At 27.6% G+C, this 111,008-nt stretch overlaps 1 protein-coding gene across 4 annotated transcripts; it reads right to left on the bottom strand.

The window, feature by feature from the left end:
• Window positions 1-814: 814 nt before the first annotated feature.
• nebu (solute carrier family 2 member nebulosa) lies at window positions 815-103,073 on the bottom strand. 4 transcript variants are annotated; one of them, XM_075303779.1, is made up of 6 exons: window positions 102,989-103,073; window positions 102,575-102,875; window positions 75,975-76,020; window positions 3,534-4,148; window positions 3,216-3,467; window positions 815-3,026 (listed from the first exon to the last, which is right to left on the bottom strand). In XM_075303779.1, exons 4-6 carry the CDS (start codon window positions 4,122-4,124, stop codon window positions 2,463-2,465), a joined length of 1,407 nt encoding a protein of 468 aa, XP_075159894.1. In that variant the 5' UTR covers window positions 4,125-4,148; window positions 75,975-76,020; window positions 102,575-102,875; window positions 102,989-103,073; the 3' UTR covers window positions 815-2,462. The 4 variants fall into 4 exon arrangements, 3 of the variants coding, with proteins under 3 accessions (XP_075159894.1, XP_075159893.1, XP_075159892.1); XR_012721285.1 differs by lacking the exons at window positions 75,975-76,020; window positions 102,575-102,875; window positions 102,989-103,073 and adding an exon at window positions 49,876-50,083 and having other exon boundaries at window positions 815-1,572; window positions 2,361-3,026; XM_075303778.1 differs by lacking the exon at window positions 102,989-103,073 and having other exon boundaries at window positions 102,575-102,940.
• Window positions 103,074-111,008: the final 7,935 nt, after the last annotated feature.

Genomic DNA, 111,008 nt, shown 5'->3' with positions numbered 1-111,008 from the left:
ATTAATTTTTTTTTTTAAATTTTGAATATTTAAAAAAAAATTATTTTTTTTTGTTTTACTTCAATTTAATTTTAATATATTTCCATGCAATTCTATTAATTTTTATTTTATATAATTTAAATTAAATTTATTTTAATTTAAAGTAAAATTTTATTTAATTTGAACTCAATTAAGTTTAATGTAAAGTAATTTATTTTTATTCAAATGTATTTAATTTAGTATATTTTATTTTACTTTAATTTAATTTAATTTGAAATAATTTTTTAAAATAAATTATGTTTTATATAATGTAATTAAATTTTATTTTATTTTATTTTAATTAATTTAATATATTTTGTTTTATTTCAATTTAATTTAAATATATTTCAATTTACTTCAATTTTCTTTTGTCTATTAATTTATATTTTATATAATTTAAATTAAATTTATTTTCATTTGATTTACAACAAAGAAATTTTTTTTTTTCAATTAAATTAGGTTTCATATTATATGAAAAAATAAGAGAAATTTATTGACACTAAACAACATTTCAGCAAAAGTAATAATGATTATTTCAGTCTTTTTCTATTGGATTTTGAATTTTTAGAATAAATAAATCACTTTGATGTATGGATAAAGAAACAATTTTAAAGCACACCTATAATATAATTGCAGACCGAGATAAAATTACAAAAATATTTTAAAATGATTTTTAATTAAAAATACATCATACAAAGATATATATATATAAAACAACATTCATACACTTAACATTATAATATAAAACATACATTATTATATTTTTTAGAATATTTTATATGCCTTATATATATGACAATGAAGCGTTTACAGATGGATAGACAACGGAATACAGTGATTTACAAAAGAGTAGGCATGTTTTCATATTTTAGTTATTAATTCCAATATTGTTTTTCAATATGCATACATATTATTTATAATACAATTGTATTCTTTTCTATATAAATGCATTGTTACTGTTATCAGTATAACATATCCAATAACATTTCTCTCGCTCTCGTATACTCTTATTGCCCCTATAGATTGTCTCTCAGTGATTCTTTACAAAATACCTCAATATAACTGTAATTTCTTGTTTCAGTGGTGATAATTATTAAACCTCTTTAATTAAGGGAATTTAATTAATAGAATTTCTTAAATAATTAAATATTGAAATTATTTTGTTTAGTATATTCATATATACTAAGAGATCCATGTATCGAATATGTAACTGGGGTATCAATGAGGCTGACTGTCTGTGTGTACTTGTTTGAAAATGATATTTCATGAAACTATGCATTCGAGAGAGAGAGAGAGACAAAGTGTTAATGAGAGAGCCAGGGCTTTGATTTGACAACCTAAAACCTCTAATATATGAATTCACTATATGCGAAATTGTTTATGAAAACAATTCATAAAATAAATTATCTATTTTTTGTTTCATTAACTTATTTGATAACAAATATAGTTCTTTTACACAGAGATTTTTGTAATTTTTCTCTTGGACAATTAAGAGAAAAGCAATATTGGATTTGGACATTTGAAAAATGTTACTGTAGGCGTATTTCACCATATCTATAAAAAAAAATGTAAAATCATAACAAGAGTTTATAACATTAGGGTGGGTCTTAGTGGCAGATAGAGTTAAATTTATACATTTTAGAACAACTCTGGTTTTTGTTTGCAAATTATTACAACAAAATACATCGGAATTTTGTTTAAAAAAATTCACTTTGGCTATTAAAGTAAAATCCTTAAACTGAACAATGATTGTTGCTATGGTTATAGGTAAATATGAATTTATTTTCACCCTAAAAGCAAATATTTTTCCAATCGGGCAGAGATTGGTATTTTCTTACAGAAATATCATTTCAAAGGTATTTCTTATATCTGAAATTATTTTTTTTTAAGAAATTTCATTTTTATACCCTATTCACATTAGGAGATTTGAAATCCAGTTTTTATAAAGCAAATGACAGTTGAAATCTAGTTAAAGTGGATTTTAGAGTGTAATGTGAATGAGGTATTAAAGAATTTATGCTAGGGTTATAATAAATTCGATTTTTTTTGTCTCTAACGAAATTCCTTTAACAATAAAAGCTATGATATTTTCCATATCAAAAAATCTCATTTCGGAGAGAGAAAAATTTCGCTACTCCGAAATCATATTTTAGACCAAACTAACTTTCAACTATTGGCCATTTATATATTTTTAAGGGCATTTAACAATCGTTAGCTATATACCATGGCAACGATTGTCATTGTGTTTTTGTATTTTGTTCTAAAATTTCATTTCAGACTATAAATTGTCTTTTTTGTATGTATATATTTTTAGTGCGTAATAAACCTTAACATATTTTTACCATTTAATTGCCTTCTATCTCACGATGATGTATAGTAAAGGATCCCATTCCGGTGTTTCTTTGCCACTGAACTTCTTCTCACATGATATAAATTGATCCAATTTAAAGGGCATTTCCCGTTGTTTGATTGGATCTTTTTCCAGCCAATTCATCTTGAATTTCATTTAGACTCTTGCCCTTGGTCTCTGGGACAAAGACAAACACAAAGATAGCTCCAATTACGGTAATACCAGCAAATAGCCAAAATGTTTCTCCACTACCCAAGGCTTCTTTGAGATTGACAAAAGTTTTGGTAACAATGAAGGCCAAAACCCAATTTGATGTTCCGGCAATGGATCCAGCCACACCTTTAATATCGGAAGCAAACAATTCGCCCATCATCAACCATGGTACTGGGCCAAAACCAATCGAGAACATAATAATGAAGACACACAAACTGCAAACTGGTAACCAACCAAGACTTTCCACAGAGCTGGCATCTTTCTCTTTCATATAGAAGTATACACCCATGGCAACGGTTGAAAGGGCCATGACCGAAGCAGAGGCCAAGAGTAAAAGACGACGACCCAATTTATCAACCACGAGGACTGAGACAAAAGTAGCTATCACTTGCATAACACCAACTAGAATGGTTGAGAGATTGGCATCAATTCCGGTTTCAGCATCCTGTGGAAAAAAAAGAAAAAGGAGAATTAAAAAGATAATTTTTATAGAAATAATGAAAACTTTTCTTTAATCTTTATGGTATGAAATCATAACAATAGCGAAAAATTTCATTTTATTTATGAACTTCTTTTGTTGGCTCAATTTTAATGGCAAATTTCTTTAATAAACAAATCTTCAACAAAAACTTACCCGGAATATATCGGTGGAATAGAAGATAACAGCATTAATACCGCACAATTGCTGGAAGAACATAAGACCCAAACTAATGCACAAAGCCTTAATTGTAACTGGACGCATTAGGGCGCTACCAATGGAAACAGGGTTTTCTTTGATTTTACGTTCAGTTTCCTTAAGTTCCTCAATTTCCATTTTATAATCGTATTCTTCACCACGTAACCATTGGATGGATTTAACAGCACTATCATTCTTATTTTTAGAAACCTAGAGAAAAACGGAGAAAATCCTTAGAATCATATGGACAATATTTCATATAATACCAGCACTTACCAAATAGGTTGGAGATTCAGGCATGAAAACAAATATGGCACCAAAAACCAATGGTAAGATGCCACAAACAATACTCATCCAAAAGACATTGAGTCCAGCTCCAATGGCATAAACAAATAGAATACCAGCCGTGATCATCAATTGGAAGAAACTACCCAATGTACCTCGTATATCCTTATGGGCAATTTCGCCCGTGTACATGGGAGCAGTAACACAAAAAGCACCACCTGAGATACCCAAGATGAAACGAGCCGCATACATCATTTCAACATTTTGGGCCCAAATCAGTAAGGCCCAGCCCAAAGTGAAGGGTAATACCAATAGCAACATGGTTAATTTGCGGCCAATAAAGTTGATGAGGAACCCGATGGGGATACAAACACAAGCTGCACCCAATGTCATGGCAGATCCTATCCAAGAGAATGCCGATTCGCTCACAGGAAATCCATAATCACCATTCGTCAGTGGTGTCTGAGCTGGTGATGTCCAGCCAAGTAAAGATCCAGCGGCAAAAGCACCGCCAGCGGCTGATAGAGCAGCTACATACTGGGGAAAGGTTCTGGATGGTGATTCCGTGGACCCTAGAACCATGTTGTCGAGCAAAGAATCCTGATCCTGTAAAAATAAAAACCAAAACACAAAATTAATTTCATATTGGCAAAGAGCTGTTATTCCCATTTACTTGTCCCTCAAATATTCCAACGTAATATATTCTCTGTGTCTTGGTCTAACCAATATGCCCTACTGAATATGGGTCATAGATTGACAAAATTTTCTCTAGTGCCTGAGTGCCGAATTTGTAGTTGCAGAGGCGGCGCTAATATGTTTACTTATTGAGGGGATATTTGCTACGATAAGATAAGTTAGCGATTAAAAATAAGTTATTGAAGTCCTCCATCGAATATTTTATGCTCGATTAGATAAGAGAGCGTGCTGGATTATCCAGTTGATAATCATAAACAATTCCAATTTGGAGTGTTTGTGATCAAATGGGGAAAAAATGTAGTGTGAGTAACTATTATTGTTTCAATTAAATTTTAATTTAACTTCAATTGTGATTCTTTTTTAATTTTAATTTGAAATGCAATCGCAATTTTAGTTTTAATTTTTTGAATTTTAATATAAATTTTAATTTATGTTTTAATTTCAATTTTAGATATAATTTTAATTTTAATTTAAAAATAAAAATACAATTTAAATAAAAAGATAATTTAAATTAAAATTGAAACAAAAAAAAAATAAATAAAATAAAAAGTATGATTAACAAAATAAATTAAAATGAAATAAAAATTAAATTTAAATTTAAATTCAAATTTAATTTTTATTTTAATTTTAATTTCTATAGAAAATTTTTGCAAAATTTTATTGCTATAGAAAATTTTGTCAAAATTTTATTTCTATAGAAAATTTTGTCAAAATTTTATTTCTATAGAAAATTTTCTAAAAATTTTATTTCTATAGAAAATTTTCTCAAAATTTTATTTTTATAGAAAATCTTATCAAAATTTTATTTCTATAGAAAATCTTGTCAAAATTTTATTTCTATAGAAAATTTTGACAAAATTTTCTAAAGAAATAAAATTTTGACAACGTTTTCTATAGAAATAAATTTTTCACAAAATTTTCTATAGAAATAAAATTTGGCAAAATTTTCTGTAGAAATAAAATTTTGATAAAATTTTCTATAGAAATAAAATTTTGACAAAATTTTCTATACAAATAAAATTTTGACAAAATTTTCTATAGAAATAAAATTTTGACTAAATTTTCTATAGAAATAAATTTTGACTAAATTTTCTATAGAAATAAAATTTTGGCAAAATTTTCTATAGAAATAAAATTTTGACTAAATATTCTATAGAAATAAAATTTTGACTAAATTTTCTATAGAAATAAAATTGTGACTAAATTTTCTATAGAAATAAAATTTTGACTAAATTTTCTATAGAAATAAAATGTGGACAAAATTTTCTATGGAAATAAAATTTTGACAAAATTTTCTATAGAAATAAAATGTTGATAAAATTTTCTATAGAAATAAACTTTTGCGAAAATTTTCTATAGAAATAAAATGTGGACAAAATTTTCTATGGAAATAAAATTTTGACAAAATTTTCTATAGAAATAAAATTTTGACAAAATTTTCTATAGAAATAAAATTTTGGCAAAATTTTCTATAGAAATAAAATTTTGACAAAATTTTCTAAAGAAATAAAATTTTGACAACGTTTTCTATAGAAATAAAATTTTGACAAAATTTTCTATAGAAATAAAATTTAAAAAAAAAATCTAGAAATTCAATATAAAAAATATATTTCGAATAAAACAATAACCAAAAAAAATTGGTAGATTTTTGGTAAAATTTTCCTCAAATTTTCGTGGATTATTTTTGGCACGAGTGGCAACCGTGATACTAATACTGTAGGTGTAAAATGAGATATAGCTCCTACATGTATAAAATCTCTGGGAAAATGTTGCAATTTCCCTGTCTGACAACTGTCAAATGCATTCTCTCTTTTGCTGGCTCTAAACGTGTAAACGAACTGCTTTTTGAACGGAGCTAATATCGTCATTTTTGGGGCAAAAATCGGAAAATCGACATTTGCTATTTTTTTAGTAAAAATCGACAAAATGCCGATAAATCGGAAAAATTAGCAGCCCTGGTGCTATATGATGATCTCAACTTCAAATTTCTCATAGAGCCAAAGAGAGTAGTAGACATTAATATAAAAAATATGACATACTTATGTAGTAATGCAGCCATTTGCAGTTGTTGTTGGATCTCTCGATTGGTCATATCAAATGTTTACAACAACAGCCAGTATTGGGGATTTCCCCCCGAATTGGGGATATTTTTTGTGAATGGGGACGAAATCTCTGATTTGGGGACTTGGGGATTTGTTGCGGAATTTCCATAAATTTGGGGAATTTTGTTAAAATTTTATTTCTATAGAAAATCTTGTCAAAATTTTATTTCTATAGAAAATTTTGTCAAAATTTTATTTCTATAGAAAATTTTGTCAAAATTTTATTTCTGTAGAAAATTTTATTTCTATAGGAAATTTGTGCAAAATTTTATGACTATAGAACATTTTTGCAAAATTTTAAGCTTTAATTTTAGTTATAATTTAAATTTAAAAATAAAAATAAAATAAAAATATAATTAATATAAAAATAAAAATAAAATTTAAATAAAAAGAAAATTAAATTCAAAATTAAAATAAAAATTAAGAAATAAATTAAAATTAAATAAAAATTAAATTGAACTTAAAATTTAAATTTAATTTTTAATTAATTTTAATTTTAATTGAAATTTTGTTATTATTTAAATTGTATTTTTATATTTTTTTATTAATTTTATTTTTATTTTTACTTTTACTTTTAATATTAATATTAGTTTAATATTAATTTTAATCTCAATTTTAATGTTATTTTTAATATAAATTTTAATTTTGTTTTAATTTTATTTTTAATATTAAGTTAAAAATAAAAACACAATTTAAGTAGAAACGATATTAATATTGCAATTAAAAACAATAAAATTAAAGAAAAAATAAATTTAACATTAAAATTAAATTTAAATTCAACTTAAATGTTAAAATGGCAGCCCGATTTATTGTCAGGCTCACTTAGACTATTCAGTCCATTGTGATAAAATTAAAACTTAATTTAATTTTTTATTTTAATGTTAATTTCAAGTTTAATTTAAATTTTGTTTTTATTATTTTTTTTATTATTTTTAATATTAAGTTTTTATTTTAATATAAATTTTACCTTCAATATTAAAAATAAAATTAATATTAATGTTGAAAATAAGAATAATATTAATAAATAAAATAAAAATACAATTTAAATAAAAACAAAATTTAAATTATATAAAAATTAAAATTAAATTTAATTTAAATTTCTATTTAGTTATTAATTTTAATTTCAAGTTTAATTTAAATGTTATTTTTATTTAAATTGTATTTTTATTTTTGTACCCTAAACCACATAGTGGTCAGGGTATAATAACATTCATCTGCCAAAAATGTGTCTACCAGAAATATTGATTTTAGACCCCATAAAATATATACCGATCGACTCAGAATCACCTCCTGTGTCGATCTAGCGCTTGGTGTCCGTCTGTCCATGTATTTGTTGTTCACAGGATTCCGGTCGCAATTATTAGCCGATTTTGACGAAATTTGGTACAGGGTGTTTTAGGCACAAGGACGAACGCTATTGGAATTTTGGAAGAAATTGGTTCAGATTTAGATATAGCTCCCAAATATATGTATCGCCCGATTTTGACAAATTGGGTCACATTGCACTTTTTTACTGACCCATCGTCAAATATAGCACAAAATAATCTTTTTTTTATCACCCTTCAAGTCTGCAAAATTTCATCAAAATCGGTTCAGATTTAGATAAAGCTCCCATATATATGTATCACCCAATTTTCCCAAATTTGGCCATAAAACCCTTATTTATTAAGCGATCTTACTCAAACTTGGCTTACTCTATTCTTTTATAGTACTAACAATATGTGCTAAAAATCATCGAAATCGGTTCAGATTTAGATATAGCTCCCGTATATATGTATCGCCCGATTTTGCTAAATTTGCCGTATAACCTTTATTTATCAACCGATCGTATTAAAAGTTGGCTAAATGTAGTCTTCTATAGCGGCCTCATTTATTAACTGATCGTATTCAAATTTTATACAAGGTAACCTTCTATGGTATCAATCATACCAGCAAAATATTTTACAAATTGGTTCAGATTTAGATATAGCTCTCATATATATGTATCGCTCGATTTTTCCAAATTTGGACATAATACTCTCATTTATTAACCAACGATACTCAAATTTCAAATTTTGATGTACTAGACGATCGTATTTAGACTTACATGTGACTCTTACATAATATTATTGCCCGATTTTTACAAATTTGGATTTATTACCCACAACAATTTGAGAGATTCCCCCATTTTTATACCCTGCTCCACACTGTGGAACAGGGTATTATAAGTTAGTGCATATGTTTGCAACACCCAGAAGGAGACGAGATAGACACATGGTGTCTTTGGCAAAAATGCTCAGGGTGGGCTCCTGAGTCGATATAGCGATGTCCGTCTGTCCGTCTGTCCGTCTGTCCGTCTGTCCGTGAACACATTTTTGTAATCAAAGTCTAGGTCGCAGTTTTAGTCCAATCGACTTCAAATTTGGCACAAGTATGTGTTTTGGCTCAGAATAGATCCCTATTGATTTTGGAAGAAATCGGTTCAGATTTAGATATAGCTCCCATATATATATTTCGCTCGATATGGACTTATATGGCCCCAGAAGCCAGAGTTTTACCCTAATTTGCTTAAAATTTTGTACAAGAAGAACAATTAGTACTATAGTCAAGTGTGCCAAATTTTATCGAAATCGGTTCAGATTTAGATATAGCTCCCATATATATCTTTCGCCCGATATGGACTAATACGGTCCCAGAAGCCAGAGTTTTACCCCAATTTGGTTGAAATTTTGCACAGGGAGTAGAATTAGCATTGTAGCTATGCGTGCCAAATTTGGTTGAAATCGGTTCAGATTTAGATATAGCTCCCATATATAGCTTTCACCCGATTTACACTCATAGGACCACAGTTGCCAATTTTATGCTCCGATTTAGTTGAAATTTTGCACAGGGAGTAGAATTAGCATTGTTGCTATGCGTGTCAAGTTTGGTTGAAATCGGTTCAGATTTAGATATAGCTCCCATATATAGCTTTCGCCCGATTTACACTCATATGACCACAGAGGCCAATTTTTTGCTCCGATTTAGTTGAAATTTTGCACAGGGAGTAGAATTAGCTTTGTAGCTATGCGTGCAAAATTTGGTTGAAATCGGTTCAGATTTAGATATAGCTCCCATATATATGTTTTTCTGATTTCGACAAAAATGGTCAAAATACCAACATTTTCCTTGTAAAATCGCCACTGCTTAGTCGAAAAGTTGTAAAAATGACTCTAATTTTCCTAAACTTCTAATACATATATATCGAGCGATAAATCATAAATAAACTTTTGCGAAGTTTCCTCAAAATTGCTTCAGATTTAAATGTTTCCCATATTTTTTTTACTAACATTGTGTTCCACCCTAGTGCATTAGCCGACTTAAATTTTGAGTCTATAGATTTTGTAGAAGTCTATCAAATTCTTCCAGATCGAGTGATATTTAAATGTATGTATTTGGGACAAACCTTTATATAGCCCCCAACACATTTGGCGGATGTGATATGGTATCGAAAATTTAGATCTACAAAGTGGTGCAGGGTATAATATAGTCGGCCCCGCCCGACTTTAGACTTTCTTACTTGTTAATAATAGACTCGACATTAATGGCATACTAACTTTGTAGGTGCAAAACCAACTATAGCTCCTAATATCAGACATTTCTGCTCAGATTGTGACAAGACCCCGTAATGTTCTTAAATACAAAAATGCGATTTATCTCTAAAACCTATACCAATGATACCCCACAAATGCATATGTTTACTAATTCAGTAGAGATGGTTTAGGGTATGATATAGTCGGCCCCGTCCAACTTTCTACTTTACTCACTTGTTTTAATTTAAATTTATACTTTAATTTTAATAGAATTCACCTAATTTATTTTAAGCTGGATTAAGTTAGATTAATTTAGTTTAACTTAACTTAATGTAATTAAATTTAGGTTTTTTAGTTTTATGTAATTTAATGTAATAAAATAATATAAAATTAAATTTGAATTCAACTAATTCTAATTTCTAATTTCAATATATGTTAATTTACTTGCTTCAAAAAGCTTACATTAAATTTTAAACCTACTTTTTCCATACAAATTCCATTGATAAAAAGTCTATAAATTATTTTGAATATGGACATTACTCTCCAACTTCGATATGTATATGCCAAGTGGCTGCATGATCGCTCCGCTATCCTACGCCCCTGAAATTATCTACGTATACTCCCAACTAAAAATGTTATTATTTCAACTATAATCACTTCTAATGCCTATATTCCATTTATGATCCCTGATAACGTTGATGTACATTGATATTATTATTAGCGGTTTTCATTCATGTTTAATAAGTTCTTCACTTTTTTTGGTATCAAAATGACTTAATGTATAAATATTTAGAAAATATCAAAGCAAAGCAAAAAAAAAAAAAAAATAATCAATCATATTAAGGGTTTAAATATTAAATAAGAGTGACTGTCCATAAAGATCGAAGAATAATGAAAGGAAATCAACATATTGATCAGGATGGAAGGGGGACGTCCCTCGAGGACAGATCCTTATTACCCGAATGTAGCCTTATTGCAGGGAGCCACCGTGGTGCAATGGTTAGCATGCCCGCCTTGCATACACAAGGTCGTGGGTTCGATTCCTGCTACGACCGAACACCAAAAAGTTTTTCAGCGGTGGATTATCCCACCTCAGTAATGCTGGTGACATTTCTGAGGGTTTCAAAGCTTCTCTAAGTGGTTTCACTGGAATGTGGAACGCCGTTCGGACTCGGCTATAAAAAGGAGGTCCCTTGTCATTGAGCTTAACATGGAATCGGGCAGCACTCAGTGATAAGAGAGAAGTATCACAATGGACTGAATAGTCTAAGTGAGCCTGATACATCGGGCTGCCACATAACCTAACCTAACCTAGCCTTATTGCAATGTACTTGATAGTCTAACTGTGCCCTGAATTACACTCAACCACTTTTCCAAGGGATAATAAATTAATAAACAAGTAAGAAAGTCTAAAGTCGGGCGGGGCCGACTATATTATACCCTGCACCACTTTGTAGATCTAAATTTTCGATACCATATCACATCCGTCAAATGTGTTGGGGGCTATATAAAGGTTTGTCCCAAATACATACATTTAAATATCACTCGATCTGGAAGAATTTGATAGACTTCTACAAAATCTATAGACTCAAAATTTAAGTCGGCTAATGCACTAGGGTGGAACACAATGTTAGTAAAAAAAATATGGGAAACATTTAAATCTGAAGCAATTTTGAGGAAACTTCGCAAAAGTTTATTTATGATTTATCGCTCGATATATATGTATTAGAAGTTTAGGAAAATTAGAGTCATTTTTACAACTTTTCGACTAAGCAGTGGCGATTTTACAAGGAAAATGTTGGTATTTTGACCATTTTTGTCGAAATCAGAAAAACATATATATGGGAGCTATATCTAAATCTGAACCGATTTCAACCAAATTTTGCACGCATAGCTACAAAGCTAATTCTACTCCCTGTGCAAAATTTCAACTAAATCGGAGCAAAAAATTGGCCTCTGTGGTCATATGAGTGTAAATCGGCCGAAAGCTATATATGGGAGCTATATCTAAATCTGAACCGATTTCAACCAAACTTGACACGCATAGCAACAATGCTAATTCTACTCCCTGTGCAAAATTTCAACTAAATCGGAGCAAAAAATTGGCAACTGTGGTCCTATGAGTGTAAATCGGGTGAAAGCTATATATGGGAGCTATATCTAAATCTGAACCGATTTCAACCAAATTTGGCACGCATAGCTACAATGCTAATTCTACTCCCTGTGCAAAATTTCAACCAAATTGGGGTAAAACTCTGGCTTCTGGGACCGTATTAGTCCATATCGGGCGAAAGATATATATGGGAGCTATATCTAAATCTGAACCGATTTCGATAAAATTTGGCACACTTGACTATAGTACTAATTGTTCTTCTTGTACAAAATTTTAAGCAAATTAGGGTAAAACTCTGGCTTCTGGGGCCATATAAGTCCATATCGAGCGAAATATATATATGGGAGCTATATCTAAATCTGAACCGATTTCTTCCAAAATCAATAGGGATCTATTCTGAGCCAAAACACATACTTGTGCCAAATTTGAAGTCGATTGGACTAAAACTGCGACCTAGACTTTGATTACAAAAATGTGTTCACGGACAGACGGACAGACGGACAGACGGACAGACGGACATCGCTATATCGACTCAGGAGCCCACCCTGAGCATTTTTGCCAAAGACACCATGTGTCTATCTCGTCTCCTTCTGGGTGTTGCAAACATATGCACTAACTTATAATACCCTGTTCCACAGTGTGGAGCAGGGTATAAATAGTAAGCCCGGACTTTTTAATTAACTTGCACATTTCCCCCCATATAAAAAATTTAGATACCTGCACAATGTTCTTCTAAATTATTCGCATTCACTTTGCTCTTGGACATTTTCTTCCATAATAGCTAAAAAGTCAAACATTACTATTGTTGACTTCAATTGTTGCTTGTATACGAACTAGCATTATTATCTCTAATAAATATAAGAAATATGGGAGTGGTTTTTATCAATGTGATAAATCCTGCTATTATTAAAACAATTATTGCTATTGCCAAATATTGAAAAAAAAAAAAATAATAACAATAAATGTACAATCTAATGGTTGGCTAATAATAATCATATGTTATAAATACTTATTCATATGGCTTATTTATGTTCGCTAGTTTCCATAGAGAGAGAAAAAGGGAAATAGAGTGAGCGAGAGAGATTCCACAAATAATCTACGGATTAGTATTGCCAGATTATTTTCCAACCAAAATTTCCTCGAACTTTTATTTCTATAGAAAATGTTATTTCTACATTTGTATAGAAAATTTTGTCAAAATTTTATTTCTATAGAAAATTTTGTCAAAATTTTATTTCTATAGAAAATTTTTGAAAAATTTTATTTCTATAGAAAATTTTTGAAAAATTTTATTTCTATAGAAAATTTTTGAAAACTTTTATTTCTATAGAAAATTTTTGAAAAATTTTATGTCTACGGAAAATTTTAGTCAAAATTTTACTTCTATAGAAAATTTTATCAACATTTTATTTCTATAGTAAATTTTATCAAAATTTTTTTTCTATAGAAAATTTTGCCATAATTTAATTTTCATAGAAAATTTTGTCAAAATTTTATTTCTTTAGACAATTTTGTTCAAATTTTATTTCTATAGAAATATTTGGCAAAATTTGATTTCTATATAAAATTTTGTCTAAATTTTATTTCACTAGAAAAGGTTGTCAAAATTTTATTTCTATAGAAAATTTTATCAAAATTTTATTTCTATAAAAATTTTGCCAAAATTTTATTTCTCTAGAAAATATTGCAAAAATTTTAGTTTATTTCTATAGAAAATTTTTGTCAACATTTCTCTAGAACATTTCTCTAGAAGATTTTATCAAGATTTCATTTCTATAGATTTTTTTTATTTTATTTCTATAGAAAATTATGTCAAAATTTTATTTTTATAGAAAATTTTGTCAAAAACTATATTTCTCTAGACAATTTTGTCAAATTTTTATTTCTATAGAAAATTTTGTCAACATTTTTTTCTATGGAAAGTATTGTCAAAATTTTGTCAATTTTGTCAAAATTTTATTTCTCTGGAAAATTTTTGTAAAATTTTATTTCTCTAGAAAATTTTGTTTTTTTTTTATTTTATATTTTTTATATTTATATTTTATATATTTATTTGTTCAATTTCATGTATGCGTATAAGTAAATATAATAATAATTATATTAACGCCGCGAAGCTAAACTTGTATGCAATGATTGAAGCGAGATCATTAATACTTTTTATTTTATATTACATTAGAGAAAGGTACAATTGATAACAAAAATATGTAGATTTAACATGTTTCCATTTAGAATGAAGAGCTTCATTGCGTAGATAACACTAGGCAACAAATAACAAACTTTTCTCTGTGAATTGTTTCTAGCATATTTTTTCTTATTGATTATGACCTACTAAACACGAAAATGATTTTTAAAGATTTTTAAATTTTGACCTTTTCGGTCTTTTACCAAATTTTTACCGCTATTTGTTGTTCGATTTTGTTAAGTAAGGGCTTATTTTCTTTGTAAAAATTTCAGCTATACGTAAAAAACCAAAATTGCTGTTAGCAATTTTTTTATATTTTATATGAATCTTTATATGTTTTTTTCTGCCACATTTTTACTAAAAAAACGCCGTTTTTTAACCTTTTTAAGCCGCCAACACCCAAACTACTTACCCGATTTGAAAATTTTCTGAGAATGAGTTGTAGACGGCTCAATTTTCTTTAATTTGAGTAGTATTAAGATCAAAAAGGTCAAAGAAAACGAAATATATGCTCAAACTTGGAAGTGTACCTCCAAAAATTAAAAAAAAATTGTATCTCGAAAACCAATCGACAGAAATTTTTTTAAAAATCATTTTCGTGTTTAGTAGGTCATAATCAATAAGAAAAAATATGCTAGAAACAATTCACCAAATGGCTGTTGGCTAGTGTAATAAACGTTTATACCCTTCACCACTACTGTGGTACAGGGTATAATAAGTTTGTGCATTTGTATGTAACACCAAGAAGGAAAAGTCTGAGACCCACCGTTTAGTATACCGATCGTCTTAGAATTAAATTCTGAGTCGATTTAGCGATGTCCGTCTGTCTGTCTGTCTGTTGATGTATTTTTGTGTGCAAAGTACAGCTCGCAGTTTTAGTCCGATTGTCCTAAAATTTGGTATAGGGTCCTGTTTCGGTTCAAAGACGATCCCTATTAATTTTGGAAAAAATCGGTTCTGATTTAGATATAGCCGCCATATATATTTATCACCGATCTGGTCATAATTGGCGTGTATATAAACCGATCTTCTTCAAACTCCGTACATGCGAATATTTTATGAGTCTCGAAAAACTTGCAAATCGGTTCAGATTTAGATATAGCTCCCATATATAGCTTTCGCCCGATTTACACTCATTTGCCCACAGAGGCCAATGTTTTGCTCCGATTTAGTTGAAATTCTGCACAGGGAGTAGAATTAGCATTATAGCTATGCATGTCAAATTTGGTTGAAATCGGGTCAGATTTAGATATAGCTCCCATATATAGCTTTCGCCCGATTTACACTCATATGACCACAGAGGCCAATCTTTTACTCCGAGTTAATTGAAATTTTGCACAGGGAGTAGAATTAGCATTGTTGCTATGCGTGCCAAATTAGGTTGAAATCGGTTCAGGTTTAGATATATCTCCCATATATATGTTTTTCTGATTTCGACAAAAATGGTCAAAATACCAACATTTTCCTTGTTAAATCGCCACTGCTTAGTCGAAAAGTTGTAAAAATGACTCTTATTTTCCTAAACTTCTAATACATATATATCGAGCGATAAATCATAAATAAAATTTTGCGAAGTTTCCTTAAAATTGCTTCAGATTTAAATGTTTCCCATATTTTTTTACTAAAATTGTGTTCCACCCAAGTGCATTAGCCAACTTAAATTTTGAGTCTATAGATTTTGTAAAAGTCTATCAAATTGTGTCCAAATCGAGTGATATTTAAATGTATGTATTTGGGACAAACCTTTATATATAACACCCAACACATTGGACGGATGTGGTATGGTATCGAAAATTTAGATCTACAAAGTGGTGCAGGGTATAATATAGTCGGCCCCGTCCGATTTTAGACTTTCCTTACTTGTTTTTTACTAAAATTGTGTTCCACCCTAGTGCATTAGCCAACTTAAATTTTGAGTCTATAGATTTTGTAAAAGTCTATCAAATTCTGTCCAAATCGAGTGATATTTAAATGTATGTATTTTGGACAAACCTTTATATATAGCACCCAACACATTTGACGGATGTGATATGGTATCGAAAATTTAGATCTACAAAGTGGTGGTGGGTATAATATAGTCGGCCCCGCCCGACTTTAGACTTTCCTTACTTGTTTTTTACTAAAATTGTGTTCCACCCTAGTGCATTAGCCAACTTAAATTTTGAGTCTATAGATTTTGTAAAAGTCTATCAAATTCTGTCCAAATCGAGTGATATTTAAATGTATGTATTTTGGACAAACCTTTATATATAGCACCCAACACATTTGACGGATGTGATATGGTATCGAAAATTTAGATCTACAAAGTGGTGGTGGGTATAATATAGTCGGCCCCGCCCTACTTTAGACTTTCCTTACTTGTTTCGTATAAATTTGTTTTTGTTAAAATTTTACTTCTCTCTAAATTTTATTTCTATAGAAAATTTTCTGAAAGTGTTTACTTCTATAGAAAATTTTTTACAAAATTTTACATTTCTATAGAAAGTTGTGTTAAAATTTTGTTCCTCTAGAAAATTTTGTCAAAATTATATTTCTCTAAAAATTTTTTCAAAATTTTTTTTTTCTAGAAAATTTTATCAAAATTTTATTTCTATACAAAATTTTAGTAAAAATTGTATTTCTATAGAAAATTTTGTCTTCTTGGGGTGTATTATACAAAAACTTTTTTCTTTTAACATTTGAATTCGATATTAAATGCAAAAGCTTTTGTAAAGGCATTCTTCATGTACATAATGTTAAAGACACATACATGAGTCTTTAACATTGCAATGTTAAAGCTTAACGGAAAACAAATGAACTTTACCTTGAAAGTAAGCACATATGTATATGTTATATTTAGTGTTAGCTGTTGATGTCCAAGTCAATCCATATATGACTGTTTATTCGTTCGCATTATTGTTGTTGTTCTCTACATATGCATATGTGCGTATACGCATACATATGTACATATATGGGGAAATAGCATTAACTGTAAAATTTAGAACTTCCCGTTTAATTGTTGTGCATTAGCTGCACATATCAGACAATTATTTCCCTGTTAACTGTCTGTCACATCATATTAGCATACGAAATACGTGCTTAGTCAAACTATGATAATTGAATTGAATACAAATACGCACCACGAGGCATATGTATGTTACGTATGACATATCAAACCAAAATATGACCAAGAATGAAATGCAAGACCAATTTCATCCACACATACTTTGGCCACTTTTATGGGAATTAAAAATTTTCATTGCATATAAAGGGTGATTCTTTTGAGGTTAGGATTTTCATGCATTAGTATTTGACAGATCACGTGGGATTTCAGACATGGTGTCAAAGAGAAAGATGCTCAGTATGCTTTGACATTTCATCATGAATAGACTTATTAACGAGCAACGCTTGCAAATTATTGAATTTTATTACCAAAATCAGTGGCAGAAAATCCGCTTTTTTATCGACAAATTTTGTTCAGCGATGAGGCTCATTTCTGGTTGAATGGCTACGTAAATAAGCAAAATTGCCGCATTTGGAGTGAAGAGCAACCAGAAGCCGTTCAAGAACTGCCCATGCATCCCGAAAAATGCACTGTTTGGTGTGGTTTGTACGCTGGTGGAATCATTGGACCGTATTTTTTCAAAGATGCTGTTGGACGCAACGTTACGGTGAATGGCGATCGCTATCGTTCGATGCTAACAAACTTTTTGTTGCCAAAAATGGAAGAACTGAACTTGGTTGACATGTGGTTTCAACAAGATGGCGCTACATGCCACACAGCTCGCGATTCTATGGCCATTTTGAGGGAAAACTTCGGAGAACAATTCATCTCAAGAAATGGACCGGTAAGTTGGCCACCAAGATCATGCGATTTGACGCCTTTAGACTATTTTTTGTGGGGCTACGTCAAGTCTAAAGTCTACAGAAATAAGCCAGCAACTATTCCAGCTTTGGAAGACAACATTTCCGAAGAAATTCGGGCTATTCCGGCCGAAATGCTCGAAAAAGTTGCCCAAAATTGGACTTTCCGAATGGACCACCTAAGACGCAGCCGCGGTCAACATTTAAATGAAATTATCTTCAAAAAGTAAATGTCATGGACCAATCTAACGTTTCAAATAAAGAACCGATGAGATTTTGCAAATTTTATGCGTTTTTTTTAAAAAAAAAGTTATCAAGCTCTTAACAAATCACCCTTTATTTATATATGTATTTTGTTTGGTAGGGATAAAGCTAATATTCCAATCGAGAGAGCTGTATTATTTTTTCTAGAGTGTAGCTATAATTCTTATGAATCATTGTATTATAATAAAACAATAGCTTCTATGATGTGATGTGATCCTTTTATAAATGCTCTCCCACTACAATGCCCTTTTAATGTCCCCTAAATGAAATTTGAAATTCAAACACATTGTGTATAGTCAGTTGAATGAGTGGGTGGTTGTAGGCTGAGACAGAGAAGAGGCCAGAGCCAGAGTGAGTGTGAGAGAACGAGAGCGCACCTACATATGCACTGGAAATATCCGAAATAAAGATTTAGTAGGTCGTTTGTTTACTTCGGTGTGTGTGCCTTCGCCTCCATTGACGTAGTATCTAAATTGTGGTGCTTGAGGTTTTTGACTAAGCAAGCATGGGTGTTGAATTTTCTTATCGTGTGTATGTCTTGCACTATCCCCTCAAAAGCGCCAGGCGACACACCCCCTTAATGCCACCAATATATATTATCTATTGGCTAAGTGAAACGTCACCATCGTTGTAATATAGAGAATACAATTGTTTTGATGAGAGTAGAGGGTGGCACAGTCGTCCGATTTTGTTTAAAATATTGTGATGTCGTAAAGTATCACCAAAATATTTCCATTGCCGTTGAAAAGATAGGCATTTAAAAAATTTAATGATACAAATATCAATTATCTCAACTAATATTTTAAATAATTTAAATTATATTTCCAAATAAAGATATAATTTAAAATTTTTTTTCGGAACTAATTAGTTTCTCCATTCACATAGAAATAAGAAAAATCTAACTATAACTAATTATAACATAGAAATTCATAAACAAAAACAATAAATCGTGTGAACATTAAAAGAAAATAATTTATTCTAAAGGTAAAATAATTATTAAAAACCAAATAATAGCAATACTGTTTGAATTTCTCAAACATCATTTATTCTACACACAAAAAAATTTCACGAAAATTTTTCCAATTAAAATTTTAATTGAGTTTTAAAAAATATTCAATTAAAAATTTAATTGATTCAACAAATTTTTTAATTGAAACAAAAATCATTCACAAAAATAATAGCATCAATAATTGTTTTAATTGGATCAATTAACTTTTTAATTTACCTTCAATTAATTTTTTAATTGATACTATCATTTCTGTGATTGAAGACATTTCAATTAAAAATTAATTGGATCAATTAATTTCGTGATTGAATCAGAAAAAAAAATTTTTTTGTGTGTAAGGAAACGCATGAGATGTGTCCATAGCTAGGCATAATCGTGAATATTGATTGAATATTGTTTATAACCTCTTTTTATTAATTATTATTAATTTTATATTATATTTTATTAATAATATTAATGATGTACCAGCGAAAGTTCTATGTCAAAGAGTAGAACGAAGCAGAAAAAAACATCCCAATACGAGGAAAACTGTGAAAAATTGAGAGAGAAAAAGTCAAGTAGAAGCAACGAGAAGAAGACGAACCGAAGCCGAAGAAGATAATGACAAGGAGAACTACGACAAAACGAAAACCCAAACCACGAGCAAATTGGAACAAATTTTGAACGAAGAGGAGAACGAATCTGAAAAAGAAAACACGCGACGAGAAGAGTGAACCGAGAGAAAAAGAAATCAGAGAAACGAAAAAACAAACGACGACAAGAAGTGCGAACAACACCAAGCGGGGTTTGGTGTGTCTACCAGGGATGGAAAATACAATTTTTAAGAAAGTACAAAAAAGGTATTTTTTGAGCGGAAAGGTACTTTTTACAAAAATTTCACTGGGAAATTATTGTCAAGAGACTAAATTTTAAAGAAAAGAAAATTTTCTATATAAATAAAATTTTGCAAAAATTTTCTATAGAAATAAAATTTTTACAAAATTTTCAATTGAAATAAAATTTTGACAACATTTTCTACCGAAATAAAAAATCGATAATATAGAATCGCATTCTTTTTTCGACTAAAACATTCTTGAAGATCAATAAAATCCTGTTTTTGACTATGTCTTTTACAAAATCGAGATTTTCTTCCCACATGAACATGTCTGTTTTGCCATATTTGTAAAAGACTATTAGCAAATAAGGTTGATAAAGACTTCCCCAAAATATTAAAATATTTTGTCAAATATATTGTACCATAAATCTGATATCGACTCAACAATGTCTACACAAAAGGTACTAAATCATTCGCGGGGGTACTACGGTACTGACCGGGGTGAAAAAGTATTGAAAAAAGTACTATAGTACTGCATTTTTCATCCCTGGTGTCTACTATAGCATCGAATCTAATGATGGTGGACAAAGTTTCGAAAGAAAAGTATAGCGGGCAAATGAGATCGCTCGAGAACGCATTTATTTTGGAACTTGCCAGAATGAATTCAATGATAAAATATGATGAAAATATTAGAAACAAGTACTTTTTACAAAAAAAAAAAGTGCGAAAGATTGAAACATCAGATGCGGAGTCTCAGGGACATTCATACGGAACGATTTTACGGAAAATCAATGGGAGCAAGCAGTGTCTGATTTGAACGAGGAGCATGGGAGAATAATGGGGATAACTATGACCTTAGAAGCAACGGAGAAAAACTCAATTAAGTTGGAATAAATAAGACTACCGGAGTTCAGTGGGCGTCAGGAAGATTAGAATATCTTCTTTGAATTATTCCGCATTCTAATACATGAAGATGGGATAACGAGAATCTGTTTCGGTTAAAAGCTGCTTTGAAAGGAGACGCTTTGCAATTTATCCAAAAAATGCCGTTGTCTAGTAAAGGATACGAAACAGCTTTACAAGCTTTGCGCCAAAGTTACGACAACAAGCTGCTCGCTCGATCAAACGAAAATAAATTCTTCATCAACGTCTAGTATTAAGCAATTACTGAATGCATTTATTGAGTGCAATGAAGGCATCAAAGCCATGAATTTGAAATTGGAAGATACATATCCGATTCTAGCACATATTATTTTTAGAAATTTGGATTTGGAAATACGTCTATAATACAAGCAGAACACAAAAATCAAGAAATCAATGACATACTAAAATTCCTGGAACAATGATATCAAACGTTGAAACCAGTCTGGAAAGTGGATGATGCGAGAAAATCAACAAAGCAATTAGGATTTGAAGCAGCAACAGCAAAGGACTACGAGAATCAAGTAAAGTGAAGATATTGTAGAAAGCCTGGATATAAAGCATTCCAATGCAGTGAATATGCCACTTTAAGGGTTAAAGTAAGAATATAAGAATGAGTTATGCAGTAATTGCTTGAATCACAAAGCCTCAATAAGGTTTAAAAGGAAATTAAATTGTTATACATGCAATGGAGGACACCACACTACTCTACATATTAATAAAACCGAAACATACTATGAGTGAACCTCATCTAATTTTAATTGCAACAGCACAAATACGTGTAAAATGGAATCAAAATGAATTCATAACTTTTAGAGCGTTGATCGATCCCTGCGTGCAAATCTCATTTATAAGTGAGGAAACCGGTCATATTCTACAACTCCCAAAACTACAAACTGATGTAACTCTACAGGGACTTGGGGGGAATAAGTCACTGTAGAGTTGGCAAAGCCAAATCTAAAGTTGAGATTGCAGTCAAACTCCGGTTCAGGAGTGACTATGTGTTGAACATAGAAGCTGGCGTACTTCCTTTCATACAGCAAGATCCAACATGTGAGTACGATATAGATATTTGAAATAACACCATTCTTGCAGATCCGGACTTTGCGCCAGTAAACAGAATAGATGTATTGATTGGAAGTGACGTCTACCACCAAATTGTTCCAAAATAAACTGCTAGCGCAGAAAACAAAGTTAGTATGGATATTATATGGATTCATTTCAGCAAACGATCGGAGTAATGACAAAATTGTAGTCACTCACTACCCACAAAGAAAAATTTTCTGATTCAATCACGAAATTAATTGATCCAAATTAATTTTTTAATTGAAATGTCTTCAATCACGGAAATGATAGGTTAGGTTAGGTGGCAGCCCGATGTATCAGGCTCACTTAGACTATTCAGTCCATTGTGATACCACATTGGTGAACTTCTCTCGTATCACTGAGTGCTGCCCGATTCCATGTTAAGCTCAATGACAAGGGCCTCCTTTTTATAGCCGAGTCCGAACGGCGGTCCACATTGCAGTGAAACCACTTAGAGAAGTTTTGAAACCCTCAGAAATGTCACCAGTATTACTGAGGTGGGATAATCCACCGCTGAAAAACTTTTTGGTGTTCGGTCGAAGCAGGAATCGAACCCACGACCTTGTGTATGCAAGGCGGGCATGCTAACCATTGCACCACGGTGGCTCCCTAATTTAAGGTCAATTAAAAATTTATTTGATACTATTATTTTTTGTGATTGATTTTTGTTTCAATTAAAAAATTTGTTGAATCAATTAAATTGTTAATTGTATATTTTTTAAAACTCAATTAAAATTTTAATTGGAAAAATTTTCGTGAAATTTTTTTCTGTGTACGGTAAAAATTTAAGATATTACTGTCAACGAAAACGTCGTTTTTTGTGTGGAGAACTACGCATCAACAAAAACTAATTATCAGAACATTGTAAGACGTCTATTCAAGAAAGACATTGAATTGGAAGGCTCAGATCAACGATCGAGGATACTAGTCCGGAATATAAGGAAGAAGTGATGCAACAACACTAAACTCAATATAAATCCGCTGAGAGTATTTCTGTCATGGCTAAAATTTTAATATACTTTCTGGCAAACGTAGTCATGTTCCTCGCCAACGAGTTTTATTACAACATAAGAGCACTTCACCTCACTCACCTCTTAGAACAAGCTCCCTTACAATTGAAATTAAATCAGTTGAGAGAAGTTCCGTCAAAAAATTTTTAATATGCTTTCTGGCAATCGTAACCATAGTTCTCACCAACGAATTTAATCGCAACTTAAAGGAAAGATTTTTCATTCTAAAACAAAACATTCGCGAGCCATTTTGCTAATCGTAATAATTCAAAATTGATTCAAGTATAGAGAATCACAATTGACCCCTATTAAAGTTAATTTTTTCATCATTCCATGTGGCCATTTAACTGCATACAATAAAGATGGAATATACACACATAATCGTATAATTTAATTCATTGTGAAAATGATAAAAATTGTTTTCCAAAAAACAAAGTACAAAATAAATAGACAAGCGTGTATATCTGGCTGAAACTGGTCATCATTAAAATTGATTTGTTTATGATGACGACAATAACAATGATGTGGTCTTCCCAAAAATAAGCCAAAACACGAACAAAATTCATTCAACCATTTTGTACTCTTTTCGTAGTTTTTTTTTATTATTTTAGTAATTTACGGTGTGTCCCTTGTGAAAGGCATCTTGAGGTCACATTGCAATGCCCTTGTGCTGGTATAAAATGCCGGTTTTTTGGTCTATGTACTTGAAGCGTGCGACAAGGATAAGGAAGGTAGGCGAAATGACTTTATGGGACTAGTTGTTTGGTTGCTTGCTTCATATGCGCCCACTCACATTGCTGTTCGAAATTAATTTTTTCCACTGGAGTAGGATGAGTTGGAATAGATGTAATGGCAAACCGCTTAAACTACAACCAGTTTAGCATAGCTGCAAACTAGCTGCTATAAAGCCATTTCATGGATAACAATGTATTCCTGTTTTTCAACCATTTAACAAACTAGTTGAGAGGAGTAGATGATATGTTGCAACCACCGGGAGCCACCGTGGTGCAATAGTTACCATGCCCGCATTGCATACACAAGGTCGTGGGTTCCACTCCTGCTTCGACCGAACACCAAAAAGTTTTTCAGCGGTGGATTATCCCCCCTCAGTAATGCCGTTGACATTTCTGGGGGTTTCAAAGCTTCTCTAAGTGGTTTCACTGTAATGTGGAACGCCGTTCGGACTCGGCTATAAAAAGCAGGTCCCTTGTCATTGATCTTAACATGGAATCGGTCAGTGATAAGAGAAAAGTGGTATCACAATGGACTGAATAGTCTAAGTGAGCCTGATACATTGGGCTGTCACCTAACCTAACCTAACATGTTGCAACCGAATTCAATGACCAATGCAGTAATCGCTATAGAGTAGAATTTTGAGGATCTATGTGCTCTTTTGACGCCAACAACGTTTCTTTTTAAAAAATATTAGAAATCGGAATTGAATCTAAACCCAGAGAAGGAATATGATCACCTCAAAAATGTTTCAATATCAAAATGTTATTTTTGGACGAGAAACATCGAAAATTATGACCAGCGAATGTTTGCCGAGAATAGGGTCCAAAGTAAAAATTTGCTCTTGAAACAAGTTTGGGGTGATCATATTCCTTCTCAGCTTGTAGAGATTAGTAAGATAGTCAACAGTGGGAGCCTCTTGAACCCCGATGATGGGATGATGGGATCTAAGACCAATTTGGCTTTGTGACAGTGACTGATCCGAAGCAATGCGCTAAATTTTCAACCGTCTTGAGCATCCCTAGAGTGAAGAAGCGAAAATGAGAACAATTCGCAGCATTCGTGGTCCCCGAGCCAGCGACACACCGCAGTTTACACAGCTGAAGTTACCAATATCATCAACGCTAACGCAACACCATCCAAGGCCCTGGACCCCAACGGAATTGCTTGCTAATGCTGAAGCATCTGGGAATACTAAGAGTTGAGTATTTGACCAGTCTTCTCAATTTGTCTTTGGAATCACTCATTATACCCGATGGGTAGTGTGATTCCACTACTGAAGCAAAGACTCGATAAAGGGTCAACCGTTAGGCCGATTTCCCTTCTCTCGCCAGTAGTCAAGACACTTGAAGCACTACTCCTCCCCAATCTTGTGGAGAATTTTCCAGAGGCCAACATTAAAATTTTACATATCGTTTCAGCATACATAAATAGAGGACTCAATCATCATCCTAAGCACCCACGTGGCGATTGTCTTATCTACTTCAATCCAGAGATGGTTAACAGTGAGAGCCCTCTCGAACACCGCTACAAGGGATGATTGGATCTCAGTTACCTTTGGCGATTTTCAGCCGACAATTCGACGAGTAACTCGAGAGTAATAGAGCGAAAAGGTAGTCATTCGCTCCATTCGTGGTCGCCGAGCCAGCGATATACCACGGCCAAAGTGACCAATGTCATCAACATCGCAAAAACATCCAAAGCCCTGGACTCCGACGGAATTTCTGTGCTAATGCTGAAGCATCTGGGAATACTTGGAGTTGAGTACTTGATCATACTCCTTAAGGTGCCCTTGGAATCGCTCATCTCAATCTCATTATACCCGATGTCTGCAAAATTGGTTGGGTGATTGCACTTCTAAAGCCAAGCAAAGACTCTAGCAAGGATGATTCGTATAGACCGATCTCCCTTCTCTCGCCAGTAGCTAAGATACTTGAGACGCTACTCCTCCCCAGCCTTGAGGAGAATTTTCCAGCTACTAACCATCAAAATGGATTCCGTAAAGTGCATAGCTACATGACAGCATTGCATGTCATTTCAGCATACATAAATAGGGGACCAAACCAGCCCAAGGCGTGTCATAGGACTATCCTCGTGGCCCGTAACTTATCGAAGGCATTCGATATGGTTAACCATGTCGGACTATTCGTGGACATCGGGAATGCGTCTTTAACGGCAGGAACCAAACGTTGGGTTCTTAATTATTTGGGAAGGCGCCAATCGCATGTGTAATTTAGGGATAAAACGTCGAGACCTCATACAGTGAAAAGAGATTTCCCTATGGTGGGTGATATCTCCGACACTGTTCAATCTCAACTATTGATTATCTGTTAGAGCATCATTCGTATGTGGAATTTAGGGATAACAAGTATAAACGGCCGTAAGTTCGGCCAGGCCGAATCTTATGTACCCTCCACCACGAAAGACTGTCATCCACAATCGAATTACTTGGGTTGTGGTATCTAAAATCGTTTTCTAAATTGTGAGTTAGTCCATGCGTGGTATCCATTAGGCAAAAAAAAGTATGTGTAGGTAAGTCTACAAATAATTACGAATCGATATGGACTTTTGCACGGAACGTAGGGAGCCAGAATTGAAATATGGGGGTCGCTTATATGGGGGCTATATACAATTATTGATATAGGCAAATTTTTGTGTGATTGGGGATCGATTTATCTGAGGGCTATATATAACTATAGACCGATATGGACCTAGTTAGGCATGGTTGTTAACGGATGAAATTTGCTCCTCCAAGAGGCTCCAAAACCAAATCTCGGGATCGGTTTATATGGGGGCTATATATGATTATGGACTGATATGGACCACTTTTGGCATGGTTGTTAAATATCATATACTACCACCACGTACAAAATTTCAACCAGATTGGATGAATTTTGCTTCTCCAAAAGGCACCGGAGGTCAAATCTGGGGATCGGTTTATATGGGTGCTATATATAATTATGGACTGCTATGAACCAATTCCTGCATGGTTGTTGGACACCATATACTAACATCACGTACCACATTTCAACCGAATCGGATGAATTTTGCTCTTCCAAGGGGCTCGGAGGTCAAATCTGGGGATCGATGTATATGGGGGCTATATATAATTATGGACCGATTTCGACCAATTTTTGCATGGGAGTTTGAGGCCATATATTAACACCACTTACCAAATTTCAACTGAATCAGATGAATTTTGGTCTTCCAAGAGGCTCCGGAGGTCAAATCTGGTGATCGGTTTATATGGGGGCTATATATAATTATGGGTCGATGTGGACCAATTTTTGCATGTTTGTTAGAGACCATATACTAACACCATGTACCAAATTTCAGCCGGATCGGATGAAATTTGCTTCTCTTAGAGGCCTTGCAAGCCAAATCGGGGGATCGGTTTATATGGGGGCTATATATAATTATGGACCGATGTGGACCAATTTTTGCATGTTTGTTAGAGACCATATACTAAAACCATGTACCAAATTTCAGCCGGATCGGATGAAATTTGCTTCTCTTAGAGGCCCGCAAACCAAATCGGGGGATCGGTTTATATGGGGGCTATATATAATTATGGACCGATGTAGACCAATTTTTGCATGGTTGTTAGAGACCATATACTAACTCCATGTACCAAATTTCAGCCGGAACGGATGAAATTTGCTTCTCTTAGAGGCCTCGCAAGCCAAATCGGGGGATCGATTTATATGGGGGCTATATATAATTATGGACCGATGTGGACCAATTTTGGCATGGTTGTTAGAGACCATATACTAACACCATGTACCAAATTTCAGCCGGATCGGATGAAATTTGCTTCTTTTAGAGGCCTCGCAAGCCAAATTTGGGGGTCCGTTTATATGGGGGCTATACGTAAAAGTGGACCGATATGGCCCATTTGCAATACCATCCGACATCAATACCAACTACTTGTACCAAGTTTCAAGTCGATAGCTTGTTTCGTTCGGAAGTTAGCGTGATTTCAACAGACGGACGGACGGACGGACGGACATGCTCAGATCGACTCAGAATTTCACCACGACCCAGAATATATATACTTTATGGGGTCTTAGAGCAATATTTCGATGTGTTACAAACGGAATGACAAAGTTAATATACTCCCCATCCTATGGTGGAGGGTATAAAAAGACGAGAACCCACACAGTGAAACAGGGAGTTCCCCAATGTGGGGTCATATCTCCGGCACAAAAGAGAGCCTCTATATCAGATAGCATACCAGACACCTCACACACACTAGTATGACATACAGATCTGTCAAAACGCAGCCCTTAGAACAGGACAGGATGTCTCCGTAGTACATCCCTGGATCAGTTTTATGTGAAGACCAAGATCATACGTCTTCACATAAAACTGTCAAAACCGTGGGTTAATCCACCGCTGAAAAACTTTTTGGTGTTCGGTCGAAGCAGGAATCGAACCCACGACTTGTGTATGCAAGGCGGGCATGCTAACCATTGCACCCTACCTACATGATTCACCCCCCAGATCACTCTCAACATATCCCATCTTGGACATAGAGTTCCTTGATCTGGATACAGGCTGATGTACTAAAAACAAAACTGGGCCACATGACAAGCATCACATTTTCGATTGTTCTGCTATGCTAAGCCAACACGACTGAGTCCCAGATCAGTCTGGATTCATTCTATCCTGGGTCGGTTCTGTGTGATGGAATTTTCATTCATGGGGAAAGTATTTGTTCTTTGGGTACAGTGTATATTATTCCAGTCTCCATTATCTGAAGAAATTAATGTTCCCAGAGAATTGAATTCAAAAGGGACCTCCTTACTTCACCATCTATTTATGATAATTTTGCACTTGTCTTTTTACATGCTAAAGATTTTTAATGGATTTTAATTGTTGGCGATATATGTGGAGCAAAAACAAAAATACCAAGGAACATAAAAAAACATTGTGATGGTGATAATAAAATGAATTTTTTTACAGATTAACCTAGGTGCAATAACCAGTAAATGTGCCAAGCACCGTGTGACAGTGAAATTGTCCTGATGAAATTAAAAATAAACCCTGGTTGGCATACGTTTTCAAATTGATTTGCATTTTATGGTCATATGATTATAACTTTATATATAATTTTATAAGTTTGTTTTTTATTGTTTTTATTTTTACGCTCTCTGGTTAGTTGGGTATGTAACCACGGTTGACACTCGAGCCAAAAATTATGTACAAACATTTGGAGAAAATTTATTTTTTATTTTTGAAATTTTTTTTCTATAGAAGAGTTTGTCAACATATAGAAAATTTTTGCAAATTTTTATTTCTTTAGAGAATTTTGTCCGCAATAAAAACTTCATTATTTTTAAATCTTAAATTCAGAAAAAAATATATATTACTTGCTGCTATCTATACCATCCATGGCTAAAGGCAACCAATATTCGGTTCGGTAGCCCTTTTACCCCATTTACTTAATAAAGTCAACAACCTTTGTTCGTTTACCCTGAATATATATTGTCAATACAATCAACGAAAGAATATTCCGTTCAAAAATAAATGTAAATCCATCTACACAGGAATATAATACAAATTATAGATTACAATTGCGGCACATTGGCCAGGGGCCAAAAAATAATATACAGGCTATGGAGGAAAAATGTGTCATGGCTTAATGGGATATAAGGTTGACCTCCCACAAGTTAATTATGGAATGGCATCATAGAAACGAATGCAGGCATTGTCGTTGTTGGATTTATAGATGAAATCGAATTTTTTCCTATATAATAATTAAATAATTATCCCTACAAATAACAAACAAACTGAACGATAAGATATTTGCACTTAAACAAAGATAACGTTGGAACAGGTCACCTCCAATATGACTGCAAAGTCCCTGAGAGGAAAGGCATGGGTCTTTGTATACGATGCGGGGAAAAAGTGTCTGTTCCGGAGATGGTACAACGCCAGTTGATCACATCCCAGACTTCCAGAAGCTGCAAACCGATACAAAAGGCAATACGAAGATTTTGCAATTAAATATGCATAGATGCAAGATGGCGGATGCTCTTTTGCCACAAATAGTTCTTGAACAGAAAGTAGACATAGACGATTATCAGCGAGCTGTATACCGGGAAGTTAAGCGAATTGTGGTTGTGAAGACATCACAGGCACTGCCACGATATGGATATCATAATGAGCTGTTACCTCACGCCAAGTGAATGCATGGAAGACTTCAAGTCAAAACTTGAAAGAATTGAGGACGAGATCAGAGGAATGGAAGGGCACATTGTGATCGCAGGAGACCTAAATGCTTGCGCCTGTGATTGGGGCATGGCTTACACTGACGCAAGAGGGAGACGAATAATGGAGATGGACAAGACTAACCGTAGCGAATGTAGGCAACATCCCAATTTATAGAAGACCCGATTGCGAAGGGACCATACCATAGGTAACGTTGGTATCGGAGAGATACGTAAATAGAATTCAGAACTGGAGGGTATTAGAAATAAACACAGCGAGCGATCACCAGTATATAAGATTTTCCATACGAACCGACGTTGGAACATCAGCAAGGAGGATTACCACGAGCAAACGAAAGTGGAACGTGAAGAATATAAACGAAACAGCTCTAATAACCGAGATTAACCGACGACACTGCGCTGAAATACAACGAGATGCGGGCCAAATTGTGAGACAAACAATGGACACAATAATCGAAGGATGCAACAAGGCCATGACGAAAGTAGGGAATAGAAACTCCAAGAAAGTAGCGGTCCATGGGTGGAATGAAGAGAACTGAGATGAAACTGATATTGAAAATAGACGAAACGGCTATAATAATCGAAATTGACCGACAAATTGTAAGACAAACAATGGATGCAACAAGGCCATGTCGAAAGTAGAGAATAGAACCACCAAGAAAGTGGCGGTCCACGGGTTGAACGATGTGATCGTAGATCTGAGGCGAAACTGCTTAAGGCGAAGACGAATATATTCAAGATTGCGGCAAAGAGTCTTGGTTGAACAAGAAAGGGACGAGTATAAGGAAACCAAAATAGTGTTTACAAATGCCATAAATGACAGCAAAAGGAATCAATGGGAGGAACGAGACGCCAGGGGTCTGGGTTATAAAATCGTAATGAAGATGTTAGGTGCAAGGAAACCGGTACACGATATGGAATAATGATAAAAGGAATCAATGGGAGGAAGGAAACGCCAAGGGTCTGGGTTATAAAATCGTAATGAAGAAGTTAGGTGCAAGGAAACCGGTACACGATATGGATGGTGACACCATGGACAACATAGTCAACAGTGTAAAAACAGTGCTAGAGTCGATGAGCATACAGAAGACAATGCTATAACCTTCACTCCATTCACGGATCGAAGAGCTTAAGCTAGCTGCTTTCAAGCTAAAGAATAACAAGGCTCCCGGACCTGATGGGATATTAGCAGAAATACTAAAGACGATAGCAGAACATCGGCCCGAAGTTCTTGTACAATTCATGCATAGCAGATGGAAAGAGCAGAAATTAGTACTTATAAGTAAAGGAAAATGAGTCCCATGCAAATCATCCTCATACAGGCCCCTATGTATGCTTAACACAGCTGGTTAACTGCTGGAAAGACTTATCAAGCCAAGGCTAAGTGGAGGACTCTCTCCCAGACAACACGATGGGAGCATTTAGAAATGTAATGGATGTGCCCAAAAGGGCAGTAATAATAGCAGACCTGTCGTTCTACTTGCAACCCTAGACATGAAAATGCTTTTAATAGTCTCAGATGGACGGACGCCTTACAAGCATTGGCGCATAATTTTGAAATCCCGGGCCCAGGAGCCCAAATAACTTTTGGGCCCCGATCTATGGAATATTAGCTACGACAAGATCTTAAGAATTGAGATCACGGTTGCCAATCGACCAAAATATGGAGAACATTTTACCAACAAACTACCAAACAAAAAGTCTGATCTTGCAGTCTCATTTCTACAGAAAATTTTGTCAAAATTTTATTTTTATAGAAAAATTTGTCAAAATTTTATTTCTATAGAAAATTTTTTCAAAATTTTATTTTTATAGAAAATTTTGTTAAAATTTTATTTCTATAGAAAATTTTGTCAAAATTTTATTTCTATAGAAAATTTTGTCAAAATTTTATTTCTATAGAAAATTTTGTCAAAATTTTATTTCTATAGAAAATTTTGTCAAAATTTTATTTCTATAGAGAATTTTGTCAAAATTTCATTTCTATAGAAAATTTTGTCAAAATTTTATTTCTATAGAAAATTTTGTCAAAATTTTATTTCTATAGAAAATTTTGTCAAAATTTTATTTCTTTAGGAAATTTTATCAAAATTTTATTTCTTTAGAAAATTTTGTCACAATTTTATTTCTATAGAAAATTTTGTCAAAATTTCATTTCTATAGAAAATTTTGTCAAAATTTCATCTATATAAAGAATTTTGTCAAAATTTTATTTCTATAGAAAATTTTGTCAAAATTTTATTTCTATGGAAAATTTTGTCAAAATTTTATTTTTATAGAAAATTTTGTTAAAATTTTATTTCTATAGAAAATTTTGTCAAAATTTTATTTCTATAGAAAATTTTGTCAAAATTTTATTTCTATAGAAAATTTTGTCAAAATTTTATTTCTATAGAAAATTTTGTCTAAATTTTATTTCTATAGAGAATTTTGTCAAAATTTCATTTCTATAGAAAATTTTGTCAACATTTTATTTCTATAGAATTTTTTTTTCAAAATTTTATTTCTATAGAAAATTTTGTCAAAATTTTATTTCTACAGAAAATTTTGTCAAAATTTTATTTCTATAGAAAATTTTGTCAAAATTTTATTTCTATAGAAAATTTTGTGAAAATTTTATTTCTATAGAAAATTTTTCCAAAATTTTATTTCTATAGAAAGTTTTGTAAAAATTTTATTTCTTTAGAAAATTTTGTCAAAATTTCATCTATATAAAAATTTTTGTCAACATTTTATTTTTATAGAAAATTTGGTCAAAATTTCATTTCTATAGAAAATTTTGACAAAATTTTATTTCTATGGAAAATTTTGCAAAATTTCATTTCTATAGAAAATTTTGTCACAATTTTATTTCTATAGAAAATTGAAGTACCTCTTAGTTGGAGAGGAATATTTTGCAAAAATCTACCAAAACATGAAGAATTCTACCAATCTACCAAAAAGTAAAAAATCTGTCATTTTTTGTAGAATTCTACCAACTGTGGCAATCGTGATTAAAATGCCAGTGGACACTTTTTTTGGTCGGATACGCTTACGATCGCAGCGGTGATGCAAAATTAAATTTAACAAGTATATACAGCAGTAAGTTCGGCCGGGCCGAATCTTAAATACCCACCACCATGAATCAGATATTAGGGTTTCGTTTGAAATTTCAGGAGGGTTTGAGAACAGATCAAGCAGAGCTGTTCAACCAGAAGATAAAGTTAAAGATTTTTACCTATGAGGACTATATCATATTCTGGATTTATAAGAACTATTTTTGTTTGATTTTTAGAGGAATCATTAACATCTCTTGTAAGTGTGCAAGAAAATTATAAAATAACGTCTTGATTGAAAATCTGTAGATTTTCACCCGAAAAGTAAAATCTGGAAATTTTACATTGAGTTTCAAGCAATTTTCATGATCAGTGCGCCTTCTACACCCTCAAGAAGTGAAGTCGGTCTATATGGAGGCATTACCAAATGGACCGATAAAAACTTAAACCGATACACGTTTTTGTGAGCTTAAAATACCAGAATATTTCCAATTTCAGGCAAATCAGATAAAAACTACGGTTTCTAGAAACCCAAAGAGTTAAATCGGGAGATCGTTCTTATGGGGGCTATACTAAAATATGGACCGATACTCACCGTTTTCGGCACACCTCTTTATGACCCGAAAATACGTCTAGATTTCCAATTTCAGGCAAATAGGATAAAAACTTCGGATTCTAGAAACCCAAGAAATAAAATCGGGAAATCGGTCTGTATGGGGGCTATACCAAAATATGGACCGATACTCACCAGTGTGGTCCTAAAATACCTCTAGATTTCCAATTTCAGACAAATTGGATAAAAACTACGGTTTCTTTAAGCCCAAGACCCCAAATCGGGAGATCGGTCTATAGGGGGGCTATACCAAAATATGGACCGATACTCACAATTTTTGGCACACGTATTTGTGGTCCTACAATACCTCTAGATTTCTAATTTCAGTTAAATTGAATAAAAACTGCGGTTTCTATAAGCCCAAGACCCCAAATCGGGAGGTCGTTTTATATGGGGACCATACCAAAACATGGACCGATACTCACAATTTTTGGCACACATATTTGTGGTCCTACAATACCTCTAGATTTCCAATTTCAGGTAAATTGAATAAAAACTGCGGTTTCTATAATCCCAAGAAGTAAAATCGGGAGATCGGTCTATATGGGGGCTATACCAAAATAGGGACCGATACTCACAATTTTTGGCACACGTATTTGTGGTCCTACAATACCTCTAGATTTCTAATTTCAGGTAAATTGAATAAAAACTGCGGTTTCTATAAGCCCAAGAAATAAAATCGGGAGATCGGTCTATATGGGGGCTATACCAAAATATGGACCGATACTCACAATTTTTGGCACACCTCTTTATGGTCATAAATTACCTCTAGATTTCAAATTTCAGGCATATTGGATTAAAACTGCGATTTCTGTAAGCCCAAGACCCCAAATCGGGAGGTCGGTTTATATGGGGACTATATCAAAACCTGGACCGATATAGCCCATCTTCGAACTTGACCTGCCTGCAGATAAAAGACGAGTTTGTGCAAAATTTCAGCACGATTGCTTCATTATTGAAGACTGTAGCGTGATTACAACAGACAGACAGACAGACAGACAGACGGACAGACGGACATCGTTATATCGTCTTAGAATTCCTCCCTGATCAAGAATATATATACTTTATATAGTCGGAAATCGATATTTCGATGTGTTACAAACGGAATGACAAACTTATTATACCCCCGTCACCATTCTATGGTGGTGGGTATAAAAATAATAATAACAAGTATATACAGCAGTAAATTCGACCAGGCCGAATTTTAAATACCCACCACCATGAATCAAGTATAATAGTTTACTATGAAAACTCTTCGTCGTAGTGGGTTACTTGATAATATATTGAATTGTAGGGGGTTTGATGACAAATCTTCTCCCAAACGAGCCAGCTCCCGAAGACAAACTTTAAAGATTCTACCTATGAAGACCAGATAAGATTCTGGATTTATGAGAACCAATTTTGTTAGAGTTTTAGAGAAAATATAAACATATCGTATATACGTTGAAATTACGCCTTGATTTAAAATCTTAAATCTGTAGATTTTTCCGCATTTATTTAAATACGATGAGTAAAATCTGGAACTTTTACTTTCAGTTTGAAGCAATTTTCATGATCAGTGCGCCTGCTATACCCTGAAAGAAGTGTATTCTTTTTTGAGAAACGTAATTTTAGACAAGCAAAGTTTTCTTTTGACACAAATTTTAGCGACAATCGTTGAATAAACGAAAACACTTTATAGGAAAAAGAAATTTCGTTTGTGTAAAATGTTATTATAGATTACTAATTTCCAGCAAATCGGATAAAAACTACGGATTCTAGAAGCCCAAGAAATAAATCAGGGAGATCGGTGTATATGGGGGCTATACCAAAACATGGACCGATAGACACCATTTGCTACTCACATATTTGTGATCTTAAAATATTTCCAGATTTTCAATTTCAAACAAATCGGTCAGAAAATATAGTCTCTAGACGCCCAAGAAGTAAAAATCGAGAGATCAGTCTATATGGGGGTTATACCAAAATATGGACCGATATACCTCAATTTCGGCACTCTTATTTGTGGTCTAATATACCTCTAGATTTCGAATTTCAGGCAAATCATGTAATAAATACAGTTTATTGTAGCTCAAGAATTTCAGGCAAAGCGGATGGTAAATATAGTTTCTAGAAGCCCAAGACGCAAAATGGGAGATCGGTCTATATGGGGGCTATACCAAAAAATGGACCGATGGGCACCATTTTCGGCACACCTTTTTATGGTCCCAAAAGAACTCTAGATTTTCAATTTCAGGAAAATCGGATAGAAAATATAGTTTCTAGAAGCCCAAGAAGCAAAATCGGGAAATCAGTCTCTATGGGGGCTATATCAAAACATGGACCGATGAGCACCATTTTCGTCACACCTTTTTATGGTCCTCAAATACCTCTATATTTCCAATTTCAGGCAAATTGGATAAAAACTACGGTTTTTATAGGCCCAAGACTCCAAATCGGGAGGTTGGTTTATATGGGGGCTATATCAAAACATGGACCGATGCGGACCATTTTCGACACACCTCTTTATGGTCCCAAAATACCTTTAGATTTTCAATTTCATACAAATCGGATAGAAAATACTGTTTCTAGACGCCCAAGAATAAAAATCGGGAGATCGGTGTATATGGGGGCTATACCAAAACATGGACCGATATGGACCATTTTCGACACACCTCTTTATAGACCCACAATACCTCTAGATTTCCAATTTCAGGCAAATCGGATGGTAAATATAATTTCTAGACGACCAGGAATCAAAATCGGGAGATCGGTCTATATGGGGGCTATATCAAAACATGGACCGATACGAACGATTTTCGACACACCTCCTTATGGTCCCAGAATACCTCTAGATTTTCAATTTCAGACAAATCGGATAGAAAATACTATTTCTAGACGCCTAAGAAGCAAAATCGGGAGATCGGTCTATATGGGGGCTATACTAAAACATGGACCGATACGGACCATTTTCGACACCCCTCTTTATGGTCCCAAAATACCTCTAGATTTCCAATTTCAGGCAAATCTGATTAAAACTACGGTTTTTATAGGCCCAAGACCCCAAATCGGGAGGTCGGTTTATATGGGGACTATATCAAAACGTGGACCGATATAGCCCATCTTCGAACTTGACCTGCCTGCAAACAAAAAACTAATCTGTGCCAAATTTCGGGACGATAGCGCCATTATTGAAGGCTGTAGCGTGATTACAACAGACAGACAGACAGACGGACAGACGGACATGCTTATATCGTCTTAAAATTTCTCCCTGATCAAGAATATATATACTTTATATAGTCGGAAATCGATATTTCGATGTGTTACAAACGGAATGACAAACTTATTATACCCCCGTCACCATTCTATGGTGGTGGGTATAAAAAACTAAACATGTAAATTAAATTATGACATATATTAAATTAAAATTACAAATTTCACTTTATCAAAATTGATCCTGATCATTAAATTAAGTTGTACGGTACATGCATTTCAGCGTAGCGAAATTTAATGGCCTTCTTCAACATTGTTGTTCTTTTTTGCTTTTATCATATAAAATCTTCATGGACATTGTCGCATAGGAAGTAGATAATAATAAAATGAAAAAAAAAACAAATGTTAAAATTCATACGATGTATCTTATTGTTAAAATTTTTATCTACATACAAAAAAATCTACCTCCAAACATTCAATGATATATTACGTTATGTAGTTAAAATGATACTCGATATGTTGTGACTATTGATATTACGCTATTTTTGTAAAATTTGTTATTGCTATGAAGTTTTTGTGGGTAGATATGGGTATTTCCATATGAAAATTAAATATTAGTAATAACAAATTTAGATGTCAAAAATTAGATTTCTGAAGAGAGAAGTTCACCACTGTGGTATCACAATGAACTGAATAGTCTAAGTGAGTCTGAAATGTCGGGCTGCCAGTATACCTAACCTAACGTAGATTACTGAACAATTTTATTTGTAATAATTTTAGATAATGGTTTTAAAACTTTTAGTATGAGTGGGAGAAATTAATTTGAATATTTCGTTCAAAATCATGGGCGAATATTGTTTTTTTTTTTTTTTTTATATACACAGAACAAAATACCACGAAAATTTTTACAATTAAAATATTAATTGAGTTTTAAAAAATATTGAATTAAAAATTCACTTGATTCAACAAATTTTTTAATTGAAAAAAAATGAAATTTATGAAATTTAATTTATCAATTAATTTTTTTAATTGGATCAATTAATTATTTAATTGTTGGTGGTTGATACTATAATTTTTGTGATTGTAGACATTTCAATTAAAAATTAATTGGATTAACTAATTTCGTGATTGAAGATAAAAAATATTTTTTTTGTGTATATATATATATTTTTCTTTAAATAGAGTTTATTAGAAAATATATATGGAAACCCCTGTATTGTTAGTGCGTATTAAATAATTTTTTTGCATTAGCTTATTAAACATTTTTTTTTGTTTGAAAATATGAAACGCCTTCCAAATAAAAAAACAATTACTATATGATATGCAGCTACAAGGTTACTCTAATGGCATTTCATTCATATCGATTTGGTTTAAAATTTAAAACACACCACAAAGGTTATAACAAAAAAAAAAAAAAAAAAAAAAAAGCATTGTAAGCCTAGCATAATTTGAAGGTATTTTGATAAATAATAATGATAATAAAAGATATATCAAGAAAAGGTGACAGTTTCAAATGCAATTGGCAATTTTTAGAGATTTAATTGGCAAAATATGAATATTTGAAAAAAAAAATGAAATGAATTCTATCTGACAAAATTTTCTATGAAAATTAAAATTTTGAAAAAACTTTCTTCAGAACAAAATGTTGACAAAATTTTCTATAAAAATAAACTTTTGACAAAATTTTCTTTAAAAATAAATTTATGACAAAATTTTCTATAAAAATAAAATTTTGAAAAAAAATTTCTATAAAAATATAAATTTGACAAATTTTTCTATAGAAATAAAATTTTGACTAAATTTTCTATAAAAATAAAATGTTAACAAAATTTTCTATAGAAAAAATTTTTTTTGACAAAATCTTCTATAAAAATAAAATTTTTACAAAATTTTCTATAAATATAAAATTTTGACAAATTTCTATAAAAATAAAATTTTGACAAAAATTTCTATAGAAATAAAATTTTGACAAAATTTTCTATAGAAATAAAATGTTGACAAAATTTTCTATAGAAAAAATTTTTTTGACAAAATCTTCTATAAAAATAAAATTTTTACAAAATTTTCTATAAATATAAAATTTTGACAAATTTCTATAAAAATAAAATTTTGACAAAATTTTCTATAAAAATAAAATTTTGACAAGATTTTCTAAAAAAAAAATTGGAAAAATTTTTATAGAAATAAAATGTTAACAACATTTTCTATAAAAATAAGATTTTGACAAAATTTTCTATGAAAATAAATTTTTGACAAAATTTTCTATAGAAAGGAAATTTTGATAAAATTTTCTATAGAAAGGAAATTTTGATAAAATTTTCTATAGAAATAAAATTTGGACAAAATTTTCTATAGAAATAAAATTTTGACAAAATTTTCTATAGAAATAAAATTTTGACAAAAATTTCTATAGAAATAAAATTTTGACAAAAGTTCCTATGGAAATAAAATGTTGACAAAATGTTCTATGTTATAACGTTGACAAAATTTTCTATAATGTTGACAAAATTTTCTATAGAAAAAAATTTTGGACAAAATCTTCTATAAAAATAAAATTTTGACAAAATTTTCTCAAAAAAAATTGGCAAAATTTTCTATAGAAATAAAATGTTGACAACATTTTCTATAAAAATAAAATTTTGACAAAATTTTCTATAAAAATAAAATTTTGACAAAATTTTCTAAAAAAATTGGCAAAATTTTCTATAGAAATAAAATGTTGACAACATTTTCTATAAAAATAACATTTTGACAAAATTTTCTATGAAACTAAAATTTTGACAAAATTTTCTATGAAACTAAAATTTTGACAAAATTTTCTATGAAAATAAAATTTTGACAAAATTTCTATAAAAAGGAAATTTTGATACAATTTTCTATAGAAAGGAAATTTTGATAAAATTTTCTATAGAAAAGAAATTTTGATAAAATTTTCTATATAAATAAACTTTTGACAAAATTTTCTATAACAATAAAATTTTGACAAATTTCTATAAAAACAAAATTTTCTATAAAAATAACAATTATGACAAGATTTTCTAAAAAAATTGGCAAAATTTTCTATAGAAATAAAATTTTGACAACATTTTCTATAAAAATAACATTTTGACAAAATTTTCTATGAAAATAAAATTTTGACAAAATTTTCTATAAAAATAAAATTTTGACAAAATTTTCTATGAAAATAAAATTTTGACAAAATTTTCTATAGAAAGGAAATTTTGATAAAATGTTCTATAGAAAGGAAATTTTGATAAAATGTTCTATAGAAAGAAAATTTTGATAAAAATTTCTATAGAAATAAAGTTTTGACAAAATTTTCTATGGAAATTAACTTTTGACAAAATTTTCTTTAAAACATAAATTTGTGACAAAATTTTCTATAAAACTAAAATTTTTTATAAAAATATAATTTTGGCAAAATTTTCTATAAAAATAAAATTTTGTCAAAAATTTCGATAAAAAAATTTGTTTGACAACATTTTCTATAGAAATGCAATTTTGACAAAATCTTCTATAAAAATAAAATGTTGACAAAATTTCTATAAAAATAAAATTTTGACAAAATTGTCTATAAAAATAAAATTTAAAAAAAATTTCTATAGAAATAAAGATTTGACAAAATTTTCCATAAAAAACTTTTTACACAACTTTCTAGAAAAAAATTGACAAAACTTTCTATAGAAATAAAATTTTCTCTAAAAATTAAAATTTTTAACAGAGTTTTCCATAGAAATAAGATTTTGAGAAAATTTTCTATTAAAACTAAAATTTCGAGAAAATTTTCTATTAAAACTAAAATTTCGAGAAAATTTTCTATAAAAATAAAATGTTGACAAAATTTTCTATAAAAATAAAATGTTGACAAAATTTTCCATAGAAATAAAATGTTGACAAGATTTTCTCGAAAAATTAAAATTTGGACAAAATTTTCTATAGAAATTAAATTTTAACAAAATTGTCTACAAAAATAAAATTTTGACAAAATTTTTTATAAAAAACAAATTTTGACAAAATAAGATTTTTTTGTTTGGTAGTTTGTTGGTAAAATTTTCTCGAAATTGCGGTAGATTATTTGTTGCTCGAGTGGTAGCCGTGATGTTCGTTCATGAACATTATTTCATTTAGCTAAACGCCATCTAGTGGCTGTCAAATTACCCTCTCTACATCAATGACAATAAGGAAATTCAATTCTCTCAAATTTTATCTCGGAGAAGAGAAGATGTATATGTGGGTATGTGTGTTCGTGTAATTGCCCAAATAGCTGATATAATTAGAAGGTGTTAGGTTAGGTTAAGTGAGGTTAAAGTGGCAGGCTCACTTAGGCTATTCAGGCTATTGTGTGTAGAAAGTGTTAACTCTTAAGTGATTGTTATTGAACTAAATTCTTACATTAAATATTTGCTTAACTTTTAAGTTAATTTATTTATATTTTGTTTGTGGGTATGCATTTGTTTTTTCGTTCTTTGTTTTTTGCAAAATTCTGTTTTACCCAAAACTCCTAAACTAACAATCAGAACAATGGTAATGGTAAGATTGTTTGAGTTATGATTCAGTTCTGTGTGTGTGAGTTTTAACCTTGAAAACGTCATTTTTGTATTAGACGATGTTGTATAACAAACAATTTATAGGTATGATAATTAATTATTCGTATGCCTTCTACGAAATCGAATGAAGAATAAAAGCGTGAATATTGAAAATAAAAGTTAATTCATTTAAATTTCAATTTTTGAATATCTAATTGAGATTTTGCGAAATGTTTTAAAGTTCAGTTACCTAGCCACTTGGTCTAGCGGACGACAGACACATTGTCTTAATTGATGATAGTCATCGCAAAATAATATTAAATTTGTATGCCCTACACTTTTGGAAAGTGATTTGGAACAGGTTGTCATTTTCATGGTAACATATCGATATAATGGTCGGGAAATCCCATGAGAATGGTACGAGAAGTACGAGGGCAGTTCGGAAACTTCTTAGCCTCCTATCACAATGGACTGAATAGTCTAAGTGAGCCTGAATCTTAATCGGGCTGCCACTTTAACCTAACCTTAGCCTCCTAGCACATGTTAAATTTTGTTTCGATCTGGCAAACAGGTGTTCAAAAAAAGACGCATCCGCAATTTTTTTACAATGGAAAAATGCGTACTGTCATTAAATATTTACATAAAAAAGGTTTATCGGGACAAGAAATTCATAATGATATGGTGAATGTGTTAGGTGAAAGTGCTCCTTCATATGCAACAGTAAAAAATTGGGTTGCTGAATTTAAACGTTGTCGTACAAGCATTGAAGATGAACTACGTAGTGGACGTCCAAAAACAGCAACAACAACAGAAATTGTAGCCAAAGTGCATGATATGGCATTAAATGATCGACGAATAAAAGGGCGTGAAATTGCTATAATCATGGGCATCTCAAATGATCGAGTCCATTTAATTTTGCATGAAGAACTACAGATGAAAAAGCTTTCTGCAAGATGGGTGCCGCATTTGTTAACAGTCGATCAAAAACGCATAAGAATGAACATTTCTCAAGCTTGTTTAGATCGTTTTAAGCGAAATAAAATGGATTTTAAGCGTCGTTTTATAACTGTTGATAAGACATGGATCCACCATTATAACATACAGAGACAAAAGAACAATCCAAACAATGGACTGATGCTGGAGGAAGTGCCCCAAAGAAGGCAAAAACAATTCAATCGGCTGATAAGGTTAACGGTTTTTTGGGAATTCAAAGGTATTTTATTGATTGACTATCTGCAAAAGGGTAAAACAATAAATTCAGAGTACTATTGCAACCTTTTGGATCAATTAAATGTACAAATTCGAGAAAAACATCCTAGCTTACAACACAAAAAAATAATTTTTCATCAAGACAACGCACCAGCGCACAAGAGTGTTTTAACAATGGCTAAAATCAACGAATTCTCTTTCATTGATAGCCTAAGAAGTTTCCGAACCGCCCTCGTATGTACTTAGTCTTCAAAATAAAAAAAGTTCTGTTGAAAATTTTTTCAAAATTTTATTCTTATAGAATTTTTTTTTCAAAATTTTATTTCTATAGAAAATTTTGTCAGAATTGTATTTATATAGAAAATTTTGTCAAAATTTTATTTATATTAAACAATTTTGTCAAAATTTTATTTATATTAAAAAATTTTGTCAAAGTTTTATTTATATTAAAAAATGTTGTCACAATGTTATTTCTATAGAAAATTTTGTCAAAATTTTATTTCTATAGAAAATTTTGTCAAAATTTTATTTCTATAGGAAATTTTCTCAAACTTTTATTTTTACAATTTATAATTGTTTGATAAAAACGAGCTCGAGGTCTGTTTTATGTTTTGCTGTTTGTTTGATACATTTCTGTATTTTTATACCCTGCTCCACACTGTGGAACAGGGTATTATAAGTTAGTGCATATGTTTGCAACACCCAGAAGGAGACGAGATAGACACATGGTGTCTTTGGCAAAAATGGTCAGGGTGGGCTCTTGAGTCGATATAGCGATGATCGTCTGTCCGTGAACACATTTTTGTAATCAAAGTCTAGGTCGCAGTTTTAGTCCAATCGACTTCAAATTTGGCACCAGTATGTGTTTTGGCTCAGAATAGATCCTATTGATTTTGGAAGAAATCGGTTCAGATTTAGATATAACTCCCATATATATATATATATATATATATATATATATATATATATATATATATATATATATATATATATATATATATATATATATATATATATATATATATATATATATATATATATATATATATATATATATATATATATATATATATATATATATATATATATATATATATATATATATATATATATATATATATTTCGCCCGTTGTGGACTTATATGGCCCCAGAAGCCAGATTTTTACCCTAATTTACTTAAAATTTTGCACAAGAAGAACAATTAGTACTATAATCAAGTGTGCCAAATTTTATTAAAATCGGTTCAGATTTAGATATAGCTCCCATATATAGCTTTCGCCCGATATGGACTAATACGGTCCCAGAAGCCCAATTTGGTTGAAATTTTGCACAGGGAGTAGAATTAGCATTGTAGCTATGCGTGCCAAATTTGGTTGAAATCGGTTCAGATTTAGATATAGCTCCCATATATATGTTTTTCTGATTTCGACAAAAATGGTCAAAATACCAACATTTTCCTTGTAAAATCGCCACTGCTTAGTCGAAAAGTTGTAAAAATGACTCTAATTTTCCTAAACTTCTAATACATATATATCGAGCGATGATAAATCATAAATAAACTTTTGCGAAGTTTCCTTAAAATTGCTTCAGATTTAAATGTTTCCCATATTTTTTTACTAACATTGTGTTCCACCCTAGTGCATTAGCCGACTTAAATTTTGAGTCTATAGATTTTGTAGAAGTCTATCAAATTCTTCCAGATCGAGTGATATTTAAATGTATGTATTTGGGGCAAACCTTTATATATAGCCCCCAACACATTTGACGGATGTGATATGTTATCGAAAATTTAGGTCTACAAAGTGGTGCAGGGTATAATATAGTCGGCACCGCCCGACTTTAGACTTTCCTTACTTGTTTGATATATTTTCCGATTCCTTTGTATTTTTAAGATGTTGACAAACCATTTTCTCACTCTATATGGCGTGCTCTCCGTCTTTCTTTTATTATTTAAAAAGATATTTCTATAGGAAATTTTTGTCAAAATTTTATTTCTATAGAAAATTTCATCAAAATTTTATTTCGAAAGAAAATTTTATCAAAATTTTATTTCTATAGAAAATTTTGTCAAAATTTTATTTTTATAGAAAATTTGGTCTATATTTTATTTCTTTAGAAAATTTTCTCAAAATTTTATTTCTATAGAAAATTTGGTCTAAATTTTATTTCTATAGAAAATTTTGTCAACATGTTATTTCGATCGAAAATTTTATCAAAATTTTATTTCTATACAAAATTGTTTTCAAAATTTTATTTCTATAGAAAATGTTATCAACATGTTATTTCGATCGAAATTTTTTTCAAAATTTTATTTTCTTAAAATTTAATTTCTATTGTAAAATTTTGTCAAAATTTTATTTTTAGAATAAATTTTATCAAAATTTTATTTCTATAGAAAATTTGGTCTATATTTTATTTCTTTAGAAAATTTTCTCAAAATTTTATTTCTATAGAAAATTTGGTCTAAATTTTATTTCTGTAGAAAATTTTCTCAAAATTTTATTTCTATAGAAAATTTGGTCTAAATTTTATTTCTATAGAAAATTTTGTCAACATGTTATTTCGATCGAAAATTTTGTCAAAATTTTATTTCTATACAAAATTGTTTTCAAAATTTTATTTCTATAGAAAATGTTATCAACATGTTATTTCGATCGAAAATTTTTTCAAAATTTTATTTCTATAGAAAATTGTTTTCAAAATTTTATATTTCTATAAAAAAAAAATTCTCAAAATTTAATTTCTATTGCAAAATTTTCTCAAAATTTAATTTCTATTGTAAAATTTTGTCAAAATTTTATTTCTAGAAAAACTTTTATCAAAATTTTATTTCTATAGAAAATTTGGTCTATATTTTATTTCTTTAGAAAATTTTCTCAAAATTTTATTTCTATAGAAAATTTGGTCTAAATTTTATTTCTATAGAAAATGTTATCAACATGTTATTTCGATCGAAATTTTTTTCAAAATTTTATTTCTATAGAAAATTGTTTTCAAAATTTTATTTCTATAAAAAATTTTCTCAAAATTTAATTTCTATTGTAAAATTTTGTCAAAATTTTATTTCTATAGAAAGTTTGGTCAATATTTCTATAGAAAATTTTCGCAAAATTTTATTTCTATAGAAAAATTTTTATTCCTATAGAAATTTTTTCCAAATTTTTTTTTGTATATATTCCTGCTCTGCATGTAGTCCTCTAGACTCCTAAATGCGATCGGCAAATATTTTGTCGATATTGAATTAGACTATCTTTGCTATTTCACTAAACATTTACTGCTTTCTCTTTTTCACCAGAATTATTGCTGTTTAATCAATTTTTCTGCTGTATCTGCTAACAAATTTCTATCGGTGTATCTTCTCAATATCTTCTTACGAATTTTGGATGTCGATTATTAGAATCCTATATGAACAGAAGATTTCGTTAACAAATAAATCTATTCTAATTAATATTGAATAATGTATAATTTAAAAAGATAATTTTATGATTTCGTTTGAATAGAAATTATATGGAATAAATTTGGCATCGATAAAGAGACACAAAATCAATACAAAATGCAATTCAAAAATGAAACTCAACAACGAGGCATCCATTTTGGCCGCTTTTTTTTTGGCTTTTGACTCATGTATATTTTGTATTGATGTGGAGCATATGAAAATCCAATGCATTTCTAATTAGCTAACGTTCCTCATCCAGCTTTGTATACGTGAATTGTAAGCTAAAGTGATTTTTAGAGTCACAAACAAACCTGAATTCAATACCAAACTATTGGGTGAGAAACACTTACCTGTAAAGAAAAGAGAATAAAAGTAAAAATAAAGTAAAATTCATTGCATTTAGTAAATAATAGATACACTGTAAATAATGTCAAATATGACTAAGATGAACTTATATACTCGTTTTAATATTTAATTTAATAATTTAACAACAATTTTATCTCCCTTTCATCGAAAAGCAGATCATTTTATTCGCATACTTTTAGGCGGTTCAAGTATACGAAAATTCTAACATACTTTTAGGGGCTTCAAATATCCACCGACTCTAAATCCTTGGTTTTTAATAATTCCCTTAATAATGTCATTCACCTTTAAATAGCTATTGAATTTTTATTTTGAATTCTCCATTACGATCAACATGCACTACAACAAATTAACAATGCACAATTTGACATCTTGCATTATTCACTCTCTTTACCCTCTAGGGGAAGGAGGGCAGTGTACAAATGAGACCAGTTGAAGAGGTTTCATTTGTCATACACATGCAAATGCATGCTTTTTTGATCGTATCAAAAGATTTACTAGAAACATAAGACGAAGGAGAAGAAAACAAATTAAAACTAGTATTCATTTGTTTGCAGGGGACTTGAACGATTTTCCAGATGTCTGCCTGTATATGCACATCCACATTTGCTATGCTCTATGGCTCCGAAAGATATGTAATATAGCACACATGGTTGGGGTCGATATTGTCTGGCTTTATGTGCGTAAAATATAAACTCCAATAGGATGGATTTTAATATATAAAGTGGTTGCAAAATGGCCCAAAGAGAAATGGAATGTAATAGAAAATTGCCTTTTTGCTAATAAACCTAGAAACTATGTTGGTGAATTAGTGCGAGTAGGGGCAAATCATTCGAGTAAAGCTTTTTAATTAGATCGCTTATATAGTAAAATAAATATAATAAAATAAAATTTTATTAAAAAAATAAATTAAATATTTAGTTTTAAAACTAAATAAAAGAGTATGAATTAAATCATACTAAATTAAACAAATTAGTAACAATTATGGTAAAAAATATTTGTCTTAATAAAATTAAAATTTTAACAGAAAGGGAAAAAAAGAAAATTTGCTCAAAATTTGATTTCTATAGAAAATTTTCACAAAATTTTATTTCTATAGAAAATTTTTTCAAAATTTCATTTCTAAAGGCAACTTTGTCAAAATTTTATTTCTACAGAAAATTTTCTCAAAATTTTATTTCTACAGAAAATTTTCTCAAAATTTCATTTCTACAGAAATGTTGTCAAAATCTTATTTTTATAGAAAAATTTGTCAAAATGTTATTTCTACAGAAAATTTTCTCAAAATTTTATTTCTACAGAAAATTTTGTCAAAATCTTATTCTTATAGAAAATTTTGTCAAAATGTCATTTCTATAGAAAATTTTGTCATAATGTTATTTCTATAGAAAATTGTGTCAAAATGTTATTTCTATAGAAAATTTTGTCAACATTTTATTTCTATAGAAAATTTTGTCAACATTTTATTTCTATAGAAAATTTTGTCAAAATTTTATTTCTATAGAAAATTTTGTCAAAATGTTATTTCTATAGAAAATTTTGTCAAAATTTTATTTCTATAGAGAATTTTGTCAAAATTTTAGTTCTATAGAAAATGTTGTCAAAATTTTATTTCTATAGAAAATTTTGTCAAAATTTTATTTCTATAGAAAATTTTGTAAAAATGTTATTTCTATAGAAAATTTTGTAAAAATTTTAGTTCTACAGAAAATGTTCTCAAAATTTTATTTCTACAGACAATTTTGTCAAAATCTTATTCTTATAGAAAATTTTGTCAAAATGTTATTTCTATAGAAAATCTTGTCAAAATGTTATTTCTATAGAAATTTTTTTAAAAATTTAATTTCTAAAGACAATTTTGTTAAAATTTTATTTCAACAGAAAATTTTCTCAAAATTTTATTTCTAAAGAAAATTTTGTCAAAATCTTATTCTTATAGAAAATTTTGTCAAAATGTTATTTCTATAGAAAATTGTGTCAAAATGTTTTTTCTATAGAAAATTTTGTCAAAATTTTATTTCTATAGAAAAATTTCTCAAAATTTTATTTCTATAGAAAATTTTGTCAAAATTTTATTTCTACAGAAAATTTTCTCAAAATTTTATTTCTATAGAAAATTGTGTCAAAATGTTATTTCTATAGAAAATTTTGTCAAAATGTTATTTCTATAGAAAAAATTTTATTTCTATAGAAAATTTTGTCAAAATGATATTTCTATAGAAAGTTGTGTCAAAATTTTATTTCTATAGAAAAATGTGTCAAAATTTTATTTCTATAGAAATTTTTTCTCAAAACTTTATTTCTATAGAAAATTTTGTCAAAATGTTATTTCTGTAGAAAATCTTGTCAAAATGTTATTTCTATAGAAAATTTTGTCAAAATGTTATTTCTATAGAAAGTTGTGTCAAAATGTTATTTCTATAGAAAGTTGTGTCAAAATTTTATTTTTATAGAAAATTTTTTCAAAATTTCATTTCAATTTTGTCAAAATTTTATTTCTACAGAAAATTTTGTCAAAATCTTATTCTTATAGAAAATTTTGCCAAATTTTATTTCTATAGAAAATTTTGTCATAATGTTATTTCTATAGAAAATTGTGTAAAATTGTTATTTCTATAGAAAAATGTGTCAAAATTTTATTTCTATAGAAAATTTCTCTCAAAACTTTATTTCTATAGAAAATTTTGTCAAAATGTTATTTCTATAGAAAATTTTGTCAAAATTTTAGTTGTATAGAAAATGTTGTCAAAATTTTATTTCTATAGAAAATTTTGTCAAAATTGTAGTTCTATAGAAAATTTTTTCAAAATTGTAGTTCTATAGAAAATGTTATCAAAATTTTATTTCTATAGCAAATTTTGTCAAAATTTTATTTCTATAGAAAATTGTGTCAAAATGTTATTTATATAGAAAATTTTGTCAAAATTTTATTTCTATAGAAAATTTTGTCAAAATGTTATTTCTATAGAAAATTTTGTCATAATGTTATTTGTATAGAAAATTGTGTCAAAATGTTATTTCTATAGAAAATTTTGTCAACATTTTATTTCTATAGAAAGTTTTGTCAACATTTTATTTCTATAGAAAATTTTGTCAAAGTTTTATTTCTATAGAATTCAATTAAATTTTTGTTTGGAAAAATGTTGGTGATAGTTTTTTTGTGTTCAGATATCGACAGCCTAATTTCACCACATGATAACAACATATACTTTTAACAACATTTTCATATTAGCCTCGTACATATGTTAGTGTAGCCATAGATAGGCTTCATGAAATTGCCATAGATTGCAATTGAAGTTTGTTTTTAACACTTGAAGGGGAAACGAATGACTTAAACGCATAGTAAACGAAAAAGACAAAGTAACATAGAAAAAGTAGATAGGAAAAAATTGAACAGTATAATTACCGCTTTCTGTGAGCCATATTTTTCACCAGCGGCTGCCTTTTCCAAGAGATGTGAACTCTCCTCGGTGGCCAAAGTGGCACCGTTGTGTTTCAAATTCGATTCCGAAGAGGTTGATGACATTTTGTAGAAATTTTATTTATTGAGTATTTAAAGAAATTTTATATGCACTTTAAGTATATACTTCAAAAAAATATCGTATGTATAAATATTAAAAAATGTTTGTTTTTTTAATGAGATTTTTTCTTTGAATATTTTTCGAAAAACTGTTAATATTTGTTTGATGAGTTTTGAACTTGAGGTTTTTGATATTTTTTTGTTTTGTTTGTTTAATACAATAAATACTTTTTTATTATTATTTTAAGATATGTCTTAAGTAAAAACTATGGCCCTTTTTCGGTAGGGACTCCTTAAAATCTATTTTTATGTCCTTTACTGCAAGATTACAAAACACAAATGTTCGTTAGAGTTTTTGTGTTGTTGGCCAAATAACACCCACACTTATTTGAACTCTCAATCTTTCTCGCCCTTGGTTTTGGTGCTCTCTTGCTCAATAATACAGGAGAACCCTTAAAATCAATTCATTTATTATTCTCTAGTCTAGCTTGGATGCGCCTGCGCTTCACTAAGGTTATTACTAGACACGGCATATGAATTTACACTCGCCATACACGTAGACTGCAAAGGCATTAGCCGCAGAGAAAGGTTTTGTTCAATGGTAGGAACAACAAAAAATATATTCCTTTCTTTAATATATTTGTTAATAATACTGAGCTGGTAGTGTTTGAGATATTATTTTTGGATATATTTTGTTTTTTTTTTTTCTAATTTACAATACACTGTGTCAGGAAACGAGTAATGTTTTTTGTTTTTATCAATAATTTCTTGTTATTCGAGATAAAAATATATTTGTTTTAATGAAATTTCTTTGAATTTTTGTTAATGAGTATTTTATGAACCGTTATCTTTTATTTGTGTTTCTATTTCTTTTTTTTCGAAATTATTATTTATCTCGTCTCGTTTTTGGAATATTTTATTTCAACGTATTCAATGCTTGAGTTCTTCTCGTTGTATAGTACTATTTATATTTTATTTTGTCTTACGGACGTCTTTTACTTAACACCGTCACGTTTTGATTGTGAATGAGTGCCAAGAGGGGCTAGCCGCCAAATTAAACTTGTATTTTGTGTGTAGCTACAATTCCTCCTTCAACATTAATAACCCACCAAACAACATCCTCTCCATCACTTGTATACATTTTATGTTTCACTCCCTCTCTCTATCTCTCTCTCTCTTTGGTAACCAAAACCTCTATACTGTTTGTAAATGAGTAATACTCATTTCAATGTTAACATATAACATTTCATCAGTTCGACCTTATTACCAACAAACAAACAGGTCTCTCCCCCTCCCCCTTTTGGATAATTCATATTTGTTGTTGGTTGCAATAATAACACTGATTATTTTGTTGCTGCAACATGATTTTCATTTTGTGTTTATAGACATGTCTCTTTTGCCATTTTTCTGGTACACGGCAAAAAAAAAGTTTATATATGGTATACTTGTATGACAAACAAGCTATAGTTAATTTGCTATATGTTATTCCATAACACAAGAAACGTCAACCAACGATAGCTTAACAAATAAAACTATTTTGTAAGTTCAACATAATATACTTTCTATATGTAAAGTAATTTAGAAGTTCTTATAAAGTTGGCCAAGAATAAAATTCGAATTTCAGTAAATAATGGGTGATACGGTCAAAATTTGGTCAATATAAACTTGACGTATTTCTTTCAATTTTGCATTTAAAAAACCTGAACACCCCTCATTTTGAAGGTGTGTGTGTGTGTAGAATGTTGCTCCTATTTTGACTTTGGAATTCACTCTTCAGTTGTCAAAATGCCGTCCAAGCAGGAAGAGCAGCGTATCAAAATTTTGCTCGCGCATCGCGAAAATCCGAGCTACTCGAACGCAAAGCTGGCAAAATCGCTAAAAGTTGCCTAATCAACCGTTACAAATGTAATTAAAGTGTTTGGGGAACGTTTGTCGACAGCCAGGAAGTCTGGATCGGGGGGAAATCGAAAACCGGAAGCCGCTGAGGCGACAAAGAGAGTTGCCGGTAGTTTCAAGCGAAACCCTAACCTCTCTCTCCGAGATGCCGCAAATAAGCTGGGTGTATCGTCTACAACCGTGCATCGAGCCAAAAAACGAGCCGAACTATCGACTTACAAGAAGGTAATGACTCCAAATCGTGATGATAAACAAAATACGACGGCCAAAGCGCGATCCCCGACGATACTGACGAAGTTTGACTGCGTGGTAATGGACGACGAATCCTACGTCAAAGCCGACTACAAGCAGCTTCCGGGACAGGAGTTTTATACGGCAAAAGGAAGGGGAAAGGTAGCAGATATTTTCAAGCACATAAAACTGTCAAAGTTCGCAAGCCATCTGAACCTGTGGCTTGAAAAGCAGAATTTTCATAGCTTCCGGGACTGTCAACCAAGAAATTTACGTGAAAGAGTGTTTGAATAAACGTCTGCTGCCTTTCCTGAAGAAACACGGTTGTTCCGTACTGTTTTGGCCGGATTTGGCATCTTGCCATGGCCATGGAGTGGTACGCCGCCAACAACGTGCAGGTGGTTCCCAAGGACAAGAACCCTCCCAACACGCCAGAGCTCCGCCCAATTGAGAAATACTGGGCTATTGTCAAGCGGAACCTAAAGAAGACCAAAAAAACTGCTAAGGACGAGCAGCAGTTCAAGGCAAACTGGCTTTCTGCGGCGAAGAAGGTGGCTGAACAAAATCTGATGGCAGGTGTCAATCGTGAGGCCCAGCAATTCGGATTTGGAAAAGCGAAAGCCTAACTGAATATTTTTCCTGAATTTTATACTAATTGAACTTGAAAAAGAAATTTAATTTGATGTTTTAAACAAACGATTTCACCGATTTACACGCGTTTTCCCTTGACCAAATTTTGACCGTATCACCCTTTAACCACAACAAGAGAAGGAATATGATAACCTCAAATATGTTTCAAGAGCAAAATGTTTTTGGTTGGTGACCTACATGGTCTACATGTTTGTCGCAACCATAATCTATATACCATATATAAGATTCAAAGTATGTTTGCTTATTTGTGTGTACACAAAAAAATAGTTTTTGTCTTCAATAACGAAATTAATTGATCCAATTATTTTTATACCCTCCACCATAGGATGGGGTATATTAACTTTGTCATTCCGTTTGTAACACATCGAAATATTGCTCTAAGACCCCATAAAGTAATATATTCTGGGTCGTGGTGAAATTCTGAGTCGATCTGAGCATGTCCGTCCGTCTGTTGAAATCACGCTAACTTCCGAACGAAACAAGCCATCGACTTGAAACTTGGCACAAGTAGTTGTTATTGATGTAGGGCGGTTGGTATTGCAAATGGGCCATATCGGTCCACTTTTACGTATAGCACCCATATAAACCGAACCCCAAATTTGGCTTGCGAAGCCTCTAAGAGAAGCAAATTTCATCCGATCCGGCTGAAATTCTGTACATGGTGTTAATATATGGTCTCTAACAACCATTCCACATCGGTCCATAATTATATATAGCCCCCAAATAAATCGATCCCCTGATTTGGCTTGCGGAGCCTCTAAGAGAAGCAAATTTCATTCGAGCCGACTGAAATTTGGTACATGGTTAATGACCATGCAAAAATTGGTCCACATCGGTCCATACTTATATATAGCCCCCATATAAACCGATCATCAGATTTGACCTCCGGAGCTTCTTGGAAGACCAAAATTCATCTGATTCAGTTGAAATTTGGTACGTGGTGTTAATATATGGCCTCAAACACCTATGCAAAAATTGGTCGAAATCGGTTCATAATTATATATAGCCCCCATATAAACCGATCCCCAGATTTGACCTCTGGAGTACCTTGGAAGAGCAAAATTCATCCGATCTGGTTGAAATTTGGTACGTGGTGGTAGTATATGATATTCAACAACCATGCCAAAAATGGTCCATATCAGTCCATAGTCATATATAGCCCCCATATAAACCGATCCCGAGATTTGGTTTTGGAGCCACTTGGAGGAGCAAATTTTATCCGAGTGAGTTGAAATTTGGTACATTGTGCTAGTATATGGCCGTTAACAACCATGCCTAACTAGGTCCATATCGGTCTATAGTTATATATAGCCCTCAGATAAATCGATCCCCAATCACACAAAAATTGGTCCATATCGGTTCATAATCATGGTTGCCACTCGAGCCAAAAATAATCTACCAAAATTTTATTTTTATAGAAAACATTGTCAAAATTTTATTTCTATAGAAAATTTTGTCAAAATTTTATTTCTATAGAAAATTTTGTCAAAATTTTATTTCTATAGAAAATTTTGTCAAAATTTTATTTCTATAGAAAATTTTGTCAAAATTTTATTTCTATAGAAAATCTTTTCCAAATTTTATTTCTATAGAAATTTTTTTCCAAATTTTATTTCTATAGAAATTTTTTTCCAAATTTTACTTCTATAGAAAATGTTGTCAAAATTTTATTTTGTCAAAATTTTATTTCTATAGAAACTTTAAACTTAATTATATACGTATTTAATCGGCCTTTTTAGTTTCATATATACTACGTATGGACTACCTTGAAATTTAGAAGACGGTGTTAGGAGGTTTTAAGATACCTTGCCATCGACAAGTGTTACCGCAACCCAAGTAATTCGATTGTGGATGACAGTCTTCAGTAGAAGTTTCTACGCAATCCATGGTGGAGGGTACATAAGCTTCGGTCTGGCCGAACTTACGGCCGTATATACTTGTTTGTTTTAAATTATCTAGTAGAGGTCTGCATCGAATAACTTTTCACTACATGTATGCAATTCGCTGTCGAATATAGTACATACACTGTCTTTCTCTCAGAGCGCAAGTAGTGAAGTGAAGAGAACACTTGCTTGTCAAATACCACCAAGTACTTATCCGAAACAATATGTGTTCCGAAAAAAAGGAACAATAAAAATGTAAGTACTTGAGAAAAAGTACAACATGGATTCTCTTTACTTCACGTGGTACCACAAGTATTTCTCAGTGATGTGCGAAGCAAAACTTTCCATTATTATTAATCATAGATATGTATGTATATCACATATTTCATATATTTATGTATGTCACACACTTACCTTAACGTTTGCCGTTCTTTATAATAAACCAAAACGTATATTATGGAGATTAACTGTTTTTTTTTGTATTTCTGAAACTGCACTTGGTACATGGAGTACTCTATGAAGTTTTGTTCTCGCAACATACTCGACGTGATCACTCTGAGTACACTTCAATAAGAGAGAAAGAGGAATATGTGTTTGTTGGTAGTGAAGACATCAGAGTAGCAACAAGAAGTTACTCGTGGCTTTTGGTGTTCATCAAAATGTGTACCAATAGTTTTGCGACTCTTTCAAATAGATGTACTCATGTAGCAAGTACACGTGTACTCTGCATTTACAACTGGAATTGTGCAGACCTCTATTATCTAGTAGTCACCACCATAGAATGGTGACGGGGGTATAATAAGTTTGTCATTCCGTTTGTAACACATCGAAATATCGATTTCCGTCTTTATAAAGTATATATATTCTTGATCAGGGAGAAATTCTAAGACGATATAACGATGTCCGTCTGTCTGTCTGTCTGTTGTAATCACGCTACAGTCTTCAATAATGCAGCAATAGTGCTGAAATTTTGCACAAACTCGTCTTTTGTCTGCAGGCAGATCAAGTTCGGTCCAGGTTTTGGTATAGTCCCCATATAAACCGACCTCCCGATTTGGGGTCTTGGGCTTATAGAGATCGTAGTTTTATCCAACTTGCGTGAAATTTGAAATCTAGAGGTATTTTATGACCATAAAGAGGTGTGCCAAAAATGGTGAGTATCGGTCCATATTTTGGTATAGCCCCATATAGAACGATCTCCCGATTTTACTTCTTGGGCTTATAGAAACCGCAGTTTTTGAAATCGAGAGGTACTTTAGAACCGTAAAGATTTGTGCCAAAAATGGTGAGCATCGGTCCATGGTTTGGTATGGTCCCCATATAAACCGACCTCCCGATTTGAGGTCTTGGGCTTATAGAAACCGTAGTTTTTATCCAATTTGCCTGAAATTGAAAATCTAGAGGTACTTGAGGACCATCAAAAGGTGTGCCGAAAATGGTCCGTATCGTTCCCTGTTTTGGTATAGCCCCTATATAGACCGATCTCCCGATTTTACATCTTGGGTTTATAGAATCCGTAGTTTATATACAATTTGCCTGAAATTGGAAATTTATAGGTACTTTAGAACCATAAAAAGGTGTGCCACAAATGGTGAGTATCGGTCCATGTTTTGGTATAGCCCCCATATAGACCGATATCCCGATTTTACTTCTTGGGCTTCTAGAATCCGAAGTTTTTATCCTATTTGCCTGAAATTGGAAATCTAGAGGTATTTTCTTATAAATCCAGAATCTGATATAGTCCTCATAGGTGAAATCTTTAAATTTATCTTCGGGAAGTGTTCTCAAGTCCTCAAGCCCTCCTGAAATTTCAAAGGAAATCCTAATATTTGGTTCATGGTGGTGGGTATTTAAGAATCGGCCCGGCCGAAGTTACTGCTGTAAAGGGTGATTCTTTTGAGGTTAGGATTTTCATGCATTAGTATTTGACAGATCACGTGGGATTTCAGACATGGTGTCAAAGAGAAAGATGCTCAGTATGCTTTGACATTTCATCATGAATAGACTTACGATCTGCCACAACGTCGAATTTTCAGTGAATGGGCCCTAGAAAAGTTGGCAGAAAATCCGCTTTTTTATCGACAAATTTTGTTCAGCGATGAGGCTCATTTCTGGTTGAATGGCTACGTAAATAAGCAAAATTGCCGCATTTGGAGTGAAGAGCAACCAGAAGCCGTTCAAGAACTGCCCATGCATCCCGAAAAATGCACTGTTTGGTGTGGTTTGTACGCTGGTGGAATCATTGGACCGTATTTTTTCAAAGATGCTGTTGGACGCAACGTTACGGTGAATGGCGATCGCTATCGTTCGATGCTAACAAACTTTTTGTTGCCAAAAATGGAAGAACTGAACTTGGTTGACATGTGGTTTCAACAAGATGGCGCTACATGCCACACAGCTCGCGATTCTATGGCCATTTTGAGGGAAAACTTCGGAGAACAATTCATCTCAAGAAATGGACCGGTAAGTTGGCCACCAAGATCATGCGATTTGACTCCTTTAGACTATTTTTTGTGGGGCTACGTCAAGTCTAAAGTCTACAGAAATAAGCCAGCAACTATTCCAGCTTTGGAAGATAACATTTCCGAAGAAATTCGGGCTATTCCGGCCGAAATGCTCGAAAAAGTTGCCCAAAATTGGACTTTCCGAATGGACCACCTAAGACGCAGCCGCGGTCAACATTTAAATGAAATTATCTTCAAAAAGTAAATGTCATGGACCAATCTAACGTTTCAAATAAAGAACCGATGAGATTTTGCAAATTTTATGCGTTTTTTTTTTAAAAAAAGTTATCAAGCTCTTAACAAATCACCCTTTATATACTTGTTTTTCATTTCAAGTGATATATGTTTGTACTTTATATAAATTTACGATTAACTAAGTAGCCTTAGACGTATGTACGAATTGATTTTCATAATTTGTAAAAAATAAAATTATTGCTTTTTGGGATTTTTAATCATCACGACGCATTGATTTCTACACAATTATTTTTTTTAACTAAAATGTCTTCAACCACAGAAACGATAGTATCAATTAAAAAATTAAATGTTCTAATTAAAAAATTTATTGATACTATTAATTTTTGTGATTGATTCTTGTTTCAATTAATTAAATAAAAATATTCAATTAAAAATTTAATTGATTCAACAATTAAATTTTTAATTGAATATTTTTTAAAACTCAATTAATGCTTTAATTGCACATTTTTTTCTGTGTATATTCCGGGTAAGCTCGAAAACGGCTGAGAATTTATTTAAATTTTCGGAGAACGTAGAGGGTGATCATGTGGTGAAAATAGGGAACCTCATTATTTAATATCTGGTAGGGGAGCGGACCTCCCCTTTGTCCGACATTTTCAAAGATTTGGGTGAAATATTCAAGTAAGGTTAGAGGTGATGTCCAGACAAAGACCCGCTACTTTTTCCATATTTGGTCGTGGAAGGCACATCCCTTTTGGCCTATTTTTTAAAGTACTAAAATTAGATGAAAATAATATGGGGTACCTGATTTTGTAATATTTCGACGTGAAGAGGCCTCCCACTTGCCTTACTGTTTAAAAATTGGACCAAAATTATCCGATTTCGTAGAAAGTGCAAAAAAACTAAAAGTCTCTGATTTACTTGAGATTTACAGAGAACATGCGGTGAGGTTATGAAATTAATATGGCGATTTTTCAATATTTGGACGGAGAGGACCTCCCCCTTGCCTGACTTTTTGTGAATTGTACCAAAATTATCCGATTTCATTGAAATTTTCTAGGAATGTTGAAGGGGCCGTCTAGACAAAGATCCGCTATTTTATTTTATGATATTTGGTAGGAGAGGAGGACATTTTTACAGTAAAAAACCTAAAGTTCTCCGATTTACTGGAGACTTACGGAGACCCTGGGGTAGGTTATGAAATGTATATGGGGTACCTGATTTTTTTAATAATTGGTCGGGAACAAATAAAAAAATACATACAATGAAACAATTAAACTTTTCCAATTTAACAGAGGACGTGGGGGCAGGTTATGAAATTAATATGGGGTACCTGATTTGGTGTTATTTGTGATATTCTGGAAGAAAGGCCTCCCCTAGCCCTGTTTTTTTATAACAGGGCTTATAATTTGCTTGAAATTTACAGGGAAGGTTGAGGGTGACGTCTACACAAGGATACGCTACATAATTTTTCGAATTTGGACTTCCTCTAAAAGTGAAAAAACTCAAATTCTCAATTTTACTTGAAATTTACAAAGGCCGTAAGGGGAGTTTATGAAATCAATATGGTGTACTTGATTTTTGGATATTTGAACGGGGAGGGGACCTCCTCCTAGCTCCACACTTTGAAACTTGAAGGTAAGTTTCCAGATTTTCAATATGGTGTACTTGAATTTTGGATATTTGAAGGGGGAGGGACCTCCTCCTAGCCACACACTTTGAAACTTGAAGGAAAGTTCCTTTTCTTAAAAATTTCAAGGAAAGTTAAGGATGCTATCCACTTCTGTATTTGTCGATATTTGATCGAAGAAAGTGACGTCCCTTTAAAAAAAATATATATAACAAAATATATCCTCTCCGATTTACTTGAAATTTACAGGGAACGTGGGAGAAGGTGATTAAATTAATACTGGGCTTTAATTTTTTTCTTGTTGGAGAAGGGGAATAGTGAAAAATCTAAACTTCGAACCTTAGAATTACTTTAAAGAGAAGTGATTATGATATTACTTGGGCACTGTTAATAAAAAAAAATATATCATTTCATCTTTATCACACTCACCTATAATAATTTTATTTTTCAATGTCTCATCACTGAACAAACATAATAACGTTTTTTTTTCTGTGTATTGAAATGTGAACTCTCTCGCTCTCTTTCTCAGTGCAAGATAATTCCCCTTAACATTTTTCCAGATTTTGTTCAAAAGATGAGAAAATATTCTTTTGTTGTTGTTGTTCTCTCTATTTACGATAGTCTTCATTTACATATATAAGATATGCTTGTAGTTATGCATGACGCACGTATATAGTATATGTTTGTTGTTTTTGTCTTTTTTTGTGTAAAGGAAGACTCTCCTACTCTCAAGTAAATTTCAGTGTTGCTGGACATATGTGTGTAGGCCTATTCACCGCTATTGCCGGAGTGGGGTTAGGTTTGTAAATATATGTGACGTCAGAGTAATTTATGTGTATATTAATACAATGCGTGCACGTTTTAAGGCAAAACAGTGGGTTGATATATTTGAAAATTGAGGCAGTCACTAAAGTCATATATACCCCCAAAAAAAAACATAAATAATAACTAATTATAAATTATCGCAAAAGATAATACCTATATGTTTCTATATCCTATTATTAATGACAAATGTTTCAGTGTCTTATAACAGTTGACCCTGATAAGATAGGGTAAGAGACGAGCCCCCCAATTGTTTTGCTCAATTTGACTGTGGAATATACGATAGAGAGTAGAGCAACTGTTGAATCATCATGAAGTGTTCAAAATAATATTTTGGAAATACATATATGAATCAAGTGCTATAACAAAAATGACTACACTGTCGTAGTCATTTGGAATGGCAATGATTTGTGATTGTTTGGTATAACAAACATACAAAAAATGCTATGAAACAAGTGGATCTTGATATGGCTATATAAGTATTGAGTACACTAAAAAAATTACATATTAAAAATGTGAATTAATATTTAATACATTCGAAAATTCATTTTCTCTCTTTTTGCCTAAGGCATCCTTCAAAACTTCAAATCTGCCAATTGATCTATAGAAAAGTTTCAAAACGATATATATGGATGTTTTAGAATTTCAACAGACAAACGGTTATTGATATATTTTTACCTTTTTCGATGCGTTACAAACCGGATGGCCAGCTATATCACCCATACTATGGAGGAGGGTATAAAAACGTGACCAGATTATAAAAGTAGATATACAACATAGCCACTCGTCAGTATTATTGCGAGTTTTTTTTTTGGTGAATTTCGGTTTAAATCTTTTAATACATTCAGTGTATTGAATTTTAGGAGACAATATACATATTTGGAGAATGGCCAAATCACACAGACGAAAATCACCTTGTTGGGGTGTTCTATGGAAACCTCCAAAATTAACCGTGCAATATTGATCTAGAATTGATGAAATGTGTTACTTACACAGCTCTCTCCCAATTAGCTGTTATAACAAATGAGAATATTAGCGTTATTAAGAGAGAGAGACTAAGAGGCTTATGGCATTTATTAACTAAGGTTTGCAGCTTTCTAGAATATTTATACACATTTACAAAAACATTTTATTTTGTCTTTTTTTTTATATATGTATATTTTGCAATAACCTTTCTATGACACGTGTTGTTTTTGCATAATTTCCAAAAATGTTTCATCATACAAACGGTCTGAGGCAAGAGCAAAGTCTTTGTAAAACTCAGAATAACAAAAGGGAACAGGGTGGTTGTTTTTTTTTTTTCGACAGTCAGTTTTAGTATTTCGAGACTTTGAGAAAGGTATACATTCTCGTTTGTAGATACATATGTATGTAATAATAACTAATTATAAATTATTTGGTGTTTTGACGTCACTGAGATGACAAGCCCCAAAAATGCCAACCAATGAGAATTTGTTTTAGAATGATTGACCTCCAAAGCTGTTATGGGCTTTTTAGTTTACTCTCTCCTTACTTGTGTATGAGACTGTGGCAGATGTTGTTTTGTTATTGTAGAAAAGGTAATTTTTATACTCAATGGTGTTGTTGTGTTGTACCTTCCGAACAGAGGGGCATGTATCTAGGGTTGCCAGTTAATTAAAGTTGAAAGTCAGTACTTTGAACCCCAGTAAAATTTCGCGGATTTTGAGCATTTGTGAAGAAATAAATAAGGACATACGGCCGAAGGTTCGGCCAGGCCGGATCTTATATATTTGGTTTGTTGTTGTTGTATTAGTCGCAGAAAATTTTGTCAAAATTTTATTTCTATAGAAAATTTTGTCAAAATTCTATTTCTATAGAAAATTTTGTCAAAATTTTATTTCTATGGAAAATTTTGTCAAAACTTTATTTCTATAGAAAATTGTGTCAAAATTTTATTTCTATAGAAAATTTAGTCAAAATTTTAATACTATAGAAAATTTTGTCAAAATTTTATTTCTATAGAAAATTTTGTCAAAATTTTATTTCTATAGAAAATTTTGTCAAATTTTTATTTCTATAGAAAATTTTGTCAAAATTTTATTTCTGTAAGAAATTCTGTCAAAATTTTATTTCTATAGAAAATTTTGTCAAAATTTTATTTCTATAGAAAATTTTGTCAAAATTTTATTTCTATAGAAAATTTTGTCAAAATATTATTTCTATAGAAAATTTTGTCAAAATTTTATTTCTATAGAAAGTTTTGTCAAAATTTTATTTCCATAGAAAAATTTGTCAAAATTTTATTTCTATAGACAATTCTGTCAAAATTTTATTTCTATAGAAAATTTTGTCAAAATTTTATTTCTACAGAAAATTTTGTCAAAATTCTCTTTCTATAGAAAATTTTCTCAAAATTTTATTTCAATAGAAAATTTTCTCAAAATTTTATTTCTATAGAAAATTTTGTCAAAATTTTATTTCTATAGAAAATTTTGTCAAAATTTTATTTCTATAGAAAATTTTGTCAAATTTTTATTTCTATAGAAAATTTTGTCAAAATTTTATTTCTGTAAGAAATTCTGTCAAAATTTTATTTCTATAGAAAATTTTATCAAAATTTTATTTCTAAAGAAAATTTTGTCAAAATTTTATTTCTATAGAAAATTTTGTCAAAATTTTATTTCTATAGAAAATTTTGTCAAAATTGTATTTCTATAGAAAATTTTGTCAAAATTTTATTTCTATAAAAAATTTAGTCAAAATTTTATTTCTATAGAACATTTTGTCAAAATTTTATTTCTATAGACAATTCTGTCAAAATTTTATTTCTATAGAAAATTTTGTCAAAATTTTATTTCTATGGAAAATTTTGTCAAAACTTTATTTCTATAGAAAATTGTGTCAAAATTTTATTTCTATAGAAAATTGTGTCAAAATTTTATTTCTATAGAAAATTGTGTCAAAATTTTATTTCTATAGAAAATTTTGTCAAAATTTTATTTCTACAGAAAATGTTGTCAAAATTTTATTTCTAAAGAAAATTTTGTCAAAATTTTATTTCTATAGAAAATGTTGTCAAAATTTTATTTCTATAGAAAATTTTGTCAAAATTTTATTTCTATAGAAAATTTTGTCAAAACTTTATTTCTATAGAAAATTTTGTCAAAATTTTATTTCTATGGAAAATTTTGTCAAAATTTTATTTCTATAGAAAATTTTGTCAAAATTTCATTTCTATCGAAAATTTTGTCAAAATTTCATTTCTATAGAAAATTTTGTCAAAATTTCATTTCTATAGAAAATTTTGTCAAAACTTTATTTCTATAGAAAATTTTGTCAATGTGTTATTTCTGTAAAAAAAATTGTCAAAATTTTATTTCTATAGAAAATTTTGTCAAAATTTTATTTCTATAAAAAATTTTGTCAAAATTTTATTTCTATAGAAAATTTGTCAAAATTTTATTTCCATAGAAAAATTTGTCAAAATTTTATTTCTAAAGAAAGTTTTGTCAAAATTTTATTTCTATAGAAAAAAATGTTGAAATTTTATTTCTAGTACTTTAACCCAAGTACAATTTCGCGGATGTTGGGCATTTATCAAGAAATAAATAAGAACAAACGGCCGAAAATTCGGTTAGGTCGAATATATACTTGGGATGTTATTGTTGTTGTATTAATTTCATGTTAACTTAGCTCCGTCTTCATCGCAGCCGATTATCGTATGTACCTGTTTTACATCACTATATTTTTGATTAACAGCTGTTTTTGTTAATAAGTGAGAGGGAATGGCTTCTTTGTTGGTGTTAGCAAAGCTTTACATCTTCCCGCTTGTTTTAGTGTTGTTTTTTTATGTATAGAATGGAATCAGTATTTTCTTAATTAAAAACTGGTTGGGGTTTCCTTTGATTTTAGTCCAAAATAATGGTGTAAATTCAGGAAGTTACATAATTTGATAAATAATAGAAATTTCTCATAATCAAAATATCCCCAGGAAACCCAAAAAAAATCTCGAATATTTGGCAAGCTTACTCTTTAAGAGTGTACTTAAAAACGAAGTAACAGTCCCTTGTTTCTACTTGTGTGACATAACCTCATATTCATGTTGCCCGTTCGCTAACATTTTTTTTTCAATCCCCTTTGGCATAAATTCGTAAGGCATGCATGGACACGAGTTTACGTTCGTATACTTGTCGTTTTATGAAACCAAATGGAATAAAGCATCTGCCCCGTCTGACCCCAGTGTTGCCAACTCCCCAAGGCCAAAAAGCACCAAAAATATGTTATAAATTCTAACATACCACCTTCCACAACAAAATCGAAAATTACATGCTCCACGAAAAAAAAAAAAAAAAAAAAAAAAAAAAAACTTCCAAAGATGTATTATAGAACTTTTGTGAACTGAATTTTAAGAAGTTAAGGTGGATTAAGATCGAGTTTAGCCGCTAAAATAGTCATTTTTTCACAATAACTTTCCTTTAATAAATCATTTTAAGGAATACAAACTTTGTGAAAATTTGCATTTGGCTACTCCCCATCAAGTTATAATAAAATTTGCAGCAAATATGCATAATTTTATGCCCATTTTTACTGATATAGTTTTCACTTTAGCGGCAAAACTCAAACTTAGTACTCACCATTAGGAACCGCTATTCAAGTATACACCTTGATCAGTTTAAATGCTTTCGTCCAATTCATTTTTATCAGTTTTTCAACTTTCAAAATATTAATATATGGAAAGAGTCGATTGCTTATTTCATTTGTGCGTGCTTTTGTGAATTTAATACAAACGTTTTTAATGACATCTTTACCAAATTCAAAAATTCGACACTCATCGCTCGACTTTCCTACAGAATACCCTACATAACAATATTAAAATAATCAATACCAACTTCATAACAATCAAATTCTATATTTGGCAATAAATTTGAGTTTCTTCGGCTCTTGAAAGTCTAATCAAAATTTTTGTATCAATTAAACTTAATACTGTTCAAAATAAAAAAAAGCACCAAAAGCGCTAAATGAAAATGCCAGAAAGCACCAAGTTGGTGCTTTTTTTGAAAAGGCACCAAAAAGGCAATTTAGTGCTTTTTAGACATCAAAAAGCACTAAATTTGGTGCTAAAAGCACCAAATTGGCAACACTGTCTGACCCTATCACTTCGCACCACCACTACAGAGAGCAATGAAAAAACTCACGCGATTATTTTCGTGGAATTGTTGTAGTTGGCTTCCGTTTCACGTTTTCTATAGCGCCCTATACAGTCGTCGGCCGTATTGAGAACATGCTGCATTAAAAGGTCATTAACATCGAACAACCCATTAATGAAACACACACAATATAGGTTTATTATTTTGAGATTATATTGCCATGTAATTCGATTGAATGAATCTTCAGTGATCACTTGTTATTCGGTTTTAATTACCGTCCATGCATTACGAATGCAAATTACATAATAACGTAATTTTAATTTAAATTTCATATTGGATTTATTTAAAAAGTCTTTAAATTAGTGTAAAGAGGTGTGGCAATCATAATGACGACGCACGAGATTAAGAAGCCGGGAGTATGTGTTATTAGGTTTGTTTGCATACAATTTCAGTTAACATTACACAATAAAAGGCCAGCCACATCAATTGCAAACAAATTTGGGATCCATTTAAGTTTCGTCAACATTTTATTTCTATAGAAAATTTTGTCAAAATTTTAATTCTATAGAAAATTTTGTCAAATTTTTTTCTCAAAATTTTATTTCTATAGAAAATTTTGTCAAAATTTTATTTGTATAGAAAATTTTGTCAAAATTGTATTTCCATAGAAAATTTTCTCAAAATTTTTTTTCTACAGTAAATTTTCTCAAAATTTCATTTCTATAGAAAATTTTGCCAAACTTATTTCTATAGAAAATTTTGTCAAAATTTTATTTCTATAAGAAATATTTTCAAAATTTTATTTCTATAGAAAATTTTATCAGAATTTTATTTCTACAAAAAATTTTTGGCAACATTTTTTTTTCTGTAGAAAATTGTATCAAAATTTTATTTCTATAGAAAATGTTGTCAAAATTTTATTTCTATAACAAATATTGTCAAACTTTTATTTCTATAGAAAACGTTGTCAAAATTTTATTTCTATAGAAAATTTGGCTAAAATTTTATTTCTATAGAAAATTTTGTCAAAAATTTTATTTCTATAGAAAATTTTGTCAAAAATTTTATTTCTATAGAAAATTGTGTCAAAAATTTTATTTCTATAGAAAATATTGTCAAAATGTTATTTCTAAAGAATATTTTATAAAAATTTTATTTCTATAGAAAATTTTGCCAAACTTTTATTTCTATAGAAAATTTTGTCAAAATTTTATTTTTATAGAAAATTTTGCCAAACTTTTATTTCTATAGAAAATTTTGTCAAAATTTTATTCCTATAAAAAATATTGTCAAAATTTTATTTCTATAGAAAAATTTTATTTTTATAGAAAATTTTGTCAAAATTTTATTTCTATAGAAAATTTTGTCAAAATGTTATTTCTATAGAAAATTTGGCCACAATTTTATTTTTATAGAAAATTTTGTCAAAATTTTATTTCTAACGAAAATTTTGTTAAAATTTTATTTCTATAGAAAATTTTGTCAAAAATTTTATTTCTAAAGCAAATTTTATCAAAATTTTATTTCTATAGAAAATTTTATTTCTATAGTAAATTTTATCAAAATTTTATTTCTATAGAAAATTTTGTCAAAATTTTATTTCTATAGAAACTTTTGTCAAAATTTTATTTCTATAGAAAATTTGGCTAAAATTTTATTTCTATAGAAAATTTTGTCAAAATTTTATTTCTATAGAAAATTTTGTCAAAAATTTTATTTCTATAGAAAATTGTGTCAAAAATTTTATTTCTATAGAAAATATTGTCAAAATGTTATTTCTAAAGAAAATTTTATAAAAATTTTATTTCTATAGAAAATTTTGCCAAACTTTTATTTCTATAGAAAATTTTGTCAAAATTTTATTCCTATAAAAAATATTGTCAAAATTTTATTTCTATAGAAAAATTTTATTTTTATAGAAAATTTTGTCAAAATTTTATTTCTATAGAAAATTTTGTCAAAATGTTATTTCTATACAAAATTTGGCCAAAATTTTATTTTTATAGAAATTTTTGTCAAAATTTTATTTCTAACGAAAATTTTGTTAAAATTTTATTTCTATAAAAAATTTTGCCAAACTTTTATTTCTATAGAAAAATTTGTCAAAATATTATTGCTATAGAAAATTTTGTCAAAATTTTATTGCTATAGAAAATTTTGTCAAAATTTTTTTCTATAAAAAAGTTTGTCAACATTTTATTACTTTGTAGTTACACAAAAAAATTGTGTTTCAGTGTATATACAGACAAAATCATCAATGTTCATGAAAATTCATTGAAACTGGTTGCTCTTAGGATTTTGTGAATATTAACAATTATTCCATTTTAATTAACCTTTGTACCATTAGCTACTGTTTAATGTCTAAATATTGCCTCTATAAAAAATTATTTAACAGATTTTAATGGCTTTATAACATTTTTAATATGTGCTGCTTTTATGCTATATGAGAGCTTTCAAATTTCGGTGATTGTTTACAAAGAATCAAATAATCTGGTCATGTTTAAAATTTTTGTCTGAAACGAACAAAACACAACGAAGCCGTTTTAACACTTAAGGCGATTATATTGGCGACCTTGAAGCACGATGTGATTCAGGCCAACTGTCGTATGATAGTATGAGTATTTTTCATTTCTATTTCATTTAATCTGGTATTTGTTTAGCTATTCAAATACACATTCATTAAAAAAAGGGGCTCGTCTACCGTTCGTTTGACTTTTGATTTACACTTTACTCAGTACTCAAATTGAAAGTTCTCTCTCTGTTTGCTAAATAAACGTTTAGGAATCGAAATTGCGACGATGGTCCGATAATTATTTGGTCTAAAAAAACTGAACAGAAGTTTCTATAGGAACAAAATTTTGACAAGATATTGTACAGAAAAAAAATTTTGTTGTTGTTTTTTTATTTCAGCTTAAAACCATACATTGACTAAACTACAAGAGTAGCTTAACCAACAGAGGAAAAGAATGTTTGTCAAATTTATTTGGGCAAAGCCCTATAGACTGCAAGATGGTTGGATGGACGCACGTTTCGGAATTACCACATTCCTCATCAGCATCCTCTACTTGCAGCAAAACTATCAACCAATTATCAAAATTTTGACAAAATTTTCTTTAGAAATAAAATGTTGACAAAATTTTCTATAGAAATAAAATTTTTACAAAATTTTCTATAGAAATAAAACTTTGACAAAATTTTCTATAGAAATAAAATTTTGACAAAATTTTCTATAGAAATAAAATTTTGACAAAATTGTCTATAGAAATAAAATTTTGACAAAATTTTCTATAGGAATAAAATTTTGACAAGATTTTGTATAGAAATAAAATATTGATAAAATTTTCTATAAAAATATAATTTTGACAAACTTTTCTATAGAAATCAAATTTTGATAAAATTTTCTATAGAAATCAAATTTTGATAAAATTTTCTATAGAAATAAAATTTTGGCAAAATTCTCTATAGAAATAAAATTTTGACAAAATTTTGTATAGAAATAAAATTTTAACAACATTTTCTATAGAAATAAAATTTTGACAAAATTTTCTATAGAAATAAAATTTTGACAAAATTTTCTATAGAAATAAAATTTTGACAAAATTTTCTATAGAAATAAAACTTTGACAAAATTTTCTATAGAAATAAAATTTTGACAAAATTTTCTATAGAAATAAAATTTTGACAAAATTGTCCATAGAAATAAAATTTTGACAAAATTTTCTATAGGAATAAAATTTTGACAAGATTTTGTATAGAAATAAAATATTGATAAAATTTTCTATAAAAATATAATTTTGACAAACTTTTCTATAGAAATCAAATTTTGATAAAATTTTCTATAGAAATCAAATTTTGATAAAATTGTCTATAGAAATAAAATTTTGGCAAAATTCTCTATAGAAATAAAATTTTGACAAAATTTTGTATAGAAATAAAATTTTAACAACATTTTCTATAGAAATAAAATTTTGACAAAATTTTCTATAGAAATAAAATTTTGACAAAATGTTCTATAGAAATAAAATTTTGACAAAATTTTCTATAGAAAAAAATTTTTGACAAAATTTTCTATAGAACTAAAATTTTGACAAAATTTTCTTTAGAAATAAAATTTTGACAAAATTTTCTATAGAAATAAAATTTTTACAAAATTTTCTATAGAAATAAAATTTTGACAAAATTTTCTATAGAAATAAAATTTTCACAAAATTTTCTATAGAAATAAAATTTTGACAAAATTTTCTATAGAATAAAATTTTGACAAAATTTTCTATAGAAATAAAATTTTGACAAAATTTTCTATAGAAATAAAATTTTGACAAAATTTTCTCCAGAAATAAAATTTTCACAAAATTTTCTATAGAAATAAAATTTTGACAAAATTTTCTCCAGAAATAAAATTTTCACAAAATTTTCTCCAGAAATAAAATTTTCACAAAATTTTCTATAGAAATAAAATTTTGACAAAATTTTCTATAGAAATAAAATTTTGACAAAATTTTCTATAGAAATAAAATTTTGACAAAATTTTCTATAGAAAAAAATTTTTGACAAAATTTTCTATAGAACTAAAATTTTGACAAAATTTTCTTTAGAAATAAAATTTTGACAAAATTTTCTATAGAAATAAAATTTTTACAAAATTTTCTATAGAAATAAAATTTTGACAAAATTTTCTATAGAAATAAAATTTTGACAAAATTTTCTCCAGAAATAAAATTTTCACAAAATTTTCTATAGAAATAAAATTTTGACAAAATTTTCTAAAGAAATAAAATTTTGACAAAATTTTCTATAGAAATAAAATTTTGACAAAATTTTCTCCAGAAATAAAATTTTCACAAAATTTTCTATAGAAATAAAATTTTGACAAAATTTTCTCCAGAAATAAAATTTTCACAAAATTTTCTATAGAAATAAAATTTTGTTAGAATTTTCTATAGAACTAAAATTTTTGACAACATGTTTGTACAGATTTTAAATTTTCAGAAAATTTTTTATGAATTTAGACATAAAATTTTGAGAACGTTTTCTATAGAAATAAAATTGTGAGAAAATTTTCTATAGAAATAAAATTTTGACAAGATTTTCTATAGAAAATTTTGTCAAGATTTTCTATAGAAAATTTTGTCAAAATTTTGTCAAGATTTTTTGTCAAAATTTTGACAAAATTTTCTATAGAAATAAAATTTTGACAAAATTTTCTCCAGAAATAAAATTTTCACAAAATTTTCTATAGAAATAAAATTTTGTCAAAATTTTCTATAGAACTAAAATTTTTGACTAAATTTTCAAAAAATTTTCTGTAGACATAACATTTTGAGAAAATTTTCTATAAAATAAAATTGTGAGAAAATTTTCTATGGAAATAAAATTTTGACAAAATTTTCTGCAGGAATAAAATTTTTACAATATTTTCTATAGAAATAAAATTTTGACAAAATTCTATATAGAACTTTTACGGGACTCAGAAAATGTTCGGAGTACGAAATTTGAAAAAGATTGGTTTATTAACACGTCAAATACGGTTGTCAAATACGCACATTAAAATACATCGACAGACGGACAGACATCGGTAAATCGACTCAGAATATAATTAAAAGACGATCGGTATACTAAACGATGGGTCTCAGACTTCTTCTTCTTCTTAGCGTTACATACAAATTCGCAAATTCAGAGCCATATGAATTTAAATATTTCTAAAATATTTGTCCATATTGGGGAAGCTGTGTTTTTAGGGTAGATGTATGGTCTCATATATATATCTAACTCTATTCAATTTTAGCATTTAGTGCTACAAACAAAAAAGCTTTATGTACAAGCTTCAATCGCAAACACAACTCTCACACACACAGTTCAACAACCATTATTCTCTCTGAATATGAAGCTTTGCATCAAAACAAAACTTTCAATCGAGCGAGCCAATGATTTTCAAACTAGAATCTTACTTCTCATAAGCATTCACTTTAGATAACGTTTTAGTGTTTTTCAAACTTTTTAACATCGTTTCAACCTTATAACGGTTGATGACCATTGGAATATTGAAAGTAGCAATTTAATTTAATTATTATAAGGGAATAATATTTATCGGCGACAAATGGATGGTGGCCACGTTTATTGTATATTATTACACAGATTTAATGATGTGCTAAAACTGTGTGGTAAGTGTTAGAAACAATTTAGAATGCCTTCCTTTTTGAATTTAATTGAAAAGTGCAATACAGTTTAGTATGTGTGTTAAATGGACAATTTACAATAATTAATTATCGTAAAAGATTCAACACAATTGTGTTTTGACAAAATTTTATCTCTATAGAAAGTTTTGTCAAAATTTTATTTCTATGGAAAATTTTGCCAAAATTTTATTTCTATAAAAAAATTTTGCAAAAATTGTATTTCTATGAAAATTTTGTCAAAATTTTATTTCTATATATAATTTATTTCTGTAGAAAATTTTCTCAAGAATTTTCTATAGAAACTTTTGCCAACATTTTATTTCTATAGAAAATTTTATCAAAAATTTATTTCTATAGAAAAATGTATCAACATTTTTTTTTGATAGAACCCTATAGAAAATTCTACCAAAATTTTATTTCTATAAGAAATTTTGCCGAAATTTAATTTCTATACAAAAATTTTCCCAAAATTTTATTTCTGTAGAAAATTTTCCCAAAATTTTATTTCTATAGAAAATTTTGTCAAAATTTTATTTCTATAGAAAATTTTGTCAAAATTTTATTTCTATAGAAAATTTTGTCAAAATTTTATTTCTATAGAAAATTTTGTCAAAATTTTATTTCTATAGAAAATTTTTTCAAAATATTATTTCTATAGAAAATTTTATCAAAAATTTATTTCTATAGAAAATTTTGCCAAAATTTTATTAATATAGAAAATTTTGCCAAAATTGTATTTCTAAAGAAAATTTTATCAAAATTTTATTTCTATACAAAAATTTTCCCAAAATTTTATTTCTGTAGAAAATTTCGCCAAAATTTTATTTCTATAGAAAATTTTGCCAAAATTTTATTTCTGTAGAAAATTTCGCCAAAATCTTATTTCTGTGGAAAATTTCGCCAAAATTTTATTTCTATAGAAAATTTTGCCAAAATTTTATTTCTATAGAAAATTTTGCTAAAATTTTATTTCTATAGAAAATTTTGTCAATATTTTATTTCTATAGAAGATCTTGTCAAAATTTTATTTCTATAGAAAATTTTGTCAAAATTTTATTTCTATAGAAAATATTGCCAAAATTGTATTTCTATAGCAAATTTTGTCAAAATTTTATTTCTATACAAAGATTTTCCCAAAATTTTATTTCTGTAGAAAATTTTGCCAAAATTTTATTTCTATAGAAAATTTTGCCAAAATTTTATTTCTATAGAAAATTTTGTCAATATTTTATTTCTATAGAAAATCTTGTCAAAATTTTATTTCTATAGAAAATTTTGTCAATATTTTATTTCTATAGAAAATCTTGTCAAAATTTTATTTCTATAGAAAATTTTGTCAAAATTTTATTTCTATAGAAAATTTTCTCAACATTTTGTGCAAGACACTTGTAGTTTAGTCAATGTATGGTTTTAAGCTGCAATAAAAACAACAACAATACTTAGAGAACAAAACCAACAATAACAAAACAAAAAGAATGAAAAATTTTATTTCTATAGAAAATTTTATCAAAAATTTATTTCTTAGAAAAATTTCTCAACATTTTTTTGATAGAACCCTATAGAAAATTCTACCATAATTTTATTTCTATAAGAAATTTTGACGAAATTTAATTTCTATACAAAAATTTTGCCAAAATTTTATTTCTGTAGAAAAATTTTGCCAAAATTTTATTTCTATAGAAAATTTTGTCAAAATTTTATTTCTATAGAAAATTTTGCCAAAATTTTATTTCTATAGAAAATTTTGCCAAAATTTTATTTCTATAGAAAATCTTGTCAAAATTTTATTTCTATAGAAAATTTTGTCAAAATTTTATTTCTATAGAAAATTTTTTCAAAATATTATTTCTGTAGAAAATTTTATCAAAAATTTATTTCTATAGAAAATTTTGTCAAAATTTTATTTCTATAGAAAATTTTATCAAAAATTTTTTTCTATAGAAAATTTTGCCAAAATTTTATTTCTATACAAAAATGTTCCCAAAATTTTATTTCTGTAGAAAATTTTGCCAAAATTTTATTTCTATAGAAAATTTTGCCAAAATTTTATTTCTATAGAAAATTTTGCCAAAATTTTATTTCTGTAGAAAATTTTTCCAAAATTTTATTTCTATAGAAAATGTTGTCAAAATTTTATTTCTATAGAAATTTTTGTCAAAATTTTATTTCTGTAGAAAATTTTGCCAAAATTTTATTTCTATGGAAAATGTTGTCAAAATTTTATTTCTATAGAAAATTTTGTCAAAATTGTATTTCTATAGAAAATTTTGTTTAAATTTTATTTCTATAGGAAATTTTGCCAAAATTTTATTTCTATAGAAAATTTTATCAAAAATTTATTTCTATAGAAAATTTTGTCAAAATTTTATTTCTATAGAAAATTTTGTCAAAATTTTATTTCTGTAGAAAATGTTGTCAAAATTTTATTTCTATAGAAAATTTTGTCAAAATTTTATTTCTATAGAAAATTTTGTCAAAATTTTATTTCTATAGAAAATTTTGTCAAAATTTTATTTCTATAGAAAATTTTATCAAAAATTTATTTCTATAGAAAAATTTCTCAACATCTTTTTGATAGAACCCTATAGAAAATTCTACCAAAATTTTATTTCTATAAGAAATTTTGCCAAAATTTTATTTCTGTAGAAAATTTGCCAAATTTTTATTTCTATAGAAAATTTTGTCAAAATTTTATTTCTATAGAAAATTTTGTCAAAATGTTATTTCTATAGAAAATTTTGTCAAAATTTTATTTCTATAGAAGATTTTTTCAAAATATTATTTCTATAGAAAATTTTATCAAAAATTTATTTCTATAGAAAATTTTGCCAAAATTTTATTTCTATACAAAAATTTTCCCAAAATTTTATTTCTATAGAAAATTTTGCCAAAATTTTATTTCTATAGAAAATTTTGCCGAAATTTTATTTCTATAGAAAATGTTGCCAAAATTTTATTTCTATAGAAAATTTTGTCAATATTTTATTTCTATAGAAAATCTTGTCAAAATTTTATTTCTATAGAAAATTTTGTCAAAATTTTATTTCTATAGAAAATTATTTCTATAGAAAATTTTCTCAACATTTTTTGCAGGACAGGTATAGGTTAGGTTAGGTTAAAGTGGCAGCCCGATTAAGGCTCACTTAGACTAAGCAGTCCATTGTGATACCACATTAACTAAAAGTACCTATTACATATGAGCACTTCTAGTTTTAATCGCGGAACCTTCTCGATTATTTTCTTCAGATTGTTCCAAAAACATGCTTGAGTTAACGTTTTCCAGGTCCGCCAGTAATCTGAAGCTATATGCCCATAAAATTTGCTTACGCCTTACACAAAATGCAGGACACTCACACAAGAGGTGTTTTATTGATTCCTTTTCCTCCGCATCATGACAGCTCATACAATACTCATTATACTTCGCGCCAATAGTTTTTGCAAAATCGCCTATCAGGCAGCGATGGTGTCGTTACAACCCTTGCAATTCTCCCATCGAACATTTGCCATCATGACAGCCTTCTCACGCAGTAAGAGCTTGCAGGTAGCCAGAGGCATACCAACAGATTCTAGTTCCCCTGGAATATGTAAGGTAGTTCCTAGCCTTGGTAGCTCATCTGCTTCGCAGTTCCCCGGTATGTGAATATTGTGCTGCTCAGCCATCTCATTGAGAGATTTGCGGCAGTCGATGGCCGTTTTCGAGTTGAGAAACACAGAGGCCAAGGATTTTATTGCAGGTTGACTGTCTGCAATATTGCTTGGAGCATTACTTCTCAGCCAATTCACCACTTCTCTTATTGCTAATATTTCAGCCTGAAAAACACTACAGTGATCAGGTAATCTTCTCCCTATTAGCCAACCTGTCTTCGCTATTCGAAGACAGGTATGCTATGCATTGAGCCACGATAACCGACTAGTTCATGCAATACAGTCTCAGTGGACCTAATCTTCGATTAAATGTAAGATAAGGGAGATAAACCACTCCGCAATTTAAATAAAAACTTCATAAAGTGTATTAAAAAAATCTCAATCCATCGATATACATTGTTTTCATAATTTTAAATATGCTAATCATAAAACAATGCGTATAAGTTATGTGCTTAATAAACTTCCTTTAAATCAAGATAATTTTAATATTGCACTCATATTTTCAATATTTCTTTGATAAACTGAGATTAGAAATAATTCCATATGAAATTCACACAATTCATTATCATCAGCAGTACTAATGTTAATCAGTAAAACAATACAAAAAAATACTAAATTGAACAAATATTCTATACGTAGACATATAGAACTAATAACACAATTTGCTGAGAACAATGAAAACAAATGAGACCGCCCGCCTCATAAAACTTGGTTCAAGTATGTGTCCTCTTAATTATTATGACTATGATAAGAGCTTTTGGGGAATTACTATTACATATAGCTTATAAATAAACAAATTATTAAAATCTAATATCGGGAAGTCTATATGGAAGATAAATACACAAGCGGTTAGTTAGAAAAAATAGATACTAACATAGACAAAAAAAAAATTAATAAAAAATTAAACAAAGGCAAAATGCTTTAAAAAGACAAAATGTCTTGTTGTTAAACTTAAACATATTTTAATTAAAATAATGTTTAAAAGCTTATTTTTAGAGATTTTTTTCTCTTCGGATACCTGTCTAATAATATTCGGTAGTCAAACATGTTGTGAGGATCAAATTCCTTTTTAACATATTAGTTAGACAATCTTGGAAATTTTCCTTGATTAAAAATGAATGTATATGGTCGGAATTTCCAATGTATTACAAACGGAATGTTAGATATAAAAATAGGTTCGTTTGAATTGGAACACTTCGTACTATTTACCCTTTATATAAATTCATAAATTGTTCAATACTTACAGATTTTAGTTAACAACTTATTCAGCAAGTCTATTGGGAATTCAATCTGCAAATATTAAAAAAGAAAATTTTTATTCAATTTAACTCACACTGAAAAAAATATTGACCCCAGAAATATTGACCCCCTATTTAGGTTGTTAATTACTTTAATGTTTATTTTTATTTTTATAACGACACATGCCTTTAAAATAATACGTTTTTTTTTTAAGAAAGTTTATAATTTACATTTTAAAAATGTATTTAGTTAAATTTTAGCATTCTTTGAAATTTGCTTTTCTATCGAACTAAAACTTTGACAAAATTTTCTATAGAAATAAAATTTTGACAACATTTTCTCTAGAAATAAAATTTTGACAAAATTTTTTATAGAAATCAAATTTTAACAAAATTTTCTATAGAAATAAAATTTGACAAAATTGTCTATAGAAATAAAATTTTGACAACATTTTCTACAGAAATAAAATTTTGACAAAATTTTATACAGAAATAAAATGTTGACAAAATTTTCTATAAAATTAAAATATGGAAAATTTTTTCTATAGAAACAAAGTTTTTGACAAAATTTTCTATAGAAATGAAATTTTGACAAAATTTTCTATAGAAATGAAATTTTGACAAAATTTTCTATAGAAATAAAATTTTGAGAAAATTTTCTATAGAAATAAAATTTTAAGAAAATTTTCTATAGAAATAAAATTTTGATAAAATTTTATATAGAAAAAAATTTTAATAACATTTTATATAGAAATAAAATTTTGACAAAATTCCCTCTAGAAATAAAACCTTGACAAAATTTCCTTTAGAAATAAAATTTTGACAAAATTTTTCTATATAAATAAATTTTGACAAAATTTTTAATAGAAATAAAACTTTGGAAGAAAAGTTTGTAAAATAAGATTTTTTGTTGTCGAGTGGGAGCCGTGGTAATAAGCCCAGTTTCGACAGAACACCAAACAGTTTTTCATCTGTGGATTACCACCTCTCAGTAATGCGTGTGACATTGAACTAACATACAAAAAAATTTGCCAAAATTTTATATCTATAGAAAATTTTACCAAAATTTTATTTCTATAGGAAATGTTGTCAATATTTTTTTCTATAAAAAATTTTGTCAAAATTTTATTTCTATAGAATATTTTGTCAAAATTTTATGTCTATAGAAAATTCTTTCAAAATTTTATTTCTATAGCACATTTTTTCAAAATTTTATTTCTATAGAAAATTTTGTCAAAATTTTATTTCTATAGAAAATTTTGTCAAAATTTTATGTCTATAGAAAATTCTGTCAAAATTTTATTTCTATAGCACATTTTTTCAAAATTTTATTTCTATAGAAAATTTTGTAAAAATTTTATTTCTATAGGAAATTCTGTCAAAATTTTATTTCTATAGAAAATTTTGTCAAAATTGTATTTCTATAGAAAATTTAGTCAATTTTTTATTTCTATAGAAAATCTTGTCAAAATTTTATTTCCAAAAAAAATTTGCCAAAATTTTATTTCTATAGAAAATTTTATCAATATTTTATTTCTATAGAAAATTTTGTCAAAATTTTATGTCGATAGAAAATTCTGTCGAAATTTTATTTCTTTAGGAAATTTTTTTCAAAAATTTATTTCTATAGAAAATTTTGTCTAAATTTTATTGCTATAGAAAATTTTTTCAAAATTTTATTTCTATAGAAAAAATTATGTCAAAATTTTATTTCTATAGAAAATTTTGTCAAAATTTTATTTCTATAGGAAATTCTGTCAATATTTTATTTCTATAGAAAATTTTGTCAAAATTTTATTTCTATAGGAAATTTTGTCAATATTTTATTTCTAAAGAAAATTTTTTCAAAATTTTATTTCTATAGGAAATTTAGTCAAAATTTTATTTCTATAGAAAATTTTGTCAAAATTTTATTTCTATAGAAAATTTTGTCAAAATTTTATTTCTATAGAAAATTTGGTCAAAATTTTATTTCTATAGAAAATTTTGTCAAAATTTTATTTTTAAAGAAAATTTTGTCAAAATTTTATTTCTATAGAAAATTTTGTCAAAATTTTATTCCTATAGACAATTTTTTCATAATTTTATTTCTATAGAAAATTTTTTCGAAATTTTATTTCAATAGAAAATTTTAACAAAATTTGATTTCTGCGGAAAATCTGGAATAATTTTATTTTTGGGGATTTATTTTATGGGGTCTTATTTCATAGAGCCATTTTTAGTTACATGTATTACATTGATTTAAGTTTATAATAATGAATAATTCTGATATCTCGTGAATGTATTGCATATTTACGACCAACGAGTCAGCCAGACCTTAGTTTGTTTCTGGGCCGTTAATAAGATTAAATGCCAAGACATATATTTCCTATTACACATTTTATAAGAAAAGTTGTTCGTTTGATTTTATAAATGAGCGATAAATGTTAAAACTTACTAAGATCAATCAATCGGCATCATGGACAAATAATGTAAATAGAAAATATTAATCATCGTAGTACAAATCGCTTATCATTAATGCAATCAATGGTTTACTCTATCTAGGGCAAATGGACGGACAAAATGACGGATATGAAGATTTTCTATCCTATTATAAAATATAAATATAATCCTATTATAATAATATGCATTAAATTTATTGGTTAAACAAAGGAGATTACACATCATGTCCACAATCTCAAAAACTACAGTATTTCCACCGAAAAATATATCGTGCAATATTCTTTCAAAGTAAAAATTTTATTGATCTTGAAAACAATGTACTCAATTAAAAAATTAATTGAATTAATAAATTTAATAAAATTATTTAATAAATTGTTTAAAGAAGAGTTTTCTTTTAAAGTTTTAGACAATAATTAAAGGTGGACAATAATAGAGGGAATCGAAGCACTGTGCATCGAGTTCTATTGTAATTTTTTTCTGACCTCTTTAAAAGCATCTCCAGGAATTTTTCTCTTTATTATTGCTATTCAATATACCAATGCTTTAAATCCCAATGGCATATATATTTGTGTATTTATTATCAATTTCCAGTGAAATACTTTCGACTATCAGTACGTTTGGAATACTAATCACATGTGATGACAAAAAGGGCAATTTTTATAAAATAATCGAAATGAAATAATAATAATTGCTCATGTGCCCAAGGCTATTGACATTAAATTTTATTTCATGGACCAGTGCATCCGGAAAGTAAAGGTATGCTGATTAATTTGTTCACTGAAAAAAACTATTGTCCTGAGCACTATTCTACTAAAAATGGTAGATTTTTTACTGATTGATAGATTGGTAGAATTCTTGCTGTTTTGGTAGATTTTCACAAATTTTCTATAAAAAAAAAAAAATTGACAAAATTTTCTATAGAAATGAAATTTTGAGAAAATTTTCTACAGATATAAAATTGTTGACAAAATTTTCTATAGAAATAAAATTGTTGACAAAATTTTCTATAGAAATACAATTTTGAGAACATTTTCTATAGAAATAAAATTGTTGACAAAATGTTCTATAGAAATGAAATTTTGACAAAATTTTCTATAGAAATAAAATTTTGAGAAAATTTTCTATAGAAATAAAATTGTTGACAAAATTTTCTAGAGAAATAAAATTTTGACAAAATTTTCTATAGAAATAATATTTTGAGAAAATTTTCTATAGAAATAAAACTTTGAGAACAATTTCTTTAGAAATATTTTTTTTTGCAAAATAAGATTTTTTTGTTTGGTAGATTATTTGGACAAATTTTTCTATAGAAATAAAATTTTGACAAAATTTTCTATAAAAATAAAATTTTGACAAAATTTTCTATAGAAATAAAATTTTGACAAAATTTTCTATAAAAATAAAATTTTTACAAAATTTTCTATAGAAATAAAGTTTTGACAAAATTTTCTATAAAAATAAAATTTTGACAAAATTTTCTATAGAAATAAAATTTTGACAAAATTTTCTATAGAAATAATATTTTGAGAAAATTTTCTATAGAAATAAAAATTTGAGAAAATTTTCTTTAGAAATAAATTTTTTTGCAAAATAAGATTTTTTTTACTAGAAGTTATTACAATATTTATTCGAGCTTATTGGACAGGAAGATTAAGGGAATTGACATCATTAAGTTACTGAAAAGAAAATGCCAGATACCCATCTCGCAAGCCTGACTATACATATATGTTTCAGTGTTGGCCACTACACATTTCCATAGTCTTTAGCGAGATCTGGCCGGGTGAGATGATTCAATTTGGTTCTTTTATGTTAATTTCTTATGAAATTTACATACGAGAATTATTTTTTCCAAATTTAACCATTTTTCACCCGCACTGTGCATCATCTTTTCGTATAACTTTACAATCCCTTAATCTTATTTTTAGATTTCGATTTGTTACTACACTAATGTACCAACAAATCGAAATCTATTTTTAAAGACATTGCTGAATTCACCTGATTGGCGAACGATCACACAATGTCTCGTTTCTAGTCAACAACAATTACTGTGATAACTATATGAAACTGGTTTCTAAGGACACAACAACAATTCTAACGACAATATTAGTAATGTTTTTTTTTTCCTTATTTACGACGGGCTCCTCGTAGCTTACTATTTTTATGTTAGCCTGATATCAATGCAGGCTGGTTCAATGTCCAAATCATTTAAACTAGAAGTTATTACAATATTTATTCGAGCTTATTGGACAGGAAGATTAAGGGAATTGACATCATTAAGTTACTGAAAAGAAAATGCCAGATACCCATCTCGCAAGCCTGACTATACATATATGTTTCAGTGTTGGCCACTACACATTTCCATAGTCTTTAGCGAGATCTGGCCGGGTGAGATGATTCAATTTGGTTCTTTTATGTTAATTTCTTATGAAATTTACATACGAGAATTATTTTTTCCAAATTTAACCATTTTTCACCCGCACTGTGCATCATCTTTTCGTATAACTTTTTTGTTTGATAGTTTTTTGGTAAAATTTTCTCCAAATTTGGTAGATTATTTGGACAAAATTTTCTATAGAAATCAAATTTTGATAAAATTTTCTATAGAAATAAAATTTTGATAAAATTTTCTATAGAAATAAAATTTTGAGAAAATTTTCTATAGAAATAAAATTGTTGAGAAAATTTTCGATAGAAATAAAATTGTTGACAAAATTTTCTATAGAAATGAAATGTTGACAAAATTTTCTATAGAAATAAAATTTTGACAAAATTTTCTATAGAAATAAAATTTTGACAACATTTTCTATAGAAATAAAATTTTGAGAAAATTTTCTTTAGAAATAAATTTTTTTGCAAAATAAAATTTTTTTGTTTGATAGTTTTTTTGTAGATTATTTGGACAAAATTTTCTATAGAAATCAAATTTTGATAAAATTTTCTATAGAAATAAAATTTTGACAAAATTTTCTATAGAAATAAAATTTTGACAATATTTTCTATAGAAATAAAATTTTGAGAAAATTATCTATAGAAAAAAAATTTCGACAAAATTTTCTATAGAAATAAATTTTGTGCAAAATAAAATTTTTTTGTTTGGTAGTCTTTTACCAGCAAAAAATGGAGCCTATTTCAGCAGGATTGTAAGGGAGAGAGGCAGTACCAACTGCTTCCAAAACAACTGAAACAGCGCTGAGTTTTGTGGGCGATGTCCCGATTTAGAACAGCTTCTCCATAGCGCTGATATATTTGCTCAGTTCAATAGCAATATTGCTCCTATACCTATTTTATAGCATTGTTGATATGAAGGAAAACAACACTACCTTTCATGCACCTATACTGCATGAATTGGTTGCAATAACGTAAACTAAAGACCATACATTAGTTTGATTACTCGTTTACGTTATTGCCACCGATACTTTCAGTGTGGATGCACTGCCTACTTTATTGTATACCAAAAAGCGCAACTAAGCTCTTACTGCTGAAGTATGTTTTGCTGGGTTGGTAAAAATTTCTCCAAATTTTGGTAGATTATTTGGACAAAATTTTCTATAGAAATAAAATTTTGAGAAAATTTTCTATAGAAATAAAATTTCGAGAAAATTTTCTATAGAAATAAAATTTCGACACAATTTTCTAAAGAAATAAAATTTTTAGAAAATTTTCCATAGAAATCAAATTGCGACACAATTTCCTATAGAAATAAAATTTTGGAGAAATTTTTCTATAGAAATAAAATTTTGGAGAAATTTTTCTATAGAAATAAAATTTTGGAGAAATTTTTCTATAGAAATAAAATTTCGACACAATTTTCTAAAGAAATAAAATTTTTCGATAATTTTCTATAGAAATAAAATTTCGACACAATTTCCGATAGAAATAAAATTTTGGGAAAATTTCTATAGAAAAAAATTGTGGGAAAATTTCTATAGAAATAAAATTTTAACAACATTTTCTATAGAAAAATTTTCTATAGAAATAAAATGTTGACAAAATTTTCTATAGAAATAAAATTTTTAGAAATTTTTCTATAGAAATAAAATTGCGACACAATTTCCTACAGAAATAAAATTTTGGAGAAATTTTTCTATAGAAATAAAATTTCGACACAATTTTCTAAAGAAATAAAATTTTTAGATAATTTTCTATAGAAATAAAATTTCGACACAATTTCCGATAGAAATAAAAATTTCTTTAGGAAAAATATTTGGAAAAATTTCTATAGAAATAAAATTTTGACAAAATTTTCTATAGAAATAAAATGTTGACAAAATTTTCTATAGAAATAAAATGTTGACAAAATTTTCTATAGAAATAAAATTGTTGACAAAATTTTCTATAGAAATAAAATGTTGGCAAAATTTTCTATACAAATAAAATTTTGACAAAATTTTCTATAGAAATAAAATTTGATAAAATTTTCTATAGAAATAAAATTTTGACAAAATTTTCTATAGAAACAAAATTTTCTATACAAATAAAATTTTGGCAAAATTTTCTATAGAAATCAAATTTTGATAAAATTTTCTATAGAAATAAAATTTTGATAAAATTTTGACAAAATTTTCTATAGAAATAATATTTTGAGAAAATTTTCTATAGAAATAAAATTTCAACACAATTTTTTATAGAAATAAAATTTTGATAAATTTTTCTATAGAAATAAAATTTTGGGAAAATTTCTATAAAAATTAAATTTTGACAAAATTTCTTATAGAAATAAAATTTTAAGAAAATTTTGTATAGAAATACATTTTTTGCAAAATAAGATTGTTTTTGTTTGGTAATTTTTTTGGTTCTCCAAATGGTGGTAGATTATTTTGGTCTCGAATGGTAACCGTGGTCGTGAGGCCAAACATTTCATATTCTTAAAATACTTAGCAGAGAAGATGACATTTTCTTCCGAAATGATGTTTTTTCTTTGCCCAAAAGTCGACAAACTTTTTGAATGAAGTCGTTTTGTCCTTATATATAGTTAATTCCATAATTTCTGTCTTTGTTATTGGCAGTTATAATAGATTTTAACAGAGATATAGTCCGATATTATTCTCGAATTTCATCCTTATTAATAATATATATTTGTATGTGATCTATAGTAGCGATTTTGTAGGATCAGGTCAAATAAATTTGTGCCTGTGTTGGCACGTTTTTAATTGATTTTTGTCATTGACCCTTCAAAGACACCATTTCCAAATTTATTGAAAAATACATAAAAACATATGACACGCTTAATAAATTTGATCAAAAAAATTTTTATTTGATGACAACATAACAAATTGAAGCACCAAAAATATATGATGTGATCAATTAAAGATAACCAAGAAAAATATTCATTCAGTTTTTAATTGGTTTATGGCGTGTTTCGATTTTTTGATATAGAATTCAACAATAATTAACCAAAATTTACAAAAACAAATAAAATAAAATATTTCTTATTTGTTTGTTAAGTTGTGAATGCAGCCTGAAAGACAGGCATTTATTTTTCCCTAAAATGATCTTAAAAATTAGTAATAAAGGCATTTGAGTGAGATGCTTGTGGACATAACTTTTGGAAAGAAAATAAAAAAATCTCATTTTATAGTTTTAATATACATATTTTTATTAATAAAAATTTCAAAAGACGGACAAAGTTAAACCAATCCAATACTTAATGAAGGCAAACAAAAAAAATCACAAAAAAATAATAACAAAATTTAGATTAATATCTTTGAAGCCGTAACCACAAAACATTTATTGAACATGATTATTCAGGCGATACGACGATTTTAAAGTTCAAGTTCAAGTTGATATCGTCCAAGAGACAATGCACTAATACTACCAGTTTGAACTTTCAATTTTTGAAAAAAAAAAATTTGCTTTCATTCAACGTCATTTCAAACTTCGAGTAATCTGATCAATATTTTTTTTCACAATGTTATTGCATATTCTTATTATCAGTAATATTGTGTATATAGATAGATAGAACTAACACCAATAATAAATATACTCTAAAACCACGTTTCAATGATTGAAAGCTCTTTAAATAATGAATACATGTGCCGAAGTCAAAATAATAAAAAAAATCAAACAATGTATTGTTGAAATTTTAAATGACTAAGCCAAACCACTTGTTCCAATCGAATAAAGACGGTGTCAGTATTTCCTTGAATTTGGTAAATATAAAATAGTTCAATACATTTACATTGTTTTATTTCTATACAACATTTTTTTCAAAATTTTATTTCTATAGAATATTTTGTTAAAATTTTATTTCTATAGAATGTTTTGTCAAACTTTTATTTCTATAGAAAATTTTATCAAAATTTTATTTCCATAGAAAATTTTGTCAAAGTTTTATTTCTATGGAAAATTTTGTCAAAATTTTATTTCTATGGAAAATTTTGTCAAAATTTTATTTCTGTGGAACATTTTGTTAAAATTTTATTTCTATAGAAAATTTTGTTTAAATTTTATTTCTATAGAAAATTTTGTCAAAATTTCATTTCTATAGAAAATTTTGTTAAAATTTTATTTTTATAGCACATTCTTTCAAAATTTTATTTCTATAGAAAATTTTGTCAAAATTTTATTTCTATAGAAAATTTTGTCAAAATTTTATTTTTATAGCACATTCTTTCAAAATTTTATTTCTATAGAAAGTTTTGTCAAAATTTTATTTCTATAGAAAATTTTGTCAAAATTTTATTTCTATAGAAAATTTTGTGAAAGTTTTATTTCTATAGATATTTTGTCAACATTTTATTTCTATAGAAAATTTTGTCAAAATTTTATTTCTATAGAAAATTTTGTCAAAATTTTATTTTTATAGCACATTCTTTCAAAATTTTATTTCTATAGAAAATTTCGCCAAAAATTTTATTTCTATAGAAAATTTGGTCAAAATTGTATTTCTATAGAAAATTTTGTCAAAATTGTATTTCTATAGAAAATTTTGTCAAAATTTCATTTCTATAAAAAATTTTGTCAAAATTTTATTTCTGTAGAAAATTTTGTCAAAATTTTATTTCTATAAAAAATTTTTGTCAAAATTTAATTTCTATAGAAAATTGTGTAAAAATTTTATTTCTATAGAAAATGTTGTCAAAATTTTATTTCTATAGAAAATATTGTCAAACTTTTATTTCTATAGAATGTTTTGTCAAACTTTTATTTCTATAGAAAATTTTGTCAAAATATTATTTCTATACAAAATTTTGTCAAAATTTCATTTCTATAGAAAATTTTGTTAAAATTGTATTTCTATAAAAATTTTTTTCAAAATTTTATTTCTATATAAAATTTTGTCAAAATTTTATTCCTATAGAAAATTTTGTCAACATCTTATTTCTATAGAAAATTTTGTCAACATTTTATTTCTATACAAAATTTTGTCAACATTTTATTTCTATAGAAAATTTTGTCAAAATTTTATTTCTATAGAAAATTTTGTCAAAATTGTATTTCTATAAAAAATGTTGTCAAAATTTTATTTCTATAGAAAATTTGACAAAATTTTATTTCTATAGAAAATTTTGTCAAAATTTTATTTCTATAGAAAATTTTGTCAAAATTTTATTTCTATAGAAAATTTTGTCAAAATTTTATTTCTATAGAAAATTTTGTAAAAATTTTATTTCTATAGAAAATTTTGTCAAAATTTTATTTCTATAGAAAATTTTGTCAAAATGTTACTTCTATAGCACATTTTTTCCAAATTTTGGTTCTATACAAAATTTTACTTCTATGGAAAATTTTGTCAAAATTTTATTTCTATAGAAAATTTTGTCAAAGTTTTATTTCTATAGATATTTTGTCAAAATTTTATTTTGTCAAAATTTTATTTCTATAGAAAATTTTGTCAAAATTTTATTTCTATAGCACATTTTTTCAAAATTTTATTTCTATTGAATAGTTTTTTTAAATTTTATTTCTATAGAAAATTTTGTCAAAATTTTATTTCTATAGAAAATTTTGTCAAAGTTTTATTTCTATAAATATTTTGTGAATTTTTTTTTTCTATAGAAAATTTTGTCAAAATTTTATTTCTATAGCACATTTTTTCAAAATTTTATTTCAGTAGAAAATTTTGTCAAAATTTTATTTCTATAGAACATTTTGTCAAAATTTTATTTCTATAGAAAATTTTGTCAAAATTTTATTTCTATACAAAATTTTACTTCTCAACCTCAAAATTTTATTTCTATAGAACATTTTTTCAATGTTTTATTTCTAAAGATATTGTGTAAAAATTTTATTTCTATAGAAAATGTTGTCAAAATTTTATTTCTATAGAAAAAATTGTCAAACTTTTATTTCTATAGAATGTTTTGTCAAACTTTTATTTTCATAGAAAATTTTGTCAAAATTTCATTTCTATAGAAAATTTTGTTAAAATTGTATTTCTATAGAAAATTTTGTCAAAATTTTATTTCTATAGAAAATTTTGTCAACATTTTATTCCTATAGAAAATTTTGTCTAAATTTTATTTCAATAGTAAATTTTTTCAAAATTTTATTTCTATAGAAAATTTTTTCAAAATTTTATTTATATAGCACATTTTTTTTCAAAATTTATTTCTATAGAAAATTTTGCCAAAATTTTACTTCTACAGAAAGTTTTGTTAAAATTTTATTTCTATAGAAGATTTTGTAAAAATTTTATTTCTATAGAAAATTTTGTCAAAATTTTATTTCTATAGAAAATTTTGTCAAAATTTTATTTCTATAGAAAATTTTGTCTAGAATTTTTTTTATAGAAAATTTTGTCAAAAATTTTTTTCTGTAGAAAATTTTGTCAAAATTTTATTTCTATCTAAAAGTTTGTCAAAATTTGATTTCTATAGAAAATTTTTGTCAAAATTTTATTTCTATAGAAAATTTTGTTAAAATTTAATTTGGATAGAAAATTTTGTCAAACTTTTATTTCTATAGAAAATTTTGTCAAAATTTTATTTCTATAGAAAATTTTGTCAAAATTTTATTTCTATAGAAAATTTTGTCAAAATTTTATTTCTATAGAAAATTTTGTCAAAATTTTATTTCTATAGAAAATTTTGTCAAAATTTTATTTTGGTATCACATTTTTTTCAAAATTTTACTTCTACAGAAAATTTTGTTAAAATTTTATTTCTATCTAAAATTTTGTCAAAATTTGATTTCTATAGAAAATTTTTGTCAAAATTTTATTTCTATAGAAAATTTTGTTAAAATTTTATTTCGATAGAAAATTTTGTCAAACTTTTATTTCTATAGAAAATTTTGTCAAAATTTTATTTCTATAGAAAATTTTGTCAAAATTTTATTTCTATAGAAAATTTTGTCAAAATTTTATTTTGGTATCACATTTTTTTCAAAATTTTACTTCTACAGAAAATTTTGTTAAAATTTTATTTCTATCTAAAATTTTGTCAAAATTTGATTTCTATAGAAAATTTTTGTCAAAATTTTATTTCTATAGAAAATTTTGTTAAAATTTTATTTCGATAGAAAATTTTGTCAAAGTTTTATTTCTATAGAAAATTTTGTCTAAATTTTATTTCAATAGTAAATTTTTTTCAAAATTTTATTTCTATAGAAAATTTTTTCAAAATTTTATTTATATAGCACATTTTTTTCAAAATTTATTTCTATAGAAAATTTTGCCAAAATTTTACTTCTACAGAAAGTTTTGTTTAAATTTTATTTCTATAGAAAATTTTGTAAAAATTTTATTTCTATAGAAAATTTTGTCAAAATTTTATTTCTATAGAAAATTTTGTCTAGAATTTTTTTCTATAGAAAATTTTGTCAAAAATTGTTTTCTATAGAAAGTTTTGTCAAAATTTTATTCTATTTCTATAGAAAAATTTGTCAAAATTTTATTTCTATAGAAAATTTTGTCAAAAAATTTTTTCTATAGAAAATTTTGTCAAAACTTTATTGTATAGACATTTTTGTCAAAATTTTATTTCTATAGAAAATATTGTAAAAATGTCATTTCTATAGAACATTTTTTCAATATTTAGTAAATATTATAATTTTATCATAGTTGAATTTATTTTTAATTAAAATTAAAATTGAAATTAAAATTAATTAAAAATTAAAATATAAAATTTTATATTTAATATTTTTTCTTAAATTTTTACAAATTTTATAAGTAGAGCTTACAACGTATGACAAATTTTCGGTCTGAGTAAAAGAAGGCATCATATTGCCTAATTCTAAGATTGTCATTGAATCTATAATTATTTGGCAACAACACCAACATATAACATATTCCACAATCAATGACAATCTTGTTTTAAATTCATTTCAAGTAATATGTATTACGCTATTAAATACCAAAACAGTTGTATACGTTAAAGGTAATAGTAATATATCTAATACTGTTAAATATTCAATTATGGTTGAAAGTAGTTTCAACATTTAAACCATTCTAAAATATTATAATATTAACATGCCAGTTTTATATACTCCTCTGTAAATGACGGATCTAAGTTGGTTATTTGTCCAAGAATATTAAAGTACACTGTCAAAAATTACGAACTAATATGAAAACTTAAGTAAAATTTTATTCCTATAGAATTTCAAAATTTTGTTTTTATAAAAAATTTTGTCAAAATTTTATTTCTATAGAAATTTTGTCAAGATTTTATTTCTATAGAAAATTTTGTCAAGATTTTATTTCTATAGAAAATTTTGTCAACATTTTATTATTTACGTCTTTAAAGCGAAGCTAACTTTTCTTAATTGAGGTAAAATTGTTTTTTTTTTTTTTATATAAAAATAATCTGTAAATTAAAATTTAGGCGGTCATATTTCAATTCTCTTCAGTGTTTGACGACTTCATGAAGTTTAAACGATTAAAAGAAGCCTATTGGGTACTAAACACGTATTTAACAAAATCACGTGTAGAATTGTTGGCAATAAAGTAATTTACACAAGACATTGAATTCTTGTCAATTCATTTTTATGGTAGGCAAAATAAAATCCACAACAATATTTTTTTTTTTGCTAGAGATAAATCATTTTTGTCCATTACTTACACAAAAAAGTTTCTATAAACGCACACACACATACACCCTCACAAAGTTACGGAAGATAAGTGTTTTATAGTTTTATTTTGCTAAGATTACAGCTGGTCATAATTTTGCATAGCCCCTGTCTTCCACACTTTGGTGAGTGGAGGCAACGAAAAAAAGACAAAAAACTTAAGAAGACAGAAAACTAAATGCATTGTCGAGGTTAATGATGATTTGCAAAAATTACTAAAATATGATTGCATATAAATTCAGTTACTTCGAAAGTGGTATAACTCAATTTAATGGAAAAGTTTTATACGGATGTGAGGGAGAATAAATCCGTATAGGAATATTCGGGTAGCGCCACCTATATGTGAAACAATGAGTTATATACGAATAAACAATTTTTTTTTGCAATATAAACCTCCATAGAAATTGACATAATTTAGCCAACCGGGCTCAGGCGACTGCAAGTATATCTCAGCATACAGAAAGAAGCTAATATTCGAAGCCATCGTTTTCCAATTCATGGTTTCTCTTCCCACAGCCAAGGTGTCAATGTTCGTTTGCATAAATTCTCCATCATCCAAGTAATAAATTGATGGTTTTTTTCAATTAGTTTAAGTGGATTTTGGAAAGTGTGGACAATTATTTTTTATTGGATAATAATTTGGAAGAACTTTTTGAAGGAAACTTTTTAAAAGAAATTTCTCTGTTTTACTTTGGAAAATAAAACAAATACATATCAGCCTCACATATATGTAATGCAACAAAGTAAAGCGCTATGTTTTTTTTTTTAATTTATTAATTAAAATCCAAATATATAGGAAATAATATAAAATTTTAGAACTTTTTGATTAAATTTTTATTGTTATTAATTTTGTAAAAATTTTATTTCTATAGAAAATTTTAACAAAATTTTATTTCTATAGAAAATCTTTTGCAAAACTTTATTTCTATAGAAAATCTTTTGCAAAACTTTATTTCTATAGAAAATCTTTGCAAAATTTTATTTCTATAGAAAATTTTTGCGAAATTTTATTTCTATAGAAAATTTCTAAAAAATTTTATTTCTATAGAAAATTTCTGCAAAATTTTATTTCTATAGAAAATTTCTGCAAAATTTTATTTCTATACAAAATTTTTGCAAATTTTTTTTTATATAAAAATTTTGCAAAATTTTATTTCTATATATAAATTTTATTTCTATAGAAAACATTGTCAATATTTTAGTTCTATAGAAAAATTTTGTGAAAACTTTATTTCTATAGAAAATTTTGTCAATTTTTTTCTGTAGAAAATTTTATCAAAATTTTATTTCTATAGAAAATTTTGTAAAATTTTCTTTCTATAGAAAATTTTGTCAAAATTGTATTTTTATAGAAAATTTTATTTCTATATAAAAATTTTGCAAAATTTTATTTCTATAGAAAATTTTGTCAAACTTTTATTTCTATAGAAAATTTTTGCAAAATTTTATTTCTATAGAAAATATTGGCAAAACTGTATCTCTATAGAACATTTTTGCAAAATTCTATTTCTATAGAAAATTTTGTCAAAATTTCATTTCAATAGAAAATTTTGTCAAAATTTCATTTCAATAGACAATTTTGTCAGACTTTTATTTCTATAGAAAATTTTGTCAAAATTTTATTTCTATAGAAAATATTGGCAACATTTTATTTCTATAGAAAATTTTGCAAAATTTTATTACTATAGAAAATTTTTGCAAAATTTTATTTCTATAGAAATTTTTGTAAAACTTTTATTTCTATGGAAAATTTTTGTAAAATTTTATTTCTATAGACAATTTTGTAAAAAATTTATTTCTATAGAAAAATTTCTCAAACTTTATTTCTATAGAAAATTTTGTCAACATTTTATTTCTATAGAAAATTTTGTCAATTTCTTTTATAGACAATGTTGTCAAATAGAAAATTTTTGCAAAATGTTATTTCTATAGAAAATTTCTGCAAAATTTTATTTCTATATATACATTTTATTTCTATAGAAAATTTTTATAAAATTTTATTTCTATAGAAAAATTTTATTTCTATAGACAATTTTGTCAAACATTTATTTCTATAGAAAATTTTGTCAAACTTTTATTTCTATAGAAAATTTTTGCAAAATTTTATTTCTATAGAAAATTTTGGCAAAACTGTATCTCTATAGAAAATGTTTGCAAAATTCTATTTCTATAGAAAATTTTGTCAACATTTTATTTATATAGAAAATTTTTGCAAAATTTTATTTCTATAGAAAATTTTTGCAAAATTTTATTACTATAGAAAATTTTTGCAAAATTTTATGTCTATAGAAATTTTTGTAAAACTTTTATTTCTATGGAAAATTTTTGTAAAATTTTATTTCTATAGAAACATTTATTTCTATAGAAAGTTTTGTCAAACTTTTATTTCTATAAAAAATTTTTGCAAAATTTTATTTCTATAGAAAATTTTGGCAAAACTGTATCTCTATAGAAAATTTTTGCAAAATTCTATTTCTATAGAAAATTTTATCAAAATTTTATTTCAATAGACAATTTTGTCAAACTTTTATTTCTATAGAAAATTTTGTCAAAATTTTATTTCTATAGAAAATTTTTGCAACATTTTATTTCTATAAAAACATTTTTGCAAAATTTTATTACTATAGAAAATTTTTGCAAAATTTTATTTCTATAGAAATTTTTGTAAAACTTTTATTTCTATGGAAAATTTTTGTAAAATTTTATTTCTATAGAAAGTTTTGTCAAAATTTTATTTCTATAGAATTTTGCCAAAATTGTATTTCTTTAGAAAATTTTTGCTAAATTTTATTTCTATAGAAAATTTTGTCAAAATTTTATTTCTATAGAATTTTGCCAAAATTGTATTTCTTTAGAAAATTTTTGCTAAATTTTATTTCTATAGAAAATTTTGTCAAAAATTTATTTCTATAGAAAATTTTTGCAAAATTTTATTTCTATAGAAAAATTTGTCAGAATTTTATTTCTATAGAAAATTTTGTCGAAAGTTTATTTCTATAGAAAATTTTTTGGAAAATTTTATTTCTATAAAAAATTTAGTCAAAATTTTATTCCTGTAGACAAGTTTTACAAAATTTTATTTATAGTGAAAATTGTATCAAAATTTTATTTCTATAGCAAATTTTGTCAAAAATTTATTTCTATAGAAAATTTTATCAAAATTTTATTTCTATAGAAAATTTTGTCAATATATTTATTGCTTAGAAAATGTTTGCAAAATTTTATTTCTATAGAAAATTTTGTCAAAATTTTATTTCTATTGAAATTTTTTATTTTTTTAGAAAATTTTTGCAAAATTTTATTTCTATATACAATTTTGTCAAAATTTTGTTTCTATAGAAGATTTTGTCAAAATTTTATATCTATAGAAAATTTTGTCAAAATTTTATATCTACAGAAAAATCTGTCAATATATTATTTCTATAAAAGATTTTATCAAATTTTTTTCTTCTATAAAAGATTTTGTCAAAATGTTATTTCTATAGAAATTTTTGTGAAACTTTTATTTCTATGGAAAATTTTGTCAAAATTTTATTTATATGGAAAATTTTGTCAAAATTTTATTTCTATTGAAAATTTTATTTTTATAGAAAATTTGTGCAAAATTTTATTTCTAAAGAAAATTTTTGCAAAATTTTATTTCTATAGAAATTTTTGTCAACATTTTATTTCTATAGAAATTTTTATAAAACTTTTATTTCTCTGGAATATTTTTGTAAAATTTTATTTCTATAGAAATTTTTGTCAAAATTTTGTTTCTGTAAAAATTTTTGTCAAAATTTTATTTGTATGGAAATTTTTGTAAACCTTTTATTTCTATAGAAAATTTTTGTAAAATTTTATTTCTATAGAAAATTTTGTCATTGTGTTTCTATAAAAAATTTTGTCATAGAAAATTTTGTCAAAATTTTATATTTATAGAAATTTTTGTCAAAATTTTATATCCATAGAAAATGTTGTCAAAATTTTATATCTACAGAAAAATTTGTCAATATATTATTTCTATAAAAGATTTTATCAGATTTTTTCTTCTATAAAAGATTTTGTCAAAATTTTATTTCTATAGAAATTTTTGTGAAACTTTTATTTCTATGGAAAATTTTGTCAAAATTTTATTTATATGGAAAATTTTGTCAAAATTTTATTTTATTGAAAATTTTATTTTTATAGAAAATTTGTCAAAATTTTGTTTCTATAGAAATTTTTGTCAAAATTTTATTTCTATAGAAATTTTTATAAAACTTTTATTTCTATGGAATATTTTTGTAAAATTTTATTTCTATAGAAATTTTTGTCAAAATTTTGTTTCTGTAAAAATTTTTGTCAAAATTTTATTTCTATGGAAATTTTTGTAAACATTTTATTTCTATAGAAAATTTTTGTAAAATTTTATTTCTATAGAAAATTTTTGCAAAAATTTTATTTCTATAGAAAATTTTGTCAAAATGTGTTTCTATAAAAAATTTTGTCAATAATATATCTGAAAATACCATCACCTTTCTATTTATTTTATGAAAAATCCCCCTACACCTTTTATTGATAAGAAATAAAAAATAATTTCATTTGAATTTACTTTCATTTTAACACGAAATATTACTACACTTTGTAAACAAATCAGGTTTAGATATTCTTGTTAATTGTGATGCGCGTTTTAACTTGCATGAAGCAATTAAATTTTTTCTATTTACGCTTTTCAAGTATGAGAGATATTTGTTTTTTTTTGTTTGCATGAATAAATACACTAAGCTTTGATTTTCATCTAATAATTCTATGCTTGGTTGAGTAATGTTCCAAATGAATGGAATTTGGTTTTATACAAAAAAACAAAAAAGATGATTTTACGATTTTTTGTGTATTTTACAGTTGTCTGAAATTTGTTACACATTTGTTACGAGTTTTTTTTTTAATATTGTAATTATCACTGAAATTCCAATATTAAGTAAGCAATTAAAATGCAAGAGCATGTGCATCTTAGGATTACAAGCTTTAATTTGCAGCAGATGAATACCCCTTCTTTTTAATAATATTATGAGAATATAAAGTATTTCATCGTTATCTTCGATGTTTTATTGAATGTAAATATATATTTTTTTTGAAATTTTTTTAGTGTAAAAGAAATTACGTTTTTTTCGACTTTTAGACAAGGAATAAACATTTATGCCCGAGAAAGTTTCTTCTATGTTAAGAAAAATGCCCATTCATATTTTAAAGACAAGAAATCTTTAGTCTCATGACAATATTTTTTTTTTCAGTGTGCTCATCTTGGAGGAAATTTGAAGACTTGTATCCAAAAATTTTATCTCCAAAGTTAAGCCCTGTCTTCGTTTTTATTTTACTACATCAATCATATTGAGTTCAATAACATTTTCCAAAATAATAAATTTGTAAATAGGCTCTATTTATTTATCCATGATACACGGGAAGTTATGAATTAAGTGATGGTATTGACAAAATTTATTTTTGATTTCTTGTGATTTGATTTCTAAATAAATATTTACTTCCTCTCAAATATGATTGGATTTTTTGTACAATTTTACTTTTAAGTACGATACTCTTATCACTATTGGTATGTAATTGTTTGTTGTAACATTTTATTGGAATTTATCAATCAAACAAAAATAATTCTTATCATTTATTTGTATTGACTTTATATTGGTTGTTTTTATTTGTCAAAGATTAGTTGATTCGTATTAACGAAAATTTTTACACTGAAACAAATTTGAAAATGGGGAAAAAAATAACTATTTTTTATAGAAATAAAATTTTGACACAATTTTATATAGCAAAAAATGTAGACACAATTTTCTATAGAAATAAAATTTTGACAAAATTTTCTATAGAAATCAAATGTTGACAAAATTGTGTATAGAAACAAAATTTTGACAAAATTTTCTTTAGACATAAAATTTGGACAAAATTGTAACAAAATTTTGACAAAATTTCCTATAAAAATAAAATTTTGACAACATTTTCAATACAAATAAATTTTTGACAAAATTTTCTATAGGAAAAAAAAATGTTAACAAAATTTCCTATAAAAATAAAATTTTGACAAAATTTTCTATAGAAATAATTTTTGGAGAAAATTTTCTATAGAAATACATTTTTGAGAAATTTTCGATAGAAATAAAATTTTGACAAAATTTTCTATAGAAATACAATTTTGACAAAAATTTCTATAGAAAAAAATTGTAACTAAATTTTCTATAGAAATAAAATTTAGACAAAATTTACTATAGAAAAAAATTCACGAAATTTTCTATGGAAATAAAATTTGGACAAGAAATTCCATAGAAATGAAATTTTGACAAAATTTTCTATGGATATAAAATTTTGACAAAATTTTCTCTAGAAATAAAATTCTGACCAAATTTTCTAGAGAAATAAAATTTTAACAAAATTTTCTATAAAAATAAAATTTTCACGAAATTTTCTACAAAAATAAAATTTTGACAAAATTTTCTATAGAAATAATTTTTTGAGAAAATTTTCTATAGAAATAAATTTTTGAGAAAATTTTCGATAGAACTAAAATTTTGACAAAACTTTCTATAGAAATAAATTTTTGAGAAAATTTTCGATAGAAATAAAATTTTGACAAAATTTTCTATAGAAATACAATTTTGACAAAAATTTCTATAGAAAAAAATTTTAACAAAATTTTCTATAGAAATAAAATTTAGACTAAATTTACTATAGAAAAAAAATTGGCAAAATTTTCTATAGAAAAAAAATTCACGAAATTTTCTATAGAAATAAAATTTGGACAAAAAATTCCATAGAAATAAAATTTTGACAAAACTTTCTCTAGAAATAAAATTCTGACCAAATTTTCTATAGAAATAAAATTTTGACAACATTTTCTATAGACATAAAATTAAAAAAAAAATCTATAGAAGTAAAAATTAAGAAATTTTTCTATAGAAATAAATTTTTGAGAAAATTTTATGTAGATATAAAATTTTAAAAAAATTTTCTGTAGAAATAAAATTTTAAAAAAAATTTTTGAGAAAATTTTCTGTAGAAATAAAATTTAAAAAAAAAATATAGAAATAAAATTTAAGAAAATTTTATATATATATAAAATTTAGACAAAATTTTCTATAGAAAAAAATTTCACGAAATTATAAGAAAATTTTATATATATATAAAATTTAGACAAAATTTTCTATAGAAAAAAAATTTCACGAAATTTTCTATAGAAATAAAATTTGGACAAAAATTTCCATTGAAGTAAAATTTTGACAAAATTTTCTATGGATATAAAATTTTGACAAAATTTTCTCCAGAAATAAAATTCTGACAAAATTTTCTATGGATATAAAATTTTGACAAAATTGTCTGTAGGAAAAAATTTTTGCAAAATTTTCTATAGAAAAAAATTTTGGCAAATTTTCTATATATTTTTAATTTTTTTTTTTGTGGAAATAAAATTTTTACAAAATAAAATAAAATTTAAACAAAATTTTGTATGGAAATAAAATTTTAACAAAATTTTCTACTGAAATAAAATATTGACAAAATTTTCTATAGAAATAATAATTTAGACGAAATTGTGTTTGCACTGAAAAAAAACTGTTTTATGGGGAAAAAGTGATCTATTTTACGGGAAATATAAACTACAACGGGCCTTTTTACAAAATATATATATATATATATATATATATATATATATATATATATATATATATATATATATATATATATATATATATATATATATATATATATATATATATATATATATATATATATATATATATATATATATATATATATATATATATATTTTTTATTTCATAACAATTATTAACTTATTTGTATTATGTTGCTATTTGAAAAATAAATTAGTTACAATTTTCTAAATAAATCTACAATTTCTTTCATGGTGGGTTCACATTTTTTTGTTGGGTGTCAAAAAGCTCTTTGTTGAGTATTAGGGCGATTTCAACACATTATTAGATGGGCGGAAATCGAATTAAATATAATTTAATTAAATTGTCTATTCTTGTTATTCGTAGTAAACGAATATTGAAAATCCCCAGTTTAACACGCTTAAGCAGCACGTGTTACAAAACCCCCCAAAGAAGTCATGAATCTTCATTTGTTATCAGTGAATACAAAAAAAATATTCAATGCGTTTTGTAAGCTACTATGACCTGCATAGTTAAAATCGCCTTATCATTATCCAACACTTGAGATTTTTGTCAATAAATTTATAACTGACCAAATATAAATACCATAAACAGGGGATATTTTTATTTACAGAACGCTCCAAATTTTGTCATGTTTTCAGTTTTTGTTGTAAGATACGACAGGGGTCGTAGATTTTAAGTTTTGGTTGGTTCTTTTGTGAAAGACTCCCCAATTGGTAAAAACAAAAATTAAAGAACAGTAACCACGGTTGCCATAGTTGGTAGAATTCTACCAAAACTGGTAATTTTTTTTTGTTCCTCCCAGCTAAGAAGAACAAAATTTTCTTTGGAAATAAATTTTTTTTATTGAAATCTAATTTTAATAAATATTTCTAGACAAATAAAATTTTCCATAGAAATAAAATTTTGACAAAATTTTCCATAGAAATAAAATTTTGTATAGAAAAAGTTTTCTATAAAAAAAAAATTTTTAACATTTTCTATGGAAATAAAATGTTACAAAATTTACCAAAGAAAAGAAAATCACAATATTTTCTATAGCAATAAAATATTGACAAAATTTTCTATGGCAATAAATATTTGACAAAATTTTCTATAGATTCAGAATTTTGTCAAATATTTCTATAGCAAAAAAATTTTGATAAAATTTTCTATGGAAAAAAAATTTTGTATGGCAATACATACTTGCGAACATTTTCTATGGCAATATTTATTTGACAACATTTTCTATAGAAATAAAACTTTGACAAAATTTTTCTATAGAAAGAAAAATTTTGACAAAATCTTTTATAGATATACAATTTTGGCAAAATTTTCTTCAAAACTTTGTCTGGAAAAAAAGTTTGACAAAAATTTCTATAGAAATAAAATTTTTTCAAAATTTTCTATAGAATTAAATTTTTCAGAAATTTTGTCAAATAGAAATAAAATTTAGACAAAATTTTCTATGGCAATACTTGTGGCATTATTTTCTATAGAAACAAAATTTTTAAAAAATTTTCTATAGAAATAAAATGTTGACAAAATTTTCAATAGAAATAACATTTTGACAAAATTTTGTATAGAACAGCGAACTTGGGAGGAGGTGATTAAATTAATAATACATGATTTTTAAATTAATACATGGGGAATGGGAATAGTTAAATAAACGTTGTCGATTGTATGGTATGTGATTGTCCGATATTAGGTCGGAGTGGAACGAAGGTGGGGAGAGGGTTCCATTTTGTCAGATTTTTTGAAAATTGAAAGTAGAGGGTTGTCCGTAAATGGGAACTTGGTACATAATTTTATAATTTTTTGCACAGGCTTCTGCCAGACTTCTTTTAAGTAAAGAACTTCAATTTACATGAAATTGGCAGCCAACGTAGAGGGTGCCTTATTTTCCAGTATATGTTCGGGAAATGCATATTCTCTATGTCCAACATTTTAGCAAATGTTAATGTGGTACATTTTTTTACTACTTTTGCTTTTTCCGATTTATTGGATGGGAAACAGTAATTCTTTGTATGTTGTTATAATATAGTGCTTAGTTTTCCGGTATGTTGAGCAGGGCTGTGGAGCCGGAGTCAGAGTCTTGGAGTTGGAGTCTGAAGATTTTGCTGGAGTCGGAGTCGTAAAAATTTTGTTCGTTGTCAAATTTTATAGTAAAACGTTTATATGCCAAATTTTTATAGTATATGCCAAAATTTTATAGTAATACATTTTTTTATTAGAAAATTTGGTCAAAATTTTATTTCTATAGAAAATTTTGTCAACATTTTATTTCTATAGAAAATTTAGTCAAAATTTTGCTTCTGTAGAATATTTTGCAGAATTTTATTTACTACACAAAAATTTTTCTAAAATTGTATTTTCATTGATAATTTTTTCAAAATTTTATTTCGATAAGAAAAAATTGTCAAATTTTATTTCTATAGCAAATTTTTTCAAATTTTTTTTCTTTTCACTGATACTCACTGCTATAAAAAATGTATTCAAAATTTTATTACTATAGAAAATTTTTTTTCTATATAAAATTTAGTGAAAAAATTATTTCTATAGAAAATTTAGTCAAAATTTGTTTCTATAGAATATTTTGCAAAATTTTATTTCTATAGAAAATTTTGCAAAATTTTGTTTGCTACACAATTTTTTTTTTTAATTGTTTTCTATTGATAATTTTTTCAAACTTTTATTTCTATAAAAAATTTTGCCAAATTTTATTTCTATAAAAATGTTATTCAAAATTTTATTTCTATATATTTGGTCAAAATTAGATTTCTATAGAAAATTTTGCCAAAAATTTATTTCTATAGAAAATTTAGACAAAATTTTGTTTCTGTAGAAAATTTTATTTACTAGACAAAAATTTTTCCAAAATTGTATGCATTTTTGCGAAAATGTCTAAACTATTATAAATATTTCCCAAATATTGCCCGAGATTTTGTAGAAGTCTGATTGGAGATTTTATCAAAATGTAGATCTACACGCTCACAAAAAATCGCTTCTGTAACATATACTCCCAAACATATTTTGCTTCAAGCATATATATTTTTGGGTATTGTCCAAACATTTATATGTTTGACCTCTTCCAATATATAATATGTTTGAAAGCATATTAGTCTAAACAATATATGTTTGGGTAGTCTAAGTTCCAAACATTTTGTATTTTTGAATCCAAATTCAATAATGTTGTCTTCCAAAAAACAATATGTTATTATGTGAACATATAATATGTTTGGAAGCATTTTGCACCCAAAAATATTATATGCTTAAAAAAATTCTTTATTTATTTATATATTTACAATCATAACGAATTATGAAAATAAACAGGTAATATATTGTCCTAAATTTGAAATATAGAGTTCAATTGGGATCTAATGTGAATAAATAAATACGATACTTTATATCGATCCACTTACGGTACCCCCACAATAGAACTACAAATTAGTGGTATTAAAAAGAGATTTAGTTATATTACCCGGAGTCGACTCCGGAGTCAGAGTCGAGCTGATGAAAAATGCTGGAGTCGGAGTCGAGCAAAATTGGCTCGACTCCACAGCCCTGATGTTGAGGAGAAGGATACCTTTCCTTGACAAACCTCACTTAAAATTCACAAGAAATGTAGAAGAATGTCCAACTACTTGAATACAGAACATTATTTAAAAAATTTGGTGGAAAGGGGACACCCTCTCCCCGACATTTTTTAAGACGGACCGTTTTACTTCTGCATATCCGCCGTATTTCTATCTAAGTACTATGTTCGCTTTTCGCGTTGAAATTTTCGTGGTTACTTTATTAAAACAGTTCAATATAAAGCAGACAAATTAACACAATTGATGCGTAGTTTCTTGTTCCTCTAGATTTCGGCAAGACATTACAGGAATAAGTTTGTTTTCATTTATAATTTTGATTATTTAAAGAAAAGTAATCGCGAAAATAAAGTGGTTTTCAACTCGAAAACCGAACATAGTACCTACCCTATAAACGAAAAATCAAGTCGTCCGAATTGTTTGAAAGAATTCAAATCTTTTCGAATTAGTTTTCAGCACGAAGGATAGGGTTGACTAAGTTAACGCAAAATGTTCCACAAATACGCTTCGGAAGGCTCAGCGAAGCGGCCCGTGTTACGCTAGTATTTCCATAAAAATAAAATTTTGAACATATTTTCTATAGAAGAACATTTTGGCAAAATTCCTCAATTTTACTTCTTGTGCTCGTTCGAATATTGGAGTATATTATTGCTCGATCTCAGAGTGATATCTCAAAGTATTACAAACCTAATGACAAATTTAATATACCCCCATCATATGGGGGACTGTTTAATAAGAGGTAAATTCAAGTTGATAAAATCAACTGAATTGATAATTTACATAAAGAGCTGTTCTTCTTTTCTTTTCGCCAGAGAACAACAAAAATATCACATTTTCTTAAACAATCTGCAAAAAAAAAAAATCTTTTACAAAGGTGATCGGAGGTACCACATTAATTTTAAACAAAACTTTAGTTGTTACACTACCACCTGTTATTGACAGAGCTTTTTATTTAATTTGTTTTTAATGCGTCTCAATTTCTGCTGACACAAGAGAAATGATATGCCGTTTTGTTGGTAAACAAAAACAAATGTTGTCAATTCATTTGACACGAGTTGGCTAATTTTATAAATCTGCCCTCAAGTCTTTTATCAGCATTAGCTTATGTACTATGAAACAAGTTGGGCTTAACAACGGGGCAGTAATGAATTTTTTAAACTCTACAAGCGGATGAAATTTTTTTCGCCATGAGACTCAAGAAGTAAAATCTGGGGATCGGTTTTTATGGGGGCTATATATTATGACATTATATTCCTATGGAAATTTTTGTCAACATTTTATTTCTATAGAAAATTTTTTAAAAATTTCATTTATACAGAAAATTTTGTCAAAATTTTATTTCTATAGAAAATTTTGTCAAAATTTTATTTCTATAGAAAATTTTGTCAACATTTTATTTCTATAGAAAATTTTGTCAAAATTTTATTTTTATAGAAAATTTTGTCAAAATTTTATTTCTATAGAAAATTTTTGCAAAATTTTATTTCTATAAAAAAAATTTTGCAAAATTTTATTTCTGTGGACAATTGTATTTCTATAGAAAAATTTGTCAAAATTGTATTCGTATGGAAAATTTTCTCAAAATTTTATTTCTTTTTTTTCAAGCATTCATTGTGTATATATAAATAAATAATATAAATATATTAAAAAATCTAACTCGTCAATACAATTATTAAAGAAAATCTAAGTTACTTAATGAATAAAGTATAAACAAACGGAATGGAAAACTCATTATACCTAACTATCCATAGTGAAAAATATAAATTTAATAGTAATTAAAAAAAGACAATCGTTGCTAACGGTTGACGTTTGTAGTTTTTGTAATTTTTTATGTCTCTTGTTTTTTTTAGCAAAAATGCCGTTATAATGGCTATAATAGTACATAAGGGAAAATAGAAATTAAAATATTTTTTTTAGAATATTTACTCACCCTTTTAGATAAAGCTGAAATCTGGGAAATAGTTAGATGATTGCTCGGGAAAATGAAAGGATTTGCAATTTAGTTTGATGAACGTTTACTTGGGATTAGAAACACACCACCCACAAAAAAAACACCGTAATAAAGGACAAAGGAACAAATATTGGCAATTAACAAGTGGCAATTCAAAATAATCTTAGAGAAAGAAAAAAACTACCAAGGTCAAAATTAACTTTGCACAAACGCACACATGAATATTAGTAAAAAGATGGAATACTATATAAAAACGTTTGATGTTTTTCTTTCACTATATCTGGAATAAAAATATTTTAATTTTTTTCTTTGTGTGGTAATCACGTTTTTTTTTTAAATTTATTTTTATATATATATTTTTTTTTGGAATGAGAAATGACGATTTTTTATTACTCTATAAATTCCCTCGATCTGTACCGCGCGTTACGAATACGTTTTGAAGACTGTTTGGCAGACTCGTTGAAATAGCGGGCGTTAGTGTTTCAAATACAAAACAGAGCACCATTCTCCATAAACTGGCGTTACGTTGACGTTAACGTTTATTACCCATACAACAACAATATCACAGCATTCAGTTAAAAAAAAAAAAACAATCATCAACAAATGCCAATGCTCCCTACTAATAATACATTCTCTTTCTCTCAGTAAAGCTGTCGACAATACACCAACAACATACATACATCCATATATAAATCAACTGATAAAGCAGACAGATTTTGATTGAACGAACTAAAGACCAAACACATCAGTCGCAGTGTTGGCAGCAGGCAGTAGGGGCTGCGACAGCATTAAAAACAACACTCACTTAATGGGCTCCAAAGAAGCTACAACAACAACAGTAACAGAACATACATCATAAGACATCTGAAGCAATGATATTTATCAAGTGTTTTTGAAATTTGCAATTGCCGTTTATCTTTGCATAATTAAATGCAAATGTGTGTGTGAAATGGTCAACTTTTGTTCATTTGCCCAATTGTTTTCGGTCCAGCTTCAATGAGAGAATAATGTGGGGAAGAGAGAATAGTTCAGAGATGGATGTTAGAACAACCCTGCCAACATTTTCAAACATCCAAAATGAGTGTTTTCAAAAAAGAGTGTTAACTTACTCCTTTGGAAGATTAAACAAGTATATACGGCCGTAAGTTCGGCCAGGCCGAAGCTTATGTACCCTCCATCATGGATTGCGTAGAAACTTCATCTAAACACTGCCATCCACAATCGAATTACTTAAGTTGCGGTAACGCTTGCCGATGGCAAGGTATCTTAAAACCTCCTAACACCATCTTCTAAATTGTATGTATGTCCATACGTGGTATATATTAAATCAAAAAAGATCGATCCAATACGTATATAATTCAGTTTGACAAAGTAGACATACAATTTTGACAAAATTTTCTACAGAAATAAAATTTTAACAAAATTTTCTATAGAAATAAAATTTTCACAAAATGTTCTATAGAAATAAAAATTTTGACAAATTTTTCTATAGAAAGAAAATTTTGACAAAAATTTCTACAGAAATAAAATTTTAACAAAATTAGAAATAAACTTTTGACAAAATTTTCTATAGAAATAAAATCTTGGTAGATTATTTGTGGCTCGAGTGGCAACCATGATTATGAACCGAATAAAATTTGAACAAAATTTTCTATAGAAATAAAATTTTGACAAAATTTTCTATAGAAATAAAATTTTGACAATGATGAAAATTTTATTATGAACCGAATAAAATTTTAGCAAAATTTTCTCTAGAAATATAATTTTGACAAAATTTTCTATAGAAATAAAATTTTAAAAAAATTTTCTTTAGAAATAAAATTTTGGTAGATTATTTTTGGCTCTAGTGGCAACCATGATTATGAACCGATATGAACCAATTTTTGTGTGATTGGACCAATTTTGGTATGGTTGTTAGCGACCATATACTAACACCACGTTCCTAATTTGAACCGGATCGGATGAATTTTGCTCCTCCAAGAGGTCAAATCTGGAGAATGTTTTATATGGGGGCTATATATAATTAAGGACCGATATGGACCAATTTTTGCATGGTTGTTGGAGATCATATACCAACACCATGTACCAAATTTCAGCCGGATCGGATGAAATTTGCTTCTCTTTTAGGCTCCGCAAGCCAAATCTGGGGATCGGTTTATATGGGGGCTATATGTAATTATGGACCGATGTGGACCAATTTTTGCATGGTTGTTAGAGACCATATACCAACACCAGATACCAAATTTCAGCCGGATCGGATAAAATATGCTTCTGTTAGAGGCTCCACAAGCCAAATCTGAGGGTCCCTTTATATGGGGGCTATACGTAAAAGTGGACCGATATGGCCCATTTTCAATACCATCCGACCTACATCGATAACAACTACTTGTGCGAAGTTTCAAGTCGATAGCTTGTTTCGTTCGGAAGTTAGCGTGATTTCAACAGACGGACGGACGGACGGACGGACGTGCTTAGATCGACTCAGAATTTCACCACGACCCAGAATATATATACTTTATGGGGTCTTAGAGCAATATTTCGATGTGTTACAAACGGAATGACAAAGTTAATATACCCCCATCCTATGATGGAGGGTATAAAAATGTTTAATCGCGGGGAAGATTCAAATTTTAGTCATATATTAGTCTAAACAATGATTATTTTTAACCGTTTAATTTAAATCATCAGAAAGACCCGATTTTTACGCTTTTATTACTCTATTTTGATATTTTTAATATTGAAACATTTTACTGGGAAACTTAAAACTCTTTTACGTAATTCTTAAATGACGCATGTGGGGAGAGTCATTTATAGCTCTTTTGATGTTCGCTTTGGACAAAATATGATCAGTTGAGGATTGATTCATAATTGTGTACGTGGAATTATCATATAATACTGCTTTCAAATGACTATGTTTTTACTATTCTGAAAGACTCATTTATAACTCATTGAAAATACACATTTTGAGACACAGCTACTTTATACTGGGGACGCATAAATGACCCTCAGATTCGCTCCTCCGCAATGGTTTTGAACATAAAAATGATTCAAAGAAGACTCATTCGCGATCGTAAATGTTTGCATGGAATAAGTTATTGAATGAAAGCGAATATTTGTAATGTTGTCGGATTAGGGAATTTCTCACCAAAATGGGAATTTTTCCGTGGTTGGGTATATTTTTGTATATAGTTGGGGATAAAGTAGTGGTTTGATATCTCCTCTAAATGCCGGTGACATTACCAGAGTTTTTCATAGCTTCTCTATGTGGGTTCGTAATGTAAAACCCGTTCGGACTCGGCTATAACATAAGAGAGAGACTGATGAAAGAGAAATTCACTACTTGTGGTAACACAATGGACTGGATAGTCTAACAGGTGATTCTATAAAATTTTTTCTCAAAATTTTATTTCTATAGAAATTTTTTTTTTTAAATTTTATTTCTATAAAAAATTTTTGGAAAATTTTATTTCTATAGAAAATTTTGTCAAAATTTTATTTCTATAGAAAATTTTGCCACAAAAAAAATTTTATTTATTAAATATAATTATTTATTGTTTTTCACTTGTTAAAGAAAATTGCGTAGTTTGAAGGAAAAGAATTAGAATTAAAACTTACAAAAGTGACTTAAATGTCATACGAAGTTCAACATGAGCGTATTATTTGCAACTTTTACAAGAAATTCTGAACAACTTTGCCTTAGACACGAATTTAGTAAATATTTATGCTTCATTCGTGCATAATTTTCCCCCTTTTTTAGTTACTTTCTCAAAATCATAATAATTCCATGAACTAAAGTAGAATTAAATTGGCTTTAGTGCCATTTAGTGTTCACTTTTTTTGAGTGCATCTTTGTTTTCAAATGTTGTTTCATTTGTTTTGTTTTACAATTTAATATTCTCCATCTCTGACATGGGGGCCTGTCAGTGACATGGAGTGTAGGTGTGTGAGATGCGTACGTGCGTTTCTTACAGGCAAATTTTGTGATATACTAGCTATCATAACGATTTTTTAGCTTTTATTATTCTTAATAAAACAAATATTGTTGACAGACTGAACATCAATCAAACCATAAACAATAGAAATTGAAAATCATCTAATTTAGTCTCACTTATAGATATATAGATAGACGGAAATATGCTGTAGTATACTCTCTCTCTCTGCTTCTCTCTCTCTCTCTCAATGGTTTCAATTTTCTCAATCAAATATGGCAATAACCTTTACAGCATCCTTGACATAGTTGTTGTTTTTAGTTATTTTGGTTGATTTGCCCTTCTTCAAGGACACTTCTTACTGAATGCTTGGCATATAATTTCGTCACAGCAGGGAGAGCTTTGGTGTTCTCTCAATGTCAATTGCAAACGTTTTTCCTAGAATGTACCATAAAAGGATGATGAAAAAAACTTGTGCATTTAAGTGAAATTATATTCACGAGCCTAGTGTAGCGATTCCCAACCAAGTACGGTTTAGATGGATGCAGCAAGAAAACACAAATACAACGATTGACGGTAAGCGAACACATGACAACACATTTACTAACTATAGCAAAACTTTCTTTTGCGAGGAATAATCAATTTTTTACATTTTCCAATAATAAATAAATTGAAAAAAAAAATCAAAATCTTTTGAAAATGTTGTCATTAATATTGCACTGACAATACTCCGGACAACGCCCTGATAAATTCCACTTTCATGTCTTCATGGTTAAATTTTTTGTACACAGTGATTTTTCCTCCAATCCATCATATAAACGCACTCACACATTCTTTATGCTATTTTCGTTCTACTTAAACTTAAATTATTTAATTAATTTGTTTTTATTAATACAATTGTGTCAATTTATGCAATATGTTTTTTTTGTTTTTTGGTTTGGATCACAGACACAGCCTGAGTAGTTTCGATGGTGTCCATAACATTCCAAAATAAAAACGTTTTTGAAAGTTCAATTGGCATAATGTGAAAGGGGAATAAAATAGAAATAAAATTTTCAGAAAATTTTCTGTAGAAATAAACTTTTCAGAAAATTTTCTATAGAAATAAAATTTTCAGAAAATGTTCTATAGAAATAAAATTTTCAGAAAATGTTCTATAGAAATAAAATTTTCAGAAAATTTTCTATAGAAATAAAATTTTCAGAAAATTTTCTATAGAAATAAAATTTTCAGAAAATTTTCTATAGAAATAAAATTTTCAGAAAATTTTCTATAGGTCCGGATGATAGAAATAAAATTTTCTATAGAAATAAAATTTTTACAAAATTTTCTATAGAAATAAAATTTTCAGAAAAATTTCTATAGAAATAAAATTTGCAGAACATTTTCTATAGAAATAAAATTTTCAGAAAATTTTCTATAGAAATAAAATTTGCAGACAATTTTCTATAGAAATAAAATCTTCAGAAAGTTTTCTATAGAAACAAAATTTTCTGAAAATTTTCTATAGAAATAAAATTTTCAGAAAATTTTCTATAGAAATAAAATGTTCAGAAAATTTTCTATAGAAATAAAATTTGCAGAAAATTTTCTATAGAAATAAAATTTTCAGAAAATTTTCGATAGGTCCGGATGACAGACACAGCCTGAGTAATTTCGATGGTGTCCATAACATTCCAAAATAAAAACGTTTTTGAAAGTTCAATTGGCATAATGTGAAAGGGAAATAAAATAGAAATAAAATTTTCTATAGAAATAAAATTTTCAGAAAATTTTCTATAGAAATAAAATTTTCAGAAAATTTTCTTTAGAAATAAAATTTTCAGAAAATTTTCTATAGAAATAAAATTTTCAAAAAATTATCTATAGAAATAAAATTTTCAGAAAATTGTCTATAGAAATAAAATTTTCAGAAAATTTTCTATAGGTCCGGATGACAGACACAGCCTGAGTAATTTGGTTGGTGTCCATAACATTCCAAAATAAAAACGTTTTTGAAAGTTCAATTGGCATAATGTGAAAGGGGAATAAAATAGAAATAAAATTTTCAGAAAATTTTCTGTAGAAATAAACTTTTCAGAAAATTTTCTATAGAAATAAAATTTTCAGAAAATGTTCTATAGAAATAAAATTTTCAGAAAATGTTCTATAGAAATAAAATTTTCAGAAAATTTTCTATAGAAATAAAATTTTCAGAAAATTTTCTATAGAAATAAAATTTTCAGAAAATTTTCTATAGAAATAAAATTTTCAGAAAATTTTCTATAGGTGCGGATGATAGAAATAAAATTTTCTATAGAAATAAAATTTTTACAAAATTTTCTATAGAAATAAAATTTTCAGAAAAATTTCTATAGAAATAAAATTTGCAGAACATTTTCTATAGAAATAAAATTTTCAGAAAATTTTCTATAGAAATAAAATTTGCAGACAATTTTCTATAGAAATAAAATCTTCAGAAAGTTTTCTATAGAAACAAAATTTTCTGAAAATTTTCTATAGAAATAAAATTTTCAGAAAATTTTCTATCGAAATAAAATGTTCAGAAAATTTTCTATAGAAATAAAATTTGCAGAAAATTTTCTATAGAAATAAAATTTTCAGAAAATTTTCGATAGGTCCGGATGACAGACACAGCCTGAGTAATTTCGATGGTGTCCATAACATTCCAAAATAAAAACGTTTTTGAAAGTTCAATTGGCATAATGTGAAAGGGAAATAAAATAGAAATAAAATTTTCTATAGAAATAAAATTTTCAGAAAATTTTCTATAGAAATAAAATTTTCAGAAAATTTTCTTTAGAAATAAAATTTTCAGAAAATTTTCTATAGAAATAAAATTTTCAAAAAATTATCTATAGAAATAAAATTTTCAGAAAATTGTCTATAGAAATAAAATTTTCAGAAAATTTTCTATAGGTCCGGATGACAGACACAGCCTGAGTAATTTGGTTGGTGTCCATAACATTCCAAAAATAAAAACGTTTTTGAAAGTTCAATTGGCATAATGTGAAAGGGAAATAAAATAGAAATAAAATTTTCAGAAAATTTTCTATAGAAATAGAATTTTCAGAAAATTTTCTATAGAAATAAAATTTGCAGAAAATTTTCTATAGAAATAAAATTTTCAGAAAGTTTTCTATAGAAATAAAATTTTCAGAAAGTTTTCTATTGAAATAAAATTTTCTGAAAATGTTCTATAGAAATAAAAATTTCAGAAAATTTTCTATAGAAATAAAAATTTCAGAAAATTTTCTATAGAAATAAAATTTTCAGAAAACTTTCTATAGGTCCGAATGACAGACACAGCCTGAATAATTTCAATAGTGTCCATAACATTCCACAATAAAATCGTTTTTGAAAGTTCAATTGGCATAATGTGAAAGGGAAATAAAATAGAAATAAAATTTTCAGAAAATTTTCTATAGAAATAAAATTTTCAGAAAATTTTCTATAGAAATAAAATTTTCAGAAAACTTTCTATAGAAATAAACTTTTCAGAAAATTTTCTATCGAAATAAAATTTTCAGAAAATTTTCTATAGAAATAAACTTTTCAGAAAATTTTTCTATAGAAATAAAGTTTTCAGAAATTTTTCTGTAGAAATAAAATTTTCAGAAAATTTTCTATAGGTCCGGATGACAGACACAGCCAGAGTAATTTCGATGGTGTCCATAACATTCCAAAATAAAAACGTTTTTGAAAGTTCAATTGGCATAATGTGAAAGGGAAATAAAATAGAAATAAAATTTTCTATAGAAATAAAATTTTCAGAAAATTTTCTATAGAAATAAAATTTTCAGAAAATTTTCTATAGAAATAAAATTTTCAGAAAATTTTCTATAGAAATAAAATTTTCAGAAAATTATCTATAGAAATAAAATTTTCAGATATTGTCTATAGAAATAAAATTTTCAGAAAATTTTCTATAGGTCCGGATGACAGACACAGCCTGAGTAATGTCGATGGTGTCCATAACATTCCAAAATAAAAACGTTTTTGAAAGTTCAATTGGCATAATGTGAAAGGGAAATAAAATAGAAATAAAATTTTCAGAAAATTTTCTATAGAAATAAAATTTTCAGAAAATTTTCTATAGAAATAAAATTTTCAGAAAATTTTCTATAGAAATAAAATTTTCAGAAAATTTTCTATGGAAATAAAATTTTCAGAAAATTTTCTATAGAAATAAAATTTTCAGAAAATTTTCTATAGAAATAAACTTTTCAGAATTTTTTCTATAGAAATAAAAATTTCAGAAAAATTTCTATAGAAATAAAATTTTCAGAAAACTTTCTATAGGTCCGAATGACAGACACAGCCTGAATAATTTCGATGGTGTCCATAACATTCCACAATAAAATCGTTTTTGAAAGTTCAATTGGCATAATGTGAAAGGGAAATAAAATAGAAATAAAATTTTCAGAAAATTTTCTATAGAAATAAATTTTCAGAAAATTTTCTATAGAAATAAAATTTTCAGA

The sequence above is a fragment of the Haematobia irritans genome, chromosome 4 (assembly GCF_050003625.1).
Source record: "Haematobia irritans isolate KBUSLIRL chromosome 4, ASM5000362v1, whole genome shotgun sequence".
Lineage (NCBI taxonomy): Eukaryota > Metazoa > Arthropoda > Insecta > Diptera > Muscidae > Haematobia > Haematobia irritans.
This window is presented reverse-complemented; position numbering and strand designations above follow the sequence as displayed.

What these genes read in the sequence shown, in the direction of transcription:
- nebu (XM_075303777.1), bottom strand. Translation starts at nt 49,995, where the DNA reads ATGTCATCAACCTCTTCGGAATCGAATTTGAAACACAACGGTGCCACT. An exon ending in CTGAATCTCCAACCTATTTG is followed by an intron (nt 3,468 to 3,533) that starts GTAAGTGCTGGT and finishes GTTTTTCTCTAG; the next exon opens with GTTTCTAAAAATAAGAATGA. An exon ending in ATTCCACCGATATATTCCGG is followed by an intron (nt 3,027 to 3,215) that starts GTAAGTTTTTGT and finishes TTTTTTCCACAG; the next exon opens with GATGCTGAAACCGGAATTGA.